Source organism: Stegodyphus dumicola, chromosome X1 (genome assembly GCF_044657685.1).
Source record: "Stegodyphus dumicola isolate Sdum_Otavi_A_Nest chromosome X1, ASM4465768v1".
In the NCBI taxonomy this organism is placed as follows: domain Eukaryota; kingdom Metazoa; phylum Arthropoda; class Arachnida; order Araneae; family Eresidae; genus Stegodyphus; species Stegodyphus dumicola.
In genome coordinates, this window is record NC_140780.1 from 201,531,544 (window position 1) to 201,642,856 (window position 111,313).

Genomic DNA, 111,313 nt, shown 5'->3' on the forward strand with positions numbered 1-111,313 from the left:
AAATAACTTGAGTTTCTAGGAGCAAAGATATTCATAAGTAAAGTAAAAACCTCAGAATTCTCAGTATATGAATACATCAGTTAGGAATAGACGTCTGCAAAATTAAGGTTTACTCAGAATGTGGAAATTTCTGGATGTTGTCACGAATGATAACCAGTGCGTGATAAATAATACTCACATAGAATAAAAATCGTTGCCATCTGCACAGTTAGAAATTAATTTGAATAAAATAAATTTTTACAGAAGTTTGTGGAGATTTATTTAATTTAGCTAATAGTTAATTTTTATTTTTAAAGCAACTTTCCTTTCATTCTCATTTTCCTCCACGCTTTCTTGCCAGAAAGTTAATAAACTAGCGCACGCGTATTCAAATGATGTAGAAAGAAGTAGTATTTAAGGGAAGGTTTAAGAAGGTGATTAGAGCGTGTTATGCCTGCTTGAAGGCCACGTTGATTCAAGCAGCTTGAATTACCAGCTATTAGCTTTCTGTTGTGCTGAAAGCTTCTAGCCATTAAGCTTGTGTACGCCAACTTCTACGAGTTAGAGCCTTCTTGCTCGTTAAATTATCCTGTGAGTCGTTAGACTAAGCTTACCACATTTCACTTCGTCGTTACATATTTTGAGTTAAGGCAAACGTGTTAGCTTTGTATGCGTCCAAGTGAAGCCATCTGTAAACTTATCTTGAGTGAATAAAGGGTTCTCTACGCCTTTCTTCTGACTTTTTTTCCTGCGATTCCCTCACACAGTGTTCTAGGTTTCGTACTTTATGCTACCTAAGGGAATGAGACTCGAAAAGTTTAATAAAAAATACTATACTTCATTTGACTTGGTGCAAGAGATGTGCAACAAAGTTATTTGCCACTGAATGGATTAGCATCTTAGCAGTTAAAAAATGGTAATTTTTGCTAACCGCTTTCAGTACGCCCCTTTCCCATCAACCAAATCTTTTATTCCAAAATGTCACTTTATAACAGGAATTTCACATATCAGAAAACCGAAAACAGAAACATCGTGTACCCCATTTTTCGGAGGGAACTGATTTTTTATACTGCATTGTTAGTTTGAAATCAAGGTATTAAGTTTTGCTGTAAAATAACCTGCTAGATAGATTACCCTTTGTAGCTTTATTACAACAAATATTTATAATATTTACTTTGCATGACGAAGAATGCAGTCTCTTTCTTCTGGGGTTGAGAACATGTTGGTGCACAAAACATTGTTAGTAATTCCTTTGTTTTACATTTTTAATAAGGATTACAAACGAAAAATGAAATTGAGAAATCGATAGAAGAGGGATATATAGCGAATGACACGATGCTGTTTGAAACGGAAAATTTAATTAATGATCTTAGACTAATCAATTCTCTGGAATCGGAGAAAATAATGTACAATTAAACTTAAAATGATAATAATCATGTTCTTACACTATTTTCATAAAAAGCAATATGAGAAAAGTGAATATTCTTTAACATTATAAGTTTACAAGATTGCCAATTTTTACATTAAATTTATTGCTAACATTCACATTCTTTTTACATGCTATATTTATAAGCAGCTGCATGACTTTGTGTGAGATACAGAGGAATATGAGAAAAATGAATATGCTTTAAACTTATAAACTTACAGGGATTCCTGATATTTAGTCCAAATCAGACTACCAAATAACTTCGAACAGTACATATTACATCAAAAACAGGATTGTGAATACTACCCTGCATCTTCTAAGATCATAAACAAATTTTATTATAAAGAACATAGTCTTAGATTAGACACAGGCTCTTTGTAAAACATAGCTCTTATGGTCATTTCATTTAAAACTGATATAGGATATTCGTCTTGCTGTGAGACAGTACTGTTGGCTTATAAAACCAAAATATTAATTTAACTAAACTCATTGTAATAGCTTAATTTAGTGCATACTTGATTATCATTTTTATCATTGGCTGATTATTAATTCATTTCTGTAGAAAACGTGATGATAATTTTGAAATTGCATTATTAAAATTTCTGAAACAAAAGAAATTTTGTATTTTTCCTCACTTTTCGGCCTTCTCGCAATTTTTTTTTTTTTTTTTTTTTTTTTTACAAAAAATATTTCAATTCCTATGGGATCAAATCAAAACAGTTGAGCAATCCAGATGTTTAATGAACAGACATGCAACTGTCTTAATCAAACTTTTGAAAATGAAAGTGAATGTTAAATTTAAGAAACTAGTTTACAAAATATTAAATTCCTCTGCAGATAAATGCCTTTTCATCCGTGATAGAAGAATTTCAAAGAGAAGAAAATAGTAAAATCGATTAGGGCAGTATTTTCATCTTTGTTGGATTGAAAATTCAGAAAAAATGTTTTAAAACGATACGGGTGAAACTATTTGATGTGAATAACACGCAATAACTTCCAGTGGACTGAATAAGTACCAGGTCACACTGTTCAGTCGAATCGCTATTGGACGCAACGACAGCAAACGGTATACCTTCGAGTTGTCTTACGGATGAATGATCGCGAAGTCTCTCTGTTGACATGGTGCGATCATTTCTTCTCTGCATTGTGTTGTAGCTGCAGCGGTGGATGTTGGTAGGAAATGAAGGAAAATATTATGTGGTTTAAAGCTTTCGTTATTGCTTGCCATGAGCAATTAAAATTTTTATTAATTTCTTATCATTCAGATTTTTTTTCTTTTCCGTGTCGTGGTGGCAGAAGTTAAAACTGCAGATACACGGAAACTGTGAATTTCATCGCCATGTGAAAGGATATATTTGATTTATGTGTTATGCTTTATAGTGACTAAAATCAGTGATATAATAGTGTTAGAAATTTATATAGGCACGAAAAGTTAGAAATTTTCACAGAATGCTTTGTGGGTGAAAGGAATTAGGCACCATATAAGTGTTTCAGTTGATACAGGATGTACCAATTAGTTGAAACAAAGTGATATAGTGACTGATTCCCATGTTCATGTCACTTTTCTTACAAATATATGCATTTATTGTCAATGAAATATTATCTTTTACGTGCTGATGTTAAGAAATGCCTGTTCACTTTTCGTTTCATTGTTAATTATTTTTCTGACTGAATTCAACATTTAAATTTGAACTAATAAGATTATGTTATGTAATAGCAAGAACCTTTTGGAGCATCATGGTTTCATCTTACTTATTATATCATCAGCAAATTTTTTTTAACAAATATCAGTTCTACTGCAGGTAAACAAGAGTAAACGGAAATCTCTGGATTAATAGGGGCAATTAATTGCTTCGACATGTCATCTGCCAGGATACGTGCAGATGCAAATATAAAGCAAGGAAGTAGGATTGTCCATCCAATTTACGCAAGATATGCCATAAAGGATGGGGCACATGAGGAAGAATTCCCTAAAGAGCCGACAAAAACATCCCGGAATATCAATTCAGTTACTTTACCTGTTAGCACCCGTTTAAGTAACAGATTGAGAAATTTGGATCAAATTCAAGCAGTGCCAACTAGTTCCGAAGTATGTGGGTACTACAGACAAAAGCTGTCTACAGAGATACTGGAAGACCTCCCCGAATCCAGAATGGATTCTGCATGCGCAATGAGAGAAGGAATGGAATTGAAAACGATGGCCATTTCAACTTACAACTCAAGTGAACAATTATCCCCAACGATTACAAAAGGTAGGTTTTTGAGTCATGAATAATTGACGTAAGAAAATGGTGTTTTGTTTCTCACGCTCAGCACCCCCTCCCCAATCTTGCATTTCTAAGTGGAATCGCGAAAGAACAACGTGCGCTGCATTAGTAAGTCGAGCAGCCTCTTTTGTTCGGCGAGCCTTTAGTTGGTCTGGAGGCGAATCACCTGATATCCTTGATCAGAGGGGCAGTTTAAAAATCTACTCTAGTATACATTGTTCTTAGTTTAATGCTTAAATCTCATCTTTTAAGTGGTTTGGTGAATGATCTAATTTAAGAAAGTACAGTTACTTTTACAGGCAACTCAAATCAAGAAGAAATTTCTGCAACAGAAATAACTAAAAGACAAAAAATAATTGATTTCATTAAATGGACGCTTTGATAGCGCTTATCGGTGAGTTTAATTTAACTGCACTCATTAATTAGAATACATTTATAAACTTATTTTCAACTCTTTCGTGATAAATAAGAGCTTATTAAGCGCCTTGGTTTGTTTATATGTAAAGTACTATTTTTGTTAATTAAACTCTGATCATTTGAAGGTTATCAGTTAACCTACTAAAGAAAAGTACATAAAACATCATCTTAGCTATTTATGAAGATATAAAATTCTCTAGATGCATGCTTGTGTAAAAACCTGTTAATTTTATATATTAATTGAACATAACTATGTGTTATAATTGCCATCGCTGTATTTCAAACTTAGGTTAACTGCAATAAATATGGACAATTTAAAGAAATATAAATAATAATTGTGGTTTTTAATAGTAAATATGTTGATATGACTAATGATATGAAAGAAACGCAATTTACAATTGAAAATCAAGATTATTGATGTTAATTACTTTATTTAAATAATATTTGCATGTTCAAAATTCTAAAAAAAAATTATAGCAAAAATACATTTAATTTTAACCTTTATTTTTTTATGAAGGACTCCTGTAACTGAGTTATAAAACGTAATATAACTGTTACAGGATCAAAGTTTAATAGTAGTGTTTGCTTTATTTGCTTAAATGCTTCGTATTCCAAAGTCTTAAGTAAAACTCCTATTAGGTTTTTTACTTATTGCAAGCATACGCACAAAGCGCACACTCCGAATGATTTCGTATTGCATTCCAGAAAATTTCTTAGCATTTGCATCTTTCTTTGTCTACAAACTTAAACAGCTGGCTGTATATTATTCAATTTACTAAACAGTTTCTAAACGAATTTCAAATGCTTTAATGTATACTATGTTGTTATAATAAATATGTTTCTTTATGTAACCATTAAATTAAATTCTACAGAGTTTTAGCAAAAGGGTTATTTTTGCGGTAGCTGTAAAGACATTACCTTCAAATCAAGATGAGTTAAAAACAACCTATTTGTTTATTAATTTGAAATCGCATCGTGGGAGAGAAAAATTTGACTGAAATATACTTAAAGATATGCTTTATTATTGCACGAGATAGACGCAAATAAATGCTTATTTCTCCAAATAAGCACATACTATGCTCTATATATTCTCAAGTTATTACAGATTAAATTAAGGTATAGTCGTAATTCATTAAATGGGGAGAATTTATAAATCAGGACACGAATGCTACACCATAAGAATAAATGAAAGCACAAAAAAAGTTCTCGAAGCCTGCTCTTAAAACGAATGACTAATTCATTAATTAGTACAAACTGCGTTTAGCAATTAATCGGAACTTGAAAATTTGTTTACATCCATTATGAAATAAAACTTATTTTGGAGACCCAGTATGAATGAAGACTAGTTCAGTTACTTTTGTACTATCAGATGCTTAGATTCTGGTCTATCTTGAATTTGAAATTATTAGATCTCAGAACCGAAATGAAGCTAATTTGTCTGCTGAGGAAATGGAGTTACTCATGCTTTAAACTGCTGATGCTTTATAATTGAAATTAATGAAAAAATTTAAACCTTGATTTAAAATCTTATGGAAATTTTAACAAGTGTTACTAATAAAATATTAAGCTCTAAAACCAAACTGTCGCTCAAAATAAACGGTGGTTTAACATTTTATTAAAAAATACTGATTATATGTTAGCAATGTCTGCTTATACACAACTTTGATTAAACGGAAGAACTAAATTCCTTTACCTGTTTTAGAAACACTGTTAGATTTAAAATTAAACTCAAAGCTGAAGACTGACTACAAAAAAAAAAAAAAATCATGGGAGTCGAAATATCACATTAACTGATTAATCCCTCTCATAAAACAAAAACTAGTATCATTTCTCTCACTCATGCTGGCTGACTAGCGACCAAATAGAATTAGAGTTAATACAGTTTTATGCTTACGGTCAGAAAATGTTTTAATAATTTATCTATTTAATCGAGAATTTCACTGGATCCCTGGGTAAAATATGAACTTAATGATAAAAGCTCCTAAAATCTGATTTATAATTGTGAACACTGATATTTATCTTAATCAGTTAGTTCTAAATAGAAATTAAATGCATTTTAACTTACGTCATAAAATTAAAGATGCTTTAATAGAATAAGCTGGTTTTCGCTGCTCATTCGACCGTATGATGTGCGTTAGGAAAAAGTTATAATTTGGCTGTACTAAAGGTGAAACAGAATTCGGTTTTGACAGCAGTTAAAAAATTAAATTAAAGAGAATAAGGAGATTTTCGCAAACAGACAGAATTTCGTATGCTGCTTGAGATTACAAAACTTGGAGGGAGCAGAAAAGTTGCTATTGATTACTAATATAATTAATTAAACTCAATACTATAATATAGATGTTTTATTTTTTCCAAAATTTCTGCATGTTCGTACCTAAAATAACGAATTAATTAGTGAACAAAATGAAAATGATATTTCAGTTATTTAAACGAGATTTTAAATGAGTTGTCTTGCTGAAGTTATAGTATAACTGGTATTTTAATGCAATATCTAGTAAAAGAGTTCAGATCTACTCGAATATTGAAATAGTACAAAAATGTACGCACTAATTGGTAAAGTTTCTAATGCGACAAAGTTATGAAGACGTGCACACAGCATTCACCTTAAGTACTAAAAAAATAAAATAAGAGGTGGTGCACGTGAGTCCCATTTCAGACAGTTGTAGCTCCCTAGTAAATCCGGTATTATGCGCAGATGGAGTGGACGAGTGGGTGGAAAAAAAAGAACACTTTCCGCGGGCTGGTTTCGATTCGCTATCACGAAACAGAATGCGCGGCTTGACTGGACACAGAGCAATGGCATGATTTGTTACGAGCCGCTGTTCAGACAAATTGGATTTTGATAATCGGAATATGCTTTCCCGTGTGCCATACAGAAGAAAATACATCACGAATATATAGATGGTTCACAGCCCCCTTCAATGCACCGCGTGCGTTTTGGAAGAATAGAGTAAGTGGAAAATTCATTGTCATTCAGAAATTAAAGTATATTTTCAAGCATTGCATTCATAATGTTCATCATTTTAGGACGTGATCGTGATCATAAACTCGCTTGTTTCTTTAACTTTTTCATTCCAAGGAGCACATATTTTAGTGGACTGTGGTGTTTTAAATTTAAGAAATGTATTTCGTAAATTATATTTAGCCGTTTATACGCATGCTCTGGACAGAAGCACATTCTTTAACGTTTTACGTATTAGACAGTCGGACTCATCTAAGAATATTCATTGAGTAATCTGAGAATTAAAAGTAACTTGTCTACTAATATTTGTAAACTACGTCAAATAACTCATCAATAATTTCAGAATTCTAAATCAAATGCCGACATCTGATACCGAACAGATTTATACCTTAGTTATTTTTACAATAGACTATACTATTAAAAAGTACCTCATAAGAGGCGATTTTATTGTGTCACATCTTCAACGGTATTTTCTGCATTCTCCACAAGTAAAATCTAGAACTCACTTTTAAAGTAGTGACAAAAGTATGATCTTAATAAATTAACTAGACATGAAACCAATTATTATTTTTATTTTAGGTTCAACTCAAAACTATTCGACTTCAAGGAAGAAATTTTTTTAGTTAGGACAACAACTGTATTAAATGTATTAAATGTAAGTTGACTGTATCTACCAATTTACATTCTAATTTAAATTTTATAATTATTTCAAATTTAATAGTGAAAATGTAGTCGCAAATAGAAATTAGTTACACAATTATCCACAAGAAAACTGACAGTAGCTCTCGAATTGGAAGTGTACTTATGCAAATTTCTTTCAGTTAAAGAAGTTAGAGCATTTTTACAAAACTGTATATTGTTTAATACTCGAAACATTCAGTGCTACATATGTTACATTTGTTAATAATTGCTAAACGTTTCCATATTCACAATGCCTCGTTATTTTGCACCGAAAACTAAATTCGTGTGAACAGTTTTGTTTTGCACGTTTTAGTTTCTATTTAATTTATGAATTTTGATTAATATTATGAGTGTAATTTTCAAACGTATTTATATTTGCCTGCTTTTCAAGTTTCACACTGATGTTTTTGGGGAGAAAGTACAAATATGCACGGTTCTCCCCCAAAATCTCTGTAAGTCATATTAAGAGGAAATCATAAAATTACTCGACAAAACCAGAGCGCTTATTAAGATTTTGCCCGGAGAATTGTATAACATTTCATGGCTGTAGAAAACATTACGCACTTTAACTGCAGCTTGCTGAAATTTTTGCAAAATGCATTTGACTTAAACCTGAAAGAAATGGACTTGTAGAAGTAAATGGGCAATCGGGAAGAGCTGTTAGTCTTGATTTCTTATTTTAATACAGTTTCTTTGGTTTTCTTACATTATGTAAAACTTTGACGAGATAACCAAAAATTACATACGGGTATAAGAGACCGGAGTAACATTATTCTCTTTTAAAGAAGACTGTACTTTTCTTGCTAATTAGAGCCTATTAGTAATCATTCTGTCTTAACATCTCAGCCTAGTCATCAATAGAAGAATGCGGATGGATGCTGAATGTTCATGTTTCAGTAAATTCATCCTACTTGGCTAAGTGCAGGGGAAGTAAGAGTTGATCAATCTTTGACTCTCGGCATTAGTAGTCTGCAGTCAATAATGATATCATCATCAAAATTTTCAGAATTTAATTTGAGTTTAGTTTAAAACTGAGTCTACATTCCTCAAGAGTTTCATACTAAATTTATTAGTTGTACTCTGATATTTTACTGGATTCTAAATGATTGAAATAAATTAAATTAGCCCCACATTGAATAAGTTTCGAGCAACAAAATGTCACTTATAAATTATAGGAAACCATCTTACAGTCATGAAGAATAAAATAAAATCTTGAGTGTAGGTTAAAAGAAGTCAAAAACTTATATTGATTACCCAAAGTTTCTACTTTTCAATTGATTGTTTTATTGTTCTTTTAATTATTTAACTTCATACATTTATTTAAAAAAGTCTAGCATGTTTAACTGAGATGATACTACTCAGTAAAAGTAACTTCATAAGGGAAAATTAGTTACTTAATTTAATATAATGTAAGTACATAAAAAAGCTACTAGTTTCAAGAATAGATTTCATATGAATATTCTTGATAAAATTCCATGTCATGCATTCAATTAAAATTCACTTAAGATTTAAATTCATACTACAGTATGATATACTAATGAACTTTTAAATTTTAACTTCAATTTATAAGGTTCTACTAAGGGAGTTAATTTATTGAAAGTACAACATATTATGCACTCTGAAAACAGTAACTATGAAAAATCACATGAAGTTTATCAGTTCTCTGTTGTCTAAATACTGAGGTATCCTTAGCTTGAAATTATATTCAACATGCGTATTTTTAAACGCAAAAGTACGATACAAAGTTATCCTTGATTAATTTAAACTCATTGTCATAGATTCAACAATATGAACGAGTTTCTTAAATTTCACAAATATGGCATTTATGCGATAAAATGTAAAGCTTTACTTTGCTTTATTCCAAAACAATAACTCAAACAGATCTTTAAATATGGTGTGGTGCAGTGGTGTATTTAATCACGGCAAAGCACATTAGGGCTATCTGCCTAAGGGAAGGGATGCCTTTGTGGAGGATTTTCTAAGAGAAACTGGCTCGTATACACATTACACATGGGGAAAACCACGAAAACACCCATGCAGCCTATCGTTTGCGGGATTCGTACCTCGGACCGAACTACCAGTGTTCAGCGACTTTACCGCTCGGGCGCTGGTGGGCGCCTTTAAATATGGAATCAGGACACCAGCGAAACTTTTACTTTGTTACTTGTAATGGTGTTAAGATTACATCTTTAGATTAATTTGTGAGATCTAATTAATTCAATTAACATTGAAAATTTAAGGTTTAAACTATAAAGGATGAACATCGGTTATAATTACACAAATAAACTAAAAGCATGAATTTTTAATTGAAAACTGAAAGAAGAATAAGTGCTGATAAACAAGTACTGTTGCACATTATTTCTAATACAATATTAAAGTGTTTATAATCTAATGCAATGAAATAAATATTAAAGAACAGACATGCACTGAAAGCTCCTTCCACATCCAAATGCATCTTACTTCGCACAAATGAATTTAAATTGCCTTCTTTCTTTTATGTTGCAGTCCATTCACCAAACCAATTTAATTAATCTTCCAGTTATCGTTATGCATCAGCGTGAAACAATTTATAATATCAGATAAAAACAAGAAAGGACAAAAGAAACAAACATTTTGAACAAACCTGATGCAGCGTTTCGCATTGGCTCCATTATTTGAAATAACGGTCACTGTCATTATATGGTAAAGAAGGATATCTTACAATAGCAACGAAAATAAAAACTGATTTAATTGAATAAAATGGTTTACTTTACACTAATTAGATATTATTTAGAGTTTGATCCGTAGACTGTGAAACAAAACCACAAAAGTTCTTTTTTTTTAATTATGATTAAATTTATTATGCAACGTAGTGAACTTATATCCGTTATATTGAAGCATTTCTAAGTATACATATTTTTATATTTTATACAAAAAATAATATACATGTATATATCATTTAATAAGTTTATTTGCGTAATTACCCACAATTTTTCATCACCAGTCAAAAGCAGATACATCATTGACATTGTTAGTTGCATTATGAAATCTGTTGACGCCTTTAAGATTTGTCTTACTCATTAAACAAATGTGATTCTTAATTCTTCAGAAAGTCCTTTATAAAACCCGCATTTTCCTTAAATTAACAAGCTATTAGGGGTTTTGTGACGTAAATTAACGATGTAAAATTCAAGTTTCTGACTGAAAATTTGACAAATAAATAAATGAGTCCTAAAGCCTTTAGCGTGCTTTTTAGTTGTAAAATCTTTATGCACTTACGTTTCAATTACTATTTTTAAAACGTTTCTTCAATTTAACCCTTATAAATATTTATGATCATCTTAAAGACGAAACTTTAATAGGAATGAAGGAACTTTCTTTCATAGCATTACTGTTAACATCAAATCATTTCTTAAATCAAAAGTTTAAAAAATCTCGAATGAGTAAAATAAAATTACATCCGGAAGAATGTATTTTCGTAGAATCGCAAGCTCGTTCAAAATACCTCATTTCCTCCAATAAATGCTAAAATTCCAAAAATGAATAGCAAAATCAATTTTTTAAGTTAAAAATTATGTAATTTAATAAACAAATATTATAATAATCAATTAAAAATTTATAAAGATTTTTCATTTGATTTAATTTGGATGATGCATGTAATATAATCTGAAACGAAATCCAATTTAAATATTTGTAACTTATTAACATTTCGAATTACAATTTAATAAAGATAAAAATGAGTTCTTAAATTTTCTATTTTTATGCTCAGAAAATTATCTATACAGTTTAGAAATGCACTACAGATACGCATTACGAATTCAACAAAAATCTATATAAGTACAAATGACAGAACTGGAATAGAAAGAACTTAAAAAAAAACCACGGAAAAAATGAAGAACTTTTTTTAATCATTAATAGTTGAAAATTAACTAATTATATTTCTACAGTAATTTTCCGAAGGTGATTCTTAAATTTATTCTAATTAATGATTTATTTTTTATACAAGATAATAGTGTTTCGCATTCTCTGCACATTCTGCTCTCGGTTTATGATCTAAAAGACTATAAAAATATCTTTGGGGAAACAATTAAAATTTCCGCTTCGATAGGATTTATGCATTAAGGAAAATAAGCTAACCCATCATATTAAATTCATTCCATGCTACCCGGTTTTTATTTACCTGTAAATATGAATAAATTTTAAGAGTATTTTAAGCAAATTTTTGAGATATCCTTATATTTTTTTAATTTTAATGATTTTTCAAATATTTATACTGGTGAATATTCTAATGTGCATATGCTAAAATAGTTTCAGAATGTTTAAAACTTTTTGGCCAAAACAAGCATTTGAGTTTGGAAATCTATACGATATTTGCAGTAATTTTGGCGTGCATTGAAGCGTTTATTCATTTTAGGTATATATTTCTGACCAAAACTCCTAAACCTTAATAATCCTTGTCCTAATTATTGACTATAATCACGGTTGCTCAGAATTTAAAATATTAAGTTCTTATAACTATACCTTGAAAAATATAACAATGAGTATTCTCGTTGTTTCTGCCATGATTATTTTTAATATAAAAAGCTTAAGCTAGAAATACTTAATCTTTTAGTATTTGATCTATATTTATACAAAATTATGCCTAAAATACTAATCGTTAGATACAAAATCAGCACAAAATTTGGCAGCCTCTAGTAGCTAGTTGTATATAGTTAGATTTGTCTTTCGATGTGAGTACCAGTAGTGTTTTCGTCTTGCGCTGTGTATATTTCTGTCTAACCTAGATAAAGGCGTGAAACAAAAAGCAATTACTTTAAAATTAAACTAAAATTACAATATATTACGAAGGCGAAATATGTAATGAATCATAATCCAAGGAAACACTTAAAACTGTGAACTGAAAAAGGAAGCTGAGTGGCTTACAGTTTCTTTTCAAGTGAGTAGAATTATATATAAATCAATAAAACCCTAGATAATTTCTTCCCTAGCATTAAAAATTACCAGAAATGCCATAGACTGAAAACGATAACAACGTTCTGCCTAAATATATACATCTATATTGCGTATAATATTTAAATAGTAATTGCAGTGCTATGTTTTGGCAGAACAACAGTAAACAATTTATGAGTTCTAATTTTGGCTCCATATTATATACATTTTGGCTCCATATTATATACAAGTGAATAGATACGCAAAACATATACTAGTAAAACGTATAAGAGTACAGAAACTGGTTTCTTAACAATTTAGAAAATCTGATTAAATATCTTAAAGGACAGATGTGTATGGTTGCCATTTAGTAGAAGATTATATAATAAATTCGTTATAATTATACCGATTGTATTAAATAATATTGCCTTTCGCTATGAAATCGTAAAACTACAGAATTTTAAAGAAGCACGCCCAAAATTAAAAACACAATTTTTCAGTTAACCCTTTGCGTCACAGTGTGTCCGGTCTGGACACACCTAAAAAGTTCCTTCTGTACACACAGAAAAATTGAATGAAAAAGGATTTATAGGTTACTATAGGTTACTTTGAACCTTCTTTATTTATAGTAGATGGCAGCTCAACACAAATCAGTCCATATATTTTAGCCATGTTTAGTTTTTTAAGACCCTCATTTTTCAAAGAAATCTTCCAGATTTTTTTAGGGTATAAAAGGAATTGTTTGAAAAGAAATTTCTATGTTATTTTTTGGCTGTATGCTAATCTCCTTATTCTACATTAGTTTTAAACTTTTACCTTGAAATCTTGCCTAAAATCAAACGGCGAACCCTAGGTGTGCCCAGACCGGGCTCACCGATAATCTAGAACAACTGAGAGTCTGTATTTTTTGTTTCTCCGCATTTCATCGGTCAGTTCATTGACAACAATGCTCGTTTCAGCTTTTTTTTCGAAGCTCTATTCAATCAGTGTGCCACTTTGGGCACACCCACAGAATTAAAACAATAAGTGCTATCTTCACAAAATTTTATTTGTGCACTCCTCTAGGCCTAATTTGACTGACTGTCTACCTTTTTTTTTTTTTTTTTTTTTTTTTTTTTTTTTAAATCAAAACTCCGACTTTAAAAGGTAGCGTGCCGGAAAGGGTTAAACCCTCCCTACCAACTTAAAGCGTAAGGTACCTGTATCGCTTACTTTAAAGTGAAAGGATTGTAACAAACTACCCAAAGTTAAACAATAATCCAAAATTCAGAATCAATATGTTAATGCGTTCGTTATATTTTCCCTTCAGAGAACCTTTGCTTCTTTGGAATAACAATTGATAAAAATCATACGAATTCGAAACACATTATGTACCTCTTGCGAATTTCTACTTCCATCACTCACGAAACCAAAATTTTCTCCCGAATTTCTTACGCCATGACTACTGAAATCACATGACAGCATAATTTTTTTAAATAATGCTGTCATGTAATCATCTTGATTTGAAAGCTTACTTTTATTGCTCTGCTTAAGCCTCTTATTCGCTTCATGTAGTGCGGGTCAAGCGTTTGATGTTACTATTTGGTAAGTCGAAAAGGGATTCTTCAGATTATCTTCCTGTGATTTATGAAAAGAACTTAACTTTGTACTTTACCATACATCTAAAACAGAGATTCCCTTTCACAAAATTTTAAGCATCGGATTATCTGAAATATTATTTACATTTTACAATACTTGTTGTTTTTATTGCTTTTCCGCATGGCTTTAATATTTATAATATTGATAGATTCGATATTGTTTCCACACTTCAGCAAACAGTGGAAGAACGTTCTTTTCAAGTGAAAAGAACTTTTTCATATTTAATGGTTCACAATTAATAAGTGTTAATAAATTGACGAATTTAATAATTTAATATCAGCATCCTAAAGCTAGGTAATTATTACATTATTTTTTCCTCCAATGACCGCATCATTTGCTAGTTAAATATTCGTCGGGAAATGCATAACACCAGTCAGCCTCATCACTAAGAACGCACCACAAAGAGCGACCGATTCCACACTCTCAAGAAAGGGGAAGTTCCGTCACGATTTTGATCGAGAACGCTCTAGAGAACGGATTCAAGAATCTGCCAGCCCTACTTATAATTACACTATTAATGACTTTTTAATTTTGCTATGAAAGTAACATTTTAAAAAAAGACCACAATATAATTCATTAGAAAAATTAAAAAGTATTAAAGTACGTAGTTAAAATTCTGAAATAAACCATTAAAGGTTATATCATGTAGAAGAGACTCAATTAATAATAAATCTTACTTTTTTTAATTTATACTCAGTGCTTCTTTAACTTCGTAGCATATATCAGGGTTTATACTATATTTAGATACCATTTAGAATTTAGTGCACTGAAAGCTTATTCATCACTGTTTTGCTAAAAATCGAAGTATTTATTTTAAGAAATACTAATTTTTTCCACTCATGTTATTTATGTACAACACACATTACGGTATGTAAAAACCTCTGGTATGTTTACGTATTCATGTCCAAAGTGAAGTCAAATTTAACAGCAATTAAGAAGATTATGCTTAAATCGTTTATAAATAAAACAGTCTCGGATGTACCACAGCTCATCTGTTACGAATTATTAATATTTCGAAGATTCAGGAAATTAACGGTAACTGAAAATAGCTTTATTTTTGAATGATTTAATGTTTATATTTACTGCTAGATTTTGGGTTAAGAACAGCGAGATAAAATAAGTCAAGTTAATTTTCAGAGTTGGTATGGTAAAAACATTGTTCTGTTACTCGGAGTATTATAAAAAATATTTGAATTTTTTCAAATATTTTTATAATACTTGGAGATATTTTATAATTAATTCAATATTGTGATATTTTAGAAGAACCAACTTTAGGCCCAATTTTACTTACATTTTATTTATTGTATTAAATGCATAATACTTGGACATAGGATGGGATATGTAGGAGAAGCATTAGAGATAGCTGAAATTTAAAAAGCACTCTTTCAGATATTTTTGAAAATTTTGCATGTGACTTTATATTAGCTTTTCCCCATAAATTTGAGTTTCCATCGACTTAAACTTCCCCACTTTAGGCACTCTCCCAGTTGTTCTTGTTTTCAATGATGAAATTTTTTCAGATAATATATTGAATAATCTTTCAGCACATACAAACATTTACCAACACTCCGTTCGTCTATGCTTGCTAAACTTATGCAATGTCATATTATTAAACAAAACACTAATACAACACAAATTTAAATGCCAAAAATCTATAGCTATGCAATAATATGTTCTCAAAAATTTTAAATGAAAGCAAAACTTCAGGTAATTTAAAATCGTGAGCTAAAGTTTACCTTTTACCTTTCGCTAAAGCACAATTAACTCCATTCTTTATAAAAATATGGATTCTACAAAATCTCTGTTTTTATATTAACAAGCCTCTCAAATCTTCAAAGCTTATACAATTATTAGCATTAGATCTGAAATTTACTGGACAATATTCGCCCAAATGCTTCGTAAACTAAAATTAATAAACTTGAATGCCTTCTGTTGTTTTCTTTCTCGTTTAAAGTTGTACATGCACATTTTCATCAAAAGTGAATAGCTTAACAGATATCTTCATTTTTTATACAATTTCTGACTCCATTTAAATAAATTAGCAGTAAAACCGTGATTTAAAAAATGATAAAACATATTTGTTCTGAACTGTCAAAAGCCTTTAATCATGAAGTTAGAGTAAAATTAACTTTTAATTGTGAAGTTTCTGCAGTCCTTAAAAGAATATGAGGTTATTAAATTCTTATCTTGATATCTAACGCTTACGGAATGGCCAAAATTTATGCCATATCATATAACTTAAGGCTGAGTTAAGACATTTACTTTCTAAAATAGAATTATATGTTAAATTCTTGGCATTTTTTTTACTCTTGAATGTCATGCTGTAAGCACTTTTTCTTCGTTTCCCCCTTCTTTTCTCTTTCTTTTAATAAATGGGATAAATAATTAAAAATTTCATAAATTTGTATCCTTTTTGAGGTAGATCATCAAAAACGCTTACTTTGCTCATAATAAAAGTGAAATATTAATCTTTAAGAAGTGCTATTATTTTGTTACAGGAAAGAAATCTAACATAGTTGTAAAAAGACGTTTTGGGTGTTTCTGAATAATAAGCACAATGGATTTTATAAAGCTGAGAATTCGTAAGCTTATTTTAAGTTCAAAGGGTCTCTACATCCAGAACGTTCTTTTCCTATCTTTTTCTAGAAAAAAATCCCTTTACCTCTTCAGGCGAGGAAACATTACCTTTCGTTTCTTACTCGCTTTCAGTGGAGAAGTTTCATTACAGAGAAAAGAAAGAAATTCAACTCAGGATTTACACCCATTTGACCCAGATATCTTCTCACAAATCAACTCTCACACCGATGAAATCAGCAGCCTGTGAACATTCTCAACATCTTCGGCTTTGATAGATGGACAGGTCGTTACACATAGTTTATTATTTTAAGTGAAACGGCCTTGTTCCCGTTTTTCCCGTGTTTTCTAAAGAAGATAATCTCATACTCTATTTCATTTGCGGAAGTCTAAATAATCATATAATTGTGACTTAATGTTCAATGATCGACTTAACTGTTTTCGGATTTTGGATATTTTTATTAAGGTATGGTAATTCTAGAAAATCCACTAAATTGAATTATATTTAATATATATATTATGTATATGTGTGTGCATGTATGTATATATTTTTTTAACTTAGACTGTAAAATCAACAATTTTTGGGTGATATTAATACAACAAAATATTTTCACTTTATTTTATAGAGATTAGATTTATTGAAATAACTGAAAAAGATCTGAGTATAAATTTCAGAATTTCTCCTTTTCCTTACCTGTATAAATCTTGAGCATGTTGGAGTTTTAGTTTTCTGGTAATTTATTGTTCTTAACAAAAGTGTACAAAACAAAAATTTTGTAAGCATTCTGCATATATTCATGGAACAATGAATCAGAATCCAAAATACTTTTGCTGATTTATATCATTCTTTGACTAGCATAATCGAAGGGTGCCCAGGCAAATCCATTATAGGTTAGAGATTTACACTGGCAAAGAAAATCTATGATAAAAGAAAAAGATATGTTAGTAGTGTAAGAAATTTTCATTAAAAAAATGTGTATTAGATCATCTATTCCATTGTAATTCAAAAAATTAAGAATTAATAGAGAATAGTCAATGATTTTAAAATGAATGAAGGTTAATGTAAATATAATTATAAATTAAGAAGTAAAAAACCAGATCAATGTTTATTAAAAGTTCAAATTTAAAAAAAAATTACAAGAACAAAAAAGGCACATGCTTCATCAATTCCCGTCTATTCTTTGGGTGTTAACATATATGACAACTAATCCCGCTTTTCAAAGAAAATTAGTCTTATGCAGCAGATTATGTGATCCATGGAGAACTGAGTACACAAATATAATCGAAAACTGGTAGTTAGTCTGTGATGCTTTCTTCAGAGATGGAATGGACTAGTCCCAGTGAGCTTTATCGTAATAGATAAACGAATTCCAGTGTCGTGATATGAGAATATTTTATCAGCATATTTTTGCTTTCATTAAGGCCAGAACCTTTTCGCAGCATTTTGCAGATGATACCGTAAAAGCTACATTACAACGTAATTTATTATGCAAGTACTCTTGGTTTTAAATTAAAGGACATTAATTATATTAAGCTGATTAATATATACGTTCTATAAACTGTCATGAAACAAATTTGTTATTTCATGACAGAATAATGTTTCATGACCAAAAATATTAAATGGGAAGATATTGTTTTCCATTTATTCGTGTTCACAATTTATTACCAATTAATAAAATAAATCGAAAAATTATACTACTAATCACACTTTTCCAGGTATCGGTAAAAAGTACTTGTAGTTTTATGCCTTGTTTATTGTTTAGCATGAGCTAAAATCATGTTTCTAAAAAAAATCTGAAATAAAAAATAAAAAAAAATTAAGTCAAATTATTTTCCAGTCGTTTATATATTCTTATTTTCGCGTTGAACATTTTAACAGAAAGAATGATAGGTAGAGGCTCCCGATTTTTTATAACAGTTTTGTAAATATAATTCAAATTGCATTTAATATGTATCAGCTGACATCTTACCCATTACACTGTTTAATTGTACACTTAAAAAATCAGTCCGTATATTTTCGGAAATTCTGAAAGCAACTCATTTTCCTTTTAAGCGAAAACACTAACAAAATACATAACATACTGATAATCTATTTAATCTTAAATCTCGCATAGAATTAATTTTTGGCGTTGAAACTAAAATAAGATCCATAATCGATAACTAACCACGCGTATGTTCCTTAAGACACTGCTCTACTCACTGTAAAAATAACTGAAGATATTATAATGCAATCAAATGTGAACAGGCTAATTAAATAGTAAAAAATCTAGTTTTCATCCAAGGTTCATTTGATTCTAATTTAATTAAAGCTTACTGTTTATGAAAATAAACACAATTAAAAATCACTTAAACCAAGATAAATGCACTTCTTCGCAACAATATTTTAAATGCGATGAGTGCTTGACAGTATTGTTGACATAAAAAATAAAATACAACGTACTCAAATACCTACTTATTTTTATCAAAACGAGGATAAACTTTTAACGTAGGCCGTCGATGAAGAAAATCTGCTTAAATGCGTTCTCATATCCTGTTATTTATGGGTCTTTGTTTCAAAGACCTCAGCGATCATATCGGTTAAGGAGGAACATTGAAATCTTTTTAACTACTGTTTGATAAAGTTATTCTAAGCATCCCAGAATAAAACTCCATTCCGGCCATTGTGATCAGAAAATTCCAGCCATTAGCTAATGGACCATACTTGCCAATCACCACCTATTGTGATTTCGACAGCTGAATATTAAAAAGGAAAATTCATCTTCGATCGAAAGAAGAAGGAAAGGTTATACTGAAGAAGATTTAGTAGGGCAGTAGGTTGTCCAAAACTGCCTCATAGGAAATTAATAACATAAATAAAGCAAGAAACTCGATTGGTGTAATTTATATAATACTTTTTCGTAACATTTGTTTTATTTCTTCTGTAATTACTGACACCTGGTGAAAACATTGTGCGATGATTAAATAAATACATCAAATGCAATGCTGTAAAATTTTTATATCAAGGCTGTCCTTCTTAATTTTTATTACAGTGCTTAATGTTATAATTATTTCTTAAGAAAATAAATAGTATTTGTTTCTGTATTTCTTTAATACGTGAAGGCTCGAGAGTGTTTTGCTAATAACCACAAATCCAGCGTTATTACGTTATTTTAAAGTTGCGAACAAATTTGATTTTCATAACAGATTTTGCATGAACGATTATTAGGAATATATTTGTGAATTAGTTTCTATATTAATTTAGATTAATTTATAATCATTGCACTATCAAAGAGCTCGGTAAATAATCTTCCATGAGCAATTTATTTCAAATTTCTAATGCAAATAATCAATTTTTGATTTCTTTTTTCAAACGCTGAAATTTAAAAGTGTTGCGCATACATGCTCGATATTTTTTTGAATTTTAGCATAAAAAGATTGATTGTTTATGATGTCTCAAAATATGCACTCGCTCTCTTTTAAACTAAAACGATGAAAAGCATAATATTAGGATATTTTCTACAAATTTCCTTTAATATATCACGTTAACAATTTCACATAACCAAGCGCTACCTAGATATCTTTTCCGCCATTAACATATTACCTGAATGACATGATCATAAGCCTTGCATAATGTCAACAACTTTTTGGCTTTAATACCTGTTGCCAGAAAGTTACAGAGTGATATATTCTTATATTAAGCCAATTCAGTTGGGAAGCGGAAGAAGTCGCCTAGATGAGAAAGTCGTATAGTGGCATATTTTTTCCTTCATTTTTGTATTTTTGATGTTTCTGCAAAAGTTAAATGTATTTGATTATTTAAATATAGCATACTGGTTTTAGGAAGATGCATGCTATTTTCAAGTTTCGCCTTAGACAATAGAAGTAAGCACTACTGCAATTAAATTAAGGTGATGTCCACGATGCGAATCATCTTTCGGGCTTAGGACGTATAAAGCTATGATTGATTAGCTATATTCGTTCTAGGACGGTAGATTGAGAAGGTTTGTTGTTATTTTTTTTAAGGAAGTTGAATAGACCATAATGCTAAAGCGAAAAATTTTTGAGTAAATTAATTGTAATTTAAAAGTATGTTCAGCTAACCCTTTTTAGTTGTGCAAAAAACGCTTGTTTCAGTTTAGTAGTTTTAATTATCATGATAGTGATGGCAGAATGCTTAAAAGCAGAACTTATTACATAACTTCAAACTTTAAAAAAGTAATAATAGTATATAATGTTTAAAACAAGAATAGAATGGCATAGAATTAGAAGTAGTTAAAGAATATCGACCAGTTTAAATTATTAACGTATTTAAAAAATAATATGATCTTTGATGAATGTGCGAGAGATAATGACACATATGAAGTAATCCTGCAGGAAAAAAAATGATCTCATACTATAGCACCTGGTAATAGAAACAAAAATACTTTCTTTAATCTCAAGAATTTAAGTCGGAGAGAAGGCGGTATCTCTTCTGAATACCAGAATTATACAGAAATTTTAAATGAAACGAATTGTTCTGAAACGAAGCCAAAGTCAGGGGTTGTAAAACCATTTTTAAAATATTCTACACATTTTAGTGATAAGGAAACAGCTTCGTTCATATAATGGCAATGCTTTTAATTATGTTCACAAATGGTTTGAAAACCTTGAAAATTATTAAGACACAATTATTCGAATTTTCTGATTTGCAGAAGTTGATTATTTGCAAACCTTTTTTACAAGAAAAGTTAAACTTTTCATCGAATAAAAATCTCGTGCTCGCTCATGGAATGAGTTTCAAACATCATTGAATGATGGTTTTAAAGAACAGGGTGATTCCACTGATTGGTCCGTTACATTAGCTAAACGGCAAATGTATGGAAAGTTAGGCAAATACATTTTACGCAAGAAGCAAATTTCAATTTTACATAACATGGAGAACTTAATCATATTATTGACTTAAGCCGTTAATAAATTTGTTCTTTATGAATGCAAAAATCTCATCGAATTTCGAAATAAGTTAAAATTATATGCTAAAATTAAGATTGCTAGTGATAAAGTTCGACGAGACAAATAAAAACTGTACAAAAGCCAAAGGCTATTCACAATACTGAAATAAACTGTTTTAATTTCAAAAATAAAGGTCATAAAACCAAAGCCTGAGGTTTCAAGGACAAGGGAATAAAGTGTTTTCGCTGTAATCAGTTTTGTCCCAAATCTAATTGCATGTACTAATAAAATAAAAATATCTACAGAGAGCATAACTTCTAAAACTTATTCTAAAAAAAAAGGCATAAAATATGTTGTAGGATTCTCCACTGTGTAATTCTAAGTTACAGTTGAAAGTGAAGAATCTTAAGAACTAGTAAGCGATTAATCGCTTGAGTTCTTGTACAGGAAACAAGTAAGAAGGGTGAAATCACCCTTTATTATTCCAATTTAAGTTTAACAAAACTCCGTCTTGAAGTTGTACAATAAAGCCGACACTTGGGCTTGAACTTAAGAGACTAAGAAATAAACTAAACTAATCTTAACTAAAGAGATATAGTCGAAGCTATGAAGATTCTAACAGATTTGGCCCCTTAACGTTAATTGACTGCGAAGCTATCAAGGGCCTAAAGTACAGCCGAGCGTAATAATAGCTTACGAGAGAGAGTAGCCTAAAAAGGCGGACGCGTGCAGCCAGAATATCTGGTATCTCTCTCACTAAGAATGTAGAACTTCGCGGTTAAATACCGCTCTTCCTCATTAGCATTTAGACGTGATTCTAAGACTAAGTTCTGACCGGAAGTGGTAAGTTGAAATTACGAATCGATAGGAAAGAAAGTTTAACTCAAAATGTAACTGTTCATAAAATTAACATAATCCTTATAATGTGAAAATTAATAAAATGCCTTTTGATGCTTTGATTTAAGCTAGTAGCCAAATTACTGTTAGCTTAAAATTCGTTTATCAGCACTTGTGTTTGCCAGTATTAAAAGTATATATATATATATATATGTATAATTTCATGACTCCTTTTTCAAATTTATTTATTTAAAATTTAAAGGCAAGAGTTATATTTATTTACCATCATATAAGGCAAGAATAGTTTAATTAAACTCTCATTATAGTAATTAATTCTCATAATTAAACTCTCATAATAGTGTTTCTTGTTTAAACTACATGGAATATTTAAGAAACATAAGAATGGGCATTTTGTACGTGACATTAGCAAAGATGCTGTTTCCTTTTAATGACTTAATGTTATTACAAAGTAGAATAATAGCAAATTTTCTTTCTTTCTTTATATTTAACTTTTAATTTGTATTCATTTACTATAGCTTTAGAAGCTATCTTCTCTCTTCTTCAAAAGTCATGAAAACAAATAATTTTTATTGTAATAAAAATCTATTTAAATTTTGAATTTGAGTTAATATTGAAATATGAAGCTGGCACCAAGTTTAAGCAAATAAGGGCAAAGTGTTTAGAGTTCATTTTTACACTTGAAGAAAAGCAGAACTCAACTTTTGAGCTACGAAATGAATTTAAAATGCATAAATCACGCTGTACGGTAAAATGTAGAACACGGGGAGTGGAAAAGTACCTGCTGCAATCGTGCTTGACCCAGACAACTTCCCAGGAAATCTGCGGCGGAGAACAAGGATGGAATCTTTTTTGTTTATTTTTGAATTCTTCAGATGGGTCAGACGTAAAAGGCGTCGCCTTACCACACAGCAGTCTTTACAAACGATATGGAGTAGAGTTTTCGTGGATTAAGGGCGTTCTCTGTTAAAACAAACATCGTTGAAGCCTAACATCGCGAAATATAAGCTAAAAGTTATTTATAGAATGGTAAAGATTTGGTTGGAAAATAAGCGAGAATAATTATAGAACAGATGTAACAATAAAAGCATGCCTAAGTAGTAACGTGTTCTAAAATGTATGATAATTTATTAGTCTGATAACTGAAATACATAATAGTTGTTTACATTTCTGTAAGGGAATGAGAGGATTTAATTTCACAATGAAGCAATGGATGTGAAATGAAAATTCCAGAAATTTCAGCCACGGAATAAAAACATCCGAGAATAAATCTATGCGAAATATTAAATGTTAACTGCTAATGCGAAGTAAAAAATTAAATGCCATATGCATATACTTTACAATTAGAAGTGTTTTTCTAATCTAGTTTAATTCTTATTTATTTTTCAAATTTTGAATTTTCTTATGTACATGCTTTTTATTCAAAGTTTTGTAATTAATTTCAATTCACTTTTGTATACATATAAAATGTTAGGTTTAATTAAAGTAAGACATGGAAGTAATCATAATTTTATCTGTTCTTGCTAATTAAATTATTTGCATTAGTTTCATAATCTCTATATGTTTTATTACTGTTAAGTATACCTACTACCCAGCCATAATAAACCATTAATATTCACATGTACCCAGGTACTCACTACACCGAATAATTAGATCCTCTTTCTGTAAGGACCTTGCATCAAGTTTCACATACATATCACAGAAACAAAAATTCGGATGAAAAGATTAGGAATTACTTCCCTTTCATACCAGATCCCTTTCAAATGAATTTGCCGTCATACAAATTAAATCGCTCCATCATGCCAAAATTAAATCGTTCCATATTGCCAAATTAAATCGCTCCGTCATCAAGTACAACTAATGCCAAATAATTCTCTAAAGCCTATTGCTAGGAAGGGTTGACAAATATTAGGATAAACGTGTATTATTTTAAATTAAAAGTTTATTTCAACCTCATGCAGTTCTTAAAGTATAAATTTGATGTGCTTTTCCATAAATTAGTCAAAAGAGTATTTCTTTTGCTTTCTGATATTATTTGAAATAGAGGGGAAAATAAATATGTGTATATGCGTGCTCATTGCTAAAGCGCATACATACTTCAAAAAAAAAAAAAAAAAAAAAAAAAAAAGAGATTATTTTTTTTTAAGTGACAGGAAGTGATAAGGTAGGGAAAGTGTTCCAAATTTCTCAAACATGCCGCTTAACATGAACACATGTAATCACTTGTCGTAAGATTATAAAGAAAGAAAAAGGTCAATCATCTGGAAGCTAAAGGTAGATTTATGCACTTCTGAGGTGTTCAAGTGCACCACATGTCTTTTCCAAACTTTCCTTGACAGTTGAATGTTTTTAATGAAACGTATATTTTTAACTTTAACCTATAAAACACGCTTCTGATCCAATTAATATTAGTTTTAAAACATATGCTGGATTTATTTGTATGGAAAGTGCTGGAAATTTTAGAATTAAGGAAAGCAAATGTAGTCTGACTTTCGATTACAAAAAAATGCAAGTAGCAAAGTTTATTAATTTTATTATTTTTCTTACTTTGATAATAAATTTATTGTTTTAATTTTAATATATGTTATACTTCTAAGATTCAAAATACTAGGAAAACTTTACCAAAAATGTTACATTTTATGTAGGATTGATTTCTGCCACAATACATTTTCAGAAAAAGAAATGAAACATTTCTTGGACAGAGGGGAAAGTTTAAAATTCCTAAGCAAATTATAAATAATCAATTAAAAATCTTTCACAAATTTATTTCGGTCTTAAATTTATTTTACGGCTTACTGAATACTTGCTGAACTTTCGCAATCTGTAACACTAATTTATATTATATCTCAAATTTCGCTAAGTTGCTGTAACGGAAATAGTAAATGTTTTAAAGAATTTCTCCTCCATTTCGAAATACATTTAGCTTTAACTGCAAAACCTATGAATTTAGAATTCAAAATATCTTGGTTTATGGTTCAAAGTATGGTTCATGATTCTAATCGCATTCAAGGCAGCATTTACATCTTTTTTCTTTCTTTAACGAGGGTTATCAAATTGAAATGTTTAATTAAAACCAGACAATAATACTAGTAAAGCTGAAACAAGTTACGCAAACAGCATTTAAATACAATTTTCATTCTACGATCACAAGAAAAGCTCCAAATTTAAACCATCGTTACCATCTCTAAACAAACAAATGGAATTTATAGCATTAACCTACTCAGAGGAAAAACATTTTTCTGTTTCTGAAGATACATTCAAATTCGCTAGCACATTTTTGTACCACCAACTCTGCCCAGATTCTGATAATAATAACAAGATTCAGGTCATTCTATTCAAGATGGGAAGAAAATGAATGCCTTCTCCACTTCGGGCATTATTGATGGATATCATAAAGCAAGTAAACTTAAAAAAAGGAAAAACTATATTTCAGGGCTGATTTGTAAAATTGTAAATCATATTCACAGATTTGAGGTTAGAAATAACCAGACACTGAATTTTATTTTTGGTACTATTATTACCGTAAAGAAAGATCATTTTCGTAATGTGAGGTTTACAAACATCGCGCGGTTTCTTTGCGGTGTGTGATCACATCGCAAAGGAAGATAAATCTCTCATTTCGGCATTTTAAAATTAAAAAAAAAAAAAAAACATTTTTTTTCTAAAAATTATGAAAAAATAAGATAAAAATTGGTAGAGATATTTTAAGTTCAAAATTTGCTTTATTTTACGTCATTTTCAGTTTTCATTGAAGAGTCGGTTAGCAAAGAAATTAGAATAATTCAAGGGTGATTATTTTCGCTTTAAATGCCATTCTGTGATATTCTTTCTTCTTTCTGTGTTTCTGTGACTTACCACCATCTTTATATAATAATTTTTCACATTTGTAGAGTAATTAAGCTTTTCGAAGCTGGGAAATGAAAAAATAAGGTTCGCCCTCACCGGGATTCGAATTCCGGAACTTTCAATTCCTAGCAGAACGTTTTTCCAATTACACTGCGAAGGGAGAAAATATCTTATATTCTCAACACTTAAATGGAGACTGGGAAGGAGGAGGCCCAATCTCCAAATCGTTCGGGAGGCGAATTATCGTCACCAATTTTTTATTCGAGTGACACGGCAGAAAAATTTTAATATTTTTGAGCCGGGGAGCATGAAAAATTCAACGCTGCCTTCGCCGGATTTCGAACACTGGACCTACCGAGAGCTAACCGAAAATACTTCCCAATTATATCACTAAGGCACAAGGTACACTGCGAAAAACAAAACAAAACAAAAAAAGGGCAGTTCTATATCTCCCGTTTTACTGGGCCGATTGCCGAAATTCAAATTGCGCTTTTCATGTCTGGAAAGCACGACTTAGGGTATATATTACATTTATATATCTAACACAGGTATTTTGACACAAAATCGGACCTTTTCTAAAAAGGACACACTGATTTTTTTTTCCTTATTTTGATTCTACGATTCAAATTATGCCTAGTTATTAAACTTTGTAAAATTTGGTGCGAAATTAACGGAGAAATTAAAAAATTTATCTTGGCGTATGTTTTTCAGTTTGCGCCAAGACTAATTAATTCACCTGGCGAAATTCTTAATTTATAGCAACCTATTTTCCTTTCCTTCTTTTCATTGGCCCACCAGCGGCTGAGCGGTAAAATCGCTGAATACTGGTAGTTCGTCCGAGGTTTGAATCCCGCGAACGGGCTGGCTGCATGGGTGTTTTCGTGGTTTTCCCATGTGTAATAATATTTCGTGGTTTTCCCCATGTATACAAGCCAGTTACCCTTAGAAAGTCCTCCACGAAGGCATCCCTCCCATTAAGCAGATAGCCCTCGAGGCTTTGCCGTAATTAAATAACCTAACCTAACCTTCTTTTCATTGCAGACGAGCAGAACAAAGTCATCATTCATACTTTCAAATAATTTTAACAAAGTGCGTTAACCTTATTTGGAGTTATTATCACTCATAACAAATATGCCCAAATCTCCAAACGCGAAAATATGTAAATTCCCGTATATCTTAGGAAATTTTGAATAAAAAAACTCTAATTTTTTGCAGGTATGCTTACAAATACATCTACTTTAATGCGATGGTAAATCTTTTATAGGTTATGATTCAAAATGCTTTTCGAAAATTTTATAAAAATTATTTTTAAATGCAAAATTTAAAAGTAAATCATAAAAAAGTGGGCGAATTTTATTTGGAATGAACCTAAATTTCGAAATGTGGAAGGAAGCATCAACTAAGTTTAATAAAAAAGAGATATTAATAAATGTATATCAAATTCAATTACCATTGAGGAGCTCAAATTTTGAGAGCTAATACACTCATGTAAATAAATTAAGGATAATTCGGAGTCACGCGGAAATCGAACTCTAAAATAAATATATCACCTGTAAAATCACTACACACATCTTCAAGAACCATATGCAAATTTCAGGAGGTAACCAGATGACACCGATGGTACGTCACAATGACGAGAGTGTAAGAGAGTGATATATAAGGAATACAGGCAAAGAAGTAAAATTGTTCGCAGGCGCTTTATAATCATTTCAGAGCAATAACCGAATAGTTTTGACCCAAAGGACGCATTTGGATGATTTTTTACGTGGTAGAATTATGTGTCTGGAATGTGGGCGTACTCAACTGGAAGTATCAGACGAACTTGAAATTGCCCAGAGTGTCATCTCCAGGCTTTGGCAACGATTCCAAGATGATAGTAATATGAGTAGACGTTACAGCACAGGTCGCCCCAGAGTTACAACGCCGAATGAGGACCGGTATTTGGCAGTTACTGCCAAAAGAAACAGGCGGAGCACAGCCTCAGACTTGTCTCGTCAGCTCTCTTCGGATCAAGCGACAGTACGTTAGTACGTTGCAGTCAGGTACCCGCGCGAGAAGCGCTACCCTAGTATATCTGACTGAGCGATTTTCGATCAAATGCAGTTCCTAATTTGGCGCCGGTATGATCATACGTGAAGATGACATAATCTGGTGAAGATCCCGAAGAGACTGGCTACCGCGGTGGCTAACACGCCCCATCGGGCGAGGGCAAGTGCGGAGTAAGAAAAAGAGATGCCTTTTGCAACCAAGTCCATAGAGTCCAGTGTGACACACATAGTTTACAACACACAGAATTATAAGCATAGCGAGCAATTGAGTACATATATGCAGCAATGAAAAAAGTAGTATATTATAGTAAACATGGTGGTAAATTGCGAATTTAAATATTTACAATTACATATCAGAAATATTGTACATAGAGCAAATATTAGTTGGAAACAATAGGTTATTTAAGATGTCTTAGTACAGCCCGAGGCCTTTTTTTGAAGGCCTGGCTGTTATAATTATAATTTAGTACAGGTATGGTGGGATTACAAACAGTGGGGATGTTTTGATAAAATCTGAGGGCCAGAGTGGCCATATATTCCTTTACATAAGGTATGTTAAATTCGCGGTGGATTGCCGCGTTTCTAATGAACCACGGACAACCCGCCGCTTGTCTTAGCACAATATTCTGTAACACTTGCAATTTTTGTATATGAGTGTCATATGTATACCCCCAGACAGGGCAGGCATAAGTGATGATCTCTTCAGCCACTGGTATGACAATTTCAAGGCAGACCGTGTACAGACGCTTAGGGCCGATTGGTCTATATGCTCGTAGACCTGTCAGATGCGTTCCACTTACTGCAACTCACTGTCGCGGGAGTAGAGAGCATGCATTGTGCACACCGCAACAGTGGGCTTGTGTGATGTTTTCCGACGAGTCCAGGTTTAGCTTGCAGTCTGATTCTCACCAGACTTTCATATGGAGAGCTCTAGGTACCCGTTACTACCAAGAAAACATCATTGAACGACACCGTTACGGTGGTGCAGAAGTGCTCGTGTGGGATGGAATTATTCTGGGTTCCAGAACTGACCTGCATGTTTAAATTGGAACCATGACAAGCCAAATCTATCGGGACGTCATTCTGGAACAAAATGTACGTTTGTTTCGGGGCGCCACGGGCGCACAATTTGTGTTTATGGATGACAACGCCCGTCCTCACCTTGCAAACATCGTAAGCGAATGCCTTCAATTGGAGGATATCACCCTTATGGACTGGCCAGCATTCTCACCGGACTTGAATCCAGTAGAGCACGTGTGGGACATGCTTGGCCGACGAGTTGCAGCCCGTCAGCCTCCTCCTACATGTCTACCGGAACTTCGGAGAGCATTGCTTTTTAGTGGTGTAATATCCCCCAAGATCAGATCGATAATTTGATACTCAGCATGCCTAGGCGTTGTACGGACTGTATTGCATCGTCTGAGAGACTTACAATGTATTAACAATCATACCAATCATGTAATATTGTTTTTTTTTTGTAAATAGGTTTTTTTTTTTTAATTTGCTCCAGGGAGAAAAAATCGCTAATTTTTCTAATAGTATCAAACATATATTATCTTTTTTTTGCTCTTTACCTTTTTGTTTAATAAATAAGCTTTATAAATAAGTCAAAATTGTTTTGCTTCTAACTTTTCCTTTGCCTGATTTTACATTATCCTTAATTTATGGACATGAGTGTATTTTAAAAACTACACGTGCGATTTTTGCTAAACTTGGCAGTTTGGCATAATTTGAGTCGTAGAATCGAAATATGGAAAAACGTTGGCATCTCATTTCAAAAAAGTCTTATTTTGTGTGAAAATACCTATATTAGAACATTGCTATATATAAATCTAACACATATCCTAAGTCGGGCTTTCGGGACATGAAAAACGCAATTTGAATTTCGTCAGTCAGCCCAGTAAAACAGGAGATATAGAACTGCCCTCCCTTTTTTTTCGCAGTGTACCTAATAAACCGAAACAGTATTTTCTCATGTAGTTTATAGCTTTACAAAGGTAAAAATACGTTATTAATATTCTTTCATGTTTTAAGACATAATCTGATAATCACAGAAAAAATTCATTAAATAACAATTTTCTTTTTCATTTTTAATTTATGCAAATAGTATTACGAGTTACCTATGTACCAATACTGAAGCCTGGTAGTATTGAGATCTGTAAGATTCTGTGAATAAAATCAGGTTGTGAAAAAAAAAATGTTGATCGATACTTTTCACAGTAATCTGCTTATAAATGACCCTCACTTAATCCCTAAACATCAGAATTTTTTTCTGAAATTTAATTTCTAATTATATGTAAATGCAAACATTCACTGTTCAATTTGTATCAAGACAATTTAATAAAATAACATAGTAAAAATAACAGCAATTTGTTGAAATTCTTTGCAATTTTTGAAGGAGTAGCTGAAGTGTTTTTAACAGAGCCACCTTCCTGAATTATTTCTGGATGATTACAAACTCTGGAAATAATTCATAAGAAAGTATCAAATAAAATAATAAAATAATAATAATAATAAATAAAATAATAAAATAATAATAATAATAAATAAAATAATAAAATAATGATTAAAATATTTTTTTTAATTAAAGGCCATCAAAAATTGCAACAATGTATAAAATTAAAAATTATACTTTAAAAATAAATGGTCTAAAATTCTTGGGAAAAAGATCCAGAAAATACATTGTATAAATTAAAAGTAATGGGCTAAGTAAATAATTAAATAAATTTTGAATCAAAAGAAATGCGAAACTGTTAATAAAAGTTGTAAATCAAAAGTAAATAGATTTTAAAGTCAAAATGTTGAGGAAACGAATTTATTTTAGAAGAAAATTACTAAAAATAAATTAAAATACTTTAATGAAGTTTCTAAATTCAGGATTAAAAAACGCTGTACAAAAGATCGTTTTTATAATTCTAATTGTTGTTTTAATAAACTGCAATTAGAATTATTAAAAAAGAGCAATAAACTGAATCAATTCATTTAATTCAAAAATTAATTGGAATGGAATATAAAGAATAAAAATAAAATGTGATTTAAGTTATTCAAAACCGTATGGTGATTCTTTACTAGAGTTTCTAGAAATCTGTTGTGTAGAGGGAACAACTAACTGCTTCTAGCTGCTCTAGCTAGCTTGGAGAAACAGCTTTCTAGTCGAGCTGAGTGGTAGGAGACACATTTGAAAATAGAAATAATAAAAAGCAAGAACTGAGTTGAATTGCATTGATGGAGAGACTGAAAAATAAAAATGCTGTAGATGGTAAAAGTAGTAATGAAATTCGGAAATTTAATTACAGAAATAAAAGGTATAAAAATAAAAAAATTTAATGTTCAAAACGGGGAAAATAAATTGTGAAAAATTAATTTTTAATTTTTTTAAATTTTTAAAGAGAAACATTGTTTGTATGTAGAGGAAGAAGCTAAAATTTTTAAATTTAAACTAATAGAAAAAATTAAGTGTATTTAAAAATCATTTTAAGCAAATGTGGAAAATTTTAATAAATTTTAAATTTGTGCAAAAACGAAAAGGAGTAATATGTAGTTAATGGAGAACAGAAAAAATTGTGAAAAGGGATGACAAACGATAAAAGTCTTCAGATATTTAGAGTGTTATAGGACTAGACTAAGAATAGCTATTTGTTAATAACGGAGATAGAGGGACTATTTATATATTTGCATGGATATTTACGATTGTTACGCATCGTCCAAATTTAGTTTTTATTGTTGCATATTATTATATTACTTATCAAAAGTAACAATAAATATTAAAACGACCTGATGTGTATTTTATAGAGAAGTAAGTTTAAAAAAATTAAGAGAACTTTGATTATTAATAAGTGCAATTTTATTATTTTTCTAGAAATATTGAAATTCCAATGTATATGTAATAAATTGTGAAAGTTTTTAAAAACATCTTCTACCGAAAAAGCAATATAATATTAAAAGAAGAAGGAATACGAGATTAAAAAAACAATATAAGATTTAAAAAAGTACCACCACAGAAAACTGAATTAATGAAAAACGAATTTAAAGCAAAGGATCATAAAACCAAAGAGGTTGAAATTCTAGCAAAGAGTAAAGAAAGAAGAAATAGAAGTTATTAGCTGTGGAATAGGTGTGGAAAAGAGAGAGAAGGAGTGCGACTGTTCCATGATGAAAGTTTGCTGCAGAACAATTTGATTTAGTTTAGCTATTTACCTATTACTCAATTTAAGTTCCGGTCCCGAAATCTGACATTATTATTGACTGATATATATCTGCGTTATTAGCATTATGTAAGAATCAGGTGATGCGAATTAATTTAAAATTGTGAAGTTTAGAGAGATTTATTATAAACAGCTGTTATTTTTTAGAATGGAAAGGAGAAATAACCAAATTAAAATGATAGTTGTAAAAATTAAGATATAGTTGTAAAAATAGTGATAGTTGTAAAAATTAAGGGACTGATGCAAATTAAAGTTATAATTTTGATTTAGATTTTACAAATAATTAAAAATTCGCAGCAAAAATTATTACAAATTCACAGCAAAAGATCGTTTTATTAAGAAATTATGGAATGAAAAATGAATTAAATCAGTAAGTAATATAGCCACCTCTGGCAGCTATACAAGCCGAAATACGGCGTGGTATCCAGTCAAGTACATCACTTATGACCTCCTCCGGAAGATTATGCCATAATCTTTGCAGCTGGGTAGTTAATTCACCAATATTCCGAGACGGCTGCAGTTTCCTTCCAAGCATAGGCCACTGGAGTACACCATATCTTTGAAGACATTGTTGGGAGAGTCGCGCAGTATGTGGATGAGCGTTGTCTTGCTAATAAATGGCATATAGGCAATTTGATAGCACATGCCTTCCAACGGTGTTAAAATGTCGTCCACGTAACTGCCAGCCGAAATAGTGCCTTGAAGGAGGACTAGAGGTGATTGTGTGTCCAAGCAAATGGCTTCCCACACTGCCACTCTGTGTAATCACTGTAGACCGCTCGACAAGAAATGCTGGATCGGATCGCTAGCCTGGCCACCTCCACACGCGTGTGCTTTGGTCATCAGCACTGAGACTGAATCAGGATTTATCGCTGAAGATCACATTCCAGCTTGTCCGAATTCGCCAAAAATCCAATCGACATTTCCTATGATGTGGGGTCAGTGGTAGGTGTCTAAATTCACATCAGCAGCATATACCAGTCATCTCCGAATGGTTTCCCTTGATACCACTGGTTACCTGGAAAGTGGTAAATGACGTCGAATCGATGCTAGCGACGTTGTTGGTGCGGAAGTGGCCGCTCTTATTGAATGCGCGATCCTCGCGCTCATTTGTGTTCATGGGACGCCCTGACCCTCTGCGACGGTAGACTATCTCTTTCGTGATCCATTGTCACCAACACTAAACAACTACCATATTGTTCTGACACAGGTGGTGGCCGATACACATGTTCTACCAACGTGCTTCCTGAGGCCTACTGTACCCCCTTCCCAAAGTCCGACAACTGTTCGTACTGCCGCCGGTTACATCTGAAAGGCATCTCTACTCACAATACTGACTGGTAAACTGATGAATACCGTCCATTCAAGTCAACAGGTTCGTTTGAATGGCTTTGATACCTTGATACTTTTGATATGCCTGTTTCAGCAGGAATTATATCCCGCTATTACAGGCACCTCAAATAACCCCGGTTAGAGGAAACATAACATACAGTGCTTCGCAGGAATACTTTGATAAGGGACTGCAGGAAGATTGTGTAGATGTGGCCCAGGCCAGTGTAAATGAAGAAGTCATACTTTGAAACTTCAAAATTGGCTGGCAGACGTTAGGAGTATTTATGGGGGATTCCGATAAATAATTTACCTCCACGTTGGTGATGGCTTTCTTGAAAAAATTATTATTTAATTTGTTGATGAATAACGCCAGATTTTGGAGTTTAAGGTCTCTGTGTAGCTGTTCATTGCGAACGAACCAGGCAGCTCCTGTGATTTTTCGTAAGTAGTTGTTTTGGAAAACCTGCATTTTATTTTATGCGGAAGGGGGAACAGAGCACCATGCAGGGGAGGCATATGTAAGGATGGGTCTTAATATTGATGTGTAAATGTGCTTCTTGCGAGCAAGATCCAGTGGTGAGGAGGCGTCAAGAAAGTTTCGGAGCTTCCTAGAGACTCCTATGGCTTTCCCGATGGTCATGGAAATGTGAGGACCCCATGTAAGCGAGCCGTTAAAACGAACTTCGTTAAAAGGAGAAAAATTGAATTAAAAAGACTTGAATATTAATGCGCTATTTTAATATAATTTCATTGTGATTTGATACTTATCAGAAAGGTACTTTTATTTAAAAATTATAAACTATCACATGCATTAATTTTATGCTATACAGTTAAAGTTATCATTACAAGTATTATGAGTGCTATGGTAAGATGTAGTATAGTTAACTTTGTTAAATATAAAAGCAGAGGGATAAATAATTAATTTAATTTCATACAAGGGAGCTTATTTACCTCTTCGCCTCAGGTGAAAAAATACCTAGGTACGGCTCTGACAAAGCATGATGCTTTTCACAGATATTAAAAAAACTGATGATTTATTTTCATTTCGTATTTTGTTCTATATATTTTCCCTCACGCAGTATTCGTGCAATCAAACATTTTTTGCATTAAAAAGACTAAGAACTGGTTTATATAAACAGGTTTTCCCTATTACTTCCCTTTTGATTATGGGGTTACCTGTTTATCTTTTATATCTCAAGCAATTTTGATTTTTTTATTATTCTTACTCACAATTTAAAATAGCATGCAGAAAATTCAGATTCCGACTGTGGAGGCATCTGTTTTGACCTATATCCTGATAAGATTTCAAACTATCCTGTTCCTCAATTATTCTTGATTACATGCAAAAGAGAAAGGCTAGATTCTCAATATTACCTCTTTCTTGCTCCGAGGATTTCAAAAGTGATGTCTCTGACTTGTAGATCAGATTAACCGCAGAACAGGAACTTTAAACCTTTCTCTTTGAGCCTGGGATTATCGCTTTATTTGGCTAATTAATTTTAAACCTTTCAATTTGAGTCTGCGATTTCTGCAATCATAAATTAAGACTGTGATTATCTTTACGTTTCTAGTAGATTGGCAATTTAATACAATCTAGAACCATCTATAACATATCATGCTTCATTCAGCTCCTGAAAGCTTGACTTCAAATAAAACATTTTTATTGCATCAAATATTGATGATAGGCAAGCACACATTTCCAGAAATCTTCACAGATTAAGATTAACAGTAAAAGCATAAAAGTTGATTGCAAAATAAGTATTGATTAGCAATTTTTATGATCATTGTTCACATATTTCTTTTGAACTATGTGCATTTCCTTAAAAACCGCAGCTAGAAAGGGAGCTTAAATTTATTATTTCAGCTCAGCGTTCTTCTCCCCTTTCTCTCCTCTTAAGCAAATTCGCCTCTTCGCATTAAAATCATTTTATCGCAGTAAAATCTACAGTGTTCATCTGTTACAAGTTTCTACAGTTTCGGAGAATCAAAAGCAAAATTCCGGATTGTTCCTAACAGATGGCCATAACACATGTATAGGTATACAGCATATCCATAAAATTACTTACTCGGCTTTTTATTTTCTCAACTTTTGGTTGTAGATATATCCTTCCTGTTGCAAAATTTTAAATAAAGCAGATTCATGTTTTCAGACTTTTAAATACAAAGAATTCATTTTGTAAAAATTACGAAATCTAACTTTTATACGTTTCTTCGATCCCTATACCTACCCTTTAGGGAAATTTTGTACTCGTTATAAAAAATGAAGGGCATATAATTTGATTCCCGTACAAAAAACAAGTAACCAAGATATTTGGTATTAAAGTTGGATATCATATTTAGGGATCATACACACACTGAAGAGTGAAATGCTTACATGTGTACGTAACAAAAAATAAAATATCAGTGTAGAAAATAGTTTCTGTTGTTAAGTGATTAAATGACAAGCGTTTCTATGCAGATTAATGAGGAAAATATTGATCAGTCTAATTGTTTACAAAATGCAGATCTTATCCAGGAATCTTACACATTTCATGCTCTAAAACGCTAGCAGGCTTCAGTACTGGTACGTAGTCAACTCGTAATACTATAAGGTATTTCTCCCGCCTTGTTGGCGTACCTTCGTGGTGTGGTGATCTGCACGTTGAGCGCGTATTCCAGAGGTCCGCGGTTCAATTCCCGGCGATGGCGTTGCTAATTTTTCAAGTCTCCTGCTTCCAAAAAACTATCTATGTCTCTATAGTGACGCCTGAACCAAAAGGGTGGTGGATGGTGATTCTCTTCACCCAGGATTTGGCGATTGGGTCCCCTAAAAACCCCAGTCGCCCTTTAAAAGGGGAAGTATATAAGGTATTTCTCCCGCCTACTTGGCATGCCTTTGTGGTGTGGTGGTCTGCACGCTGGGCGCGTATTTCAGTCTTCAATTTCCAGCGAAGGCGTTGCTCATTTTTCACTTCTTCCGGTTTCAAAAATAACCTAATGACTCTACACTACTATTTGTATCAATTAAAAATTAAAAAAATATTTGTAGTTTAATAATTTTTTGCACGATAGCCTGATTATGATTCTAAACTAAAATGAAAATATTAATGAGAATTTTTTTACCCTTTGAATACTTAAAATTTTTTGTGAGAAAATTCTTTTGGCGTACCAAATGTAACAAAATTATAAATTCAAGATTTAAGTAAGTCACAAAACAATATCATTGAACACCGAATGGCAGTTAAAGGAAAAAGCTCAACCTCTAATCATTCTGACTTATTTATTAACCGACCACTCAATGCAAATTGAAAATGATGTCAAAAATTTCAAATTCAGAAAATAAATAGCTCAGTCAATTTTTGTGGCACAGGTATTCAAACATTTTGTGTTTTATTTTTTGCAAGGAACATAATACTTTTCTAAATATAGCTACAGGAATTGGAGAAACGTATAAAAAATTAATTTTCATAATTTTCCCAAAATTGATTTCTTTAAATTTAAAAATGCCAAAACATGAATATTTGCAGGAAATACATGTCTATGTATATGAAGGTTGCGAAAATAAAGACCAGGCAAAAACCTTAGATGACGTGGTGTATACGTAAAATTAATAAATGTACTTTTCTATTTCTGTATTATTCAACTAACGTTAATTTTGCTCTCACACAAAAAGAGAACGCATATAATTTACCTTCTTAAAAGAAATAACGTAATTTAGTTGTTGCCATTAAAAAAATATGCGTAACATCTATGAAATCTGTGAAAGAGTGGTCGCCAAATTATCTTGGAATATATTAGGTTAAGTTCAATATTTTTTGAGTAAAAAATAAATGCATTTATTTTCAAATTCTGAGGAAGATAGTCTTCAAAGTATTAACTATGTTTTAGCAGACATTTATGTTATGCTTCTGAATTAAAAAATCGTCATTTCGTTTAGTAACTTTTTTATTTTTTTAATATACATCTAGTTCATTAAACAAGAAAAATTCTTAAAATAATCAATAAATTTTATAAATATCTATATTTGCCTTCCCACTGCCTTCATATTTGCACCTTATATGAGTTACTACCAACTTTGTTGTTGTGACTTGTCTAACAGTAACATCAGAACAAGCTCTCGAAATTCATCGTGGCAAGAAGTGCGTACGATTTTGCTCAGTTCCGTCCTCAATTGCGATGGAAGACAACTCAGGGAACATGGGTCCGAGGGTCTTCCACCCATTTTTCCCTAACACCAACCTCTCGATAGGACTTTCGCCTCGCCGCATATTTAGAGTTCTCCCCTACCACATAGAGACTATTCATTTACAAAAATCCATGCCTTCTGCGGGATTCGAGCACGGGTCCTTCGGTAAAGAAATGAGCGTCTAACCCGGTTGGGCGGCTATTACCTATGTAATGGTGCCTAAGAATTTAGAAGTTAGACTAAATTCCACCATTCAGCCTTAATCGGAAACCAAGGATCATATGTCAAAATATATGGGTATTTTCATTTTAAAATCAATGTCGAACTTAATTGTCTAAATTCGATTGTATCAGCATGTCATTTGTTTCCTCACAACCTCCTCATCAGTTGACAAATACGCTATAATGATATGGCACTGCTCTTCAACATTTCATCTGGCTTCGTTTTTGACAATGAAAATGCGTTTTACTAGTACAGTTACGCTAAAAAAAAAAATTCAAAATTTCTGAATTAAAGTTTGAATGTCACTTAACTCATTTTGTTTGATAATTTGAATTGGTCTACTAGTTCAATATTCAAATTAAAATTTATTTCCTTAGCGTATTGAGATTTATATCATTGTAAATTAAGAAACCCGCATCCTTTCAAAAAAGAGTGGTAACTTTAACGAAATTACCGCCCTCATTTTTGTTCCATTTGGTTTTACGGGCAATTTAATTGCACATTTCTCATTGGAATAAAATATGTGATCAATTCGCAAAGAGACAAGAGCCATAGGATTTATCATTATAAGAAAATACCTAAAGCGTTTAAGAATTTACTTTCATAATAAAAACAATGGCAACGGTCCTCTGCGAATTTCCTTCCCTGGAATAAATAACCCATTTTTAATGAAAGCATTTAAGGAAACCTTGAGGTAAGAGAAGGGAAAAAAACGACTTGCGATAATACAAAAAAAAAAAAAAATATGAGAATCATTAAAAGATATCGTTGTAGCTGTTTCTTCATTTCTAGAAAAGGATAAGATTTAAATTAGATATTTCTAAAAGGAAGCTTATAATATCCTGCCAGAGGAAAAATCCAACTTAGGGGAACACTATTCGGAGAGAGAATTCTTTTGTAGACTTACGTAGATAAGTGTTATCTGGCACTGATTAGGAGTTCAACATCTAAAATGGTCTAAATGACTTTCAGATGAAAGCAAATTATTTACTTCCGTCTTTGAAATTAAGTTATTATATGGCTTGTTACATTCAAATAGATAACAGCAGAAATATTTCCTTTCTTTTATTGCAGATACTTACCTGAAACACAGTCAACATATGCCATGAGGAAGACAATTGGCATTAAAAAGGAGGCGGTTCTAAGGCCATTCTAGTTTAAATTATATGAATACACAATAACATCAATACCATTGCCTGATTTCTCTCACTGATACCGTTAACGACTCACCTATTTCTGAACAGACGTAACAAGGATGTTTAAACCCGCAATTTAATTTGATACTAAATAAAGACAATACTTTGTGATTACTTTCATTCCAGCACTTTTTCTTGACTCATATAAGTTACTTGTGTAATTACTAAATACTAAAACTTAAATACCTTGAAATTCATTTTTAGTCAGAGCAAAATTAATATGCAGATAATGCTTAGTTTAAAAATAACTAATAACAGCACGTATTAATAATAAAACATAGTTCTTTTATACATAGTGCCTAAACATTGTGCCCAAACAAATTATTATATATGTTATATTAATGCACCATACATTGATTAACACTACTATAATAGCAATTTTTAACATTACTATATTTCCACTGCTTGCTTAAGTTTTTTATTAAATACTAACATCCAATTTCATATGATGGATTTTTTCAAAATATTTCAGGTTATGTTTAACAATAGATTAGAAAATCTAAAAACGCACATGATATGGATGTAGTTAAATTGTTTATTTAATTTGTATTTTAATTCATGAATCGATTCATGAATTTAAATTATTTCTCGATGCATCACAGGAAAATTTCTTTTGCTTCTAATATTTATTTTATTTCACAACACGAATCATTTTAGGTAGGTTTCAAACAAATCATAATTACTTATAATTAAAAAATATCTAATAATTATAAATAAAATTACAAAATACTTTCGCGTAATCTATAAAATGATGCTCTTTAATTATTTAAGAATATTTGCATTTATTGCATACTCATAGGGGTTTAAGATTTAAAACTACTGTGTTCCTTTGCTCCACAAAGGACAAAATACTTGTTGTTGTCAGTACTTGTTGAGATGTAAATTAAATGATTTCAGATACTTAAATTTAAACTTTCATAAAGTAATCTAAGACTGCGCAGTCAATATACATAAGCTACAAGCTGGATCAAATAATTTACCGGTGCATAAGTATCGGCTGCGAGAGAATGCAAAGCTGAGACAATTACATTTAGGTAAAGATGGTAGGATATAAGAGCGCGGCGCGAATGCCAGAAACTCTGTCTCTGACTAAGATTGCAAGTTCCATTTTTGCCGTGATTATCAAGCATAATGCTTGATTTGTTCCGGCTGCCATCAGATGATTGCACGATGGGCGCTGAAGCTAGATTGAGTCCGAACCGTAAGTCCAAGAGGGCAGGAGCTGATGATGAAAGGGGGGTGACCGTTTGTCACATGAGTAATAAGCAGACATAGCATTGGCTGCGAGGTTCTCAGAGAAAATCTGCTAAAATAACATATTTATAAAATTCAAAGCAAGTAAGATACAAATAATAATTAAAATAAGTGCAATTAACAATCTTGTGTACTAGTTACAAATATACAAATGGCAAAGTTCATCAAGAAAGATTAACAAGACGTAATGATTGAGAGTCCGTGGGACACGTGGGTAGTCACTCACCCAAGTGTAAGCTCAGACGTATGCTGCTTAAATTTTGTAACTTCCGCAGGAAAGTTACTGCAGCAGATTAGCGAATAAAGTAATCTAAGAGGGAAAGTCGTAATTTTCCTTTAATAAATATGCAGCGTAGGTACGTAGAAATCTGTCTTCATCTAAAATCTCATAATGGAACAGTTCAAAGTTTTTGAGATGATCGCAGTTCACTGCTCCATTAAAGAAGTTGGTATTAATTTTTTGGATTTATCATGAGGATCAATTTTTAAATAATTATGCAACACTTAATTCGGAACAAAATAGTGTGCATTCGTGATGATTCTGAGGAATTTATTTTGTACCGTCTGAAGCTTTTGCATGTTCTTTGTTGTGGCAGCGGCCCAGGCAGGTGCAGCGTAGGGCATTATCGGTCTTACTTTAGTGAAAGATATGTCAGTCTCTTCTTTTGGAGGTTCAGTTTGCAGTACTTCCCAATGATTAGATATAGACACTTCATAACTCTCAATGCTTGGTTTCGCACGTTTTGGATATGGGTATTCCAAGTTAGCCGGCTGTCAATTGTAACACCAATGTATTTAGCTTTACTGACGATCGGCCACAGGTCCTTCTTTAGGGAGGAGGGCGTTTCTCTTTTCCTTTCTCACAATGAGGAGCTGTGATTTTTGTGCGTTAATTCGCATTTTCTAGAGCTTGTACAAACCTTCAATGATAGGAATATTGTCTTGCAGCTTTTTAATCTCATGATTAACATTTGCTGACTTCACTACAAGAGCAGTGTCGTCAGCATAGCATGCTAGAATTGCACTGTTGTTGTAGCGGATTTTCGGGAAGTCAGCAACATAATATAAACAGAGAATCTGTTCAAGGACCGAGCCCTGTGGAATACCGCTTTGCATATATCTCACGGTGGAGAGCGTGTCCCCTACAGATACTCTAAACATTTTGTTGGAAACAAATCAAAGAAGCGCAAGGATTATTTCGCTTTCAAAATTTTGGTCTACCAACTTGAAAATTAGCCTCTCATGCCAGACGCGGTCGAAAGCTTTCGCCACATCTAGCATGAGAATAACTGTATTTAAATTGCAATGGAGTGCTGGTCTCACAAATTCAGTAATTCTCCCTAATTGCTTTGTTGTGGATAGATGCTCACAGAAGCCAAATTGCGCTGGCAAAAGTTGTCTTAAGTGAGATATCATCCTCGCTAGTTCTGACTAAGATCCAAAAGCCGTCAGCTTAAATTCATTTAAAGCTAATTTTCCTTCTAGTGAGGAATACGGAAGGAAAATATTAAAGTAAAGATCGAAATCATAATAACTGGATAGTTATCATAATATTACATAATTAACACTTTTTTATGTTCAGTCCTTTTTGTATGCTTATTTTTAATAATACAATGTCTGCAAATTAACAGAATACATGCCAATATTTTGTTACGGTTATCATTTTAACAGAATCTTAATAGAATTTATTTTGTGTTCTCCTGATCTGGAAACTATCTTTTTATTAGCAACGGAAGTTGCTTTGATAACGACAATGTTTACTACTTAATCTTAGGACTTAGGGAGGTTTATTTACAATGACAGTCATTTTTAACTGTTTAATGAGTTATAAACGTTCACTTAAATGAGATTCCAGAACCCCCTCCCCCCTGTGTTGAAGTCTATTTTTGATTTACCTTTTTTCAGCATCTGTTACAAATACAGATTACAAGTAACTTTTTATATATTTCACTGACAGAGATTTTTTAAATTTCGGTTCTATAATGTCGAAAACTTTCAACAGCGCGTGATAAGTTATGATTGGTACACACATGATGTGTTATAAGAAAAGAAATTATTCGCTCTTTTAAAAATTAATATCAGCAACGTGTCACTACAGGATGTATCATAAAACGTTTTGGAAATGTGATGAATAATTTTCAAGAAAAGCTAAATTGAAACGTTAAAAATTGTAACTTAAGAAAAACACGTATTTTTGTGCTTTTAAAAGATTACAGATGATTATATAAAACTGAATTCTTGACACATTTAATTTTGGTAAGAATAAAAGCAGGATACTTTACAAAAGTAATAAAATGGAAAATTTTAAATTGCAGTAATCTCAAAATAATATTTTTTGAAAATCTGAAGGTTTGGGCACGCTTTATGCTTTTGTCTAACAATAAATGCATCAATTTATATAATACATTAGTAGTTTAATTGAATTGCATGAAATTCATGCTCAAATAAAGATGGAGAAAAGGGTAGAACTGAGGTTATATATACCTGTTTTATATATCATTTGGCGTGATTTGACAGGCATTTTTTGAAAACCTGGAAACACTCAAAGTCCTTCCCAGTTAAATTAACGGTTATTGTTGCCTCGCTTTACACCAATATTTCGTTTTATGGGAGATTTCACAGATTGTTCTTCTACTGTAAAGCAGAAGAATCTGTATGCGTAGAGCTACTCGAAATCTTCCTCAAATGCATACAGGAAATATAGCGTCTAATCAGCGTATAGTCATTGCTCTTCCTTTGCAAGGGTTTTAGCTGTTCTGAAAAGGAACTAAAACGAAAAGAAACTCGATTTTTAACTACATGCTTTACTGAGAAAGGAATGCGATATCTATAGCACGTATGTTGTTGTTTCAGAAATCCATTACGGCAAGAAAAAATGAAAAGTAAAAAATCTAATTTTTAAGATGCCTTTGCAGATGGCAAAACCAGTGGTACAGAATTGCTTTTCTTAAAAATTCCGTAACTAATGACGTATGACAAAAAGCTTGCTCGTCTGAACCTCACATGTACAAAACCCGGAAAAAACAGCTCTATTGGCTAAAAACCGCTGGACCAGAATAGGTCATATAAAGAACACGAATTTTATTCTGAGAAATAAACGACTAGAGGGTGATGTACCGATCTCTTTCGAATGAGTAAAAAAAGGGAGCTGTTTTGGTGCCTGTGTTGATACTTGGAAAACCAGTTCTTCACAAAAAAGAAAACAAATCTCTTTTTCAATGAGGCATGGAAACACCCTAACTCGGACGTCCTTACAAAATGCTCTTGCAGCGCTTAGAATAATAAATTTTGATTGAATACCACAGAATTTCGTTCTTATTTTTGCATGTTAGATAACAAGTTTGAGATCCTGTTACGTAAAGAAATGCTGAATTATAACGGAATATGTACATAACTGAAGTTTTTTAACAAGCTATTCCCAATAAATAATTTAACTTTAGGTATCATTACGATATACTGGAAGCTTCTGACTGAAATACTTTAAAATATTACCTCATGCAATATTCCAATATGAAACCATTAATTGACAGAATTGAAATACATCTAGCTGTAATATATATATTCAAGAATATTCATAGAGCAAGAAGTTTTCAATGTTAAATTTAGTACACAGACAACGACTGGAAACTTTACCTAAATTGAATCTGAAATACTTGTCTAAATCGACTTGTACCTTCGAAAGTTCCTAGCCTATTTCGCTTAAACAAATTAGGTTGGCAATTTTTTCTGTTTTACGTTTTCACATCCCTCGCAGTATCAAAACAGGGCATCCAAACAGATCTTTTCAAATGCTGTGACGATGCCATTAGCGTCAAATGAGCCCTATAACAACATTACTGGCGCTGAAATTCTAATCACTTCCATAGCCCATTAAACGAAATTTGCAGGCAGTTTCTTGACTACAGCTTACCTTCTTTTACATATACAGTTTTTATAGATACGAAAAAGAAGTACACATTCTACGTCACCAAAAATGACGTTACTTTACTTAACTTGGTTTATAGTCACCCACCTGTGTTAAGAGAAACCTTGCGTTCAAAAGTCACTGTTAAGAATTTTATTAGCTTAAACTCAGAAATTTCTTATTTGTTAGGACTTCTTTTGCTATTTCTCATATTTTCAAAGTTTCGATGAAACACATTAATGTTTGAAGTATATTAAAAAAGAACTTGCAAATAATTAAAATAGTTACAAAGCACAAGAAAAATAATTATTTGAAAATCCCCTCTTGCCATTACATAAAGTGTAAAAAGGGAAAGCTGATATATTCCATTAAACAATGCCAAATTATTGCTTTCAGTATAGAGAAAGCAGTAATTCATCTATCTTAGTTAAGATTCATTCCCGAAAACAGTTCAAAACTTAACAATTTAACCATACGTTTACGAGTTTCAGGCATGAGTACATTACGTAAAAATAGTTACGTGATTGGTCTTTTGTAATTTGTATAGTTGTAGGACTTTATATTTGTTTAACCATTATCTTCTTATTATTTTATCTTTATTGACACCTCTATTTTCTTCGGCTCCTACCAGAACACAAATTAATAAACATATATGGAAACAGAGCTCTTGAAGTTATAATCTTCTGAGTTATAAAGTACTTTGTCCCACTTTTCTCTGTGCCTTCGTGGTGTAATGTTAGCACACTAGCCGTACTCAAGAGATCCAGGTTCCAGTCCTGGCGAAAACATTGCTCATTTTTCATGTCTCCTGCTTCCAAATAACCTAATGTCTCTACAGTGGGGCCCGAACTAAAAAAGGTAGTAGATGATGATTCTTCACCACCAGCATTTGGCGACTGGGTCCCTTAATCCTCAGTCGCCCTTTAAAAAGGGACAGTATATAAGATATTTTCTCTTTTCTTTTCGCAAGCCTTCGTGGTGTAACGTTAGCACACTCGGCGTATTCGAGAGATCCAAGTTCGAGTCCCGGCGAGGGCACTGCCCATTTTTCATTTCTCCTGCTAAATAACCTAATCTCTCTACAATGTTAAGAGGCAAACAGGTAATAGGTCTACAGGTCTTTGGAAAAGATCTTTTGGAAAAGATCGCTGACCTCTCCGACATTTTCTAGATTTATCTAAATCGACTTATAACTTTTGCTGGCCGTGTTTGCTCGCGTGATCTGAGAAACCTGATCCAAAATTTACAGTAGGGTCTTACCTTCTGAGCTACATACTTCAGTTTCACCGTGAAGTTCAGATATTCCTTCAGAATTACTTGTTCTATAATTACACGAGCTTTGCAAGCTGTTAAGTCATAATAAAAAGTTCATTTTAAACCATCTTCTGAGTTCGGTCTTACTTCGTTGGAAGAATAAAACTGGCCAATAAGTCACCTGATTGTCTATATGGAACCAGAATTTAGCAGTGATTAAACTGATTAAGTGATTAAATTCTCTAAGAATATCTACAGTGTATAATTAAAAATAATATATAATTAAAAATTACATAATTAAGTACAATAATTATAATAATAATTTAAATATATAATTTGGTATATAATTTAAAAACTACTTAAGAGCATAACTGAAATGTTAAAAAGAAATTAAACACAGCATTTTAAAGTTAAAAATAGCAAATGTCTGTGAGTTTTTCATAATTTAAGAGAACTTCTGTTTCCAAAAGAATAACTATAGACTCTGTTCCAAAATTTTACAGACTCAAGTACTATATTTCGTGCTTTAGAAAAATGAAAAGGAGCACAAACAGCCAGTAAAAATCTGTTTATTTTCATCTCATGCGACTTGCATTCCAGGAAATATTAAACTAAATTAGCAATTTGTATTTTAGAAAAAATAAAAGCACAGAAGAATATGCGTCCCAAAAGTTTGCAGAATATTAATATTTTAACAAGTTGCGATCAATTTCAAATTGCTTAATACTTCAAAGTCGCCCATTATTCCGCATGACATGAAATATGTGTTTCTCCATCCAAAGAGCCCACCAGCGGCCGAGCGGTAAAGTCGCTGAACACTGGTAGTTCGGTCCGAGGTTCGAATCCCGCGAACGGGCTGGCCGCATGAGCGTTTTCGTGGTTTTCCCCATGTGTAACGTGTATACGAGCCAGTTTCCCTTAGAAAGTCCTCCACGAAGGCATCCCTCCCCTTAGGCAGATAGCCCTCGAGGCTTTGCCATACACACACTCCATCCAAAGAACTAAGTTTTGTAATGACTCTGGTTCCACATTGCACCACGCACTCTCGATGGTTGCTTTAATTAATAATTTTAATAGGCATTCACGGAAGAAAACTGCTTTCCATTCTCATAAACTCTCCGAGACCTAATTACCCCGCACATTCTCGATCGGAGCTCATTGGTTGCCACTCAAGAACAGTGACATTTTCCAAGTCTAAGTAATTTCTTGTAAGAGATATGTATGTGAACATTGTCATGCTGCTACACCCAATTCTGTCTTTAAATGTTTTCTGCAAATGGCATATGATGGTCTCTTAGTGTTTCTATGTATTTAGACGAATCTCGAAAGCTGCTCGTATCATAACAGATCCACCTCCACTGTTTCTACTGAAATAGCTTCGAGACTATTTTCGTAAGTCATGCCTGTAATATGAATACCCGTCAGGACCATCTAGATTCCATTTTTTTTTCCTTACTGAAAATTACAGAGATCCATTTGTAACCATATGCCTTGTGGTTAGGGGCCCATTGTAATCTCATTCTTAAAGCTTTGAAAGCGGTAATCATCGAACCCTTTTTAGATGAATCATATAACCAGATTCCTTGATTCGCTTGTGAATGGTGTTTTTTGGATATTTGCAATCCACAAGCCCTTGCAATTTGGGGAACCGACTTCTTCTGTGACGCCATTCTTTGTATCTTCCTATCGCTGCGGCTATCCATCACTCGGGGTTTCTCCTGAATTTGTTTTTGGCTGATATGGTGTCTTACGAGATATTACACGATAGATCATGCTTACTGATCGATTCAGAAGTTTCGAAATTTTTATAACAGACTTACCGCGGAATTTAAAGTTCAGAATCCTATTAACTTCAAGCATCAGAAAGTTGCGTAGCTTTAGGCATACTTATATGCATTCAAATGATCTTTTTTTCTTTTTTAAATTGGAGGTTTGAATGAGGGCATTATCATATAAAAGGCTCATGTTCTCCGTCGTGATTGTTGCTAAACAATTAGCATAAAATTGCATTTCTTTATAAACTTTTGAGACACACACTTTATTTATTTTTATTTTTTCTAAAACACAAATAGATATTTTTGTTAAATATTTGCTCGAATGCAAGGAACATGCATTTTAAATAAGCATATTTTAATTATGTAATTTTATACATTTATATTTTTCATGTAATGCATTTATATTTTTCATGCAACATATAATTTACTTGAGTCTATAAACTTTTGGGACAAAGTGTACATTAAATATCACAATATTTAATGACTATCACCATTATTCCTTGTATGCTAAAAAGAGGGGAAAAATAAATCTTAACACATCACGGAGCCCCACTTTGGTAACAACAGGTATAAGGTATTTTCTCCCTCCTTTTCGTATGCCTTGGTTTAATCAGAAGCATATTCGACGCGTATTCGAGAGGTCCAGGGTTCGAATCCCAGCCAGGACACTGCACATTTTCATGCCTTCTGCTTCAAAAAATCTAATGACTCTACAAGCGGAGTCCTAACATAAAGGTCGTGGACAATAATTCTTCACCACCAAAATGTGGCGACTGGGCCCCCTAATCACCAGTTTCCATTTAAAAGAGGGAAGTATATAAATTATTTTATCCCTCCTTTCCACATGCCTTCATGGTGTAATTGGAAGCATACTCGAAGCGTATTCAGGAGGTCCTAAGTTCGCATCCCGGCAAGGAAACTGTACATTTTTCACGTGCCCTGCTTCAAAAAAATCCTAATGATGCTTTACAATAATAATAAAAACAACACGTTTCTTTGTAATAAAAAAAACTCTCACAGCATTAATTCTGGAATAGTTTTCTTTTGTTTTCTTGATTAACTTTATCTGTAGAATGAAACTCTGAAACTACACGTAGACTTCTGGCCATGAAAATTATTATACCATGAAGAAAAGCAATTAGCAGAATCGAATTTATTTTAAAAATACGTTTTAATGAAGGATGAAGTGATAAACACTGCAGATAATTTTCTAATACAGATCCTTCAGAAATCAGTACGCCTAGCATCTGCCTCTGGCAACACTAGCAGCCGAGTTGTTTCGAGCTGTCTGCTGCACTCTGGTAGTTCAACCCCGAGTTTGAATAAACGAGCTGGCTGCAAAGATTTTGCAGTTATTTTTCAGTTGTGTAGAGTAGATATAAGTCAGTTTCCGATAGAAAGTCCTCCACTAAGGCATCTTTCTTCTTAGGCAGATAACTCTTGTGTGCTTTGCTAGATTCAATTGACCAATCTTCCTATTTCTGCAGTCCAATTTCTTTCCAATCTCAGCACTCTACTATAATTTTAATGCTTCCTAACTTTGGTCATAGATCATCTGCTGCTTTTTAAATATTTTTTGCCTGATAATGACTTTTATGTCTGAAAAAAGAATAGATCGTTTTAAAATTTCCACTACATTCTTTGCCGTTATGCCCGTAAGCCTTTTACGCCGATGTGTCAAAGAATCCAGCAATAAAAACATCATACCCACGACTCCTTAAATTTGCGCTATGATTCGTAATTTCAACAATTAAAGCAATGTCTTCATCGTAAGAAGTTTTCAAAGATTTATAAAGCATTGGATTAAGAAAGAGTTCCAAGATAATCAAAAATAAATTATCAATTTTCATGACCACTATTTAAATACACAAAATAATACAGGGCAGTTAATTCACATGCGAATACGTAGCTAGCCTGTGTGTACCAGCTGACAACCAGTGTCTGAGTTACAAAGCTGCACCGACACAATGACCAGCCTTTGACAAATTGGTATAAATTGGAGTCTAGCTACCGCATTCATTTCTAGGCTGAGCAAAAATTTCTCTGTAAATAACCTCACTAGAATGATTCATGGCAAAGTTATAAGGTATTTCTCCCGCCTTCTTAGCATGCATTCGTGGTGTAGTGGTCAGCACAATAGGCTCGTATTCGTGAGGTCAGTAGTTCGAGTCCCGGCGAGGGCATTGCTCATTTTTCATCTCTCCTGCTCCAAAAAATACCTAATGTCTCTACAAAATGACTGAAGCCATCACGAAGGTAACTGATGAACTATACCACGAAGGCACTTCAAAATGCTTTACTTCTTGGATATTCAGACCAGACATGCAATACTTCTTAGTCTGGGAAAGAATCCTAAATGGAAAGAATCCTGGACGGAAAAGATCGTACACGTGAAGATCGCGATTGGAACAAAAAATCAAAGGAATTATCTAGTATTGGCAGTAGAGTAAGAGGGTAAAGTTGCGATGTTATGTTAAAATAGTAAAAAGAGATAAAGAACACATTGATTTACCTCAAAATTTGAGTCATGATTCAAGACATTCTACATACAGATTCTACATTAGAGATGTTCTGAAAGCTCCAGATCAAACCTGAAGAGCCTTATGATGAATGGGATCTAATTTCAGCAATACAGAAGACCATTCATATCCATAAATTATTGACTCATTATTAATTTTAGTGCGAGCACGAGCATCATAAATATGATTACTCCTCACTGCAAGACTGATTATCTCCCCACTGGAAGACTTTCAGAATGTTTAACATTTTCACACATGAATTCTTCAAGTTTAAAATATGCTCAAGAAAAATTAGCTTTCAGTTAAATATTATACCTAAGAGCTTTCAAACATTTGAAATCGGAATTAGACTATACCTCAAATAGAGTTCAGAGTCTGGATATAGATACCTTCAACGATAAAATTATATATAGTCGATAATTAGGTTTGAAAATTTGAATCCATTGCATTCTGCCCACTAAGTAATTTTATTTGATGTTATTTGTAGCTTGTCTCTCGATACAACACATGTCTGCGTCTCGATAGCTTATTTGCAAGTCATCAACATATAATGTTGCACTGATGGTATAAGAACGTTCCTTGAAAAAAGAGATTTTTCTAAGCTGGAAACACTAAGATTACATAGCCTTGGGACACAACCTCTTCTTGAACAAATGCATTTAAAATGAAGAACCAATCTGAACTTGAAAATGGCTGTCCGTTAAAAATTTTTGTACAAAGATTGGTACATGACCATGTAAATTGCACTCAGGGAGATCTTGCAGTCCATACCTCCATGTTCTATGGTAACTTTTTCCGTATAAAAAGATGGCAACCAAGTGGTTACAACTGTCGTTCGAAATGCTGTTTCTACTAACGGAAGGATATATGTTGTAGATCTGTCTTTTCGACATCCATTTTTACATAGTAACAGAAAGTCATTTTCTCTAAAAAATGGATTAAGCTGAATTACCATTTTTTAAAAATCTTACACATATCACAGGTCAATGCAAAAAGACGATAGTTATAGGGATTCTTTAGCTCTCTTCTTGGATTTGGCACAACATTCCGCCAAGCACCTGAAAAGATTTACATCTTCCATAATCTATTACATCTTCCATAATCTATTACATGCTTCGGAAGTGCTGCCAGTGTCTTACTGGGAATATGCTTTATCATTTCCTGTCTTATGTCATCTAGACTAGGTCTTGTGCTGCTTGTCTTCGTCAATGCTCTTTCTAATTCAAGTATAGTAAAGTCATCACAGTGTTTTACAGGTGCGAGAAACGAATGCATTTGGATTTTCTCCAATTTTACAGCTTGCAACATAGAAATGCAGAAGATAATTACTGCTACTAGAAACACCAAAAAAGATTTATTGATGGCATTTGTAATTTTGTAGAGACATTAGGTATTTTTAGAAGCAGGCAAGATGAAAAATTAGCAACGCCTTCGCCGGGAATCGAGCCACGGACTTCTGAAATACCGGCTCAGTTTGCTGACCACTACACCACGAAGGCACACTAGGAAGGTGCGAGAAATACCTTATACACTCCCCCTTTTAAAATGCGACTGGGGTTTTTAGGGGACCCAATCGCCCAATTCCCGGTGCGGAGAATCATCATCCAACACCCTTTTAGTTCGGGCGCCACTGTAGAGACATTAGGTATTTTTGGAAGCAGGCAAGATGAAAAACTAGCAAAGTCTTTGCCGAGAATCGAACCACGGACCTCTGAAATACCAGCTTAGTGTGCTGACAACTACACCACGAAGGCACGCTAGGAAGCTTGGAGAAATACCTTATAATTTCTTCTCCGCTGCTGATAATTAAACTATCTTTTTCCAATACGCAAAGTGAAAGTCTCAATAAAAATCCAAAGCTTTATGAATTACTTCCCACATTCGTTTGCTAGACTTAAGAGGAAGTATCGAAGAGACACAAGATATCCATGAACCTCCATATTTTTTCTATCTTTTTGCCCTGGCTCTTTTGAATTCGAGGAAACTAGATAAGGTTGAGTGCAGTCTGGAAATTCCCCAGACGTTTCCTTGCTCACTTGGATTTCGCGACATTTAGTTCCACTGTGACTTCGAAACCTCAGAACAGGAATTTCAGCTGCTTGGATAATTATATTAGTAACAACATTGGCAGCTTCATCAAAAGGTAAACTGTTCGATTTCTGTTCTGCGAACAATGCATAAGCATAAACTGCTTTCCAATCGTTCGATCAAAACCCAGTCTGGGAACTCTTTGAAGAATTCCTGTTTCATCTGGAGCAAAAACCTAAATGGATGGGGAAATGATCACTGGTAAAAGAATCATTTCTAATGAAAAAGGAAAGAAAAAAAAAAGAATCATTTTAATGATAAAGGAAAGAATTGCCACCCAAACTATGAACTTTGTGTTAAAACGCTGGCCGTCCTGGAATCTTGGAATACCATTTTTCTAGCAGAACACACATACTGGCACAAGTTCTTCCTCAGAAACTGAAAGATCTAATTTAGATATGACACCTCCAGTAAAAGTCAGGATATTGTATACTAAAACCTTTATACTTATTTCTCGCATTTTAACATTTCCATAAACTTTATCCATAAACCAGAAAGATTGATTAGCAGAATACATTTCAATGAGTAAATCATCGGAAAGAATTTGAAACACTTATGGATTAAGAACTGGGATATTTTCGAAACGTTTAGCGACGAATTGGAAACTAAAAGATTTCTAGGACTCTGGCAGGGTATCACATTACTTACGGTTCCACAACAGACAAAAGAGAAATATTCAGATACTAGCCGCACTATCCACCACGGAGCCCAACAAGTCCATACAAATGTCATCGGTGCAAGCCAGATGTATACGGTCTTAGAACAGTCCTAAGACTGCCATAACCCTTAACATGATGCTTTGATTGCTTAGCCCCAAGCCAAAGGTCTGACAGCCAGTTGATATATATGAAATGGGTTTATCCCATTTCAACTAATAAGCTGCCAAAGTGCTGTGTTGGAAACAACAACCTCGTCTTTCAACAATTAGGTTCCTCCTTTACAAGCTTACTGGTCTCCACGCACGGCAAAAACATGGGTAGTTTTCACGCTTTGGGAAGGCTGAAGTAGTGACTGTTTAATAGCGGCTATCTACAAGCAACAACGTGACAGAATACCGATGTTATTTTCTATAGGCAGGAGAGGTAGACGGCAGTGTTTGAAATCGCAAGATACGTATAATTGGCTACTACAAGCCTGAAATCTCGTTTTACCGTAATCAAGGGTATTGCTGCCGGATGATTTGTTTACTCGGACAGTAACACGGCCATTGAAACGTACTCATCGGAAACGAGTTTTCTGTAATATACAACGTGGAAAGTTCAGCAATGGCGCAGAGTGCTCTTTACCGACGAGAGCTCATCGAATCTCACTAAGGATTTAAAATGTCTGAACATTTGAAGAGAATGGTAACACGCCCCCAAACATCGTCAAATGTGGTCACAGATTTGAAGGCGGTAGAGTTTTTATTTGAAAACGCATAATGCTTGCTGACTTTATGGAGGTCTATCTGTTGTAAGAAGCGTTAAAACATTGATGAGTGTTATAGTACTGAGGATCATCTTCTTCACACGTGCGTCCCTTCTGGGCTGCTGCCTGAGTTCTCTTCATCCACGACAAGGCTACATCTCATTTTACCTTCCATACAAAAGGAGACGGCTTTCTGTACGCAGAACCTACTTCTGAATAAAATCTTTGGCCTAATTTGAATTCCTCTCATGGTCAGCATTCACGGCATGGGCAATAGAAAAAAAAAATGATTTTTCATGCACGAAAAATTTTCATTTTTACCTTCTGTGCCTTTAATACTCCAGTTTACCCAGTGCCTTTAACGCCTTTAATACCTCAGTTTTACACATATTTTTGGAGTGTAGGGAGTCTCTCAATTTAAATATTAATTTTGCTAATATCCTAAAATTTCAATTTCGGGTTTTTGAAACTTTTTCTCCCTAAAAGTGTATTTTGGAATAATATATCTGTCTGTTTTAATTCTAACTTGCCAACATTTCGCTGCAGCTATGAATTTTTCTAACTTTGAGATTTATTTCATTATGACTAAAATACAAAGAATAACATACTCAAGTCTGCGTTATAATTTTAAGAATGATTGGAATTTGTCGAACTGCTAAAAATAAATCAGCTTCTTTAACAGAGAAACTTTATGATTTTTAGGTTACATATAATCTGTATTTTTAGTTTTATGAAAGTTATAATCATAATACCTTTATAGGATCAGCTGTGATTTAATGAATAAAATGTAAAAGATCGTATTTCGTTTAATATAATGAAAGTAAATAAAAATCTAATAGCTGATTTCTTTTATTAAGATCTTAAAATATTAAAGCTGTTTGGAAATAATTTCATTAATGATTATTTCGAAACATTTATCGTGCACTATAATTAATATTTAAAAACCAGCAATGAAAAACGAGGTCATCTGTTGTAACAGTATCGAATAAAATGTGCGGCAACAATTAAGGAATTATGTATTAAGTGCATTCTGAAAATTAGGGTGAGATGTTTTTCTTGACCTACCGGTTCTTATAATTAAAACACAATAACACACCGAATAAACGCTAATTCAGAAGTCAAACAACAAAAATCAGCGTTATATTTTCAAAATTTTCACAGGACTAGTTTCGATGGTTTCGATGGAACCACCATCCTCAGCTGCAAAACCGCAAATGAACAAGATAGGAAATAATGATTAGATAAGATAAGAAAGCCTGGACAAGAATAAGCAAGTGGCGCCATCTGTTGGTGAAACCAGAACTAAAACATAATTTCCTTGAAGGCTGAAGGCAAAGATGGATTGGAATTAGGATCGTTAACTAGAACAGAAAGATTTTTTTTAATGTGAAAAGATTTGTTGAATGTGAAAAGAATGTTTTTTGAATGTTTCACATTCAAAAAAATCTTTCTGTTCTAGTTAACGATCCTAATTCCAATCCATCTTTGCCTTCGGCCTTTAAAGAAATTATATTTTAGTTCTGGTTTCACCAACAGATGGCGCCACTTGCTTATTCATGTCCAGGCTTTCTTATCTTATCTAATCATTATTTCCTATCTTGTTCATTTGCGGTTTTGTAGCTGAGGATGGTGGTTCGGTAAAACCATCGAAACTAGTCCTGTGAAAATTTTGAAAATATAACGCTGATTTTTGTTGTTTGACTTCTGAATTACTACCGGTTCTTATTCCCGTGAATGCATTTAATATTAATGAAGTAATTTAATTAAATCTCAATAATTCTTTTTGTTACTTTTCAGATAACCTAACAGAGAAGAACAAGAAATCCTCCATTGAGCAGAAACGATTCTACCAGAGAAAACTCTCAGGATTCACAGCAATCAAATTTCTTCCAGTTGGACGACTGTTCAAATTTCTTAAGCCTCCTCTCCAAAGAAGGAATTCTTGTCCGGTACTTAGCATTTCAGAAGCAAAAACTGAATTTACTTTGCCCAATAAACCAAACCTTGGAAAAGAATCAGATATCAGCAGTTCCAAAGTAGACACAAAAGATATTAAAAGAGAAAATAACAAAAGTTGTAGGCTCACGAAATGGACATCACATGGTGAACTTCCACGACTGGAAGGAAAGCCTAATAATATTGCGGAAAAAGTAGGACATGCAAACAAAGCTGCAGGATCATCGTTCCATACTGATGGCAGTAATGAAATTTCTAATAAAGACTTACCACTTTTAATTCACGATTTATCTCACCAGTTATCACAAAATGTTGAATGTAAAGCAACAGAGGACAGTTCAATACAAACATCTGAAAATAGCAGCCAAAAAATATTTTCTGATAAGGTAATAGGAAATAAAAAGACAGAGTCGACGGTCGTAGAAAAAACAGTAATAATTGTTTCTGAAAGTGAAAGTTCAAGTGAAATAAATAATCCTTTCCGTGAAACAAAAAATACGTCAGGAAACGTTGATGTGCTTCAAGGTGTCACAATCTCTATGAATAGTTCGGTTTCAAAATTTAAGACGCAGAAATGCATAGAATGGGAAACTAACCAAGAAAATTTAAGCACTAATAAAATCCTCAATTCACAGAGGCAGTCTCAGAAATCAGAGCTAACTAATAGCGTTAAAGTAATAACTACAGAGCGGGATATTTCGTTCCCTGAAAATCAAGATAAAGAAATAAGAGCAATAGACGATGCGGAACAACAGCGCGAATCTCTGGAAACGCTATGCACAAAGCACCTAAATACAACAGATGAGGAAATAAACGTTGACAGTGAAAAAAAGACTTCCATAAAATTACAAGTTTGTAATCCAGAAACAAATTATTCGAATTCGCCAATTGATCATGTATCACAAAACAAAAAGAATGAAAACAACGCGCTGAAAGACGTGGATATCAGTAATGATAATATTGATGAATATATTGGGAGAAACAAAATACATACTTCTACTGATAACTTTCAAATTAACACATTTTACCCAGGAACAAATGCTCAGAATAAGCTAGTTAATGAATCTCATATAGTTTCAGAGAAAATTAAAGCAAGCACTATTATTCTGAACGGTAAATGTTCGGTTGAAAATGGATATCTTGATTTAAAATTCGGAACAGCTTTAAATCATCGCACATCTTATATCCAAGATGAAGATGCTAATCTGAGAAACTCTGGCATAACAACAAATTTCATTAATAGCAAAGCAACTACAGAAATATCTGAGAAAAACTTGAGCAATGTACATTCCTTTCCTAATAACTCAATAAATCTTATCTCCGATAGAAGCACAACTACTGTTAATGAAGCTATAGAATTTCAGGAAAGAGTAAATAAATTACAAAATGATTTCTTTGTAAATAGATATGAGACAGTAAATGATATAATTACAAGCTGCAATGATGATTATGTTCACAAGAGTTTGAATCAAAGAGACAACTCAAAATCAGCAGTTTGCAGTACAGTAAAGGTTTTAGCACAGGAAGAATATGACTCTGTAAAACTTAAAGAGCTTCGAATTCATAAGCCTCAGTTAATAGGTATAGTCTGCAACCAAACGGCGAACAAAACCGCAATTCATTCAAATAAAAAAAACAGAGGCCAAACCTCAGAAATAAGGATAAGTGTTCTGAATGATGTACGTGTTCAGAGTGACATTCTAGACTTTGGAGAATGTTCGGCAAATACTTCTACTATTGATTTACAAGAAAATGATATAAATGAGTGTTACAATGTAAAACTAGATGCTCCAGAAGAAGTGATAGTAGCTGGTTTCCATGATTTTTGCCACACGATGCTTTCTCTAGAAGAAAGCATCGAAATGCAAGACACGCGAACTTTGTTAAAAAATAGCAAACAGTTAGAAACAAGCATTGAAGTAAATACAACAAAGACAAGGAAAGAAGTTATGGGTTCTGCCCATAGTATCAAACAACAATCAGAAATCACAAACCTAACAAGATCCGTTACGGAACTACATGTTTCCGCACAGAACTACAGCACATCTCAGTATTGCTCAGAAATTACCGAAAATACGTCTAACAAGTTTGAAGAAGATAATCAGAACAATAAACTTCTAGACAAAATGAATATCAAAGATCCCGATGTGATTGATGCAATAACAGTATTAGATAAATCACTGATGGAAGTATCGGAACAAACTCCAATTTTATTTAGAGAATCAGAAATGAACACCAACGCTACGAACATTAAGCAAGAAGCAAGTGAAATAAACAATATTTCAAAAATTATCAAAGAAGACAAAATACAATGTGATAATCTAATAGAAGAGCTTATGTTAGAAGACAGTAAGAGAGTGTCAAGAGATCCTACAAGCCATCCTTCATCTCCAGCAGGAAGAATAGCTGTCACAATATCTAACATGAGTTCCCAAAGGTTCTTTGATTACGAACTGGATCAAACCGTGAAACTAGGAAAAAAAGAACTAACTTATCAACAAAATGTTGAAAGCCATAATGCAAGAAACGATGTCATAAATGAAGTAAATTATAGTTCTCTGAAAGTAAATAAGCTAACTAAGGAAGAAATTAAAACTTTCAATAGGACGTCTACAAATACAAATGAACTTTCAAATTTCGATGCGCCAGATAATGAAATAAAAAGAGTCAGTGAAATGTCCTCTGCCAAAGATGATTCTTTATCACTCCCTGCATCAATTACATCAGGTAAGATTTTTAATAATTTAGCTTGGATTGCAGCTTAGTTTTATTTTTAGAATAATATGTATGATTTACATTTCTTCGATATTTTTAGAAGACACGAATCCGGGTTTCACACTGCAAGTATCAGAAGAGAATAATCCTGCACATTGCATACAGGACGTCGTTGCTTGCAACCGAACAAGTCCGTGCTCTGTAGATTCTGGAACAAGTTCGCATAATCAAGGATATTTTGTTGTGGTTGCAATAGATTTTGGAACTACTTATTCTGGCTATGCTTTCAGCTTTACCCGAGATCCAGACAATATTCATATGATGAAGAAGTGGGATGGTAAGTTTCAAAATACAAAGATGCTCAGTTCATATAACAAAAAGCATCTCAAGATTTTATTATTTTTATATCCACTTTGTGGTGGATTTTTATATCCACTTATCGCTATTTACAGCAATGTCCCTTTTAAGGAATATACTTTACTGTACCTTTTAAGAAATCTACATTTATAAAATAACTGCGTTATTTGCATTGTAGAGACATTTAGGTATTTTTTGGAAGCAGGCAAGATGACAAATGAGCAATCGCCTTCGCCGGGAATCGAACTACGGACCTCTGGAATACCGGCCCAGCGTGCAGAACCACTACACCACGAAGGCACGCCAGGAAAGTGGGAGAAATTCATTATAACATACTTCTCCATAAATAACACACAAAGTAGGCATATCGATTTTCTCTCAGGGCTAAGTCTTTCTGTCAAAATTCTAAGCAAACAATTTTATGCAGAATGTCAGGAAAAGGTAACTATAGGTTTTGTTTCCTTAAATTTTGACCCTATGCATGTCTTTTCATTTGTAGACGTTCTAAAAATAAGGCAGACAATTTTATGAAACAGCCTGTAACACATTTTTTAGAAAAGGCTCCTTTCATATGAAATCTAACTTCTCACGAAATAACGAAGAGCAAAAATTCCAATTAAAAAATACATAAAGTAAAATATTCATTATTTTTTAGCGACATTAACGCAAAAAGATTCCATACCTCTGAGTGCAAAATTCGCAGAGTTATATATAAATAATATTTTGATGAAACAGGCTACAAAGTTACTGACAAGACTTTTTGTTTTACCCCATGCACAACCTTTGGTTGGCAAAACGGACAACATCTCTTTTGGATTCCCAAATTTGACAGAAATTTTAGGCAAAATTTTAGGAAATTTACTAACTATGCTTGTTTTACCCCATAGGACATCTACAAATACAAATGAACGTCCTTTCAATTTTTCGTCCTTTAGTTGCCAAAACGGACAACGTCTCTTTTGAATTCCCAAATTTGATCGAAATTTTAAAAAATTCTGACCTTCAGTAAAAAATACGCACTGAATAGATTCATTTTAGTACGACCTTTCATTTAGTACCTATTCATTTAGTACGACCGACCAAATTTTATACATAGTGATACTGAGCCTTTGACATTTAATTTACATAGTGAATAATTTAGAATATGGCATTTTTGCTTCGTTGGGACTACAAAAAAGATAATAGATTTTATGGTTACAAATCCCTCCCCCAAGTGTTAAAAGTTTTTCCATGATTTTTTTACTTTATTTTGAGAAACTTCGTAGTTAGAATTACATATTTAGGATCAGTATCACCGATTAAAAAAATAAAATCTGTAACCAACTTTTATCGAAAACCCTGTCAATAGTATTTCACAGAATTCGACAAATTGACTTCTGTGCTAATGAAAAATTCAATAAGATCGTTATTAACGAAAATGTTTTCTAAAAACGAATCATAATTGCTTATTTTGCATTAAAGCTTCTAAAAGTAGTTTATACGTAGAAAAGTTAATAAATCATACCCAACTGATGTACGTTCTAGTTCCCTTTGCAGTAATTTTCCTTTAACCAGATTAATTAGGTATAAATATGAGATTTACCACTTTAATATTAGAGTGAGGCTTTTTTTTAAATATATCAAATATTATATTGTAAATCTAAACTCTATTTTCATTCAGGAGGAGATCCTGGAGTTTTTAATCAAAAAACTCCCACAACTTTGCTCTTGTCACCAGAAGGGACATTTCACTCCTATGGTTATTCAGCACGTGACTATTATCATGATTTAGATGAAGAGGAAGCTAAAGGATGGTTATATTTTGAAAAATTCAAAATGACTTTGCATAACAATGAGGTATGTTGATATTTACATATTTTTGTCCGAATATTTTATACATTTATTACGTACAGTTTACAGAATTCTCTTTGTATTTTATGTAATACGTAAGTAAATATAAATTTTTAAATGCTTGAATAATTATTCTGCACTCCACAACTCTGCTACACTACAATGCTGAAATTATATATGAAGAAACATAAGAACTCATTTTTAAATACGTTAGCATTTAATCTGCATAACATAAATTTACAATATCATGATCCTAAGATATAAGTGAGAATCCACTAAGAACAAGAATCTCTTTATCTTAATTACATTGTATGATTCTTTAATGTTCCAATACATGTAAAAGGCAAACTGTGCAATTTTTTAAATATTACACTTTTGAAACAAATGCTTTGGAGCTCTTTAAACAAAACGGATATGCATTTTATTCAATGTTTTTCACACAGCATTGAATAAAGTGAACGGATTTTTACAAGTGACTTTTGCTTAAACTAAAATACGTTATGTATTATTAACTGTTATTTTTTTTTTCTTTTGTCTTTAAAGCATTTAAGTCTCGACACCAAAATCACTGCTGCAAATGGGAAGAGCATACCTGCAGTTACAGTATTTTCTCATGCTCTTCGATATTTCAAGGATCATGCTTTACAAGAGCTCAGTGAACAGTCTGCAACTCGAATTCTCAACGAAGATGTGAGATGGGTTGTAACTGTTCCTGCAATTTGGAAACAACCTGCAAAACAGTTCATGAGGGCAGCTGCTTATGAAGTAAGTTTGAATATAAACTTATTGGAAACGAATGCCATTCAGAGTTTTGTAATGTTAGAGGAAAATACACATAATATTTAACCGGTTAAAATTTTTAAAAACTGCACTTTCTCTTTTGGATTTCTCTGTGGAAGTAGGATCATATAATTTTTCTTATAAAATGAATGACAAAGTTTTCCATAACTAGGCAGGTATTGCAAGTCCGGATTTTCCTGATCAGTTACTCATTGCTTTAGAACCAGAAGCAGCTTCCATTTATTGCAGAAGAATGAAACTCCATCAACTGGTTCCGGAAGAAACGCATTTTCAAAGATCATCATTACATTGGCAGAAAGATAGAGATACAGAATCAGAAGCTGGCTCTACAATTAGCGACAAAGGTACAATTTTAGATAAACCTTATTTATAAAAACATTCGATTTCTTCAAATTATGATATACTTCACATTATTTCAGAAATTAACATTTTTCTGTAAAAAACTTTCAGAATTATTTTAATAACAAAAACTGAAGCTAGATAACCTATTTTTCTATTTTTCCACTGGCATCTAAATTTAGGCTAAATCATATACTATTAACTTCTCTTATAATATAAATTTTTCAATTTGTTTTAAAAGCGCAGAAAAAAAAACTAATGACTAGGGGGTTACAGTTTAAATTATAGGGTTGCACTTGATCTGGCAATGCTCAATTTAGTCCTATAACCCTAACAGACGCGCCGCCTAGACGGTATAGTGATTAGGGGAGCGGACTGCGATACCGAAGTGCCTGGGTTCGAATCCCGGAGAAGGTTATGGATGTAAATTGTCTGTCCTCTCATAGGAGGTAACAGTGGCCGTCTATAATAATAATATTAGGTGCCTCCATAATAAAATGACCACCACTTCTGGCTTTAATTACTTCTTCGTTGTCTGAAAACAACGATGAAGTATTGAGAATTTAAAACAGCTTTTATATTTAAGCAGACTTTAGAACTTTAATTAGAATCAGGCTTAGTGAGAATTAAAGAATTAAAGTGTTGACAGCGAGAAAGCCCGAAGCCAAATAATTACAACCACGGTGAGGAATACGGAAAAGAGAAGTTACAGTAAAGACTGAAATTATAAATAACAAGTTAATTAACATAAGATTATCTACAAACTCACATGAAGATGATAAGTTCTCATTAACTTAAACTTGATCACACTGAAGCTATTTAGTAATGTGTGAATAAGAAGCGGAACTTTGGATTCCTCGACTTTACAGGAACAGTCCTGAATATGAATTATTGTTTTTGGTGTGCAGGTAGGTCATAAATTTGAATCTCAATGATTTACTTCCATTTCATTCAAGCCTCTTTTAGGCATTTTACTGTTATATTGAAAGCTCCTTTTCTACACTTCCAATTAAATTACATTTGAAATTCATTACTAACCTTGATATCAAGAAATAAATTTGCAATGTAAATCATGAATGTTGATATAAGAGAGTAGCCTATATGGCGTGAAAGACGTTTTCCCCAAACAAAAGAACATAATCACTATTGGAAGAAGCAAGCCAGGTAAAGGAATATGATTCACACAGAAATTATTGTTACGGCTACACTACATTGCCTTATTACACGACTACAATTTTAAGCTAATATAAAATGTTTTTAACCAGACTTTTGCCTTATCTAACATTTCTAATGAAACTGACTTAAAATCAGAATTTGTGATACGCATTTCCATCAAATCAGGCCACAGAAAAGCGAAAGTAAAAATTCTCGACCATAAGAATGAGACAGAAGAACATCTTGGCACTTCATTATTAAAGAAATACTAACTGTTTGCCAACAAATGTTTCCAACTAGGAATACTTATAAAAATTTAATTGGATCACTGATTTTTCAAATATAAGTCAATAGTTCATTTGTTTCAATTAATACTTACAGTATAAGTTATGCAATTTCCATATGAAATTAAAAACCAGTTCCAAAATTAAAAACCTGTTTCTTAATCATGAATTTAAAAATTAAATTACAGAAAAAATACAATTTTAATAATGAATTTAAAAACCAGCTTTTTATTTCAGAAAGATCAAAAGATATGCTTAATTTTTCTTAATAAACGTCTGAGGGCACAGAAATTGTAATAACCAAAAAAGAAATCAAAAATAAATTTCATAATTATTTAATTACATTCTAGGGGTTAAATATTTAAAAAGTAATTAAATTAATTTCATTACTGAAAGCCTAAGCTGCGAGTATATTCAAAAGGGACATGCCAAATAATTACACGGAATTTTTCCTTCGAGATTTCTATATTTGTCTGCTAAATGGTCGGTAGTGAAACTGGGGGAAAATAAAATTTGAAATGTAATTGAATCTAGCATGTAAAATGTTACGTTATTATGCATGTAAAATATTACGTCTCTCCTGTTAACTTCATAAAAATCAGACTTTGAATTGAATGAGAGATAATTGCTACATTGGACGTGTAAAGAAAAAGGGTATAAGGTTTACGTTAATTAATCTGTTATCTTATTTTTCGAACTATACAATCGCTTCTAATTTTCGAATTTAATTCACCAGGTTTTGCTAATTAAATCCTGCAAGTTGCTGAGATAATTTTTATAAACGCAAGTTGTTTGTTTAAACATTTTTCTGTGTTGATAGTTGTTCAACATACACGGGACGATAAGTCATCTGACAATCTCAGTAGGGATCAAGTAGTTTACTAAGAAAGTGCAACTCTACAAAAGTAACAGCAATAAGATTTTTTCGGCTAAAAGAACTAGTCAATGTAAAACACGAAGACGATTAGAAAACTAGTCAATATAAAACGGAAAAAGGATACACGGCTCACACACACGCTAACCTGCATTCCGTATGTTTTCGATACTTTTTCAATCATTTCGCTACGGTTTTGCAACTGAGCACCTATTTTAAAAATTTATAAATACAAATAATCCTTGAACAAGGATACAAAGAGGTTACAGAGGTAAAAAGATTTGATTTTCCATTTTCTTGAAAACCTACGCAAGGCTTTCTACTCCTCAACAATTTTTCTCACGAATTTTTCTTTGTTGTCTAGAAGCCCTAATTGGCGCTATAATTTGTGAAAAAACGTCTATTTTGTTGCATATTATGTACTATATTTTTTATAATAAAGGAGGTAATAATAAATAAAGTAAAATGTTATTTTACTTCTTTTGTCCGTAAGATGAATCACCTGTTTTAACACATATCTCCAATAGTAATAGGTCCAATAATATGCCACATCCCCAACAATATCCTACATCTTCAATAATAATCTCAAATAGTAATATTCGTAATCTCTCTGTCGTCTGACTTAAATAAGCAACTTAATCAAAGTCCATTGTCAATAAACTTGTGCCCATTTTTTTCCCCGCTATTATCGATAAAGTGCAGTTCTCATTGGGATAAGACTGAGTTGATGGCTGTGCAGTGTTAACCTTAATTATTATTATTATTATTATTATTATTATTATTATTATCATTCATTTAGGATAGCAATGCATACGACAGTTATTTGTCTAAGACATTTCTGCGCGACATTTACACAATGTCGAATTCTTGCTGTGCGAATATACCTTGTCTGTAGGCAAAAGGTTATCATAATATGATGATAATTCAGTGTATAATTTCATTCACAATGATGATAATTCAGTGTATAATTCAGGCATTCATAATATGCCCTACAGTTTCGCAAATTTTCCGATATTTACAGGCTATGTGATTAGTCCCAATATTTCAAACTGGCATAAATCTGTAGGAGGGGAAAATACATTTATTGAAAGTAATCAACGTTAAGTAAAGTCGCAGAATTCAAACCCGCGTTCATTGAATTAATTAATGAATTCAGTTATATTTTCAAATCTAAACTGCCCTCCTGCTGAAAAAAATAAGCAACAATGACAAAACACGGAATAAAACAAAAACTATTCAATGGATATGCGTGAAACTGATCTAAGAGTTTGATGTGACATTACTAGACCACATTGCAAACAATAAAGCAAAGACATAAAAATATAAATGTATTACGACCATCACATCGCCAAAGACCAAATCGGTCGGAAGAATGTGCAATGCAAACATCACTCTAATAATGGAAATGATACCCTTTAGCTAAAATGCATGCTTGACAACGGCGAGGCAAGCTGTCAATAGTGTTGTTGACCGCTTGTAGTGGCAGTAGCGCCCATTCCTGTAGTATCGCATATCGGAGCTTAGGAGGGTGACTGATGGCACACTGCAATCGGCAAACCGTGGTTCTAGCATACCTCACGCATGCTTTGTGGGATTCAGATCCGGCGATCTAGCAGGACACGGCATATATGGAATGATTTCACTCTCCAGATAGTTCCACTCGAGCTCTCTGCGGGCGGTCGTTATCATCCATAAATATCGCGTCGGTATCCATTGAAGCAATAAAAAGAAGCACAAGAGTGTATAGAATTCCATCGTAACAACGGACGGCTGTGACGGAGCCACCAGGAAACCCATTGAGGTCGAAGCGGCCGTTCGTTGCTATCCAAGCCCATACAAGGAAGCCTCCTCCTCTGTAATGGGCCTTTTTCGACGAAGTTTGTTGCACAAAAGCGTGTCCCTGGCTCTTGCCATATCATTGTCCTTCGGGAATCGTTAAAAGTACGTGGTTCCACTGCTCTGGTGTCTTACTGCGATATTCACGGGCTCAATTAAACCGCGATCTGACATGCGATGGAGACAAAGGAACACAAACCATAGGTCGTCGGAGGTGCCGTCCACCTTCATGCAGTCGACGCGACACAGTTTGGCGGGATATAGACCGTCCTGCACCAGCAGAAAGATGTGACGACAGCTGTCGTGCTTTTAGTGATCTACGGCGTCTTGCACATAGCAACACCAAGCAATCATCTGCTGTTGTGGCAATCATTCAGCGTCCAGGCCCACGTCTTCTGTTGGGGTTTTGATCCCTTTGATAATGATTTCACTGCCTGTTGATGACACTACGATGCACATTCAGGTCTCTTGCAACAGCGGATTGTCTAACAGCAGCTTGCAACATACCGACAGCCCTCCAAAGCATTTCATCTTGTAGATGGTGTCTTCGGCTCATGCTTTCCGTTTTGGCTACATTGTATTAAACGAAACTCGCTGCTTGAGAACTGACACATAGGTCCGTTATGCCTTTTTTTGAGGCGTTGTGGTGTGATTGCGGGATTGTCTTTCATGCTAATCTTAGTTGCTTAGTCATTCAGCGTCCAGGCCCACGTCTTCTGTTGGGGTTTTGATCCCTTTGATAATGATTTCACTGCCTGTTGATGACACTACGATGCACATTCAGGTCTCTTGCAACAGCGGATTGTCTAGCAGCAGCTTGCAACATACCGACAGCCCTCCAAAGCATTTCATCTTGTAGATGGTGTCTTCGGCTCATGCTTTCCGTTTTGGCTACATTGTATTAAACGAAACTCGCTGCTTGAGAACTGACACATAGGTCCGTTATGCCTTTTTTTGAGGCGTTGTGGTGTGATAGCGGGATTGTCTTTCATGCTAATCTTAGTTGCTTATTTGCATTCCGCAATGCAACCTCTACCTCATATGTAAATTGCATATTTTATTTGCGCCTTTTTACATTTATCCCATTTCTTTTAGCGTTTGCTGCTTATTTTTTTAGCAAGAGCATATTTATGCAGCAAAGTAAATATTTTGCTACTTTTCAGGCAATCAATATAAAAAGTTTTTAAAGCATGGCAATGTTTGATATTTATCTCTTTAATCTGCTACCTACAGGATTTTCAATGTATATTGTTGCGTGCGTACGGGTTCGTTTGAATTGAATGCACAAGTCCGATGAAAAATGGACAAAATTTATTATTATCACAACAAAAATGCTTAAATTTCCTCAGATATTCTTTCAGTATTACAATATCTCACAGTAGTTATCTTTTTAACTACTCAAACGTTCAACAGAAGTTAATTCAAGACAGCTAAAGAAAGCTAATCCGCGAATTCGCTACAATCAACAAGAGCAGTTTTCTAAACAAACTCTTAAAACAACAACACACTAACTGACTAAATTGAGAGGTTTTCCTCCTTTTTATAAGATTTTTAAATCGCGTGCGAGAATTTTTTAGCATTTTCTCGAAATCAAAGAGATATTTATTTATTAAATGTTAAATGCACGTGCTCTTGTATTTTTAATTTTCCGGATTAGCTTTCCTTTAATATCCGTCACGCGCTGCACTGCGCGGGGAATAAAACCATTTAATTTATAATTCAACTAACATTAGCTATTTAAATACCAAATCCGTAACAATATTAAAAATTTAAAAGTTACTTTATTTCTGGTTATTATTTATTTTTTACTCGGAATTTTTCTCTGATGGTCATTTCCGAATTATATTTAAGATCTTCACCGATTCACTGATTTCATGAAATAAGCATAAGAAACAAAATTATTTATAGCTTAGTAATTTAAACTCTATAAATATATCGAAATAAGAAAAATAAACAAGAAAAGAAGACTAATTATTTCATCCCCTTGTGTCCATAATAAGTTATAATTATGGGCATAAGAAGAAATAATAATTGATTTTACTGCAGTACTTTTTAACTGTTCTTTCAGTACATGATACACAGGTTTAAGGGGAAAAGTTTCTAAACCTGAAAAGATCTGTTTAAAACTTTGCAAATGTTCAGGAACACTTGAAAAAGAGTTTCATTCAGGCACTAATGAAACTATACAAGTATTCATAGATAGAAACTTTTTACAAATATTTCATATTGGCTGAATTTTACTTTTACCCATGCATACCTATCGCACAATGTTCTCAAACGCCGATAAAATTTATATTTCACTGCGAATACAGCAGAGACTTATTCATGCAATGTATGTCTTCCAGGTGCAATAAAAACTGTGATTGAATTTCAAATATTTCTAAAACACATTTCGCAGAACAATTTTACTTTTATATTTATTTCTTTATTTATTAACAATTTTATTCATTTATTTTATTTATTTCTTTATTTTTAGATTTAAATTTTCCCAGTTTGAACATGCAAGGAAATGAAAAGACTTTTACAGTAGGCAAGTAAATTTTACATTCTTACTAAAGTAAATTTGATACCCGTTTACATTTACACAAAAGTGGTTAATTAAAGTGAGACTTTAAGCATAATTTCTAAAAGATTTCTTGCAGTATACATGCAGCCAATATTTAATCGAAAATTTATTTAAAAAAAATATTTGCTTCTTTAACTACAATGTAGTATAAAATTTACAAATGCCAAAAATGAAATACAAAGCAACAATGGAAGGAAATGTATTATAATTTGATATAAAAAATAATAGCAATAAAAGTGCATAATGGAGTTCAAATGAAGAGAACGAGTCTAAATAAGTGGGTGGTGACGTACGTTATTCAGAATTTTATGGCTCTAGGTACCGTTGTTTTATAACAATGCGAGAAACGTACATACGTTGATACAGATTCTTCATTATTTAAGTTCTTTAAATATAATGCAGGGCTGTACTATTTGGTGGTAACAATTTGTAAAGTGAATCGCCGTTTATAATGAAACAACGCAAAATGCCAAAACGAAATTAATAGGCCTTCTTGGTAAATTGTCCCTTTGGGCTTAAAAAAACACAGCTGTTTGCATTTAAGTGAATATATAAAAATTAAATAAAGCATAAAGAATTTGGCTGTAATTAACTTCAAAGGGCAAAATGCAAAGTTTGGCAAGGCGAACTTTGTGCATGTACTTTCTTTAACTAAGATCACTGAAAAGAATTCTTACAGCGCGATAAATTCTGAGAGAAAGTTTGGTAACTAAAACCATTATTAGCCCAAAGAACGTTAGTCCAGAAGGGCTATTAATTTCGTTTTGGCATTTTGCGTCGATTCACTTTTCAAACTGTTGCCACCAAATATTACAGCCCTGTGTTATATTTAAAGAAATGAAATAATGGAGAATCTGCATAAATGTATGTACGTTTCTCGCACTATAATAAAACAAAGGTACCTAGAGCCATCAAATTTTGAATAACGTTATCAATCTTCCACCGGATATGGGCATCTGGAAGCCCGAATTTGAAATTTGTTTTATTATCTATTTCATATTTTGTCAGATATTAAAGAATTTTTGATTAACAAACACAACAGTTTCAAAGAGAGGAATGACAATACTGTACGGGGGGGGGGGAATTATCTTCAGCTCGCGAGACTGTGTATCAGAAATTCTAAATATACGCTAATTTAAAAATTATTTTGCGATACTGCCGTTGAATTGACTTTTATGATTTAAGTGGGAAGAACATGATATTTAATAAATAAAGGTAATACACAAAACGTTGAAAGAACGCCCTTTTGAGCGTTTCTGTAAAATCTGAAGGCTTTGAGATTTATTTTTCCCTTCGTTTCTGTTTGTTTAATCTATTTGAACTTAGTAGTCAACAGGATAAAAAAAACTGTAACCAATTCACCCGCCCACGTAAGTTTAAGTCGATATAGGTTCAGATTGCGATTTTGTGCAAAAACTACTAGGTAAGCGTTTTCGATAAAACACGGAAATTATTGGAAATAAACCAAAACTCAATACTCAGATAAATGCTTCTGCTCTTTTAAAGGTACATAATATTTAAAAAAAAAAATTAACTATTAAATTGACGTAAGTACGAAATTGATATGCAAATCTCGCTATATTTAGTGATGGGCTTTGTTTTAGAGATTTAACGAAATTTTAAAATTCAGTCAAATATTGTCAGAAGGATCGCCATTGGTGATAAAAAAATCTATAGTTAATTTTTTAATTATTTCTACGCATGGAAATTAGCAGCTAATTAATATACTGTTGTGTATTTTAGATGATTCATGCATATTGTTTAGAGAAAAACTTAAGAGTTCTAGCTTGAGAGACCGTCTTTTGAGAATGTTCTATGAAGAATTACTCAAAGTTCAACATTTTAATGCAATAAATCAATTCTCTTAATGTCATATTTTATGAAATTTCAACACTCGGTTTCGTTTTGCCTAATGGAATCACAGCCGTGATCATGTGTTCATACACTGTATGTAAAAGATTTGGTAGAGCTTCATTGATTAGACCTGTAACAATACAATACAGATAATCTCAGCAAATAATGGAAAATTCTTGCTTTCGTTACATCACATGAATCTGAATACTGCCTATTCTTCACCAAGTAAAAGAGCCAAAAGTATTCGAACATTTAATCACCCTCTCATAAGAAAATATTACTACACTTTATGCAAAAATTTAAACACTTAAAGCGCAGTTTATCGAATATTAAACAATTCAGATATTATCTGATTAAATATATCATATTCATTTACTGTATGATTAAATACCTTTGTTTTAGGAACCCGTTATATGGTGGTCGACTGTGGAGGTGGCACTGTAGATATCACAGTTCACGAATTACTAGATAAGCAAGGAACTTTGAAGGAACTACAGAAAGCATCAGGTGGACCGTATGGTTCAATTGGAGTAGATATGGAATTTGAAAAGCTACTATGTGACATCTTTGGAGAAAATTTTATGCAACAATTTAAATCTAAGAGGCCAATTGGTTATGTTGACCTAATGATTGCATTTGAAGCCAGGAAAAGAAATGCTAATCCATACAAAACTAACTCGCTCAATATTTCACTGCCATACTCTTTCATAGAATACTACAAGCAATACAAAGGTTCTTCGGTAAGTATGTTTTTTAAAGAATTTGATAGAAAAATTCACTTAATGAAATTCTATTTCGAAATGCAGTGAAACCTTTAAAAAAAAAAAAATGCAGTATTCAATTTTTTATATTATAATTGTTTTTGTTTGTTTTTGCTTTAAACATACTCAAATTCACTGAGAGAGTTTAAAGACACTTTGTATATTATTCGCAACAGAGCAAAAGGGATAAATTCAAAAGTGTATTAATTTAAACATTATAGGTTATGCTAGTCATAGCCTATAATGTTTCATTAAACATTATGGGCTACGACTAGCATAGGATACAACATAAGCTAAAAAAAAAAAAAAAAAAAAAAAAAAAAAAACTAACCTCAGTGGCGTAACAGTCGTAGTGGGCCAATGCCTGCAGTGCCCCGAAATCTGCATTCTTGACCGTGGGCCCCGGGGTGCGTAAGCATATAGCATAAGCTACCTAGAGCTATAAACTGTCATTATTTAAGTACGTATTAAAATTTGTTCCACAAGACTTAAATCGGACTTACAGTCCCACTTTTGGGCTGATCGAATTCGAGATCCTATTTCAAGACAAACGTGATTATCACGGGTGGAACGAGTACCAGTTTTCGGCCAAACGTGAATTCGTGGCTTGAATTTATTAATTTAGATAAAAGACTTTATATTAGGCATTAAATCTTAAACAAATCTGGCAGTAGAAGAGCTAAAGAAATAAAATAGTTAATAGTTTGCACCATTATGCTAGGCGATTCTGTCCCAGTTTCTACAGCCTGCGCTACAAAATACTCGTAAAGCATCTCAAAATGTGGACGGTTTCGTACTTCCTTTGTACTGGTTAAACCGTCGTAACGACGTAACTTTTTCCCCTCTTATATATATAGTATACAACGATGTGATAATTATTTATTAATTTCGTAATTATTACACTTCTGCCGAAGAGATCTCATTTGTAAACCTTCAAAATGTTTAATTTTTTATTAAAGTGGAGTTAATAAAGCATTATTTTTTATGTGTTGTTTGTTATGTACTCTTTATATTCGTGCAAGAGAGAGAATATGTAAGATAAAAATTCCAGTTTGTACAATAGTCCCTTAAACCTCCTTTTGATTTGCTTATTTAGTTTGTTCTTCTGTTCTAAAGACAGTAACATGATTATAATAAATTTTCCTGAAGTACATTACTTCAAAATTGACCGCTATCACAAAATTGCTCGAGATACTTACACAATTACAAACGTGAAACTTCTTTTAAAGTCTTTTGGGCTATAATAATATTTAGCTTGCGAATCAAACTTTACACTAATCAATATAAATAAAGGGAAACCTTAATTTTGCTATCCTCAGTTTAATTTCAATATGATGATCTATGCTAGTGGTCTGAAACTGGCGGCCCCCGTAGCAATTTTACACGGCCAGCGAATACATTTTCCGCAAACTACTTAGCATTACTATAACAAGTATTTAAAGGAAAAATATCTAAGGTTTTGCTGATTTGGAATCCGATTATATAATATTTTCAAGCGTACATAACAACGCCCTAGAAAATCTGCAAAGGGAGCTAATTAATTTACAGTGTGATATAAATCTTATTCAAAGATTTGAAGGTACAGATTTGATTAAGTTTTATTCATACTTGTCAAAACATAAAAATCCTGAGTTACGAATTTTTGCCATACGCATAATCGCTGTTTGAGAGTACAATTATTATGTGAATAATTTTTCTGCAATTGAAGATTAGTAAAAAAAGTACCTGATTGACATATGAGCATCCAAAGTCCATAATGAAGAGAGTCTCTAGTAATTTTTCTCCAAGTTTAAAAATTTTATCAAATCGAAACACCATCAGATATATATATATATATATATATATATCATGAGATATATATATACACCAAAGAAAAATTAAATAAATAAAAGAAAGAGGATAGGTTGTTGTTATTTATTTTCAAGTTTAGGTCCCACTTAGAAATATTTCATAATTTGTTTTTGTTTAAATGAGTTATATAGTGCTTAATTTAACTTATCAGAATTATTGGAAATAAATGTGAGTCTTTCATATTATTTAGCGGTCAATACGTTTGAGTTACGAAGTGTAAGCAACAGAAATTTCTTGCAGATACCAAGCTTTCAGACATAAAATAAACATAAATTCTTTTACATCATTCATAACATTATTTATTTACGTTTTGATAAATATTTATACAATAAAATTAAAAACTTAGTTTTAAAAATTTTATTTTGTTAATATGACCTATCAGGTGCGTTTAGCCCGCATGCAATTTTGGTTTGAAATCACTCACGTAACTTCTTTTGCTTGCCTCTGTTTTGCTGAAGTCATGACTGCCCTTCAGTTCCCTCGACAATTACACTTCTATGAATGTGTTAAATCTGAGCGTATATTCCTGACAAGATCATAAAATTTACAGCCCACCATAATCTATTTTAATTTTACACTTGAAGACTCACACATTCGTAAAGTTCAATTGCATTATTTATGACTTAGTAGGTTGATTAGGATAAAACTCTAGTAAACAATCTATCTAAAGAGGTATTTCTAACAGAAACTGACTTTTCGTGGTGCAAGTGAGAAAAATCGTATGCAGGGAGCTATTGAATTCATGTTAACTGCCTATGTTCTACAGAACTATTCAGTAGTGGACCATTGTGACTTATGGCAGAGGTTACTTCCCAAATAATAGTTCTCGGCATATTTATAAACCTGCCCCTTAAAGAAAATGCTCACATTTGCTTTTAAGAATTTTACTAAGATGCGCTATGGAAGGAGGTAATTCATAAAGATGAAACTAGTTATGGCTAGATAACTAGCTATGATTTTATTCTTAAAGTAACTTTATTACTTTTCTGAACATTTTCAATATTCCTGTTATCATATGTTATGCATGATTTCTAATATGTCGACCAGTATATAACACATTTGATTTTATTTACTCTATATAATTTTAAATATTTCCTGTAAATATTCAAACCGCAGTTAAAAAACTGCCTCATTATAATACATGGTATGAGAAGTTTATATAATAATTTTGTAAAAATTATGAAATAAATATGGTATATTGTATTTAAATGTTATAAGTGTCAATAACTACATGTTCTGTTTATAAATAATGACTTTTATAGCTTTTTAAAATACAAAATTTTAATAACCAACAAATGATCAGTTTTAATATAACTTTTTCTTTTGGGTTTTGCAATATAAAAATGATTTTATGTAAAGTATATTAAATTGTTCAGGGTATTTTATAAACCAAAATATTTCATCCTGTACAGAGAAAAAATACTTCATCACAATTAGTCATGTTCTCTTTTACTTTGCAGGTAGAATCAGCAATAAAAAAATCTAGTCATAAGAATGTTAAATGGTCACAAGGTATGTTAAGATTAGAGCCATCTGCTATGGAAGCTTTATTTCAGAAAACAGTGACAGAAATTAAAAAGCATATAGAAAGTATAGTTAATCAAGAAGACATGAACATTGACCACATTTTTCTAGTGGGTGGATTTGCAGAATCTTTAATTCTTCAAAAAGAAATAAAAGAAGCATTTTCTTCAAAGTTAAAAGTTGTTATTCCACAAGGTGTTAGCTTGGCTATACTTAAAGGTGCAGTTCTATTTGGACTAGACCCAACAACTGTAAATATCAGACGATTAAGAATGACTTATGGAGTTGGAGTGCTTCATCGTTTCATTCATGGAATTCATCCACGAGAGAAGCTTGTAATAAAAGATGGAATACAATGGTGTGCAGATGTTTTTGACAAATTTGTGGTAAATGGGCAATCTGTTGGTGTTGGTGATGTAGTGGTCAGATGTTATACACCAGCAAAAGATGGACAGTCTTGTAGTGTAATACATATATATTGCAGTGAAAAAGATAATATATATTTTATTACAGATCCTGGAGTGAAACGTTGTGCCACTCTGATCTTGGATCTTTCAGATAGTAGATATATTCAAGGAAGAGAAATTCAAACTCGAATGATGTTTGGGGACACTGAAATTAAAGTCAGTGCTTTAGATGTTACAACAGGTAAATGTGTCAAAGCAGATATAGATTTTTTGAACTACTAATGACAATTTTGTGCACCAAAAATTCATGAAATAAACTGTAAGCAGTTTACAAAATTAACTGATGCATACAGTCACTTATACAAGATTTATTTTGTATATTCAAATATATATGAATAAAAATCCTATCTATTGAATATAAAAAATTTATTTAAACAGATTAAACTCATAAAATTAAACAGCTGTTACTAGACATCTTTAAAGACTGATGGAGATATTGGCTCAAAGATAAAAAACAGATTAAATTTTCATTTAAATTATCCAAGAATGAGCTTTCAGTAACTATATATTTTCCTCTAAAGCTCTGCAATTTAAATTCTACATTATCAAATTTACTAACAGATATTTAGTTTTTAATAACTAAAATATATAACTTTGAATATGAATAGTACAATAAGGTATTTAATTATTTTAGCTTATTAAGAATGTTTAGAAAGTGTTAATTTAAAATTAGAAGACAATATTTTACATGCAGTTACAATCTACAATCAAATTTACATGCAAACATATATATCTACATATGTGTGTGTGTGTACCATTAGAGCTAGTAATTTATGATGGTATACTCAACAAATTATAAAACATAATCCATTATCACATTATCATGCATAACATCACATGTACAAATGCATAACTAACAATATCAATGCTTTAAATACAATATTATATACAAAATCATTAAACAATTAAAAATGAATAGCATATTAAAAATGAATTTATAATAACACAAACATACCATCATCTGAAAAAGTTTATATATATATATACACACACACATATAAACCACACATACATACATATAAAATATAATGAAAAAACTGTTTTTTCTAATTTAAGTACGATACTGAAACTGGCACACGCTAATAATTAAAAAATTAAAATAGTATTTGCTAAGCAATAAACTACTATGAATAAATAATCAGTTGAGGAATGAGATCAACAGTGTAATAAATGCTTTAAAAATGAAAAAAAAAAAAAAAACTGTAATAAATGGTGCAAATACAAGGTAGCGCAAATAATAAAGGAAAATATACAAAGAATTTACACCTTTTATCACACTATCATCATACATGTTGGCATATTGAGAGTAACAAATGGAACAGCTTGTTTCTGAACTAATAATGGCATAAATTTACTAAATTTAAAACTTAAATAAACAACAAAACAATTTGGCTCTCTAAGTCCAGGTATAGGATTATCAGAGATGGACTGAAAAAAAAAAATTGTAGTTTACTGAAGTTTTAAGTTTAGTAAATTTGTCTTATGATTAATTCAGAAACATGCTCTTCCAATGGCTTCTCTTAATACCTCAACTCTCTGACAAGGATTGGCTGAGGAAATGTAAATTCTTTACAAATTATTTCCTTATCACTACAGTTTTGTTTGTACCATTTACTGCATTATTGATCTCATTTTGGGATTAGTTTATTTATTTGCAGTTTATTGCTTAGCAAATAATTTATTTTTTAGTTTTATATTAACATACACCAGTCTGAATATGAATTGGATTTAAATGTTTTTTTTATTTTTCCAATATTACCATCAGTTGTTGTAACTTACAGTACATAATTGGATACTGGTCTTAGAACTACTTCATTTGCATCTATTTATCATTATTATTACACGTGTGTGTATGTAATCAATTCAAAACTTATGAGCACAACTTCTGAATAAAGAACACGTGTCATGCTGCATAACCAAAAGCATATTTTTTTTAACCTTTTCATTCACTACATCTACCTGCTAAAGAACTGCTTATTATCACATGTTGTTTCTAATTAGTTGCCATTATAATTTCCAGGGTAGATTTAGATGAACAGCCAAATTATGCTTTGCTCATTTGGCTTAAAGATAAAAATTACACTAATTTTTGCACCAAATGAAATTTAAAATCAAAATGAATCTGATAAATCTAAATAGATTCTCTTTTTCTATTTCAATGAAGACAAACAATGTCTACCTTTTGCACCCTAATTACATAGATCTGAGGTATAGCACACTTCATTATTAATCTACAAAACTAACTAACAGAACTTCAAGAATTAAAACCATTTGGCTCCTCATAAAAGTGATTCCAGCTTTTGATTAAAACCAACATAGAAATTACATATTCTGAAGGTTAAATTTCTAGTGCTTATTATTATTATTTTGAAAAGGGAAGGGATGCATTCTGTGACCAAGTCTTTTGGATTTTACATCAAATGAATAACTTTTATTTACAGCACCTGATAATTTTAGGCTTAGGAGAAAGTTGAAAATGCTGAAAAAAATAAAAGACATCTTATAGACACTGCATGTGATTCATGAATCTATATGCAAATGCTTGCATGATTGATAGTACAAAATTTCAAACTGAAAAGACTGTAGACCAAATCATGATACTGAGAAAATCCTCCACAAATAGCATAAACACAAAACTAGTAGTTCTCATTATTTTACACTGCATATCAGTAAACTTGTCACCTAAAACAAATACAATGGTACCTCAGTAAATGTCATTAATCCATTGTTATAAAAAAAATCTTGTTATTATTATAACCCTGTTTAATCCTAAAGGAAAAAAAAGAAAAAAAAAATTCAGCGAGTGAAACACCTACTGTACGTAAATGATGTACTGTCCATGTTACTTTGTCCATGTAACTGTTTTTCTGCTATCCAGATCAAAAGCAATTTTTCGACATGCTCTACGTCTCTGATCTTTGTTTGGTAATCAATCCCCCCATCTTGACAACATTAGCTGATTTAAACTGCAGACACTATCATACTTGGCATATGGTATGCAAAAGCCAAATCCCAGATATGAAATCATACTTTTCAACAATTCCATTTCTCACCTCCGAGGTGATCCTAGAAATTTTCTTCATTGCTTGACTCATTACGTTTTCTAAAAATCATCGTTAATGGATTTATGAAAATTCAGATTTAGTGTAGGTTGTTTACCGAACATTAGCAACAGGTATAGTGACATTCATTGGTAGTTTTAGCATTATCTCAAAAGAGGTAAAGAAATGTAGTGCATACAGTCACCATTCATTGAACACATGCCATATTCCAAACAAACCACTATCTAACATTTCATTCCAAGGCATATGCAAAAAAATCATCATGTACTACAAATACTAGTCCTATGATATAGCAGAATCAATATGAATTAAAAAAAATCTACTCTTGCCCATTGTTCTGTGGGTGGTGGTCGCACTGTGAAACCACCGCGCGTCTAGGACTTTGAAACTTACTGATGTAGTAGGGAAAAATACTTACCATTTTCCGCGCGTGTTTCCAATAAATGACGAAATTTACAGATTTTAAAAAAATGTATGTAAGAATTGCATTATATATAATTTTTTTTACATTATTTTACAAAGTAAATCGTCAGAAAAAATTAAAAAATAAACATTTATGTAACTTTTCTGTAGCAGTGAAAATATAAGTACCTACATAATAAGGACATTTGGATAAATGGATTAAAAAACTTAATAAAATAAGGATAAAAAAGAACTCGGTGTTTTTTTTAAATTTCAAAGAATAAAGTTTTTTTGTGACACTGTTCAAAGCACCTTTTGTCTCTTTGGTACATGCATAGACCCACACTGCAAGTTTCGCACATACATCTTGTTCTATGAGGCTTCTTCCTTGTGCTACAAAATGTACACTGCCTGGATTTAAATTTCACTGGTATATGTCCAGCATTATTTAGTTTCTTTTCATCTGGCACATGAAATTTGTGGTTTTTTATGTTAACAGGGGGGGGGGGATTGGTCATTTTGGCTTTGTACGGATCATTCGTTTCCCATTCATACTTATTTTATTTGTATTTCGTCCCAAAATATTCAGAAAATATTTTTAATTTAATTAAAACTTTTACACAATTTCTATTTTTAGTTATAGCAAAGTATATTTACATTAAATTTAAACCACAGGAAACAATTTATAAATTCACAATACTAGCTTAGGGAGCAAGTGTGTTGAGGTCATAGAAAAGTCTCTGGAAAAGGCCTTTTTACTGGGCAGGTGCATGGATTGTTTAGTAATAAAATAACTCTGTGGTTTCAAAGCCCTTTATCTATATCCGGGTAAAAATAAACATTCCTATTTGAAAAGCAAGCAAACATTATTGAGAAGCAAACACCAGTGGTTTCAAGGCGCGACCACCGAGCCTCTAGAGGATTGTAAGCATCGTGACACAATGCTCTAGTAGCGCAGTGGTCGCGCCCTGAAACCACATAGCAAATGCCATACATATAGAGGGTTTTTTTTATATATGCAGTTTAATTACTGCAATTTTTTATTGTTTATGATAGAAATCCTGATGTGCGATGACTAACTTTTGAAATTTAAAGTTGTTTATATTAATAAAAGGAAGTTATTTTGTCTCATCGAAAACAAATTTTAAAAGGCATCCGATCTGAAGTATTAATACTTAAAACATATATGAGTCTACAGTCATTTTGTGTTATTTAGATGTAAAAGATCAGTAATAAATTCATTTTCACTCAAAAATTTCTGAAAAAAGAGGAGGGAAAAAATTCGGAAAATGGTGGTTTCAAGGCGCGACCAACCGCACATCAAAGGGTTAACCTGTGTCATTTTAAAATTAATCCATGTCATGTGATGCTGCATAATGCTCATGATGCAGATATTTACGTAATGCTTCAGTCAATAGTGGTTTCAAATTTCAAATCGAAACTAAATATTAAATGATTAAAAAAAAAGCTAATGGGGGACTTCATCTTGAAAATACTGCAGTCTTTCTCCCTTCCATTCTGATAACCTGCTTGCTCTACACTGATCCTCTATTTTTAAGACATAGAAATTACCGTATATTCTGGCATATAATGCACACACTTTATTTTAAGAAGACACCCGACAGACACATACGCGATGCTTTTAAAGACATTAATTCGATGATTTTTTCCAGACTTTAGAACAATGATATACTGAATTGACAAGTGATAAGTGGAACAATATGTGTGTGTGAGAAATGCTTGAGGGAATAAATAATTCTGAAAAGGTGGTTGGTAATATCTAATGTAGGTGTGCACAAGAACGTTATTCTAGGGTTTGAAGAAAGAGAGACATAATTTCGGGTGAGAATGCACTTCGAACCCAAATGAATTGGTGGAATTAAAAGACACTTGTTTTTTCTGAATGAATGAAAGCACAATAATTAATGCCTCATGGAAAGGAAATTATCCGATAATGAAAATTTTAAAATTCATAAGCTGCGTCTTTTTTTTAAACAAACAGCATTTAGGTACATGTAGAAATCTAATATATGTATGTTTTTTCTGAATGAATGAAACCGCAATAATTAATGCCTCATGGAAAGGAAATTATTCGATAATGAAAATTTTAAAATTCATAAGCTGCGTCATTTCTTTTAAACAAACAGCATTTAGGTACATGTAGAAATCTAATATATGTATGTTTTTCTTTCCCTTATTTTTAAATTTATCATTTTTATATCTGTCGTATAACGCCCACCTGTAAATTTCAATCTTACTTTTTGTATTAAAAGTGTGCATTATATGCTGGAATATATGTTAATTACTGTGAAGATGTAAAACAGGCACAAATATTATTAAAAATGGCATAGATTGTTCCCAGGTAATTTAAGTTAAGAATATGCTTAACAAGAATGATAAGAAATGTTAAATCAGCATGACTGCTAACATCTCTAATGCAATTACGTACTTTATACACCTCCATGTTAACAACTACTAAATTATTACATATAGATTGTGTAATAGAGTGAAAGGAAAAATGAACATTTTATTGTTATTAGTTTTCATCAGAAGGATTTTGCAGAACACAATGAAGCACTTTTAGCCACAATTACAGCAAGCAATACTTTGCAGAATGCACAGAAGAACCAACAGCCACATCTAAAATCGACATCTCAGAATATGAGAATACAGTTTGTGCTTATCTGGACAATATTTTTTAAAAGAAAACTTTCATGTGTTTGTATGCCATAAGCTATCACAATGAACATTTCTCCATTTATATATCTAAAACTTATTTAGGAAGACATTCTCATTGCAGAACTACATCAAAAGATTGTGAAAAAAGATAATGCTGCATACTTAATTCAATAAAAACAGATAATGCACACTCCTCATCAAAATTAAAGAATATTCAGAGCTATAAAACTTAACTGTAATAAAATGAAACATGATTAAAAAAATACTTGTATGTAAACATTACTTAAAACTTTTTTGCATCAAATTTTGCATTCAGTTGCAGATAAGTAACATAAATAATTATACCAATAGACATTAGAAAAAATTTTGATTGGTGAGCATATTTTTTCAAATTATCCTTTAATTCTGATAGGCAGCACAGAAATTAACCTTTTTTATAGTTTTAGAAAATGTGACAGAAACTTTCTCATAGGTCATCATATTAAGATGCATTAATGAATGCAGATTCTATACATGAATAAGAAATTATATTTAAATATTCATATTAATTAATAAATTGCAGTGTTCTTTTCTAAAAGAGATACAGTATGAAATCACCACAAAAAAAAAAAAAAAAAAAAAAAAAACCTTGATTTAGTGATCAGTAAAGTAATTTATATACCAGTGTTATATTTTGAAAGCTATACAAATATATTTTGATATTTAAAAATTATTGTATACTAGGCTATTAAAAATATAGAAAATATAATGCTACAGAATATGTTTTTTTCTATTTTATGCTTTATAATTTTTTTTCAGGTTGTTTTATTTGTGTAAGTACACACACACACACACACACACACATATATATGTAATAATAAAATTCCATAGTCAAGAATACAATTAAAATTCTAACTGTATGTTCTTTTCATGTTTAATGGCGACGTTCTCTTATTTCAAAGTACGTAGAATTAATTTCACAGCCCCGTAGTCAAGTTGTTTTTCCCGCCTTTTCTACACGTACAGTTTTAGAATGTTCTGGAAATATTTCAAGCAAACTGGATTGGCTGACGAGGCTGACGTCATTTCTTGGAAGCTCCGCCTTTCCAGAGGCTATAAAAAGATCTGCAAAAGGAATATCGGGACTTTTTCTTAAATGTCACGATGCAATAAACTTCATACAAAAAGTTATTAGTAATTATTTTTATTTACTCCGGATATCTGATTTTTGTAACTGCTATTTCTCCTAAACAATAATAAATGTATGCTGTTTTTTAAACTTATCGTCTGATAATTTAAGCTACGACTACATCTATGATTCTTCACCAATCTATTTATTCCGGACAAAAGCTGGTACATCACATATATATACATTAAACTTCCAAACATACAACAAGAAATTTAAAGATAAAAGTTTCTTTTATTATTATAGACTTAAGGTAAAGTTCCAGTTTAAAATAATAACAAAAGGAGGCTGTAAATAATAAAAGTATATGTACGTAGTTTTTATTTCAAGTCATGATACAATATTTACTTGCATAATCTGCACACCAAAATTTTGACAATAGAAAATATGTTTACTGTCTGGGTCATAAAGTACATACTTTTCAAATATAACCTGATACTACATTATTGCTTCAAAAGAATAAAGTTAGAACAGACCAAGAAATTAAGGACAATAAAACACACAGAATTAATTTATCTATCGTAACATATAATTACTCCTTTCTTAATATTTTCTTCATTAAAATACAAATCTAGTTTATTATCTTTGTTAACATTATGCGAAAAATATAATCGCACTTTATTGAAAAGCATCAGAGAATTAAATGCAATGTTTTGCATACATTTAATAAATTGGTAAAAATAATATTACAAAATAATTTAACTTACATAATTCTTTTATGAAAATATATTATCACATTACTCATGGGTCTCTCAAAAATCATAGAATATATACATTTAAAGAAATTATACAACTGTGAATTAGTCAAAATCTGGTATGTCATCAAACACATAGCCTGGATATCCTCGATAGGCAAAATATGCTATTCTCACATGATAAACCCCAGGTATGAACATCAAAGCTCCAAGGATAAGCAAAGGCCAAGCTCCTTCAGTATGCTAAAAAAATTTCAAAATTAATTAATAAAATATTATGTTTTGCGTCAGGGATTATACTTTACAGAAATACTTCTATGACAATATCAAAAATAGGAAATCAGTTGATAAGCTAAACAATACACACAAACAAAATATTATGAGAATCTTAATGGTTTGATAACTGAAACTGACTACAGGAATACAATAGCCTAAATGAACTTTATGAAAAGCTGCTACTGAGCTCCATTAACAAATGCATTCCTGTTTTCTAAATAACAAAGGCAGCAATTAAAGGCCCGTCCACACGAGGACGCTCCCAACGTAGTTGACGTAACTTTTTTGACGCCGGTGTAAATTCGCGTGACGCAGAAGATGTAAAACTGAGTACGCTCCTGTTCAGCTTTTTCGCCCGCGACACGCACGTATAGCCAATAGCCGACCGAGTTCTTATCACATATCAGAATCAGAAAAACTTCTTGCTTACCCGTTTCAATATGGCGTCAGAACCACACAAAGATGAGTTTTTGCTTCGAAATATCATAACTGTATACAGCAATAAAATAATCAGCATTGTTCACACCATCTTCAGATTTCTCAAACCTTATATATTGGTATAAATTTAAAATTCTCATTAAAGGGGAAAACTGTATATTTATAAAGCAATGATCCGACCAGTATATCCATATGCTTCACCTATTTATAACACCGTAAGTAATAGGAACCTAAATAAATTACAGTTTCTACGAAATCAAAGTTTCTGCCTTACAAAATTCTCCTTAATTATTATAAATATTGGCTATATCATGTGTAATAAAAAGCTCTATAAATATCCCAATATTAAACACACCAAAAACTAACTTCAGCAATATAACAACTTCTAAAATAAAGCAGTTGACTGTGAAAGAGTATTCAATAAAATACAATTACGAAATTTTGGAGGAAAGTTACAACTTGTGTCATACAGCAATCATTTATTGAAGTTTAATTAAATTACCTTTGCAGCGACTTCTACTTGCTACATTATTTTTCACAAATACTGCTATCACAGATAGCTGAGTGCTCAGCGCGCTGCTTTGCAAATGGAAAGGTAGCGAGTTTGAACCTCACCCGTAGACAGTATATAATTCAGTTCGTTTTTCTCATTTTGAAACGTGTTTCTTATATTTAATCATGAATCATTATATTCTTATTTTACAAACTATTATTATTGTTTTCATTTCTTATTTTATTCATTATTGTTATTGTTTTTAATTTAGTTTAAAAATGTGCAATGCAAATAGAAATCCTTATGTAATAATATATCTGCATCTCTTTATCATATATCATCTATAAATTCTCTCATTTTACTTTATTGCATATTTTATCATGCACATAATTTCTCATAAACTGTCCAAAGTTTGAACCTCATTCTAAATTCAAAAGCAAATAAAAAGAAAAACAAAAGACCAAGGGAGGGGGGGTTAAAAAATATGAAGTTGGTTTTATTACATGGTGGATGGTGTATATAAAGAGAATTAAGTAATTTAATTCTCTTTATATATGGTATTTCAAAACAATTTTATAAATCCTAATTTTCATACAATATAGAATCTGCAAGTCTGTCAAACTGGTCGATACTCATCCTGAAGTAATTAAAAAACAAGTAATAAACAAAAAAAAAAAAAAAAAAAGTCAATTCCTACTTAGTCCAGAAAGAAAAATTAAAAAAATACAAATAAATAAAAATACAAACAATTTTTTAAAATTAAAAATTTAAAAAAGTTTAATATGTGAAAAAGCTGGATTAACATCAAGTTATTTGGATTTGAGCGTACTTGTGTTGACGGGCCGTAAGACATTTTAACAATGACTGATCAGATGGTCCTTAACTGCTTGTAAGTTCTGAACAAGCTATGGCTCAAGGATGGTAGAAGTGAGTGAAGGTTATTCATACAGTGAAGGTATACACCAACAGAAGTGGTACTGTGGTACAACTTGCCTATAAATTTAAAGCTGATGATAAGAAGATATATCACATTATATTGAGAGCAGCTGTTCAGCTGCATTAAACTCAGAGCATCTCATATTAAATTCTATTCAACATAAAGAAATTCAAATATATTCACGTGTTTCATAATGAGACTATAAATGATTCGATGGTTACCTGCATGACACTTGTTTGAATTCATAGTATGAAAAATGACTACACATAGTTCTAGTCATTCCAAATTTCCCTCAGGTGAAGATGGAATTTTGGAAGCGCCTAGCACTACAGGATAAAAACAAATCAAAGAGGAAGTGTAATGCTTTGGAATATGCATTGTTGCTAAATTCTGAATCTTGCAATTCTTTTGCAAAGTATTTTGATCTCTATCCCCTGTATCTCCTGAAATAATCATCCCTGAAAGTCAAGTACACTACTTTACAGGAATTTGACTTCCCGGAAACACTTTCTTTGAGAAGGAAACTCTGTTATAACATACAGTCTAGATTATTTTAAAAAGGCATTTGAAAAATGAGGAATAGTTATATGCATTGCTCTACCCTTGAAAATGTGCCGGAAATCCAAATGAATATCAGTGGCATGTGCAGCAACTCAGTCATTTATCATGAAATAGTTAGAAAGACCTAATGGTAATACAGTACTACCAGATATCACAAGAAACGTTCAAAAATCTTATCACATCCATACTTTGCAAAGTAAGGGATGTTTTGGCAGATTGTGGAGGTAATTTACATAATCATCATCACAATAATTAGGAAATCAAATTTCTAAGACAATATTTATTACAATCAAACATAAGAAGATAAAAACACTTAGCCACTGAATACCAAAATATGAAAAATGTATTTAAATTAGAGTTTAACACTATGACATATATTTCTAGTTCATATCTAATACACACCCTTAGTGAGACATTTGTACTACAGTGTTCTAGTGGATTAAAAAATTAAAAAAGATTAATTTTGAAATAAGCAAATGTAGTAAAAATGTACTTCTCTAAACACTAACATTTCTACCCAATTCACCAACAGATATTCACCTTTTTCATGCAGCATTTATAATGCAAGTCTATCTAACAATTTTTTCTACCACCAGTAGAAGGAAAAACAGAGAATCTAAAGAAGCCAAATGGATACAATGAAACTTATCCTTAGTGACAGCATTCCTAAAGTGATCGCATCTGAGAGTGACAAATATTTCTGAAAGTATGATTAAATAATGGAACAAAATGCATCACCAATAGTCCTGTTCTCTAAGGCAACTTCTTCTAAAGAAATCAAAAACTCTCTGGAATGTGAATAGTCATCCTAAAAATTCAATTCTTTTTAATTATACCAACGTTAACATGTACGCTTCGGAGAGAAACTGAATCACATAACAAATGATGAAATTCAAGGGTGCTCCCAAGAAATTATCATATTCTGCTGGAAGAAAAATGCAGATGGAATCAATATAGTTCAAAATTTTCTAAAATTTACTTGGTATGATATGGATCCCAATAAACTAGATGTCAATATTAATTTTATTTTATTATTATTTACAGAGAGGAGAGGTACCACAAGCATCTCACTAATATTAATTTTAGTTAAAACAGTGGCATGTTTAAAAATTATCAATAATAAATAATTTATTATATGTACAAAAATATCTTCAAAAGGTACAGTTTTGCTTGTAGTTTCGTTTCAAATGCCATTAGTAAAAGGCGACAACACAACACCCTACTGCCGCCACTGTTAGTAAAAAGGACATAAACCAATAAACCAGATGTGTTTCCTTGCACCCGTCTCTCTCCTTTGTTGCACTTCCTACTCAAGAATAACAAGTTAAATAAAGCCTTAACAACTTAAGAAATATACATGAATACAAATAAAAATATTAGAATAATAATAACTTAAAACACATATTAGTGATGAAAATTCGTGACATAACATTCCCCCACGCACCAGGGAAAAAAAAATTTTGATCATCAAAAATTTTCTTTCAAAACAAAACAAAATAGCATTTCAAAATGGTAGCAAGTTAAGTGCCACACAAATAATCAACTCAAAACTAGTTGTCACGGAGAGCAGTGATAAAAAAAATTAAAATTTACTTACAAAGCATTAAGTTTAAAAAATTAAATTCAAAACCTAATTACAACTCGTATAACCAATTAAACAGCAACATGAGTGAAGTGTCATAAAATCCAATTGCAAACCAAGTTAATTAAAGCACACAAACCAAAAATAATTAAATCATTAGTGAGGGAAAAAATACACTTTAACTTTCCAGCCAACAAACAGTGACAAAAAAAAATCCTAAATGAATTAAACACTGAACTGATCCAGAAGTTGAAACAAACAGAGAACACTCCCAAGAACGGAAAAGTGAACTTGACCGAGAAAAAAAAAATAAGCCAAAAGAATCTAGAGCGCAACTAGAAGCAAAGGGGAAAAAAATTTAGATAACTTAATGTTGAAACAAGGAAATGAAAATTTCGGACCAGCCGAAAAAATCTTTACACGCAAAGCACTATTGTGTAAAGAACTCAAAACCGAAACTAAAAGGAATTCACATAAATGCAGACAACTGCTAGACTAAACCAGTTGCAAAATACGCAGGAAAAACCTTAAATACTCTCTCAAGAAAACAAAACGAACTCTTCAAAAAAAAAATTGGAATTCAAATTCATAAACAATTCAAGATCAAACAAAAAATAAAATTCTGAAATTAGTCAACATAAATTCAACAAAAACTGAACTGAAGCAGGTTACACACACAGAGAGAATTTTCACATAAACAAGAAAGTGTCCAACAAAAAAAAAAAAAAATTGCCACAATTTAGAAGAAAACCAAACTGCATCAAGGTTAAAAAGAAGTGAGTCACAACAAAGAACAGTTGTTATCCATAACTTTCACTGACAGGAAGAAACATAGAGCCATCAAACCGTAGAGTAAGGCAATTTAATGAACAATACTTGCAATTCAATGCATTCCCTAGACAAACCAGCAGCCCAGTTAAAAATGTACTCGGAATCCACGTCTAGTAAAAAGATGATGTACCGAACTAAGGCTGTAATCAAGCACAACTAGTAAGAAAGACACAAAATAGTTCTCAAAACAAAGTCTAGTTTCCGGAGAATAAATAATGAAGATGAAGAATATGCATTGCACTCTAAGCAGCAATTGTAAGCATGACAACTTCACAGCAAGACTACAAAACTGCAGGCACAAAAATGCAAAAGCAGACTAGAGGGAAGTGTTTACAAAAAAAAAAAAAAAAATCTCAAACTCAAAATCCATAAATCTCACAAGACTCAATTCTATACTTCCTAAACCACTTCAAAACGAAACTCCTTGAAATACACTAAGCCTCTAGAGCAATCACAATTTGTCAGTAACAACACAGTGTCAACCAGAAGAAAAAAAATTTGAAAGATAACAATCCCGAAAACGGAAACTCAATACAAAACTCAGTGAAGATAATTACTCTTAAAATCTCACAAAAATTAAATCAAAATTCTTCTCAACTTCTCCACAACATTAAACTCGCATAAGTAATTTCTAATTCCCCAAAATCAAGTTTAACCTCTCAAAACAATTTTTTCCTTCCACTAGTATCAAAGTTTAAATTTCCAAAACACATTTCACATCCACTTTTAGGGTTACTACAATGCTGCAACAAGTTCAAAGAAAAAATTTTAATTCAAAACCAAAGCAATAAAACTATTGAAGCTCAAAAAAAAAAAAAAGACAAAGTCAAAAATTTTTTCTTTTCTTTTTTTTTTTTTTTTTTAGATCACTGTTACGACAAATGTTACACCACTCACTGGTAAACTTACCATAAAACTACTTCAAAAGCCAACAGTATGAGTAAAGAGCAAAAATAATATCTTTTAACTACATTTCCAAAATTCGAAACTAAACCAGCTCTACATTTCCATTTTTTTTTTTTTTTTTTCTTTTCAAAATTCACAACTTACAATTGCTGTAAAACACAAAACTCACTAATCTACTGTTTTCACATTTTTCTCAGACAGCAATAAATGTTCACAAACTAAGGTAGAAAATTAATTACTCATACTCATTAAAGCTAGACCAGAAACTTCACTCCGGCTTAAAACTAACTTCCAAGAAATAATTCAATGAATCCCTAAGTAAACTATCACTGCTCCTGCACAACTTTACAAATCTAACCAAAATTAACTTTAAGAAACAAACATTTCACATCTTTCCAAAAATAAATTCAAAATCAAATTTTTAACTCAATTCTATTAGGCATAAATTTCATAAAATCTATTAACACACTTCAAGAAGTTTTTAAAAAATACTATTTCTCAAACACAAAAATACTGCTCTGACACTAAATCAATTAACTAAAATTAGAAATCTCCAAAGCAATTATTCAAAATGCAATTAGCAAAATCAATTCATTAACTCAAATGCAATTCTCACCAAAACTTTAAACTAAATGATAAGTGGATCAAACATCTAGGTGAGCGCAAAAATTTCATCATTTATAATCAAAAATGTAATATTCATACACATAAAAACAAAATAGAAATCAAATATAAAATAATACTCGAATAATATACACAAGAATTATTCTAGTGGTCTGCCAGTCGCGAGGTCATGGCACCAATGTTGAATTTCTAAAAATTTATAGGTGTTTTAATACTTTTTTAAACTTTAACTTTGACTCAACTTAACACATGGTGCTGGACAAAACTCACTAAAAATAATATAATCATCATACCATTCATATATCATATCGAGAACAATCGTATAGTGGTATTGGGTTAGTACAATAGGGCGTGTTGTGAAGCCCACTAGGGAAAAATCAATAACCCCAAATTCAATGAAACTTCATGATTCTTATAAAGCCTCCCGGCTCAAACAAATGGAGGGACATGACAGACTACAGTAAATTACACACAAAATAACAAGTGCAATTAAAATTCTAAATCAAACACATTTATTAAATTCTTGAATATATTATATTATTAGTAAATACTTGGGTAACTGATCAGTATCCCTTTACCACATATTTTTACTATGAAAATATCGCATCTGTCACACAAAATTACAGCTTACAATAATTCAAACATTTTTTTCACAAATTAAGAAGGTGTAACATATTTTTAATTCTCGAGATAAATGGTTCTCATTAATTAGGAATTAACGTTTTTCTGACTCACCCACTCAGTAGGTGAAGCAAATTTAAAACATTCCAAAACTGGCCATCACTTGAAATAATAAATCACTTTTCAATTTTACTAACTGTAATATTTAATTTATATAAGTAATAAAAATTTATATATGGGGATAAATGGTTATAAACTAGTCCACCATGGCATTTGGGAAGACAGAGAAAACAGAGAAAATAATCTTAAAATTTCACTCACAGATGGAAGACAGTTTATCCGGATTGAAGGATCTTTAATGTCCAATCCACTTGGAAAAGAGCTGAGACTTTTTTTTTGTCAAAACACTTTCAGAAGCGTTCATTGATTTCAGTAATCACAGGTGTAGTATATTAAAAACAAATTCTTCAATCAGCCAGGAACCGCTTTAAATATGTCCATTAAGTGAGAGACAATTTCCGAACAGACAGATCTTTAGTGTCCAATCTATTCCACTGGGAAAAGAGCTAAGACAATTTTTTTTTTCCCTGTCAAAACACTTTCGGAAGCGTCCATTGATTTCAGGAACAAGAGGAGCATGATGCCTCCTTCTGGAACAAATCTGTATCTCATGACAAATTCCTTCAACTGGAATGTCTCAAACATGACTATTCAAGTTCTCCAAAATACACAATGTAGTGGCGAAACTAAATATTGCGTAGAGCACTTTCGACACAAACTTCTTAGCTGTAACCAATCTCTTCTGTCTATGACAAACAATTCTAACTGGAAAGCGTCTAACATGACTATTCAAAGATCTCAAAATACCCGATGAAACGGTTAAATGAAATATTGAGTAGAGCATTTTCTCCGTTCGTACAAATTCTCATCAGCGGGAAAGCCACGAGAAACATCGCCTCAGACCGAGGTGCAAGCCCCCCGCAGGAGGTCAAGCACCACTGAACTTTGTCTTTCACTGCCTTACATCTTCGCAACTCAAATCTGTCTCCAAATCTGATGTAATAGCCGGCGCTCGCGAGAGCAAGTCCACAAGGGGTCAAGCACCCACTCTTTCCTACTTTTTCATTCTCTTAACTTGAAAATCAGAATTAGAATGATTTCTAGCAAGGTGTAAACCTCCCAGGAAATCTCGGTTTCTCCGCCTCTGTAAGTTTCAGGCTTACAAAAAATCATGAAATTAAAATCACACCACGCTGGAATTTACTTTATCTAGACTGAGAAAATGACACCCCCATGACGAATCAAAAACAAGAAAAATCTTACAATGAGCCAACATCTGTACTCAGGAAAATGTGGGAACTAGAGTGGACCCCTAAACTAACAAGCAGAACTAAGCTTTGCAAGAATCCAATTACCTAAGCTTACAGCCACCCCCACTGTCCTGAAGTAACAAAATTGCAACTACAACAAAGCGAAAGCAAGACGGCTTTCGTTTCAAACGCCATTAGTAAAAGGCGACAACAAAACACCCTACTGCCTCCAATGTTAGTAAAAAGCCATAAACCAATAAACCAGATGTGTTTCCTCGCACCCGTCTCTCGCCTTTGTTACACTTCCTACTCAAAAATAACGAGTTAAATAAAGCCTTAACAACTTAAGAATACTTTTTCCAGATTAAATATACATGAATACAAATAAAAATATTAGAATAATAATAACTTAAAACACATATTAATAATGAAAATTTGCAACATAACACATGGCAGTTACTTTACTTAATGCTGCCAAAAAACAAAAAAAATGGTAAATTTCACCAACACAGAGAGAAAACTTTCAACAAAGCCCATAAGGAAGATTTATACTTATATCTCCAGTTCTGACTAGGCTATCTTTATAATTCAAATTTTGATAATCCAGAATTACAAGATAATGGCAAAATAAGCAAACACAAAAAGTGGTTATCATGTAAAATAAATAAAAATTACATAAAAATTCATTAACTTTTTGAGGCTGGGGTTTTGGTAGCAATGAAAGGTACCAAAGGACAGAGAATCTTGAACCGTATGCTTTCCCCCCTTTAAGAAATCACCTCCTATTTGCTACAAAGATTCTTGTGTGTAGTTTAATGGATTCTCAGAGGGGGTGCATCTATGTCGCAAACAAAAGACCTTTGAAAGAGATAAGTGGTTAAAACCCTAGGGACGTCAAATTTGACATTTCACCCCACTTTTCAGCCTGGAAAATGGGGGAAAAAGACATGGCCACTAAAGTGGACAACCCCGTCTTTTCAAAGAGAGGACTCTATGGCCACTATAATGGCCATCCCGTCTTCAAAAGGTTAAATAAATATATAACAAAACAAACGTATAAATATCCAAAATTAAGTCAAATAAACACAAATGACTTCATCAGAATTCTGGCTGTCTTGGATTTTGGAAATTTCTAAATTTAAAGATTTAAAGATAAATTGAGGCGATTTTGGAAATTTCTAAATTTCTAGTAAGATAAGAGATTGCAACATTGGGACTCCACTTATAGTTTAGGTGTGACAGAAAAATGCTAACTCCCCTCACCACAAAGCCATGGCAAGTGCAGCTACTGTGGCCACAAATGGATGCCAGAATTTAAGGATGGTAAAAATTTTGGAATTTATAAAAAATGACCAAGCAGGAAAAATTTGGGATAGTGGAATTTTTTAATTTCGGAAAGGCACTGGGCAGTAAAATTTAGGGTGGCAAAAGTTTTTAGAATTAAGAGAGGTATTGGGCAGTAGAACTTAGGACCTGCAGAGGCAAAATGCATAGTGCATTTGGCACTCAACAACCACTCAAGGGCCTAATGTGTGACCATGGTTAAAATCAATACAATGTTAATCAATGTATTGTAATTGGCCATGGTGCAACTCCCTAAAACAGCAGCTATTTAAAAGTAACATGCAGAAATCTCAGTCAGGCCAGTGAATATTTGTGTTTCTGGCACACCTGCCTCCTTTTGTTATTATATTCTCCTTACTAGAGTTTGTAAATGGGAGGGATTTTTTAGTCTTTGGGCTGCAAGTCCAGAGGAGTGGATGTTAGATCACTCCAATAGTGAATGTCCAGATTTTGGACTTTGTACTGTATTTATAAAAACTTACACCATCACACATCACAGTAAACCAGAAAAATCCCCTTTTTTCCATAACTTATTTATACAAGGAATAAAAATGTAAGAAATGGACCCAGCTTCTTCATTTTGAGTGATTATCACTGCTTGCAAGAAATATTAATATATTCCTCTTCCAGTCACTTTATTTGTGATCTTGATCTAAGTCCTGATATGTTAATTTTTTTCTTCATTTAAATTTAAAATATTTAACTTATGTATCTTTATTTCAAATAAATTCTTGGCTTGTGCAATTTTAAATACCACTTTAAAAATTTTATTTCTACAGCTTGCCCTTTTTAATTTATAATTAAATAAGGAAGAATCTATATCTATGATCCTCACATTTTGAAGGCCCACCAACAGCTGAACAGTAAAGCTGCTGAACATTGGAAATTTAGTCTGGGGTTCGAATCCTGGTGAATGTGTTGTCTTCATGAGTGTTTTCATGGTTTTTCGAAAGTGTAATTTAAGAAAAGTGAGTCATCGTCTGTCTGCGAGATATGATCTATAATTCGAATCTTGAGTGCAAGAAACTTGACAGCAGTGAAAATTCTCTGCTCTCGGTCAGGTCTGTGAAGTTTATGCTGATAATGCTATGAGTGACAGTAATGTTTCAAAAGTGAGAGAGAATGTTCAAGGATGAGCAGGTTAATGTGCCTGATAAGCCATGCTCTGATCAACCTTCTACTATTCTGAAGATTTAGTTCGTGATGAGGACAAATTCGAAAGGACCAATGATTCATGATTTCAATGTCATCAATTGATTTTCTACAGGTTTCGAGGTCAGTTTTGTACACCACTGTTCCAGAGAAACTTAATTATCAAAACTGTGTTGTTAATGGATTCCAAGACTGCTTTCTGATGATCACAAAATAAGGTGATTGGGCTGTGCTTTATCATCTTTGACTTGATACAGTCAGAAAGGAGATCAACTTCTGGACCACATTGTTACAGGAGATAAGACTTGGGTGTCTAACATAATTCCAAGATGATGTTGTGCAAGCAACAGTCAATGGAATGGCAGCCCTCATTCTTGCCAACCAAAGTGAAAAACAAATGGTCAGTTTCAGCATGAAAGATCATGGCAATTGGCTTTTTGGACAGGAAAGAGATTTTATTATTGGAATTTATACCAAAAGGCACAACAGGCCTTACACATATTATGTGACTTTGAGAACACTCCAGCCTGCCATACAAAATTAGTGGCATGGCCTACTATCTTATCTTCCGGTGTGATGTTGCTCCATGACAATGTGAGGCCACATGTCTCTGCACAAACACAACAAAGTTTAATCAGGTCTTTTGAACGAGAACCACTAAATCATTCAGATTTTACATCCAGTGTTTTTTCACTTGTTTCAGTACTTAAAGGTCTTTGGTTATCAATGGTTCAATGATGAAGAAGTGAGGACTGAGCTTTTTACAGGTGGCAAATTTCTTTGACATCAGAATTCAAAAACTTATTGAACAGTATAATAAACATTTGAACAAAAATGGAAATTGTGTAGAAAAGTAGAAGAAAGTATGTAAAATACGAAAAATAAATATATTTTAATGATAGTTACGGTATTTTTCTTCTTATTAGAAAAATAATAATTTCTTATTAGAAATATAATAAATGTACAATAGAAAGTCCGAGATCCAGGGATTTTTCCAGATATTAGATCATTAGTTTAAATCTAGTAAGATGGGATGTAGAAATTATAAAATTTAAAAAATGAAATTGTGATTTATGAAATAATGAAGCATTTATGATCTAAAGGATGCCGAAATCTACACAAAAAAGCTTAATATTTATTTTTTTTTACTTTATTAAACATTTCTTTCAATGTAAGTTGTTTAAGTTGCCTCAGTTTTTGCGCTAATAGTTTCTCTTTAATTCTATAGACAGACTTTCTTCTTTAGTTACATTGTTGAAGGTCCTGTAATTGCGGTGTCGAGAATTCCACTTAACCTGTCAATCGAAATTTTTTCAATTTTAATAACCTCTTTGTCACTTTCTTCACAATCGGTAGCGGTATTTTCGGGATCTAGAGCCATACTACAATTTATCATACTACAGATACTAAAGCCATACTACAGATTTTGCCATTCATTAATTGATTGATGATTGAGGAGCATTGTCGTCACAATGAAAAACTTCTTTTATATCATCTTCATTTTATTACCGCCTCTCTAAATTTCTTTACCTAATCTGTTAATTGGAAAATTTCACCTTTGGTTTGCGATATACGAAAATGCTTAAAATTCGCGGCTACAATCATAAAATTTAGCTGTCATTCACTATACATATTTGGCTGTGCATCATGATATCGGCGACTAAAGATAAGTTGTTCCGCTAAATTTTATCTTGCTTCTTTCGTGCACAAAGACAATTAAGCCTGAATTATATTAGTATATAGTTATTTATTATGTCTATTTCTTGCACATGCTTAAGGCCGAATCCTGAATAAATAGATTCTCACATACACTTAAAGCTTATCGAGGGCTGGCACTAGATATCTTACCGTCTGATGCAGTCTGTGTTAGTCCTAAATTCTACTACCAAGCGCCTCCCTTTGCCTTCCCAAAATTCTGCCTCCAGACGTGGCTATATGAGCCCTTGCACAGGTTCTGGGTTTATGTGAATAATAAATCGGTTATTCTTAATATTAATAGCACTAAAAGTAATCTTTTGGCCTATGAGTATTATAAACAAAATCTATTTTTAGCATATGAAAGGAAATTTTTATTAAATTTTTCCCCGTCAACATTTCTTGGAGCATTTAACCTAAATTTGCAATCATCAACAAGCATATAAAAGGTTACCATACTCTTTATTATTCAAGTACTAGCATAAAAAAATGTTCAGGCATCTGTACATGAGTCATTATGCAATTTGTCATGTTGATAAACATGAGGTGATGAAAGCAAAATGATCAACGATGTACCTATGTAGAAGGCTTTGGTTTGAGAAGTATGCCAAACAGATATGCATCTACAGAGCCAAATTATTAATCATACAAACTTATGCTAAAATGATTTGTTTCTTCAATAACGAGGTACTTCATTTAGTGCCTAAGTGAAGTTATGAATGAGACTCTCCATATGTTTTATTATGCTGAGGGGATCAAATGTGCATGTGTAAAGCATACAAAATAAATAAATAAATGAATAAAAACATAGTTGGTGCCTTTGAGGTCCGGATTTTAGATCATTCCAGATATTGGACGCCCGGATCTCAGACTTTGTACTTTATATATATATATATATCATTTATCTTGATATTTTGACATACTAAGAAATCTCATATATACTTTAAATGAAATAAAATATCAAAATTGAATGCTGGATATCAATAATTATACAATGTTAATAAGAAATTATATTTTTAGTTTGAACAAACAAATAGTATTTAAAAATCAAAAATGAATTTCTTCTTGTATAGATAACCCACTATACTAAGACAGAAAAATGATGCACTAAGAAGAAGTTATAAGAATGGGATGAAAAACAGTATATGTGATGTACAAGTACAGAAAAAACAAGTAATTACAGTTTCAGAAAAATTGGATGAATTATATAAGAGAATGAATTTCACAAATTGAACAAAACAATAATGCATTCGTCCACCTCTGATCCACATCACAGGGTTGCCACTCAAACAGAAGAATGAAATTCTCTGACTTTTCCAGGTTTTCCAACTGTGTTTTAAGAAAATTTCAGTCTATCCGCATAATGTGCGCTGGCTGTGCTGTGAGGTAAATTAATTATGGTACCATTTGAAAACACAAAAATTTGCCAATTACATATGACTTATATACAGTATAATCCTCAAAGCATTACTATTATAACTATAATAAGAGTTTTCTCCACTCAAGATTGAGATTAGTATCTGTCCAATCCAAATTAAAAAATGTCTTTTTTTTTTTTTTTTTTTTTTTTTTTTTTTTGCAGACATTTTGCAGCTAAGCGAAAGAAAGAAATTTATTTAATGATATTTTAAAATAAGTTCTGGTATTTTATATTAATTTAGCAGCATACATAAGCAAAAAATATGTCCATTAAATTTTGTGATGGTATGTCATCGTACTGCTAGAATTCGCTTCAGGAGTAAGGCAAAGAAAAATGTCTGAAAATTGAAAGTATTATTAACTAATAAATAAATTTAGAAGGAAGAAGCCACATTAAATTTTATGAATAACATTAAAATAAAGTCAATTGCTTTAAGATTAAAAACTGAATTACAATAATCAACGATATTTTGACGAATATAATTATGTTAAAGAGTATATATAATTATCTACATGACTGATTACTAAGTTTTTATTTTACTACTAAATGACAAATAAGGCATTTATTAAAAGAAAAAAAAGTTTTAAAAAATTTTTCAAAAAGTTTTTAAAAAATTCCAATTCATAAATCCTAGTATACGGTACGACCTTGGCACGATTTTGAAAATTGTGGGCAACACCAAAATGACCCGTTTATTGCTCTTCATAATGTTGCCAAATCCTGTGTGTACCATATACAGAACAAAGTTCGAAATCCAGACGTCCATTATCCAGAATGATCTCAAAGCCACAAACTTTTTTTTAATATGCTTTACGCATGCTTATTTGATTTTTCCTTCCATAATAAAACATGTGGAGATTTTCACTTAAAAATTCTGATTCCTAATTTCACTTAGTCACTAAATAAAATACCTTGTTATGGAAAAAACAATCACGCAAGCCTAAATTTGTGAGATTAATAATTTGGCCCCATAACTGAGTATCTGCTTGGCATACATCTCAAACCAAAACATTCACCTATTTTATATCCCTGACGCCAACCTGGCGAGTTATTTATTATATTTTGCTTTTATCACCGCATGCTTATCAATACACGACAGCTTCAGTAATAACTCAAGCAGTGATGTCTAAACTTTTTTTTATATATTAGTAATAGAATAACAAGAGTACGACAACCTTTTATGCTAACATTACACTTGACGATGATTTTAATTAAGAATAACTGATATGCTATTAACCATAAACCCAGAAGCGACGGCAGAATATGTCGGCACTGGACGGCAGAATTTAGGGAAGATGAAATTTTTTTAATTTGGGGAAGCAAAAAGCGGCAAACTTAAGGGATGAGAATTTTACGATTTAAGGAAAGCACTGGGATCCAAAGTTAAGGCGCAGTGAAAATTTAGAACTTAGGAACTCATAGCAGAATTTAGGACCCATAAAAACTGCACCAGGTGGTATCTAGCGCCGGTCCTAGACAAAGCTTTAAGTATATGTGGGACTTTATTTATTCAGAAATCAGATTAGTTTTAAGCATGTGCAAGAAATAAATGTAGGTATAGTAAATAACTAATATAATTCAGGCTTAATTCAGTACACAATAGGAGCAAGATACAATTTAGCGAAACAACTTGGTTTTCGTTGCCAATCTTGTGATACACAGCCAATAATGTATACTGGATGCTATTAAGTTAGGCTAAAATTATCCTTACTGATTCTAAGGCATTTCAGTTAATGTAACAGCCTGCGCTGCTCCCTAATCTTCTAATCTGATCCAGCTTATTATTTTTTGCAGACTGTTATTATTACGACAGTTTTATAAAAAATAAGCTTGAACTTAATGTGCCAAATTCTGTCCAACTGGTATGTTAGATTGGCAAAATCTTGAGCTAGTTGGAAGGCACTGCCCATAATGCTATAAATGTTTTCATTTGGGGAGAGATCCAGTGGTGACCTTGCTGGCGAAGGTAGTGTTAGGCAAGCATGAAGACAAGCAGTAGAAACTATCAGCATGTGCGGGCAGGCTTTATCTTGCTGAAACCTAAGCCCAGGATGGCATGATATGAAGGGCAACACAATGCAGTGTAGAACATCATTGATGTACCTTTGTGCTGTAAATGTCTCACAGCTAACAACAAAAGGGTCCTCCTGTTAAATGAAATGGCCCCCAGACCACCATTCCTGAATATCGGGCCATATGGTGGGTGACAGGATGGTATCCCACCGCTTTTGGGGCACTTTCAGACCAGTCTTTTTGTCATCGGGGCTCAGTTCGAAGTGGGACTCATCACTGAAGACAATTTTTTTCAAGTCTGTTGCATTCCATGTCAAATGTGCCTGACACCAATGCAGACAGGCTTGTCGATGTACAAAGGTCATTGCTAGTTGCCACAAGGGGCAGCATGAGCTCAGCCTCCTTTCTCTGAACCACCTATAAATTATCCTTGCAGCCAGTGAAGCACCAGTTGCATGCAGAATCAATGATAATAATGAATCTGAGGCTCTGAGTGCCACTTTGATGATTGATCAGTCCTAATGTTCCGTTGTCTCTCTTTGCTGACCGCTTCCTTCTTAACAATGTTCGACCATGATTCACCCATTCCTGCACACATCGTCTAATAGTGGCATTGCTCCTATTCAAATGTTAAGAGATTTGCCAATTAGATCAACTGGCTTCTTTGAGTCCAACTACAACTCCCCTCTAAATGCTGACATTTGCACATATTGTTTACGTACCTGCTTGGTTTTGGTTTGGTTTACTTAATTATAGCAAAGCTATCTGCCTAAGGGGAGGGATGCCTTCATAGAGGACTTTCTAAGGGAAACTGGCTCGTATACACGTTACACATGGGGGGAAAACCACAAAAACGCCCAAGCAGCCGGCCTGTTCATGTGATTTGAACCTCAGACCGAACTACCAGTGTTCAGCGGCGAGTTTGCCATTCGGCCGCTGGTGGGTGTTTATGTACCTGCATGCCAGGCATGGTTATTGTCTAGCTGAGTACACGGAATGAAATTTGCAAAGAATTTATGACCTGAAATGGAAATTTCTCCTCTTTAATATCCTACCATTTGCATAGTTAAGATGCTTTGCAGCATCACCTGTTCATTCTTTGGCTGCTAAACCTTAAAATTTTGCATTTTCCATTGAAACTTGCATGCATATCAATTTGTCTTCAATTTGCATTACTCCTTCATGGTGTGTCAATTTTTTTGTCTTAAAAGTGTATTTTTTAAGAAACTAGTAGGTTTTTTAGTAATTTTTCAAATATTTTCAAGCGCTGCCACCTTTAAATGATTCATTACCCATTGCTGTCAAAGAAAGATCTAATCATATAAAGAGAGAAAGATCTATACACAATAAACGGACTTATTTTGGATTTCAAAGTATTCAAAGATATATGCAGTAAAAGTGGATAAGAAGAGAAGAAAGGTTAAAAAGCATTAAAAAGTATATGGTCTGTAATATTCTAAACAAATGTTACTGATTACTTGAAAGAAAAGATCTCATAAAGCATTATTATATCTTACCTTACCATTGATGTGACCAGTAAATAGCAATGAAGCAAATGTTATAAGTAAAGTACCAGCCATGAAAAGGAAAAGTGCTAATATAATTCCACCCCAAGGAATTTTGGACTGAGGTTTCTGAAACTAAAAAAGAGATTGGTATTAATATAGACAGATAACAGAGCAAAATGTGGAGAAAACAATATTTAAAAAGTGATTAATGAAAATTACTGCTAGGTCTTACAAATTTTAATACAGGATGAGTTTAATTAACAGTGATTATGATTAAGCTTTTAAAATGACATATCTGAAGAATCTTGAGATAAAGTGAGAAATACTAAAAAAGTTGAAGACAATTTTTACTAGTTTAGACAGCCATGAAAGACTTCTGATCCAACAATACAAACATCTTATATAATTTTATATTTTATCCTAAAACAATGTAGCAACTTTCACAGAACTAAAGAAAAAGCTTTGCACCAGTTCATTTTCACAAGATTGTCATATCACAATTGCATTGTTATAGTGAAAGTTCATTTTACATTAGACTGCTCTTGGTGAACTCCAGAAGTGAATACAAGACAAGAATTATGTGATCAGTACAAAATCGTCCTCCATATTGTCACATGCCAAAATATGTAAATCAGCAAGATGAGTTAAAAGACATGAAACTGGCTTGTGTAAGCTTTCTCTATAAATATTCTTCTGCAAGCAGACAAACAATAAGATTTTTCATAAACATAATACTATCTGAAATGAAAGCAAGACAAACTGTAATGGATAGTACGCTCATATTAATATAAAATTGTAAGACAAAGATAAGAATAAGGTATGCAGCAAAAAGAGAAGTTCTGAGAACCAGTCACCGAATCATAACAGAATGTCAAACTCTGGCAACCCTCAGTATAACCATTCTTCCGGCAAGCATGCTCATTACAATCCTTCAGCTAAGCAATACCTCCATTTTTTGTTGCATTCCAAGTTTCAGAGGTTTTTATAAACAAATTGTGTTATTTTTTGCCTTAGTTTTAAAATATGAGCTTGTAGAATTTGCCAGCAATGGAAGAAACTTCAGGAAAATTTCTGCAGAAATACAGAATTTTGCTGAAAATTTTCTAAACAGAACAATGACGAAATGTCTTTCCTAGATAGCCACAATTGCCTTTCCATAATTCTTTGATTTTCTTAAGAAAAAAATAGATCGCTGTATACTTTGGAAGAAGAATAGCACAAAAAAATTACAGAAAGGTTTGAAGAAGAATGCAAGTGTTTTATTTTTTAATGTACAAGATCCTTATGTAATAATTCAAACAGATATTTTTACTTGCTAAAGTATGTTTCCTTTTCATATGCTAATAATGTTTACCAACTTATGAAAAATATTGATAGTTTAGGAATCTTTCTAGAAAAAAAGACATGAAAACCAACAACTTGCACAAATACCTTTTATTTGTAAAAAAATGCCAAGTTGCACCAAGGTGGTTGCATAACATGTAAGTAACTTTAGCTCTTTATACAGTTCAGTTCTCCTAGCAGTGTTCTATAATAAATGAAGTAAGAGTTCAAAATTTAGATTTTATTAGATTTACACAGCTCTTATAATAGCTGATTCATTCATTTAATAGTACTGATATATCATGAATGGGAATGCAAATGTGTCATGCATTTCGCATGCCTATTTAAAACTTGAACATGCATTGTTTACTAAATAGCTTTTCTTGCAGGTGAATTAAGAAAATAAGATTTTGCAAACAATCCACTAACTGCACATACTTTGTTACTACCTGACAACTCATTTCTTTATGTAACTCATATAATAACTGAGTGATGGTGTTAATTTAGCAGTAATGATGTAATTGGATGGAAATGCAAATGCATGATGCATTCCACATGCTTATGTTTTTTTTTTTTTTTTCAAGATCTCACCTGTAAATCAACAAACCCATCATCCAATTTTGTAAGTTTATGATAACGAGCACTTGAATTTCCTATTAACTTCTTTGTCATATTTTCAGTATAACTAAAAAAAGAAAAGCAGTTACATTAATTGGAGGTAAAATGTATTATATTTTAAAACTTCAAAATTATAAATATATTTTTTCATGTAAAAGCTTTCAGATTTTACATCATGCCCAAATGGTATTTTTTTAAACATTTTGTGTGTTACCTTTATTTATTATACATCATGTTCTTCGCACTGCATAAAATTCAATTCAACAGCAATATCGCAAAATAACTTTAAAACGAGCATATCTTTAGAATTTCCAATACACAGTCTCACGTGGAGATAAAAATGTATTCCCCCCTTCCCCGGTATAGTGTTGTCATTGCTCGCTTTGAAATTGTTGAACTTCTTAATCAAAAATTCATCAAAGTGTTACAAAATATGAAATCGATAATAAAACAAATTTCAAATTTGGGCTTCCAGATGCCCATATTTGAGCGGAGGAGAATGTTATTCAAAATTTGATGTCTCTAGGTACCATTGTTTTATCACAATGCGATAAATATACATACATTTATGCAGATTCTTCTTTATTTAATTTATTTAAATATAACAGAGGGCAATAATATTTGATGGTAACAATTTGAAAAGTGAAACAGATAAAGTTTTCAACACAAAATGCCAAAACGAAATTAATAGCACTTCTGGGCTAAAAAAATAGTGTTTTAACTTTCCATAGTTAATAGTGTTTCCAATTCAATTCTATATGCACAGAGAATGCTAAATTGAATAAAAAATTAGGTTGTTTCTATACAGCGAAGTTGCTTGCATATGAAATCGTTAATATTTATGAAGGACTGGATTGATTGCTTATAGTACAGGAAATGCAGTCTACCAGAAAAGAGATGTCTTTGTAGAGGACTTTTTAATGAAGACAGTTCCATATATATGTTAGATATATAAAAAAAAAAAAAAAAAAAAAAAAAAAAAAAACATTAAACCTTCATTCAGGCAGCAAACCAAATATAGAACAAATCACAAATATTTTGTAGCTTTAATGACTTGGTTACTGGTGGAGATCTTGAGAAACATTTTATACATGATCAACTTACAAGCATATCACACATGCAGAAATTAAAACAATCAAATTAAAATCTTGTACAAAATTCAACAGCATGAGGACTTAGTTTCCTATTTCACATTTGATTAAGAAACAGTGAGCTGCATAAAACACAAACAGTCAATGTATTATGAAAACAGCATATCAATCCTTTTAAACACATATCTGATATTTCTCATTATAGCCATAGAAATTTCTCATTCCATGGGGTTTTTCATTTGGAAATCGCATTTCGATGTTAATTGTTTGCATAAAGGTCATATTACAAGTAATAAGGTAAAACTTTTACCAACACATGTCAGAATTCAACCATGGCAAGATTTGTGGCCTGTAGAGATTGCAGTTTATCTTTAAACAACATTGCTACTCTCGTTTATCGGGATTTCATGACTATCAGGTGAATATAGATTTGATGGATACAGGAGGGCCATACTGACAGTCTTGCAGACCTCACTGACCCTGGGCCACTGAACACCCCAGAGATCTCATTGGCCTTGGGCCACTAATAACCCAGAGGACAGACATAACCTATTCACGGCTTTGTGGGCTCATATAAGCCACATCATGTTACCTTAGTCAGGAACTTGGCTCATATGTAGAGGACAAAAGATTCACAAGAGCAGTGAAGCGATATCTGTAGCACCATGGGCTGTCAGCATTTGGGACTTCTCTCAACACCGTAGCATACACAGGCATGCCTACACTGCTACAACAAATTATACTTGGCAAAGGAGTGGCACCCCGTTGTCGCATCCATTGTTGTTGTTCCCAGAGGAGGCTCCTCTGCGTACTGAATTCTGCATACTGCATCCCAAACCACAAGCCAGCTTAGTTATGTCTTCTTCCCATTATACTGTATATGAACAATAAATAAGATTCAGGTATTTGTTTTTCTACATGTAGTTGTAGTTTTAATCGCCAGCAGTGTATGTATACTGAACATTTTCGAATATAAGCCGATCTGTGTATAAGCCAAAAGAGCATTTGTACCCAAAATTCAAAATCCATATATTAGCCGAAATGAAAATTCTGTAGCATTCAAACATGGTATAATAAGGGGGGAAATGTTGCCAAGATGGTAAAATGGGTGGAATATTTTTTAATGAATTCACTGTACGTTAAAATGCCATATGCTGATGACGACGTTTTTATTCCTGGTAACCATATCATATATGGCCATACAATTCAAGCAATATACATATTGGAAAAAAAAACTGAGATTATAAATTGAGGTCATTCTGGAAACGTAATTAAGAAAATCACAGCATTTTAAGAAACTTTAGGGGTTTCAGGGACAAACCTGCTTGGAAGAGTTTTATTCTTACACTTCTATGACTGAATACATATGCATAATGCACCTACTAGTGGCCAAATATATAAAAGTGCTGAACAACAGCTATTCAACCCAGCTTTAAATTCTGCCAAATGCACTGGCTGCATGGATGTCTTTCTACTTTGCCCATGTCTTACATAAGCACAAGCCACTTTCCCTTGAAAATTGTTAACGAAAGCATCCTTCTATTAAGCAGATAGCTCTCAAGTACTCTGCTTCTGTTACCTAACCAAAAAACAAACAAGCATATAATTTTCAGTCTCTGATTAAATCATTATCCTAACTAGAATAATGAAAATTCATTGTTATCTATCACTTCAAATTAAGTAAAAGTGATGTGGTTACACATCTCATTAAAATTTTAAAGGACAGGACAATTGAAATACTATGGAATGCAGATTGCCATAAAGGACTGTCTTTTGATATCACTCCTTTTATATCCATTCACATCAACCAGTATACAAGACCATATTAGAATTTAATTTTTTTCATTTTTTCTTCACAGAGTGCAGCTATTTGTACTTTTTTTAATTCGATTGATTACTAGTACCCCCCCCCAAAAAAAATTTTTTAAATAAACAAAAATAAAACAAATATCAATACTAAACAATAATTCATAGCTCAGACAAAATTGTATGTTTAATGTACTGTGGTTCCAATTCAATACTAACAGAAGTTGCATCCTTGTTTACACTATTAAAAATAAAGAAAAAAGTATATGTGCGTATGTATATGAACATACATACAGAACAGAAATGAAAAATCATGGTTAGCAAGCCTTAGAAAGGAAAGAACAAAACAAAACAAAAAAACGTTAAAAAGTGGAGATTACTATTAATGGAAAAAATGAAGGGATCAAGTAAAATTATAGCTGTTTGTCAGGCTGCACACAATTTCGAATGATCAACTACTTTGCTAAATTTATTTCTGGAAGAATTAAAAAATTTTTGAATAGTAATTTACTGAATTTTAAAGCCAATAATTAAAAACTAAAATTCATTTTCAAAACAAATCTGCCCAAAAGTGGTATCATCATGTAATTACAAAATCAACAACAATGACCAGAAGTTGGCAAAAATATGGAAAAAAAATTCTTAAATTTTTGTTTGAAACTTACTTGAAAAAGGTAAAAAAATATATTCAGTTATAAAAAAAGCCAAATACAAAACAATGTCAACAGCGGAGCAGGTAGGGGAATGACAATACTTGACTAAGCCAAAAGAATCTTAATAATGAAATGAAAAATAGGCATAAAAAATGCAATCAGTATTTTAAAATATTATTAAAAATTTCTTACATTCTTCTAGAAAGAAATAAAAAAAAAGTGAGATATATATATATATATATATATAAATTAAAGTTCACCCTAAATGGCAAGAAAAAGCTTATATTATGCTACTACATCTGTGTCTGAATGTACAAGATGAAAGGCACATCCAAGTAAAAATTTATATTGTTGGCATTATAATGCATCATAAAAACAACAGAGTATACTGGCTCTGCATAAAATGACACTGTTGCACAAATTTGGAAGGTTTTTAATTTTATTACTTCTCAGTATTAATAATATATCATACTCAAATTTAATAGGTATTTTATGATTAAAAAATGAATTTTGTATTTAACATAATTATGTTGATTATAGATTACTAGATTAAAAACTAAATAACACATAAATAAATTTGTTGATTCACATAATAACAATTTTTTAAGATTTTATACATTAACTAATCCAAATCTTAAATTCTAGAACAAAACGCCAGGAGCAAATCTATGGAAAGAGAGGAAAAAAAAACACTTTTTTTTTTTTTTTTTTTTGTTTAAACATTTTGTTTACCTGACAACCAGTTTATCAACCCATCATCTTTTCTGTTGAAATTTATTTTGAAACTTCATCATACCCTATGTGGATGGATAACAAAACGCAGGATTATATGCACCTGCTTTTCTCAGATGAAAAGTTATCTGCTTTCAATAAATAAGCAATTAAAATGGCAATTTTGAAACAGAACTGTCATGCAAAAACTTCTATTAAAGACTGCAACTCAAAAACTTCAACCAAAAATCAGATTGGTATTTTTAGAAATTTTTTAAGATATTGTGTTCTATGGAAACTTACATGCTGCTATAAGACAAATGTCTGGTATGCATCTAGAATTTCAAGCCTCCAAATAAATTACGACAAAATTAATTTTTACACCTCGTTTTTATTACTTTAAAAATCTAAAAAACCTTACTTAATCTGCTATACTGAAGTACAAGATTTCATCGTTATACCTTCAATATATAAGTGTTAATATGTCTCTTAAAGCAAGTCTCTTAAAAAGAAAAAACTTTTAAAATTTTAATGAAAACATTTTGCCTTTAAAGGAAATTGATATAAAGGTTGATCTTTACATTATGGTAACTTGGCGATTTTTTGGCGAAAATTTGGCGACCAACTCTTCTACAGCAACCCTCTATTTTTTTCCCCGCCGCCATTTTGTCTTCACGAAGTAAAGACATGTTTCTTTTCTTTTTATCTCCTGAACACTTCTAACAATCTACTAGCCGAATTACACTTATGCTAGAAATTTTATCAAACAAAACTGCATAATCATGACAAATATTCCCTGCAAAATTAGGAAAAACTGCACAATACCATTCTCCTTGCGCATTTTTCAAAATAACACATACACATAAACCATGTACACGCCGACTTATTTTTACTTAAAAAAACATCCCAGAATTGCACAAAAATGGCATTGCGCACACTCTTCACTATATCCATGTACACTGCTTTTTTCTCATAAATTACAAAAATTTCACGAAAATACATGACAATTTTCTCAATCTTTAAACCCGGTAAAAAGAACATATATGAAATTACCTGATCGCGAAAAAGTATTTACCCTTTACAAATATGAACATTTCCACATATAAAATAAAGAAAATATCCAAAAACTTTTACCTCTAAATCACCTATTACATTATACACGTCACCAACGAATTCATACCGCAAGCATTACAAATACTTAGTATCAAATATTTAAATTATTTCCATGCACGTTTATTTCAACTTAAACGTATACCAAATTCCTACAAACATAAAATTCACAAAATAACTATCATTTAATTAAAATATCACTAAACCATGTACACGTCGACTTATTTTTACTTAAAAAAACATCCCAGAATTGCACAAAAATGGCATTGCGCACACTCTTCACTATATCCATGTACACTGCTTTTTTCTCATAAATTAAAAAAATTTCACGAAAATACATGACAATTTTCTCAATCTTTAAACCCGGTAAAAAAAACATATATGAAATTACATGATCGCGAAAAAGTATTTACCCTTTACAAATATCAACATTTCCACATATAAAATAAATAGAATATCCAAAAACTTTTACCTCTAAATCATCTATTACATTATACACGTCACCAACGAATTCATACCTCAAGCATTACAAATGCTTAATATCAAATATTTAAATTATTTCCATGCACGTTTATTTCAACTTAAACGTATACCAAATTCCTACAAACATAAAATTCACAAAATAACTATCATTTCATTAAAATATAATTAAATTCAAAAACACTACTTAAAATATAAATGAGCACATACATTAAATTAATAAAAATTACCTTACAATCCTAATTACTTTAAACTAAATCATTGCTAATAACAATTTTCCCAATAATACCAAATTCCTTTCCACCTTACATTTACAACAATGCATAAAAAGAATATCCTCAAATAATTAAAAATACTAACTTACCTAATCTTCTTCAGAATCTTGATTACGTGGCAGATACACTTTTCTTCCTTCTGTTTCAGAATCTTTAAAATCATACTTATCTTTCAAAGCAAGATACCAGGTAAAATAAATAACATAACAAAACATCTTTATTTCTCTCTCGCACAACCTTAAAAAACATTTATTACTATCCTTTTCAATACCACTAAATACCCATTTCGAATTCACTTTAGTTACGGCAATGGGATCCAAAAATTCACAAACACTATTTCACACAACACAGAATAAAGCCAAATACAAAATTGCCAGATTTTTTCCCGATTAAAGAACAGTAATTCGTCCATTAATATCACATAACATATCCCATGATCTCTCATTTCCCTCACACAAAATAATGCGTAATCAGAACTGAATACTACTCACATTCTTAACAAAGTCTAACTAACCTAATCTTCTTCCGGATCTTCCTTACATGGTGGATACACTTTTATTATGGATTCAATAAAATTACTGAACGATTTTTTTTCCGAATTTGATAAAAAAAAAAATTCTCTTTATCACATCTACAATTCACTTTAGACAGCGCCATACAATCCCAAAATTATTCAACCCTACTTCACACAACACACAATGAAGCTTAATACAAAATAATATACATCCACAGATACTTGTCCAAATTCCCCCCTTTTCCGATTAAGGAACCGTAATTCGTCCATTAATATCACATGACATATCCCATGATCTCTCATTTCCCCCCCCACAAAATAATGCGTAATCGGAACTGAGTACTGCTCACATTATTACCAAAGTCCCAGGTAGTAACCTTTATCGCCTCCAAAATGTCGCCAAACTACCAGTTACCATATTGTAAAGATCAACCGATATAAATTGTAATTTTAGATATAAATTGATTTTAATGCATATTACCATACATACAAATACATTATTTATTACAACACTTAAACATTAATCCTGAAGGGCAGTGATTAACATTTGCACACCAAATTTAAAGGGAAACATTTTTTCCTCCAAATATGGATCAGATGTTTGCTTGGAAAAAAACAATTTCAAAGTGAAATTCTTATTAATAATGTAATATCAGCATAGTATTATACAAAATTATTATCTTTTTATGAGTGAAAAATACCAACCAGATGCTCTTCTGTTTCATGTATTTGTTGACAGTGAGAGGGGAGAAATACAATAGATTCATTCTCTAACTATATATATAACCTGAAACGATAGAGATCTATCAGCTTTCCGTAGCCCAAAATTAAGAATATGCTTGAAAAAAAAAAAACTTAAAAAAAAAAAAAAAGTTGCGCGTCAGCATAACTGCTATTTGCATTATAACTTACACGGTTAATGAAATCAAAGATCAATCAGTAAGCATTATTTTTAAGACAAAAACTAACTTTTAAGAGAATGAGAAACATTCCCGGCACAAAACATTATTGTTTATTTTTTCCCTCTCCCTTTTACAGAACGGCTTATAAAAATTTACCTTTTCAATTCACATTAAAATTTCATTTCAAATTATAATCCTTCTCATTTACCGTATTACAAATTTTATAGAACATAAAAATATACAGTGATTCATGAGTATTTTTATTAGCTAATTCTTTTTTATTTTGTTCAAAATTTCAATCAAACGGTTTTAAATATAAAACAAACAGACAAATATCGTACTCAATGATTGAATCTTCCGACACTTGAACACACTCAGCTCATCGCTTGTAAACAAGCTTCCAACAGCGGCCGCAAAGGCTTGCGGCACTTATAAAAATCCCTACTGTAGAAAGGATGTTTGTCTTGATTGAAAGTGAGGGCTTGGCTACTAATGTTCCAAACTAAATAATGATCAGGAAAAGCATGAATTATAAACCATAGCTAAGTTTATTGCTTTTTATTTTTCAGCTATCGAAATGCGACGTTACTACAACTGCAACGTTTGGAAACCGAAACCAAGCAGCCATTCGAAGATCGGAGTGGTGTTGGACCCGAAGGCCTTTACCACTATATGTTTATCAATCCGCTAAGGACCTGTAAAAGTTCGTTAAATTCCATAAAAATGGAAAAATCCTGTGCCCTTGTAGTAAAAGGGCACAGTCTTCTGTGAAGAAGTTGATCAGGCGTGACGCTATATATCGGCCACAGATGAAGTCTTCGTTGGATAAGCAACTAATAACTTTGGCATAGATTTTCGCAATGGCATATCTTTTACACATTATCGTAGATTTGACACAGTATCGTACAGTAAAAATAGAAAATAATATATACAAGTCCCAGAAATTTGTTTGCTTTCGTCTGAGGCGCAAGTAGACTGTCACGTGATAACGAACCACTGAGAGTTCGATAGGAAACTGAGAGTTTTAGGGGCGAATTCAAGTGCAACGCTTGTCATGGTAGTCGCACTTGCATTGCAAAACCGGATTCAAGTGCAACGCTTTTCGGACACACC

General features: G+C 32.2%; 2 protein-coding genes across 5 annotated transcripts; one reads left to right on the forward strand and one right to left on the reverse strand.

The window, feature by feature from the left end:
* The first annotated feature begins 2,525 nt into the window (after positions 1-2,525).
* LOC118202376 (uncharacterized) lies at positions 2,526-75,482 on the forward strand. The gene is made up of 9 exons (XM_035374553.2): positions 2,526-3,657; positions 55,631-58,516; positions 58,605-58,841; positions 60,522-60,697; positions 61,235-61,456; positions 61,644-61,836; positions 68,457-68,510; positions 70,803-71,140; positions 74,473-75,482. The coding sequence occupies exons 1-9, from the start codon at positions 3,264-3,266 to the stop codon at positions 75,223-75,225; spliced, it is 5,253 nt and encodes a 1,750-aa protein (XP_035230444.1). The 5' UTR covers positions 2,526-3,263; the 3' UTR covers positions 75,226-75,482.
* Positions 75,483-82,606: 7,124 nt separating this feature from the next.
* Positions 82,607-110,662, reverse strand: LOC118202359 (transmembrane protein 230). 4 transcript variants are annotated; one of them, XM_035374520.2, is made up of 5 exons: positions 110,542-110,641; positions 110,004-110,085; positions 102,632-102,725; positions 100,727-100,849; positions 82,607-83,249 (listed from the first exon to the last, which is right to left on the reverse strand). In XM_035374520.2, the coding sequence occupies exons 2-5, from the start codon at positions 110,063-110,065 to the stop codon at positions 83,112-83,114; spliced, it is 417 nt and encodes a 138-aa protein (XP_035230411.2). In that variant the 5' UTR covers positions 110,066-110,085; positions 110,542-110,641; the 3' UTR covers positions 82,607-83,111. The 4 variants fall into 4 exon arrangements, with proteins under 4 accessions (XP_035230411.2, XP_035230418.2, XP_035230426.2 ...); XM_035374527.2 differs by lacking the exon at positions 110,542-110,641 and adding an exon at positions 110,357-110,528; XM_035374535.2 differs by lacking the exon at positions 110,004-110,085 and having other exon boundaries at positions 110,542-110,662.
* Positions 110,663-111,313: the final 651 nt, after the last annotated feature.

Excerpts from the sequence above, each read along its gene's own strand:
- LOC118202376 (XM_035374553.2), top strand. The coding sequence starts at position 3,264 with ATGTCATCTGCCAGGATACGTGCAGATGCAAATATAAAGCAAGGAAGT. Across the intron at positions 58,517-58,604 it reads CCCTGCATCAATTACATCAG|AAGACACGAATCCGGGTTTC; the intron begins GTAAGATTTTTA and ends CGATATTTTTAG. Across the intron at positions 60,698-61,234 it reads TGACTTTGCATAACAATGAG|CATTTAAGTCTCGACACCAA; the intron begins GTATGTTGATAT and ends TTGTCTTTAAAG.
- LOC118202359 (XM_035374520.2), bottom strand. The coding sequence starts at position 110,065 with ATGAATCTATTGTATTTCTCCCCTCTCACTGTCAACAAATACATGAAA. Across the intron at positions 102,726-110,003 it reads ATGAAACAGAAGAGCATCTG|TTATACTGAAAATATGACAA; the intron begins GTTGGTATTTTT and ends TTCTTTTTTTAG. Across the intron at positions 83,250-100,726 it reads CTGGTCACATCAATGGTAAG|CATACTGAAGGAGCTTGGCC; the intron begins GTAAGATATAAT and ends AAATTTTTTTAG.